Raw genomic sequence first — 121,896 nt, forward strand, 5'->3', positions numbered from 1 at the left:
ACCCCGAGAATCCTTTTTGTTGGGTATAATTCAGAGGGAAATTCCCAAAAAGATTATTTATGTATGCCACTACTGCGGCCCACATTTTGCTAGCCCAAAAATGGAAAATGAGCGAGGTTCCAACCAAAGAAGAATGGGAACTTAAACAGATGGAATACAGGCAGCTTTCAGATTTAGCATATAGAATAAGAGAACAAGAAGAAGACTGGAAAATATTTAATTAAAATATAGGTGAAAATTGTGTACATTTAAAAATGCTGGTAGCATTAAGATGAATTCAACAGTGTAAATAAGTTTTGATCGATATAATAATGGAATACTGAATGGTTTAGTTCATGTAAAATATGCAGGGATGTACAGTATGCAAAATAAACCACGGAAAGAGAAGAAGGGAAGTCACTGATTTAAGGTTGTTTAAATGAATATTTTGAAATATGAATTAGAAAAATATATATATATTCAAAAGTAGTACTCCAAAGCTCTCAGCAGCACCTCAGTGGCACATATCTTAAAAGCTCCAATGAAATACCTAGGAGACTTTCATTCATATATATATATATATATATATATATATATATATATATATATATATAAAATATAATATATAGATAGCTAGATGATAGATAGATAGATGATAGATAGATGATGATAGATAGATAGATGATAGATAGATAGATGATAGATAGATAGATAGATGATAGATAGATATAGATAGATGATGATAGATAGATAGATAGATAGATAGATAGATGATAGATAGATGATAGATGATAGATAGATAGATAGATAGATATAGATAGATAGATAGATAGATAGATAGATAGATAGATAGATAGATATAATCACTAAATGTAGGGAAAATATAAAGTTCTTCACCCAGCACTGAAAGGCCGCAAAGACCAAGCAAACCCCTCTGGAAGGACATTCCATAGCCACAGTACCACCACTGAAAAGGCCCTGCCTCTCTTATAACCACAAGCCACACCTCATTTAGCAGGGGCAGCCAGAGAAGAATCCCAGAAGATCATCCCAAGTTCTGGGCTGCCACATGGGGAAGAAGGGGATCCTTCACGTCACCTGGTTGCAGGCAGGCTTTAAAATGTGTTTAGGCTTTGGAGGTGGATAGCAGCACTTCGAAGTAGTTATCGATGTTGCCAGAGCGTTGACAACTGTGGTCGAGTTGTCTCTGGGCTTGTCCTGTGCTTTCTAGGCTCAGGTCTGAGCGGTTTTGCGTTTGCCCTGCAGCTTTCCCCTGGAAAACATGCTCTTTGCCTCGGAATTGGAACAAATGGTCATCTGCAGAAAACATGATTGCCATTTGGTCCAGTTCAGTGGTAAACCACAGGTTTTCCCAGAGGAAGGTGGTGGGGCTAACGGAGGTGTGGACAAGAGGAGGGGGTTTCAGCTGGTGCACGATCAATGAAAAGCACTGTTTGGGCCATCTAAAGTCAGGGTTGGATCTCTGGAACTTGGTGTTCCTTACAACGCTTTCTCTATAGGCCATCACTTAGCTCCTGTCACCCACCACCTACACAACATCCTTGGCTTCTATACCCCTTGTATCCTTCACATGTAGCATCAGTAAAGACTATTTTATTGTCATTGAGGACCTCTGGCTTCAGAGAGCACCTTTGCTTTGGTATCCCTGAGAGGAACAGACCTTGCCCTAGGTTGCAATTCAAGTGGTTCTTGACTTTGTCAGAGATTAAGCGGATTAAGGGATTTTTTCTTCCTCGATTATAAAAGCATTGTTTCCATTATCTATAGGGGGTGGGGAGTTGTTCACACTCCAGGGTCAACAGGCGCACCAGGCTCCACTCCTGACTGAACAGCCTTTTTCATACAGATTTTGACAGAATCCCCCCCCCTTCCAGTAGCACCTTAGAGACCAACTAAGTTTGTTATTGGTATGAGCTTTCGTGTGCATATTTTTATTTTGTTTCGACTACATCAGACCAACACGGCTACCTACCTGTAACTAGATTTTGACAGGTACATTCTCCATGCAGATAATTGGCAATCCTACCTTCTGCAGCAACTCATAAGAGGCCTGGTGGATCAAGCCCATCCAGTTCTGCATTTTTCCACGCTCTGCAGTACTGATATTCAGAGGCATGCAGTCTCTGCTTCTGGATTATCAGGTTCTTTGATCAAGAGGATCAGCTCCAGGAAGTTGTATACATTCATTAGGGCTGGTAGCCGTATTCTTCATGAATCTGTTTGTAAGAATATAACCTCAAATGCTGGGTGGTGCACAGGATCACATAGGAAGATAGGAAGATGCCTCATATGGAGGAAGACCATTGGTCTGTCTCACTCAGTGTTGTCTAAACTGACTGAGAATCAGGCAGGGGATGTTCCTAGTCCTACCCAGAGATGCCAAGGATTGAGGCTGGGACCTTTTGAATGCAAAGCAAATGTTGTTGTTGTTTAGTCGTTTAGTCGTGTCCGACTCTTCGTGACCCCATGGACCAGAGCACGCCAGGCACTCCTGTCTTCTACTGCCTCCCGCAGTTTGGTCAGACTCATGTTTGTAGCTTCAAGAACACTGTCCAACCATCTCGTCCTCTGTCGTCCCCTTCTCCTTGTGCCTTCCATCTTTCCCAACATCAGGGTCTTTTCCCTGTTGTATAGCCAGCTTCCCCAGCCTCATGTTTTTCAAATGCTCTGGACTACAATTCCCATCACTCAGTGCTGGCTGGGCCTGTTGGAGTTTGAAGTCCAAAACATCTGGACAGCATGGTTGCCATGTTGGGGAAAGTTGCTACATGCACTTTTGTTGTTGTTTAGTCATTTAGTCATGTCTGACTCTTCATGACCCCATGGACCAGAGCACGCCAGGCACTTCTGTCTTCCACTGCCTCCCGCAGCTTGGTCAAACTCATGCTGGTAGCTTCAAGAACACTGTCCAACCATCTCTTCCTCTGTCGTCCCCTTCTGCTTGTGCCCTCAGTCTTTTCCAACATCAGGGTCTTTTCCAGGGAGTCTTTTCTTCTCATGAGGTGGCCAAAGTATTGGAGCCTCAGCTTCAGGATCTGTCCTTCAAGTGAGCACTCAGGGCTAATTTCCTTAAGAATGGATGCGTTTGATCTTCTTGCAGTCCATGGGACTCTCAAGAGTCTCCTCCAGCACCATAATTCAAAAGCATCAATTCTTCGGCGATCAGCCTTCTTTATGGTCCAGCTCTCACTTCCATACATTACTACTGGGAAAACCAGTGCAAAGCAAATGCTCTACCCCTAAAAGGTAAAGGTAAAGGGACCCCTGACCGTTCAGTTGAGTCACAGACAACTCTGGGGTTGCGGCACTCATCTCGCTTTACTGGCCAAGGGATCCGGCGTTTGTCTGCAGACAGCTTCCGGGTCATGTGACCAGCGTAACTAAGCTGCTTCTAGAGAACCAGAGCAGTGCACGGAAACGCCATTTACCTTCCTGCCAGAGGGGAACCTATTTATCTACTTTCACTTGATGTGCTTTCAAACTGCTAGGTTGGCAGGAGCAGGGACGAAGCAACGGGAACTCACCCCATCATGGGGATTCAAACCGCCGACCTTCTGATCGGCAAACCCTAGGTTTAGACCACAGCACCAAACACTCTACCTCCAAGCTACAGCAATTCCCCAAAGCACAGAAACTCCTCCCAACCCTCAATGGCAGAGAGCATAATGCCTCCCATTCAATTTTCAAATATTGGTGACTGTAATGCACCAGGCAGGCCACTCCATCCAGGGGCTGAGGAAGGGTGTGTGGTGGAGGCGGTCCACCCCAGGTGTTACCATTGAGGGGGGTGACAAAATGCCAGGCGGCACTCATCACAGGCCCTGAAGTGCACCTGAGCCAGACGTCTCTCCTGGGAGTGACGCAGTAACTTGGGCGCCTGCAGGCTCCACGCTGCCCCCAACTGTTTGCCCGCTTCCTCCCCACCAGCTGTAGGGCCGCTGAGTGGCAGGAGGCAGGCAGACTCCTTGGAGGCCCTGCAGAACGTCCTACCCCGGTTTGCCCTGCCGACGTGCCGCCCCAGGCTCCTGATCGGCTTGCTACACTGCTGACTCCATCAGCTGCCGTTCTTGCCTCAGGCTGAAGAATTACTTACGGAGGAGTCTTCTTCCTCCTTCCACCAGGCACCATAAATGCTAAAGCCTTCTGAGAAATCTTTAGCCTTCTAAAAGGGAGAAAAATGTTTCTAGGTGGGCTCTATCTGTATCATGGAGCAGGTGCAATATATGCATTTTGAAGGCAGAAGCCTCTTTGCTGCAAAGCACTGCGCATGGCTGTGCATCGAACATGATGCAATGCAAGAGAACAGCGACGGCATATCTGACCGCAGCTTTTAATCAAAGGGTAGAGATTTCATGTGTTTGTTTGAATGTTGCCACCAGATCTTTAGAGGCCAAGATAAGAGAGAGTCCCTATCTAATAAAGAAAAGCAGAGCCGATGTTGGTAAAGAGCAATAAAGCTCCCAGATTACTTTGCATTGGTCTTAGATGAGTCTTCGGGCAACAAAGGGACTTGGGAGAAGCAAGGTCAGGCATTGTTGCACCTCTGGATCTGGGAAGAGTTCCAAGGGTGACGTCAGCTGATGAGACCTGCTGTAAAGCCAGGCAAGGGGCTGCAAGGTGACACACGGCAATCTATTATCACTGGGAAGTTCACTGTTGCTTAATGCAGTGGAGAGTAGTGCAGAGCACCTCCTCTGAAACCTATGGCCCACTAAACTCCTCCTACAGCAAGTGTGCGTGCAGGAATCCGAATACTTTAATCCACCCATTCTCCAATGAACTGGTTAATTCCCACTCTACATTTCTCCAATGAACTGGTTAATTCCCACCCGCTCTACAGTTCACTGGATTCATGCATCACTTCCAGCTAAAAATGATGACAAGGTTGGCACCAGGTGGGCCACCCCGGGGAAAGCATTCCATAAATGGGCTACTACTGCTCCTTATTACTCCAGGTAGATACCTACATCAACGACTGTTCTTTCTTTTCTCAGGAAGCAGGTCTTAGGGCCAAATGGGAGCTTGAAGTGTGTGACACCAACATATAATAAGCAGTATTTGATTGGTGGTGCAGCATGGGAAGGGGTGCGTGCTTAACTCACTCCTCTCTGGTTCTTCTTTCTGCTCCAAATGGCTCCCCACCAAAGACAAGTAAACTATAGACACTGTACGCTTGCCTGTCCTCCCCCTGTCCCCTGTGGAGAAGCAGTTGGAGAAGGGGAATTTTGAGTGGAGAAAGAGCTGGAGCCAAAACGGGGGGGGGGGGGGGAGGTTACGCAGCCTCTTCCCCCTCCCCTGCCATTCTTTTAATCAAATTGGCAGTTTCCCGCAAACTGCTTTCCACTAAATAATAACAATAAGAGTACAAGATTAGAGTACAAGGTCAGAGTATAAGGAAGTTCTATATCACATGAATTCAGACCCAAACAGATCTGTGTGCAATGGACACATGTCATATGATAATCTGTGACAGCCTTTCCTAACTAAGTTCTCTCTAGATCGGTGGTTTTCAACCAGTGTGCCATGGCACCCTGGGGTGCCTTGAAGGATAGTCAGGGATGCTGCGGGCAACACTGGCCTCTGTCCCTCTTTCCTTCCCTCCTCTGATGTTCTCTTGTGTTTTTGCCTCCCAAAGGCTTGCACAGCTATTTGTCGCAGCAGCCCTGGCTACAAGCTCCCCAGGTGAAGGATACCTCTGGGGCTGGCTAGGGGGTGCTTCCCAGGCCCCTGTGGGGCAGTGTGAGAAGGCACCTCTCTTCGGGGATCAGAGACTGGAGCGGTAGCTGCAGCTGCCCAGAGGACTCCCAAGGAGAGGGGAGAAGAGAGGAGGCTGAGGGAACACTCCACCAGAGAGCGTGTTCAAAAAGGGGTGAGAGGCTGCCAGCTCTGCAGGAAAGGGGTGACATAACTGGGCTCCTGAGCCCCACAGGAGTGCCGCTGAAAGAATGTTGGCCAAGGGATCCATGGACCCAAAAAGTTGGAAACCTTTGCTATAGATGGTTCAGATTACAACTTTCCTCAGCCCCAACCATTAGGGCCATCTGGAAGGAAATGGGTTGGTGGGGGGTGCCAACTTTTTTTCAGAGCCTGCTCCAGTGCGTTTATTAACTGCCTAATTCATAGGCATTTGGCAGACGAAACTATTGCTTATCTTCATGTCAGGAAAAGCTTCATCTGCTAAATTTTAGTGGGTCGGTCTGCTGTTCAAGGCACAAGGACCAGTAAAAAAAGTGAAATAAAAATAAAATGTGGTAGCCCTCTGATGTACATGTTGGGAGGTGCTGTTCATGCAGGAAGCATATGATGTTTGAAGCAGCCCTGATTGCTCTGGAAGGTCTTCAAACCCAGCTGTAGGTTCTGGAGAAATTCCAAGTGCTCATACAAACAGATATTTGTCTCCCTTATCTGCCTTGCTATGTGGGAGTCTCTGGACCATAGATGTTCAAAGTGTGTGTGGTGGAGAGAGGGGGTGACACAAGCTGAATTATTCCGATTCAAGTCAATTACCAGCTCGGCTTGGTTGAAATCCAGCAAGTTAATTTACTTAAAAATTGTCATGTTAAGTCCATCCTGCAAAGCAATCTGTTTCCAATAGCTTTGGGCCAACCCCACATCTCTTAGAAGCTTGCAAGTACGGCAAGAAGGTGATAATCATTCCTTGTTTTGTTTTGTTTTTATGTCTCTAGCTTCCAGAAATCTGAGGCATACTTCCTTGGAAGACAAAAGTTCCTTCCTACCTCTTTTGGAGAACAGCCATTAATTAAAAGGCTACAAAATGCAGATGGGTTTTGAAGGTGCAAAGCCGACCCTTTCCTCTTATTTCTTGGTTTCTTACTTGCTAGCCTCCCTTTACTATCTCTCCTCTGTTTCTCTTTCCCATCTGTATTTTTTGGGACAACACTACCTGGCCAAAGCAGCAAAGGAGCGGGTTGCTGGAAAATTCCCATTATGTTGCAAGCTTCCTTTAAAGAAAATTCAGCTTCAGGGCTGATGAGTTCAGAATAGGCCTTGGGCGCAGGAAGGCTCCTGATAGCATTACTAGTCATCTTGTCTGGATAATCGGACTGGATAATACAAAAGCAAAGCATTGCATAATTTCTAAACTGAGGGGGTGTCAAAGGAAGCACTTCAAATACACCGGCTGGGCAGGCTACAGAACCCTGTGCATTGCACCCCGTTGCCTAACTTAGCCCATTTCCAAGACCTACACCATAAAGTCTTTGTTCACACAGTGCAAAGCAACAGCGCCTGTTGTTTCCCCCTTGATTTAGTGCTGGAGTCTATGAAGAAAGAGAAGAAGAAGGAGAAATCTGGTGAGAAGTCTAGCTTGAGGTTATGTTTGTGACACTGACACAGGCTGGAGAACCTGAGAGACATCACAGCGATTTGTAAGAATTCCTTCTACCTAAATAGAATTGCCACCTAGGTGGTAATAAGGGCATTTGCTGGTTCACAAGTGGCAGCCGTTTATTCTTCCTACAAAGAGTCCTGGAGGTGGGAGCATCCCAGGAATGGAAACTGAATGTTGATTTGATCACAGAATGGAGCTGAATTGAGTGGCTTGAACCCAGACTTGTGGTGCAATCCTTACTCCCAGATGCACCAAGTGGGAGAGGTTAGGATGTGGTATCTCACCCCCACCATCCCAGCTGAGTCAACTTTAACCTGGCGTAAATGACTTACCTTGTCATATTCTTCTTCTTCTTTGGCAATTACCCATAGCTGAGTAAGATTGTCTTCCATGAACAGTCTTAACAGTGCGTCTGGAAGTGACTGTGGAGGCCAGTTCTGGATCCACATGTCCTTCCACAGTAGGGACATAGGTTTCCAGGCGGGAATTGATTGCGCACATTTCTTTCTTTCATCCTGAGTTCAAGCATCTTCCAAGTCCATGGCACCTTTGGTAAAGGCTGTTCTCTAATTGGAGTGCTTGCAGGCTAGTGTTTTTCAGTTGGTGGTGTTTATAACTACATTTTTATTTTATTTTTAAGATTTGCCTTGAGAGAGTCTTTAAACCTCTTTTGTTGACCCTTGGGGTCCCTTACAACTCTACAACTCTACGATTCTATGATTCTGGGTCCAAGTGGTTTTGCCTTTGTCCCACTGCTTTCCCACAGAAAACCTGCCCTTTAGCGCTAACAGCAATCCATAGAAAACCCTATTGTCACTTGTTCCAATTCAGTGCCAAACAGCAGGTTCTCCCAGGGGAAAGCAGGGGTGCCAGCAGAAGTATGGATGAGCTCTAGTCTTGAGTCAACCCAGTGTTTTGTTCTACTGCATAGCTTTGCTACTTGACCTCACTGTTTACAGTTTTTGTCCCCTTCACTCTCATGATTACACACACACATACCTGCCAGCTGAGTTCAACACTTTGTGTCCACAAAAGCTCACACCATAATAAAAGCTGTTAAGAGTCTCGCAGCATCTGGGAACTTTTCTTAATTTAGGGTAGATGCTTTTCATTTTTTTCCACTCCTCACCAAGCTTTTTCTTAGCATCAACACCTGGGCACTAAATAAGCCCAACTCCTGGGCTTCTTCTTTCCTTGCTCCTTCACATGCTGCTAAATGGATTTGCATGGCTCAAGACTTGACAGGTGCCACAGCAGTGTTAACTGCATCAAAATATGTGGTGTGTGGCATGGGACGCGTTTTTGTGTGTGTTGCGGAGCAATGAGAAGCAAGATTTTCTTCTGGTATTGTCATGGGAAAAGCCCACTGTCAGAAATCATCCCTTTCTCAGAAATCCCAGCCAGTGGGAAAAGGCCAAATGGTGAGCAATCAGATGACACTCAGTCTGGGTACTGGAAGGCTAAGGAAGCTTTTTGCTCACCAAAAGGAGGCTGTCATTTGGAGGCTGAACCAAACTGGAAGAATAAGAGCAGATCTGGAAGTCTGGATGGCACAATATTTGAATATGGCTATCATATCTCCTCTCACTCTCCTTTTCTCCAGGCTAAACATGCCCAGGTCCTTCAACTGTTCCTCATATGGCTTGGTTTCCAGACCCTTAATAACCTTGGTTGCCCTCCTCTGCACACGTTCCAGCTTGTCAATACTGTATCCTTCTTAAATTGTGGTGCCCAGAACTGGACACAGGACTTCCCTTGATAGGGACACTCCACCTCTGTTGATGCAGCCTAGAATAGCTGCTGCAGCATCAATAGTGCATCGTATGAGCATACCTGTACACTATGGTCACCACACCAAATAAGGTGAGACAGATCCTACTTTATAGGGGTCTGTCTTCTGCAGGAAGGTGCTTTGTATTTGAAGAGCTGTTTGGTGCAAGTCCAGTTTCAAGATTAAGAACCATCAGAAGAGAAAGAGCAGGGGTCAGCAAACTTTTTTCAGCAGGGGGCTGGTCCACTGTCCCTCAGATCTTGTGGAGGACTGGACTATATTTTTGGAAAGAAAAAAAAATGAACGAATTCCTATGCCCCACAAATAACCTACAGATGCATTTTAAATAAAAGCACACATTCTACTCATGTAAAAACACACTGATTCCTGGACGGGTCGGATTTAGAAGGCGATTGGACTGGACTTGGCCCCTGGGCCTTAGTTTGCCTACCCATAAGAAAGAGTGGCAGAAGAGATGGTGATGATGATGATAATTATTATTAGTATTATTATTAATAATAATATTTATTTATACATACATACATACATACATACATACATACATACATACCCACCCCACCCATCTGGCTGGGTTTCCCCAGCCACTCTGGGTGGCTTCCAACAAAATATTAAAATACAATAGTCCTTCTTCCACAGGCCCTGTACTCTTTTGTGCCCGAAAACCTGCTGCCTTCAGGGAAAATGTCTGGATCCTATGCAAAACCTGAGCAGCAACCGTAAAAGTATGTTGCTTTTGAAAGGCAACACTTTGGAAAGCCCCTAAGACAAAGTCGCTGAAGCTAGTGACTCTCTCCCTTCAGCAGTTTGGGCAGCCATGGAAGAATGTTTATGTCTGATCGGCTCTCTAGCCTCTGTGAGTCACGGAAAGGGGCTTCACCGCACGTTTCTCAGGGACCTGCAGAAGTCACTGGAATGGCTGCATCCTATTACAGTGAGTCAGAAGGCTGTCAAGCAGTCAGAATCTGTTGTTCTTAAATCAGTCACTCGAGGTCATGAGTTGTTGCTTCCACCCATTTGTTTACTCTGCCTCCTACCTTTGTTGCTCCAGATGTAATGGGTCCAGCAGGCTCACATGCCGGGAGAGGCTGACAGTGATCGATCAGCTGCCACCTTCATTTCCAGATGAGTCTGACCTGAGGACACGCAGCTCCAAAAAGCCCTGCTCGGACAGCTATCCTGTCCAACTCGCGGGAAACAAATGAAGATGCATTGAAGAGCGCTCTGTGTAATATGCAGGCAAAGTGAATTTAATGCTCTTAGTTACCACCCTGCTTCCAGATTCTACCCCCTGCCTTGCTGGCGGCCTGTATTAAGAGACCTGCCAGGGAGCCGTATAGAACCTTGTAAATAAAATCAATTAATACTCCAACAGTACAGGGCAGAGAACATGGCCATCATGGCTAGCAGCCATTGATTGCTTATCCTCCATGAATTTATCTAATTCTCTTTTAAAGCCATCACGATGTCTGGAGGGAATGAATTCCATAGTTTAACTATAAATGTTGTGAAGAGCGGCACTTGGATAATATGTTTGCTATCTGTCTTAAGATTAGTATTTTTCTTTGAAGGGAAACACTTCTCTATGACAAGGAGTCCTGACACTTTGCACAACCGTGGATTAACTGCTGGGATTTTCTATATTATGGGCAGGTGGGGATGCGAGTGGCACTGTGGTCTAAACCGCTGAGCCTCTTGGGCTTGCCGATCGGAAGGTTGGCGGTTCAAATCCCTGCGACGGGCTGAGCTCCCATTGCTCTGTCCCAGCTCCTGCCAACCTAGTAGTTTGAAAGCACACCAGTGCAAGTAGATAAATGGATACCGCTTTGGCAGGAAGGTAAATAGTGTTTCTGTGTGCTCTGGCACTCTGTGAGCCAGTAGCGGTTCAGTCCTGCTGGCCACATGACCTGGAAAACTGTCTGTGGACAAACGCCAGCTCCCTCGGCCTGAAAGCAAGATGAGCACCACAACCCCATAGTTGCCTTTGACTGGACTTAACCATCCAAGGGTCCTTTACCTTTTACCTTTTACAGGTTATATGGCTGTGTCCTGAACTGAGGAGTGCAAATTTGGAACCAGATGACTCATTTGTTTTTCTTTCTTGAAAATTATCATAGACTTGCTGCCAATGGTTTGAATCACTCTACAACTCTGTAAGACATGTAAAAAAAAAAAAAAAGGTTCCCCGTGGCCCTTCCAACATAGGCCATCTCATAATATTTTTAGAGTTGTGGTGGGGTGTGATATATTTGTTTCACCTGTTGCCTTAGCATGTGCATACATACTATCCCCCTTCCCTCTGTCCTGCTTCATTTTCTGGTCCAACCAATTTTGCAGAGCTTTGGCGCTTCCAACAGTACAAACAGATGTTTGTACATCAGTAGTGGTCATCTATTGGCTAATGCATGTGACATCATCAGAGTGCAGCACTTATCTCGTCCTCATTCCTGAAGTAGTGCTGAAACTATTTTTTTAAGGCTTTTATAAAGTTTGATGAGCACATACATACGTCAGTTGGTTGTTGTTTAAAGGAAAGAAAACAGCTTTGCACTTTCCCATATTAATACTCTCTGCCTTGTGGATAAGAGAACCGCATTTCAATTTATTTTTCCCAAATTCTTTTTGTAACATGAAGGTAAACTGTTAAATCTATTGCAATCGGGTATTATTATTTCTTTCTCCTCGAGGGAGTTTGATGTGGTGACGGTCTTGTGAATGTCAAGGCCCATGGCTAAACACATTTGGAAAACTTTCAAAATGATCTAAAAGGTGGTGTCACTCACTGTCTCGACATGTGTCATTCCATCCGCAAGACCATGCCCTAAAGAGAGATGCTACATGGTGATTTCATTATGTAAACCTGATGCATGGGAACTTGCCATTCAAATGAAAGCTGACTGGACTTGAGTTGGCTTCATCAACCTGATGAAAATGAAATGATGGATTCCCCTTTTAATCTGCTTACAGAAAGGGTTGTGTTTGGCATTAGTTCCTGGATGCTCTGAGGCTGCCAAGGAGGGCAATGGAACATTGGTTAGAAGAATGATGCTTTATTAGAAAGCAAGCCAGATGTTGCTAACAGTGAGTGCCAGAGATTTGGTTCAGCCAGGAGTGACAAGGTGTAGCAAGACACATCTACCGAGCAAAGGTGCATGTCAATAAAGGGCATTTTCTGAACAGGTGTTCATTGTTGCAAGGTACTTAACAACAAACCTAGGTAGTTCCAGTTGCTGAGTACACCGTAGCAGGCAAAAAACCATCAATAAAATGTCACTGGAGCAGGAGGATGGGGGGGGAACTAGCGCCTTAAACAATAATGAAGTAACAACGCAGTCTTGCTAAAGGGGTGATTTTTCTATAAAATAAGAAGGGGCTATTAGTGTGAGTGCTGTCTTCTGCAGATTTCAACCATGCCAGGCCATGACTGATGCTAAGAAGATCCATGGAAAAAATTAATCCAGAACCAGTGACTGCTTCTGTTGGGTTGACGTTCATTCCTGCCAATAAATAATCTTTCTATTTTGATGGTGGATGACTTGGCAGACGCTTTTTGTTGTGTTTTGAATTTTGGGGGTGGTTTGTTTGTTTTAAAATTGAGCAGCTTTGGGGTCCATATTTAACAAAGAAAAGCAGGATGCAAATAGTTATAAATATAATGCATTGTGGGATGTAATATATAATCAGCTCACAGCTCAGGAAGGACCCTTCCTATTCCAAGGAATAGGAACCCTTGGGTGGCCTTTCATTACATTGGGTATGAAAGACTTGCTTATTCCAACAGGCATCCCACAGTATGGTACAGATGTAAATCTGCTGTACCCAATAAAAATCTCATCCTGTCCACTAACCAAGGTTCTCCTTCAGCCTTCTAGGTACGACATGGGTGCCAATGTGTTAGCCAGCATGTTGGACTAGGACTGAGGATAAATGGGTTCAAATTCCTGCTCAGCCATGATGAGTCTCATGTGATGGCCTTGAGTCAGTCGTCATCTTTTAGGCTAACTAAAATATACTCGGAGTCAAGAGTGGATTTCATGCTCTTTATTCAGCTCATAGTGGTGAGAAGGAATGGAAGTTCCCCCAGAATGTCTGCTTTACATACATTATTTACACAATGGGCCCCACGTGATTGGCTAATTCTGGGATTCACCTGTAGGCCAATCAGGTTGCGGATTCACTTCCACCTGGAGCTGGATTGGGTGGCTTCTGTGAACCAATCAGACTGCTACATTCTGGACCCTATTGTTCTAGGACCAATCAGACTGCTGCCTTTTGGATCCTATTGAACTCAGTACATAACACTAACTAACCTCATAGCTTTCTCGTGAGAATGACACTGGAAGGGTGGAGAACATTGCATGTCCCTCTGAGCTCCTCTGAGTTAGGGAGGGATAAAAAAACGTAATAAATAAAATAATAGCTTGGACCTACGTGACTATAATCCACACCCTAGTAAGGAATTTCATTAAAGCCAACTGGGTTGCTCTGGTGCAAGTGGATTGCAGCCCAAATGGCTGGAGAATATTACTTATCATAATCTCCTCCCTTCCCCGCAGGTCCCATCATGACCATCATAATGAATCAACCAAGAATGTCCTCATAACTAATGCAATGATCAGACCGTTAAAACACAGAGGGAATCTTGCTATGAAAGTGCAGCAAAGAAAACCTGAACATTTTCTTAGAACTTCTTAGAGCTTCTTATTTCAGGCATCTTTTTGCGAACAGAGAAGGGTGGAGCTGACAGGGTGTGTGGACAGGGTGGCCACTCATATGCTGCCAAAAAAGAAGAAATGCCTCCCCAAAAGGAGAGGTGCTGATTTGCATATGATTTGCATATGCTAATTTATACATATAGATGCACATTTAGAACCAACTGCTATAGAAATACTATTGTATTTTGTTTGGTTGTTTCTGTTTTTAGCTATTTATTTGTGTTTTTATCTTGTATTTTTATCTTATGAATGGCCCTGAGATATTTTGGTACGATAAAAGAGAACTGATTCCCTTGGGAACCTCCAAAGGACGACAACCACCAACTACAACTCCCATCAGCCCCCACCAGCATGGCCAATGGCCAGTGATGATCAGAGCTGTAGTTCAGCAACACCTGGAAAGCCCTGTTTCGGGGAAACTGTTCCCGGCTGAAGAGCATGCCCCAGACTTGCTTCATGCTTAATATAGGTTTTGTGGCAGGTCTAGCATGTGCTACACCTTTCTGTTTACAACCAAAATACTCCAGGCCAGGACTCCACAATTTGTGACCCATCCAAGCCAAAGGCAGTCCACACCTGCTTAACAACCTCTGCATATATATTTTTTGCAAGCTCAGGCAAGCCTCAGAAGATCTTGGTAGGTGGCCATGCACAGTTGGTGGGCTAATTTCATCTTGGTGGCTTACAAATTGTGCAGGCTTTATCTAGACTATACAGGCCAATTCAAAACAGGTTAGGGTCGGGGCGTGGGGGCTGTATGTGTGGGGAAAGGAGTTAGTTGTTCTAAAGCAGCCATAACATTTCGACGGATTTGGTTGGGTCGCCCTTACCGGCTGGTTCGCTTTGAGGAAAGAGCATATGGTTTAGGTGACTGAACTAAATGAGGCGAAGGTCAGCTGGAGAAAGTAAAGAATGTGTGGTTTAGCTAAAAACATTTCCTCTGAACACAACATCGGTAGGGGTTCTGGAAGTTGCAAAGGCAGCCTCTCCAGGTATAACTGCTGCTTGCTGGTGGTCTTCTCCCCCCCCACCTCCAAATCTCTCTGCCACCCTCCCCCTGACCTGCCCTTCGTACAAAGTAGTCCTTTAAAGGCAGTCCAAGTATTGGGGCTTGAATTCTCTCTTGTTCCTGCCCTGCAAACAGACTGTGGTTTTCACACATCACACACACCTTTTATAGAACTATTTTTAAAGGTGGGCTTCACCTGCATCTCCCCCCACCCCCATGTCCCTTGCAATGAAATCAAAACACTCCTGTCTGGGGCATGAAATAAGAGAAAGTGTGCAGGATTTCAATGAACGACAGGGAGATTTGAGGCCCGTTTCAGCCAAGGATCCCAAGGACGCTTCCATAAACACTCTGGTGCTCATCTGCTTATGCTGATCATCCCAAACCTCTGGAGTCTTCTTGGAATCTCACAGCCCCTCTCTGGCATTTCCTGTCACGGTGCAGCCAATCAGGTTGCAACAAAAAACACCACCACCCCTCCCCTACTAGACTTCTTTGGAGCTTTTGCTCCCAACTCCAGCTGGAGCCTGGAAGTTCAGGGAAGTATGAAGAATGATGGATTGCAGAGGAAGGGGCATTGAACAATACTTTGCCAGGACCTTGCCAGATCAATCAATTAATCAATCAAGGGTGCGTTGAGGCTGGATATTGTGTTTTCACGCAGGTGGCGTAGGGTGACTTGGCTGCGCTTTTAAGCAACGGCAGGCTGGAAGTGCAAGCTGTAAGACGGGTGTGCGACAGTTGCCGCTTACATAGAACCAAAATGGGGGACAAAAGAGGGTACAGACTTGCACAAGATTTGCACATGCTAATTTGCAGGTATTGGTGCCAATTTTTTTTTTTAAAAACTGCAATAATTTAAATAGAGATACAAAGCAGTTCACCATGCTTGGGAAGTGTGTGACCAATTTCATAGCCTCCAACATTCTCCAATGAAAATAAGCACGTCTGAAGGAAAAGTGGGGCATTCCAAGATCAAATTAGAAACCGGGACGGCTTCTGTAAATCTAGGATTGTCCCTGGAAAATAGGGACACTTGGAGGGTCTGCAGTTTTGTGACAGAGGCCTCCTTTATTTAAAAGACCTTCCAATGTAAAGAAGAACACACAGCCATCATTTTTATGCCTTTTCAATCCAGGATTCAAGTACAGTCATACCTTGGGTTCAATATGCTTCAGGTTGAATGCTTTCAGATTATGCTCTGCGGCGACCCAGAAGTAACGGAGTGCGTTACTTCCGGGTTTTGCCGCTTGTGCATGCGCAGACACTCAAAATGACGTCACACGCATGCATGGAAGCGGCGGAACATGACTCGCACATGCGCAGTCGCGCAGTTGTGTGTTACGTTCTACTCAGGATGTGAACGGAGCTCCAGAACGGATCCCGTTCGCATCCAGAGGTACCACTGTATGGTGGTTTATTGGAGGCTGAAGATCCAAGAGGCTCTGGCCCAGGTTGCAACCCCATTTCCAATAAGGAAGATGGAGGAACTGAGACTAAATTGTAGGTTATGCATGAGGCTATTTATGGAAACCTATTTCCTTATATATGGGGATGTGAGTGGCACTGTGGGTTAAACCACAGAGCCTAGGACTTGCCAATCAGAAGGTCAGCGGTTCAAATCCCCGCAACGGGGTGAGCTCCCATTGCTCGGTCCCTGCTCCTGCCAACCTAGCAGTTCGAAAGCACATCAAAGTGCAAGTAGATAAATAGGTACCGCTCCGGTGGGAAGGTAAACGGCGTTTCCATGCGCTGCTCTGGTTCACCAGAAGCAGCTTAGTCATGCTGGACACATGACCCGGAAGCTGTACACCGGCTCCCTCGGTCAATAAAGCGAGATGAGCGCCACAACCCCAGAGTCGGCCACGACTGGACCTAATGGTCAGGGGTCCCTTTACCTTTATTTCCCTATAGCTGTATTCTTACTGTCCAGATCTTGCAAGGTTTCGTTGGAGCCAATCAGAAGCAGAACAGAACAAGTGAATTGCTGGCTCAGGTCTTTCTTTAGAACAGAGAGTGTGTTTGCTTGTGCAGTTGAACTAGTTTGAGAGACAAAGAGAGTTGTGCTTCCCTGTATGGCATGGCGTTTCAAGAACTACCAGTCCTAGAGTTCCTTCTGCATAGAACTCCTAACTAGGCAAAAACTCCCTGCAATTGGAACTGGCCTTGCACCATTCAAAACCATAGTGCAAGATGCCCAATTTCCCCCACGTGTGGGCTGGGGTGGGGGCTTGAAAACCCATTCCCACCAGCTTCCCTTTGTGGGGAGGGCTGTTCCGCACTTCAGCTACCAAGTGAGTTTTACACAAGCAGCTCGGCGCTGCTGTTTTCCATCAGCAGGGAGTTCGTATGAAGAATCATGACATTTGCTTGTGCCAAAAGCTGCAGGCCAAGGCCTTTGAAACAAACCATTTCTGCAGCTCCAAGAAACCTGAGAGTGTTCCCATCTCAGCCTGCTTACACACACACACACACACACACACACACACACACACACACACACACACTACCTCAAGTTATTATCAGTCTGCCAGACTAGAAAGGGTGTTTAGACTAAGAAGGGCTTTAAAAGCTCTGCCGAGAAGAAATGGAAGGTTCCCTAGCGCTGGAAACTTTGCAGGTTTTCCAGTGACAGGAGAAGAGCTGGATTTCTCGCCATCCCATCAATGGGTATAGAACAAGGCTGAGCTTCACACCGTGGCAGACAAATCTCCTTTTTCCTAACGGCTCCATTTCCAAAATGCGCTTGAGAGCAGGGTTGTTTTTTTTTTTGGTGTTGCTGAAGCCGTGCCAGAGAATGAAGTGGTTCTGCCTGGCCCGAGGCCTTGCAGAAATCGCGGGGTGCCAACAAGATAATAAGAGGGGATGTGGAACATTATGGTTTTCGTGGGGATATTTCTATAGCGCAGACAGTGTGACATGGGAGAGGCAGCCAAGAGTCATCCCCAGGGGTGTGTGGAACACAGTTTAGGCCCCACCAACGTGCCAGTTATTCACTCACAGTGGCGTCGGACACAAGCTGAGACTGGGTTGCCCCTGCTGGCGTCTGACTAGGCTCCCTCGCAGGCCCCCGTGCAAGTCCTTCAGGGCACTGAGGATGAGGACCATGTTTATGGGCCCTTGTTCCATCCCAAATGATTCCTCTGGCCATTTCCCACCACCTGGAACCTTCTCCCTGCCCTCACGCCTCTTCCTCAGGTGTCAAAATGCCTCTCTGTTTCCTCCTGGTACGAACCTACCACCATCTCCCCTGCATAGTCGGCAGAGCATGAGACTGAATCTCAAGGACATGGGTTCAAGCTCCATGTTGGGCAAAAGATTCCTACATTGCAGGGGGTTGGACTAGATGGTCCTTGTGGCCCCTCCTAACTCTGTGATTCCTCATTCTGCTGCAATAATAATAATAATAATAATAATAATAATAATAATACCCCGTCCTTCTGACTGGGTTTCCCCAGCCACTCTGGGTAGCTCCCAACCGAATATTAAAAACACTATACAGTATTAAACATTAAAAACATACCTAAACAGGGCTGCCTTCAGATGTCTTTTAAAAGTTAGATAATTGCTTATTGCCTTGACATCTGATGGGAGGGTGTTCCACAGGGCAGGCGCCACTACCGAGAAGGCCCTCTGCCTGGTTCCCTGTAAGGATGTGAAGGATCCATCTATTTTCACTTTAAAATGTCCATTTTTTAAAAGGCATTATCTTTGACTATGGGTTACAAGGACTTAATATTAGGGAACATTATTATAGAGCCTTGCTCAGGGTCTACATGTCCACGCAATCCTTATCTAAAGTGTAACACTATGCCTTTAAAACACATTCGGAACACACACCCAAGAATTCTGGGTACGTAGTTTACCCCCTGGCAAAGCTACAGTTCCCAGAATGCTTAACAAACTACAGTTTCCAAGGCAATGATGATGATGAGTCTCGTGCTCATTTCATATTTATTCCTTTATCATTACAGTGGTACCTCGGGTTAAGAACTTAATTCATTCCGGAGGTCCGTTCTTAACCTAAAACTGTTCTTAACCTGAGGTACCACTTTAGCTAATGGGGCCTTGAGCCACACAATTTCTCATCCTGAAGCAAAGTTCTTAATCCGAGGTACTGTTTCTGGGTTAGCGGAGTCTGTAACCTGAAGCGTCTGTAACCCGAGGTACCACTGTACAGTTATTTATATCCCACCTATCATGACACAAATCATTCCGAGGCAGCTTAAAAGTAGCATTAAAATGTGTTTTTAACCACTGCCACCCCCTGCTATAAACAGCGCCAACTTAACGCCCAACTGATCAGCATCCTTTTCCCAGGGCAGCCAGTGGTAAATAGCTCTCTGTTAGGGGAGGGAGAAGTCCAGCTGCAATAGCAGCAGGTGTTGGGAGTTATCCTCACCTGCCTCTTCCCCCCTCCTGAATTCCTCCCACAGGGCAGCTGGTGGTAAATGGCTTGGGGGGGTGGACAGTCCAGCCGGAAAAGGAGCAGGTGCCTAATGTCTCCTTCGCCAGCCTCCCTCTTTCTCTGGTGATACTTCCCACGAGGCACTTGGTGCTAGATGGAGAGGGTACAGCTTAGCTGGGGGCAAGCTCTGCACCCCTCTTTGCCTGCCCCCTATAGGTAGTACTAAAATGAAAGTCCAGGGCTTCAGTAATTTTCTGAGCAGTCCCAACAGCTGCAAATCAGGTTGATTTACCTAGCACAGTCTCTCAAAGGGTGGGACATGCCACACAGGTGTGGCAGGAGAGCATGGAAGGTGCAGAGTTGCCAAGTGTCCCTATTCTCCAGGGACAGTCCCAGATTTATGGAAGGTGTCCCGGTTTCTGACTTGATCCTGGAACGTCGCACTTTTCCTTAGTCATCCCTATTTTCAAGAGAGAAATGTTGGAGGGTATGGTAGGAATTCCCTGTTTTCACTGGAGAAATGTTGGAGGGTGTGGAGCTAAGTAACTATACAAGCTTTGGAAGGTGTCTGAAGGCAGCCCTGTATAGGGAAGTTTTTTTTAATGTTTAATATTTTATTATGTTTTTATATATGTTGGAAGCTGCCCAGAGTGGCTGAGGCAACCCAGTCAGATGGGTGGGGTATTATTATTATTATTATTATTATTATTATTATTATTATTATTATTGACACCCCTATTTTCATCAGAGAAATGTTGGAAGGTATGCAAGTGTGGTGGAAAGATTCAAGGACCATCAAAGAAGCATTTTAACATTTTGGTGTAGTATAGTATATTATCACAATGGTGTTTTTTTATTTGCAGAATATGGATAAACATCTTTTCAAAATGAGAGCAAGAACATCAAGTGATATCGAGAACAATCCTAGTTCTGTTTTCCAACATGCTAGTTGTGTTTACCAGCCATACTGTGGGTGCTGAGAGACTCACTATTTTCAGGCGCAATTCAGTCACATACAATCATGCCTCGAGTTAAATGTGCTTCAGGTTGAGCGTTTTCAGGTTACTCTCCACGGCGACACGGAAGTAACGGAGCGTGTTACTTCCGGGTTTCGACACTTGTGCAGACGCTCAAAATGACGTCACACGGATGCTCAGAAGCGGTGAATCGTGACCTACGCCCACGCAGACGCGGGTTGCGTTCGCTTCAGGATGCGAACGGGGCTCCGGAATGGATTACATTCACATCCAGAGGTACCACTGTACTGGCAAATTCAGGTAGCACAATTAAAGCCCGATAATGGTGTGCTTTTGCTACAAACCTGCTTCCGAAAAGGTCACACTTTTTGTGGCGTGTAAAAGGAAGGGGAAATGCAGTGGAAAGTGTGGGGGGCATGCTTTCTTTGATACAGCAGCATCTGGCCTCCCCAAATGCTCATCAACTAGCCAACATCATCTAATCGCCCAATAAACGAAGCAGGATGAATGCTCCATAAACAGGTCATTGTATCTAGGAACTCAAGTCACAGCAGGTGGAAGTGTTCCTCTACCCAATGAGTTCTTCCCAACTGCAAACTCATTTCCCATTCCATGTTAGTGAATGGAGACTTCTGGCCTATTTCTTTGCATGGAACAGAGAAAAGACACTGTAATATGGAGAACCTTTGAGGAGGGAATATAATATCCACAGTAAGAAAATGTCAGAGTAGGGGCAGTACAATATTCATCTTTGAATATTCATCATTCAAAGAGCTTGAATTGGCCCTGACTAGGCCACAGGGACATAGGAACCAATCATTAACTGAGTCAGGTCATCCGTCTCCACATTGTCTCTACTCGCAGGTAGAAGCTCTCTAGGATGTCACACAGGGAACCTTTCCCAGCCCCACCTAAGGATTGCAGAGGCTGAATTTGACACCCCAGGCCTACAAAGCTACGGCTACCCAACCTGCTAAGTGCTTTTAAGTCCCACAGATTTCGACGGCAATCAACTGAAATTATTTTGAAGTCTTGTTCCGACATCTGAAGGAACGCTTTAAATCAACGGGCCTTAAAAATGCTTAGGGTTAGCCAGACTGCGCCAATACCATTTTGTGCTCTGCTTCTACCATCCCAGTCCCCTCCATCAGAAAAATTAACAGCTTCCTCCCCAAGTGACTGAAAGCAGAATCGGGTCGCTTCTTGGGCACTCTGGAGATTCTTTGCCTTGGGAAACTGGTAGGGTAAAGGCAGGAAGGGAGGCAGGGTGGGGGAGGGAAAACGAAATGGACAGAAGCCAAAAAAGAATTACAGCTTGAAAGTGTGTGATACAATTCACAAAGCATTGTGCTAGTGCCTGCTGGTGAGTGGGGCTCCTTCAAAAGGATCCAGTTTGAAATGGATCAAACTCCGAGCCAAAAGCGTAAACACTGGGAGGAAGTTTGGCTAAAGTTAAATCATGTTTTATTTAAAGAGCTAGCTCTCTCTCTCTCTCTCTCTCTCTCTCTCTCTCTCTCTCTCTCTGTCATAAAATGGAAAGTCTCCATCTGAAAAGTGAAACTAAGATTGGAAACAGTCTGCAGTCATTAAGAATATGCTTGCATCTCTCTCTCCCCCCCCCCCCCCGCCACCCACCCTCGCCTCCCGCACACCTCTTTTCTTTGGCTTCTCAGCTAAAATATCAACTGGCTCCACTGTCAGAAGCAGGAAACATTAGCAATAAGTTCATAGATTTACATTTCCCCCTGGGAAATACAGGAATATCAGAGATCAAAAGTTGGAGAAAGGAGTTATTTTTGCACAGGATGATTTGCAACGAGTCTTCATTGTGGGGAGTAAGTAAATTACAGTCTCTTCTCACTGGAGTTTTCAAATTCTTTTTCTTCGGTGCTGCTTTTTATCCCCCTTTCCCCACTTTCTTTCTTTTGCTACTGTCGATGGCTGGATGAGACCTGAAGGGGGGGGCGGGAACGTGACACTGGAGAGGAGAGAATTCCCTTCATGCTAAGAGAGAGCTGGCTTCCAAAGTGAATCTTTGAAAGGTTGTGACATTAATGGGCTGCCATTCATAAAAGATGAAGCAGCAGAAGCTCACTGAAGCAAAGCGTGAGAGGTGGTGGGCTGCTCGAGTGTTGAAGCACAGAAAAGTTCGAGCACACCGGTGCATTGGTTGCGTTGAGAGGGCTGAGGGGGAGCACAATTTTCAGGGCTAAACTCTCAAGCTTCCAGCATCCCCCTCCACCGAAAAAACATTGTGGCAGGAGAAGGACTGCCACTCCAAGAGCACAGGGTCACAGGTTCAATCCTCCTCTGAACTCTCCAAATAAGATGGGGGAAGGACCCAGAAAGCCAATGCCAGTCATTTTAGACCAGGGATGGGGACAATGCAGCCCACTAGATGTTGCTGGACTCCAGCTCCCATCAGCCCCAATCAGCATTGGCCAATGGTAGGGGAAGATGGGAGTTGCAAACCAACAACATATAGAAGGCTACATGCCCTTGGTCCTGATTGAGAGTATGCTCCGCCCACTTTTTCCCTCTGTACTTTCCTACTCTGGACACGCCCACCACTGGCATGCAGGTCCTGAAAGGCTGTGCATGAACGGATTATTATTATTATTATTATTATTATTATTTATACCACACCAACTATCTGAAGTTCTCAAGGTGGCTTCTAAAAATAATAACTGAACTTTTTCAGTAAGGATGTGAAAATAAGTGATATGGGATAACAAATACTTGATATGACATCATCTAAACTACAAATGAATCAGAATGATTGCATATCCTCCAACATTTCACCAATGAAAATAGAGATGTCCTGTTCCGTAGTAATAATAATTTTATTATTTGTACCCCACCCACTATGGGTGGATTCCAACACATATAAAAACATGATAAAACATTGAACATTTTTTTTAAAAAAAATCCCTATACAGGGCTGCCTTCAGATGCTTTCCAAAGGTTGTATAGTTACTTATATCCTTGGCTCAGGCTCATAGGCGCCGACTCCATGGGGCCTGAGGGGGCCCGAGCCCCCTCAAAAATTCGTTTGGGGGGGGCTCTGCCCCCCAATAATTTAAAAAAATTATTAGTTATATTATGCTTTGTAAAATCACAAAATTATGTTGGTATTTTTTATTTTCCTTGTTTGACGATAGTTACCTTTTAAAATACATTCAGTAATGAGTTAAAACAAAGCCACTCCCGATCTAGAGAGGGGGTGGGGTTGCGGGCTCTCGACCCATCAACAATCTCACGGGGCTGGCGTCAGCCCTGCGAGAAGCGGGGATTCCCCCTAGCTCATTAATATTCACCGCCCACGGCGGCAGCCAATCGGCTGCCGCAAAGGGCGGGCCCTCACAGGTTCACTTAAGGTCGGGGCAGCCCGGGGCTCGCCCCTTTCGTTCCCCCAGCAGCAGCGGTTTGGAGGTCTTGGGCCCCCCCAATATTTTTTATAAGTCGGTATGGGCCCCCCCAATATTTTTTATAAGTCGGCGCCCCTGCTCAGGCTTCACATAACTCCATATCCTCGAACATTTCTCTGATGAAAATAGGGTTGTCCTAAGGAAAAAGTGGGACATTCTGGGTTCAAGTCAAAAACTGGGACGGCTTCTGTAAATTTGGGACTGTCCCTGGAAAATAGGGACACTTGGAGAGTCTGTGAATGCTAAGTAAACAGGTTGGCTGGAAGTGACCATAAGTATATATTCATACTTCTCTTTGAATTAGACTAACTGTTCTAAAAGTATATTAAAGTTAGTCTAATTCAAAGAAAAGTATGATACATCAGAAGGAGGCGGGGTAAAACCACTCCTCAAGAAACCATACCTAGATTCACAAAAACCTAAGCAACTACAGTGGTACCTCTGGATGCGAACGGGATCCGTTCTGGAGCCCTGTTCGCATCCTGAAGCAAACGCAACCCGCGTCTGCGCGTGTGCGGGTCACGATTTGCCGCTTCTGCGCATGCGCATGACGTCATTTTGAGCGTCTGCACATGCATGAGTGGCGAAACCCGGAAGTAACGCACTCCGTTACTCCCGGGTTGCCGTGGAGTGCAACCCGAAAATGCTTAACCTGAAGCTACTACTTCAACCCGAGGTATGACTATACCAGCCAGTTGCCAATCTCCTCTTCTTGGGCAAGGTTCCTGAGTGGGTGGTTGCAGACCAGATTGAGGCGCACATGGAGGAAGCAGACTTCTGTCTCTTGTGGTGCTCTCCCTCTATGCCAGCAGAACAGGATGAGCAAGTACCCAAGAGGAGCAGAGACAAAGCCAGGAGGGCTGATGATCTGCAAAGGAGCCCCTGCTAAGAGGTGGGCATCAGTGAGTGCCTCAGATGGCAACCCATGGCACCAGTCTTTGGCTTCATAGTGATAGCAGGAACTAAGGTGTTCTGTGGGTTGTGATGTTTACCTGCTGAGGCTCGGCCCATGCAATTTGGGACCCTGAAAAAGGCGCTTAGGCAGCCAGTGGGTGCTGAGTTGCGCTCTGGGGTGCAGATGCAAAGGAAAACAGAGCTGCTGCACCCAGAGCAGTACAGCCAGGGCTCTGGGGCAGAGGTCCAGAAGCTCACTTAGCAGAATGAATGGAGACCCTTCAATGGATCACAGCTGGCTTATGGCTATGAAGCAAATGGAGCAATACACATGGCTGTCTAAAGACACCCACACCTTGCTGCATAAGACCAGCCTGGAGATGCCCACAGTCTGCACATAAGAAGGCCTGTGCTGGATCAAACCAAAAGGCTATCCAGTTCAGGTTCCCACGGTGGCCAGCCAGACGGGGAATCCCTTCCGATGCATATAAGAGCAATAGGACATGCCAATTTTCATGGGGATTGTGTTGGGTAGCAGAAAGGTCGCTTGTGCTCCCCACCTGCCACAATCCATATCCTCCTTCCTGCTCATCAGCAGCTATTTATAATTTTAAATGCACGCACATTCAATGCAAATCACATCTAGTTTGACACCCCTTCACTTTCTCTTCCCCCAGCCCTGCTACAGTACAGTTTCTCAGTACAAATATTCAGACTACAACTTGGCCAACCAAATTACGCTTCATAGTGCCAGACCAGGAGAAACAACCATTCATCTGTATGAACCCTGAATTTCTGTGTATAGTCAGTAGTGTGATTAGTTACTAGCAGAAGATGGGAATGGGGAGGGAGGGAGGATTAAGCATGTACATGGATGTATTTATACGATGAGCCACGGAGCACGGGCACCAACCCAAAATCTAGTAACGGAAGCATATGGCCATACAACACCAGCGAATTGTTGGCTGCTGTCTCCAGTCTGCCCTGCAATCCTAGCTTTAAGTAGCTTTGGGAGAGCTGAGGACCAGGATGAATAGGTATCTGACGCATGTTAGGATTACGGAGCATTAAAGCTTACTCAGGGGGATGTTCCAGCTTTGAAGCATGGCAGGTTGAGATTCCTTTTTCCCATTTCATATAATGCATCATGCGGATTCCCAAGGGGGCCTGATACAAGCGAGATGGTTTTGTGATGGCTCCCAGCCAGGTCTAGCTCTGGTTTTAAAAAGCGCTGGAAACTTTTCGCCAGGCATTTGTCTTGTGTCACCAATTAAAACTTTGAGCCACGCCGAATAAATGAATGATGAGCTTGGGTGCCATTGGAAAAACAATAAAATGCTCGATTAGGATGACACAGCTGCAAATTATGAACATTAAACAAGTTCACAGCTAGCTGGGCTGCACTTTAAGCCTGACGTTTGATCGATCTCTGTTTGGAGTAGACCTTACCGAACGACTGTCCGTCTAACAGAGACAAGGAGAGCTGGGAAGCTTCCCTCCCGCCCTCTCTGTTTAAAATGCACTCGCATAAGTGGTGCTTTAAGAATCCCCAAAGGTCTGTTAATGTCATAGACGGAGAGGAAAAGAGTTGGAAGACATTGAGATGCATGTCGGAAACACTCCAGAGAAAACTATAAATGTTTTTGGGATGAACCACAGGCTTTGGAGGATCAGTCAAGCTGGAAAGCTATTTATTTTCCAGGCTATTTTAAACATTGGTCTGTTCCAGATAACAGTTGCCTGTGGTGGCAGACAGGAGCGTGGGACTGGTGCACAGGAACTCATGCCAGATCCATTTCTGGGGAGTATTTCCTCTCTGCTTTGATAAATCTGACTTGTCTGCTATACCAGGTTACTTTCTTTGGAGTTCTCTCTATTATTACTTATTAAAATTGCCTGCACACAGCACCAGGGGGTTTGTGCAACATCCTGTCCGAACAATCCATCCTCCTCGTTATCTCCAGAACTTGACAATTCCCACATGGGACAAAATGGGGGCGGATAGAACAACATCTTGAGATGAAGCAGAAATGTCCAAGAGGAATTGCTAAAGTTCCATGGCAGAGCAACCGAACACGGGAAGAAGGGGATGTGTTTAGTATCACTTATAAACCTAGGAGCTCATCCAAGGTTCATGGAAATCCAGGGAGAACATAAGAAGAGTCTGCAGGATCAGGCCAGTGGCTCACCTAATCCAGTGTCCTCTTCTCACAATGGACAACCAGATGCCTGTGAGAAGCTCACAAGCAGGACCTGAGCACAAAAGCACCATCATCTTCTGCAGTTTCCAGCAACTTGCATTCGGTAGCATACCATCTCCAGCAGTGGAAGTAGACCAAAGCCATCAGATTTATCCATGATCCATTTGTTTAATCCTATTCTAAAAGCCATCCAAGTTGGTGGCCATCACAAGGCAATTCAGCCAGGATCTTTTAATGCTATGGACATTGTAAAAAGAAAGGTATGAAAAGAGACACTCGCTTCTTGCACTGACCCTGCCTTTCTTTCTATTCCTGTGCACACACTGCCAAATCCAGAAGAGGTCCATCATGGGAGTCATCAACTTTAGATCTTTGACCCACAATCACTCTGATCTAATAAGGGGGACCAGCATATGGAAGCAGACTTCCATGTGCTCAACTGATCCAGCTGTGTGCCTGGATATGTTTTGGGATGCTCACCTGTGCCCCACTGAAATAGCTCAGTGTGTGTTTTTGATACAGGTGGTCGGCCCTAGCATTGCACAGAGTGAAGCAGCTGCCTCAGGTTCCAGATGCTGCCGTGTGGCAGCATCCCTGCCGTCCCTACCATTCCCCGCTCTGTCCTGCTAGCCTTCTGGATGTTGATGCACAGCCAGGGCTGAAGTAAGATTCAACTGCACTAGACCAATCAGATTCTGCCCAGGGGGTGTGGGGCGCCATCTTGTCCTTTGCCTCAGGTGGCAAAATGTATTGGGCTAGCTCTGTATATACCTAATAAAGAACTCTGTGAAGTGCAAAGGCTCAAAAATACTCCCCAACTGCAGCTGACTTTATAAGTTTACTTCTCTCTTATGTCTCCCTCCCCATACCAAAAACAAGCTGCAATCTTTGTGTTAGTTTATAGCCACTTTCCTCCATATTAACTTCTTTCTTCAATCATCCTTCCTGTTACAATTTTTTTATGATGATTTTGCCGTTGTCTCTTAGTTTACTTTACTGTTACAATTTCACTGTATTAGTCTTTCACATTAAAACACTGTAAATTGCCTTGAGTAATCCTTCTGGAGTAGAAAGGCAGGATAGATATCCCATAAACCAGGCTTCCCCAACCTCGTGCCCTTCAGAAGTTTTGGGCAACAGCTGTGCTGGCTGGGGGATGGTAAATGTTACAGGCCAAAACATCTGGAGAGCACCAGGTTGTGGAAGCTTGCCATAAAGAAACTCAATGAGAAGTTGGCTGCGCACCATGCTGATTGGCTGTTTCCCTTAGCGATGTCACCATGAAACCTGCCCCAGCCTCCCTAGAGCAGTTTTGCAGTTGGCGGGCGAGGAGTTTATTTGTGTTCCTTAATAGGGCAATGAATAGACAGAAAAGCACAGAAAAAAACAAGGAGAATGCACATAAAAGCTTTATTTTATTTTACTTTTTTAAAGACGCCAACAGCTCACTCGGGAGAGACAAGACCAGCAGCCGAGACAGCGTTTGATGCGTCGGTGTACATATCTTGCCCATTCACTTACAAAGCCGGAAGCAAGTCCTGCTCTCCCTCTGAGCTCTCTTTTTATATGTGATGTCTGTCTTCACCCAAACTTTCTGAAACAACCCTGTAGGGCCCTGGCTGATGTGAATGCTGAGTGATGCTTCCTGTTCATGACTCAGCTCAGGCGTGGTGAGCAGCTCTCTCCTCTTCCCATGTGGGCTCAATCACAGAACATCTGCTTCCCATTGCAACTGTTCCACATGCGCTTACTCCTGCAACCTCCTGCTAGGGTGCTAATTTTATATATGCATAAGCCGGATCTCTGCCCACCCTCTCCCATCCCCAATATATATGTTCAGTTCATATGCTAGGGTAGCACCTTCTGATGAGGAAGGAGAAGGACCAGGCTCCCTGCCAAGTAGATCCAGTTGGCTACCGTGAGAACAGGATGCTGGATCCCAGAGGAGTCCAGGAGGGCTCTTATATTATGGTTTTTGATCCCTTGGTGGACCATCAGTTCTGCCTCTAAGGGAGAGTCAAAGAAGGGCCTTGACCATGTCTCACGTGTTACCATTTCAATCTCCACGCAATGGTTCTCTGAGGTTCTGTTGTCGTGTATAACGTCAAGGTTGTCTAAACTGTCACAAGACTCTGATCTGGGGAAAGTTGTTACACAGTGCTGCCACTGAGTCCTTACCAGGTATTGCTGAACCACATCTCCCATCATCCCTGGCCATTGGGCACACCAGCTGGGCTGATGGAAGCTCAACAACTTCTGAAGGACTACTGGTTCCCCATCACTGCCTTAAAGTCTGGCCTAACATCTTGGATAACGTAGGTTGGGTTCAGATGATCTGTGAGCCATGAGGTACCTACTTTACAGTTCACCACATGCTGCCAGTGACTGGGTGGGCAAGGATTGTAACCCAGTGGCTCATGCATGCTTGGCTTGCAGAAGGTCCCAAGTTCCATCTCTGGCATCTCCAGTGAAAAGGGCAATGCAGTGGGTGAGGAAAAGAGCTCTGACCTCGTAAAACAGGTGTGAGAAACCTCTGATTTGCCAGATGCTGCTGAACTGCTTGTTTGTTTTGTAGAATTTATATGCCACTTGACAAAAACCTCAAAGCGGTTTACAAAAGAATAAAATTATCACCACACACACAAAAACTACAACATACAGAATTTAACACACGCAGAAAGTTAAAACCACAATAGAATAGTCTAAAACAAATTAGAACTCATACAAACTTTCTAAATATCTGGGTGGGCTTGTTTAAATAAGAATGTCTTTGGCAAGCACCAAAAGGAAACTACGCAACTCCCATCAGCCCCACCAAACATGGCCAGTGACCAGGGATGAGGGGAGCTGTGCTTCAGCAAATTCTGCAGAGCCACAGGTTCCCAAGCAACTTCACCATGCAAGGTTGCAGGCACCAAGGTAGGCTTTTCATCAGATGCTGCAGTTAGATAGGTAGGATTACTCAGGTGGACAGCGTTGTGAATATACATGGCATATGAAAGGGTAGCACAAGCACACAAGCAAAAATTCAAATTCCTGCCTGTAGTTGTTTACAGTATAAAGAAACAGCCTGCAATATAAATGTGACAAGTGACAATCATCTGGCAGAGAAAGGAAACCTCTGTACCATGGCAGCTCTGAGCTCTTCCTTCCAAGTCTCTCAAAAGTGATAACCCACACATAGCCAACCAGCTGCTCCAAGAACCTACAACAAGGTGTGATGGTCAATGCCACTCCAAATACTTGCCCCATGTCTGCAGTCATTGGAGATATATTGTACCTATTTCTATGGGAGGTGACCTATTTCTAGACATCCTTCGTTTACATTTGAGGGACTTGAGGGAACCCAAGGTTTGCAGGAGTACCCCTAAAAAAGACACAACAACTGTGTGGGGAATCCCAAAATACCGCAGTGAGCAGCGAGCATGCTCAATGGCTATGGACTGCTGGTTGACTGTTGGGTGGTGGTGATGGCATGGAATAGAGTATCTTAGATAGGCACGACTGGACCACTGGACAGGAGCACTCCAGAGACTGCAACACCATCTTGCAGGGAAGGTTCCCCTCCCCCCTGGGTTCACATGACAGCAGACTGACCATATAAGGCCCAGATGTTGCTGAGCATCTTCGTGTTCACTCTCTAAACCACAGCCCAGCAACTGGTGGGAAAGAATCCTGAGATGTCTGGGGCTGACTTATTAGACAGCATCAGCACAGAAGGCTCCAAGGTTTGTCTCTCAGCTGGAGACTGCCAGAGCCGAAGGCCCGAGTGAACTTGACCTCAAGTGAACATTTCCAGCTGCCTCATGCGCTGATTTGCTGGCTGTATCTCAGACGCATTCTTGGGGGTTAGAGTGGGCTCAGCAGTGACTCATGAGGCCAGGCTGGCAGTGTCTGAGAGGAAAGCTTTCGTGGTGGAGGTAATGCTGTCTGGTCAGAGGCCTGTTCGTTCCTCACAGGGATGAAAGCATCCCGCCCAGAATCATCGCATTGCATAAGCACATGAAAGGGATCTGAGATTGAAACTGCGGCCTTCTGCATGCCAAGCATATGCTCTGTCACTGAGCTGCATTTGTATGGCACTCTAGTCTTCAGCGCGGCTAATCTTGACAACATGCCAGCGAAGTTTGTGGCACTCCTAAGCTGAACTGTGGCCTGTGGACTGGTGCTCCATAAATAATCCTCCACTCCTAAGCAGGATGAAAAACAAGGCGTTTATCAAGTCCCACTGTGCAAGACTGGCAGCCTGAATTCAGCTTGGTGGGTGGTGAGCTATCCGGTGCCTTAACAAGAACCCTGCAAGGTGGGCCAACATTAATATTGCCACATTAAAGAGAGCAGGGATGCAGGTGGCACTGTGGGTTAAACCACAGAGCCTAGGACTTGCTGATCAGAAGGTCAGCGGTTTGAATCCTTGCGACGGGGTGAGCTCCCGTTACTCGGTCCCTGCTCCTGCCAACCTAGCAGTTCGAAAGCATGTCAAAGTGCAAGTAGATAAATAGTGTTTCCGTGTGCTGCTCTGGTTCGCCAGAAGTGGCTTAGTCATGCTGGCCACATGACCCAGAAGCTGTACGCCGGCTCCCTTGGCCAATAAAGCGAGATGAGCACCGCAACCCCAGAGTCGGCCACAACTGGACCTAATGGTCAGGGGTCCCTTTACCTATGAAAGAGACCAGCTTATGTTTAAGACATTTGAACTCCCCTGCCTTTCTCCGTGGAGCTCTGCTTGGCTCTCATGATTATTTCTCCCCTCAAAGCAACTCTTGGAATGGGCTGGCAGCAGGTAGCTGGTCCAAGCTCAACCACTGAGCTTTATGGCTGAGTGCTATTTCGAACCCAGAACTCTCCAGATCCTGCCCGTTCTAGCACTCCAACCATGCTGACCCTGAGCATAGGCCATTTGAGGTGAGATTTGAGCCAGGGTCTGCATCAACAGCCGCTGCCTTCTCCTGTCTCAAAATGGCACTGTACAAAATTATGCCTGGCATTGTTGGGCCAGCATTAAGCAGTGATATACCATCAGTCTGCCTGCTGGTCGCCCCTCTCAGACTCCATCAGCATTGTGCCGCTCTAATTTAAAGACTCTGTGATTTATGGAGGCCTTCCTCTCAAATAATTGTCTTGCCCCTTCCTCTCTTCTCCTTCCTCTCTGTTGTATCATTTCTTTCTTTAAGCTGCAAGCCCACAGACAGGAGTTGTGTCAGGTCTAACTTTTGCACACTCCCTTAACAGCTGCAGTGGCAATATTGCTCCTTCCCCCTTACCCAAATGTTCAGTGGTGCCCCTGCATGGGACGGGGGCTGACACTAAATAAGCGTGAACTAGAGGAGAAACCGTGGATCAGATTCAGAGCACATGTGTTGCCCCAGAACAACCCAGGAACAGTTGTCAGGTCAAGCTGGGAATATCTACTGCCTGAGACCCTGGAAAGCTACTGTCAGTCAGATTAGACAGCACTGAGATAGATGGAACAACGATCCAGCTGCGTAGGAGACTGCTTTCTGTGTTCACTTTTGGGAGGTGAACACTTTTACTGGGGGTATCTTGCTCCTGAGTCTTCAAAGCTATTAACGGCTCAGGACCACAATACCTGAAGGACCGCCTTTCTCCATATAAACCGTCCCAGACTCTGTGCTCATCCTCTGAGGCCCTTCTTCATGTGCTTCCTCCACGTGAGGTTTGGAGGGTGGCAATACAAGAACAAGCCTTTTCTGCAGTAGCTCCCCGTTTGTGGAATGCTCTCCCCAGGGAGGTTTGCCTGGTGCCTTCATTATATAGTTTTAGGCAGCAGGCAAAAACATTCCTGTTCAACCAGGCCTTGAGCTGATTACTATCCTACAGCCTTTTAAATACATCTGTGGGAAGGAGGGGTTGCTCTTTTGTTGTTTTTGTTTAATTATTTGCTGCGTTTTGTATTTTATTCCGTGAACCACCCTGAGATCTTTCGATGAAGGGTGGTATGTAAATTTAGTTAATAAACTAAATTTCCCGTCACACAGAAATTAAACGAGCGAGGCTTCTGTTCTATAGATCTCCATGCAAGCCAAGGAAAGCTTCAGGTCCAGTGCCAGGTGTACATATAAGCTAAACAAGCTGTAGCTAAGGGCCCCACTCTTTTTGTGGCCCCCAAGAAACTTAAAGGGGGGAAAACTGAATGCACATTTCAAAAATACATATTATGTTATGTGCAAATGGCTTTAGATTAGGGCCATAAATTATCATATAGCAGGCATGTCCAACCGGCCGATCGCAATCTACTGGTCGAACACGTGACCCTGGTCAATCTGTTTCCCAGCAAAAAAACTAAAAAAATTAATAAAAGCTCAACAACTTTAGGTCTTCCTTCCCCAAAAAAACTCAACAACTTTGGTGAAGGCTCCGATGGGTAGATCACTGATAGTTTTTTTATAGTGGGAGTAGATTGCAGTCTCTTGGGATTTGGACATGCCTGCCATATAGCATATATTCAACACAAAAAACAGCGACAATTTGTTGTTGACAAAGGACAGCTGGGCATATAAAGGCCCCCATTACCTTCAGTAGCTTAGGGCCTCATCAAACCTAAATCTGACCCTGTTCAGATCCTACATTTTGGGGTGCTTGATGTACTTATCATCATCATCATCATCAATTTCTTCCCATGAGGCATCTTGAAGCAGTTTTCCTTCCCCTACACAGAGGGGTGGAGAACCAGTGACCCCACCCAGACATGGCTGAAGTCCATCTCTCATCTGTCTTTGCCTGCAAGACCAGTGGTCAAGGATACAGGAAGCTGCAATCTAGCAGCAGCTGGAGAGCAGCGTGTTCCTCATCCCTGGTAGATAATCTCTGGCGTGATGTGGTGCAGATGCTCTTCCTCCTGCACTGGGGATACGCAGAGGTTTGTCTCAGTTCCTCCTCCATCTCCCTTCCTCTGCTGCTCTTTGGACAGCAAGCTGTTGCTTTTGGAGAGCACTCTCCCTTGGAGCCGTTGCCCTCCTATCTTCCCACATTGTCTCCACCTTTTATATTTATGAGACAGCTATTTCCTTTTGCAGAGAGGTAGCCAGTATTGTGGAAAGTGCAGCCATTCGTCCGAATAAAAAACTGGGTCGGTTCCCCTGCTCCTTCCCCATCTCCCTTTTAAACTACAAGAAGGGAACAGACCTGGGCTGTGTTGTTGCTGTTGTGATGGTTGTTGTTTTTCCTCACGTGGGTCTCTGGTTTGGCAGGTGCCTGGAATGATACCGAAAGGAGAGCGAGCAAAAGCTCAGGTTTTCTAAATTACTTGCAGAATCCAGCCACTGATATAGCCGCCACTTGGTAAGTGGACCCACTGAATAATATAGGATTTATTTCTTAGCACAGTAAGAGTCTGCTAGGGCAGGCCAGTGGCTCATCCAGCCTCACATCCTGTTCTCACAGTGGCCAACCAGATACCTGTTTGAAACCCACAAGCCAGACCCAACCACAAGATCCCTTGCCCCTCCTTCAGTTTCCAGAAACTGGCTTTCAGAGACATACTGCCTCTGACAGTGGAAATATACAAATCCAATCCAATCTCTTTTATTATACTGGCCATCTTGGCCAGTAGTGACTGAGAGCCAGTGTGGTGTAGAGGTAAGGAGCGGTGGACTTGTAATCTGGTGAACCAAGTTCGCTTCCCCGCTCCTCCACATGCAGCTGGTGGGTGACCTTGCTCTAGTCACACTTCTCTGAAGTCTCTCAGCCCCACTCATCTCACAGAGTGTTTGTTGTGGGGGAGGAAGGGAAAGGAGAATGTTAGCCGCTTTGAGACTCCTTCGGGTAGTGATAAAGTGGGATATCAAATCCAAACTCTTCTTCTTCTTCTGCCTATCATCTATCTATCATCTATCTATCTATCATCTATCTATCTATCTATCTATCTATATCTATCTATCTATCTATCTATCTATCTATCTATCATCTATCTATCTATCTATCTATCTATCATCTATCTATCATCATCATCTATCATCTATCTATCATCTATCATCTATCATCTATCTATCTATCATCTATCTATCATCATCTATCTATCATCTATCTATATCATATGCTGAGGATAAACAATTGTGGGCATCACATTTTAGCCTGTTCTGAGCTTCCATAGGGCACCTAGTTGGCTGCTTTCAGAGACAGAGTTGAGGGCTAGACTCAGCCTTTCATCCTCAATGCTAAATTTCCTTGGAAATAAACTGCCTTGATTTGAATGCAGGATGGCCTCTTGCATATGCCAAACAGGAGGGAATGCACCACCAATTAAAAGGGCAAAAGAGGACATAAAGGTAAAGTTTACGGAAATGTTGTTTACCTTCCCGCCGGAGCGGTACCTATTTATCTACTTGCACTGGTATGCTTTCAAACTGCTAGGTTGGCAGGAGCAGGGACCGAGCAATGGGAGCTCACCCCGTCGCAGGAATTCGAACCGCCAACCTTCTGATTGGCAAGCCCTAGCCTCTGTGGTTTAACCCACAGTGCCACCCGCATCCCAGAAAAAGAGGACATAGATTTGCATAAATGCAGGTGCTAATTTATGTGAACATATGCATTTTTTTATTCTTTATAAGTTACATATTGCAGGCCACTGCAATCTCCAAGCAGTGCAAGATTCCAGGGGTTCCAGGCATCTGTGTTTCCCTTTGGAAATGAGAACTGCAGAGACTGTGGTGTCTTTATGATATATGCTTTACAGTATTTACACATCTATACAACCTGAGCCTGCGACGTAGGGGCTGCCAGCATTACACTCCAAGATGGCCTGGCTTCTCATATAGCTGCAGCCTTGGATTCAAAGAGAAATCAAATATGCTCTGAAATGTGGCTCTGACCCTCCCTTCAGCTTGCTGCATTTTACAGCCTGCGTCATCGCTGCAAAAATAAAAATAAAAATCCCATCCTAAACTGTCCACTGCTTCAAAAAGTCTCTTTTTGTCTTCTACCTGACTCAGATCTGGAGGAGGGGGCCCTTCCATTTTTTGTCTGGCACAGGGTCTTTGCCTTCATAATGGCTTTCTTAAAGGGTCATCATCCTTCCTCTGGTCTTCTTTTAATGTCCCCAAGCGATTACATCATCAGGAAGCCAGCATGAATTAGATTTTAATGTGGCTTGTACTTTAACATTTGGCTGGTTAAACGGTCTGGCACCCACAAACTCTGGCACCCGGAAACTCATAGGCATATAAATCCACCTCACCATAGGGAGGGAGGTTGTGACTCAGTGGGTGACCTGCTCAGTCCACTGTTGATATATATGTACCTGTTGATGAGCAATTTCAAGGCTTCTTCCTTCTTATGGTTCTTTGTCTTTAAACCATACTTGGACTGGATAGCCCTTCAGACAGAGGGCTCCTTCAAACAGAAACTGAATTTGTATGTAGCCATTTCACTGCATTTTTAATTAAATAAACAGAGAGAGAGAGAGAGAGAGAGAGAGAGAGAGAGAGAGGTAAAGTACGACACATGGACACCCTAGTTGCATGGGACTTACTTCAGGTAAATATTCTTAGACTTTCAGTCTCCATCTAAGTCAACATGACCCTTCTTAAGCGCCTAAGTCTGCAGTTCTATACCCACTTACCCAGGAGGTGCTCTGTTGAACTCTATGGGGCATCCTTTTGAGAAGACGCATACAGGATTGACACCATGTAAGCTCTGAAATGTCCTGTTTCCTGGGAGCAGGTTTGGGGCGCATCCATGCTTCCGCTTGTGGTACCATTTCTAGGCATTTGTAGGCTGTTTTTTTCTTTTTTCTTTTCTTTGCCCTGGCACTTCCTCCAGGAAAACCCACTGCATGCCACTGAATCAGAACAAACTTCAATCCACGAAAAACCCAACTGAAGTTTGTTTTGATTCAGTGGGGTTTCCTGGGGAAAGAGGCAGGGCAAAAAAGAAAAAAAGTAAAGAAATGGTGGAACCTGCGCTTACAAATCACAGGCCAGTTCTTAGAAATCACAGTATAAACAGAAATGGGGATGAGCCCAAGGTCAGTTTAAAAATGCCCTCATCAAGGTCATGGGTTTGAGCACCACGTTGGGCAGTGGATTCCTTCATTGCAGGGGGTTGGACTAGATGACCCTCGTGGTCCCAATTGTACAATTCTGTGATTCTATATGTGCTGAACTTCAGCATGCCAACTGAACTGAACTGAACTTGTGTTTTCAAATGCCTCTAGACTCTCGGTACTTTGCGGGAGGAATTTAAGCACATACCAGAAATTTAGGTTTGCATGATTAAATGTGATTAAAATGTCCTGCCATCTTGCTGGAACAAATCCACTTTTTAAGAGAGAGAGAGAGAGAGAGAGAGAGAGAGAGAGAGAGAGAGAGAGAGAGAAGGGACTTTTTAGGAAAGCGATGGGGGGAAATGCACTGAAAAAAATGTGGAATGAATTAATGATGGATGGGAAGACATGCAAACGCCCTGCAAGCAAATCGGGATGAATGCAGAATGAATGCTGATTGCCATATAACTGCCCCATAAACAAATCAGGGCAAATGCCCAGCAAAGACCAGATGCACCAAGTTAAGCTTCTGAATGCTGAATAAGCAGATTGTCTGGAGCAGCCCTGTGTCTTCCCCCTTCCTTAAAATGCATAGACCTTTCCCCAAAAATGCTTTTATAAAAAATAATAATTAAAATAAACACCCTCTCATCTTCAATGAAGTGGTGGAAAGTGTCCTATAACCGCAGATCCGCTCGTGAGTAAGTGGATTACAGCCCTGGATGGAAGCTGTCTCCTTAATGAAGTGCGGCTGCCAACAGCCTAATTGGGCAGTGACATAACCCAGGCCCTGGAAGAAGTTCTTTGTAGCGGGGCCTCCGACCAGCCCCTGCATCCCATCACCGCTTCCCCTTGCCTTCACCCCATTGTGCCTCTAGCACATTGTCAGCAAGTGAGACTAACGGCTCAACACCGTGGTCTTTATGGAAGGAACAGACAAAGTGTCGCCAGCATAACCCTGCGTGGAAAATCCGGAGGTGGAGGAGAACCCGTATTAATTAGCTCGCGAGACGCCAATCTTCTCACATGTGAAACGCGAGCCTTTTTATTGAGGGGGGCACATTAAAACAGGCCTTGCATAGCTCTGGGTTGAGCCCCAGTAAAACAGAAGGTGATCCATAAATATGTATGTTATGCTGGGTTTAAAATACTTTCTGATGATTTTCTAGGCAGGCCTCCAACTCGTTACAGCACAGCGCAGCTATTGTCAAGCCACGCCGGCTCCCGCTGGGGTGAAAAGTTGGGGCTGTTATTGTTGCATGGGTGGTGGGAATACTTTTCGCTTTGCCCTTTCGTCCTTTCGCAAGGGAAGGGGTTTTATTTTCAGAGCGTTCCCATCTACTTGGCTCAGTGAAGCCCTTGGCACGCAACTAGCAACAGGATTCTGCAATCACTGGCCACAAGGACGGCATTGCCCCTCTAGCTGGTGAACTCACTTCTTCTTTCTAGGGCATGTTGACTCAAACCTAGATTGCTCTTGAGCAGAGCAACTGCCAGAGGATGCACATTCGCTGGTCACTTCCAGACAATTCTCTTCTTGAGCATTCGTCCCGATTTGTTTGCAGGATGATTAGATGATGGACACTTCCAGATGGGATTTAATCACATCCTGACAGTTTGGGTCTGCGCAATTAAATCTAATTTGGAGATCTTGCGGAACAAACCCCAACAGGCATGCCGTCGATCATGTGGGAATACCACCTGCTTGGTGCAACTTCATCTAATCTCCCTGATTTGCTTGTGGGGAGATTAGACAACGTTGCACCAGGCAAGTGTTGGCCACACTGCCATTCCCAGTCTCCTTATCACAAAAAAGTAATATTTCGATTTGCTAATGAATGCTCATAGGTAGTCTGGATGCAACTCACCTTGGCTATTAATTCTGATTTCTTTGCAAGGTGGTTAGATGCTGCTGTATCCAAAAAAAGTATTATCCCATACTTTCTAGCGCATTTTCCCCAGTGCTCTCCTTATTGCAGAAAGTCTGCTTTGGGAAGCGGGTTTTTTGGCAAGAGCCCCAAATTCACTTTGATTGCCCAACCTGAATTTGACAATGGCTGAAATCCACCCAGAAATGGTGAAAGTCTGGAAGCAACCATTCCCTTACCATTCTGCTGCCTTACCATTCCCTTCCATATCCAGCACAATCTGTGTGGTGAGCTAGCGTGGTGTAATGGTTGGAGTGTTGGACTATGACTTGGGAGGCCAGGGTTTGAATCCCCGCTTAGCCATGAAGCTCCCTGGGTGGCCTTGGGCCAGTCACCATCTCTCGGATTAAACTACCTCACAAGGTTGTTGTGAAGATACAGTGGGGAAAGAGAAAACCACAAATGCTCCCTTGAGCAACTGGGAGGAAAAAGTGGTACATAAATGTAATAAATAAACAAACAAACCACCTTGCCCTTTCCTTCAACATTTTCCACCACTTTGTCTCACTCTCTCCTGTCCCAGAATTTTGAAAGGGTCCAAAGTGGGACAAAAGCAACATGCAAACTTTCCAGTTGGTCATCATTAACTGAAGATGAGCAGAGACCCAGGGTGCTTCCTAGGTGTCCCTATTTTCAGGTGAGATTCAAGTCACCTACAGGACCGGCAAATTCAGGTTGCACAGTGATTTGAATCGGAGCTCTCACCCAACAAACCCACTTCCCTGAAAGACTGGCCTTCTTACAGGAAGGAAAGAGAGAGGGGAATGCACTGGAAATGTACTGGGTTAGCCCTTGTTTTGACCAAGCATCATCTAACCTCTCCACAAACAAATCAGAATGAAAGCACATTCATTTTTTTAAAAAAATAATTTTTATTAAATTTTCCATTTTAACAATCCAATCAAATCACATTAAGTATTCCAAATTATACAAATACATATCATATAGTCCAAATATTCTGCCAAATTATAAATTTTTGTTGGGGCTTCCCATACTTCAAGTTCAGTGGGGTTCTAATCATCTTATGTTTCTACTGCCTTGAGTTTCCAATAGTTCCTTCTTTAAATCTCCCTGTTGTTATCCTTCCTTCTTTCGTGGCCTCTGAGTTGTCTTCACAGGCGAGTTGAAATAAACAATAATGTGCTTCTGTGTGAAATTTGTACGACTCTCCTTTTTTTTTTGCAGCTGGTAAGTCTGTTGTTTGCAGAACGTCCTCACACGCTGGTGTTTATGCCGAATCAGTCCAAAAGTCCTCTGATGGCAGACGCCATCTTCACTCAGTTCCAATGAAATAAAATCTGGGCCTTTGCTCGTTAATTTTCTCAGACAGGTTGCATCAAACACCAGTCTTTCTAGGGAAGATTTGCCAAATCAGACTTGAAGTACAGATATAATAACAAATTAAGAGATCACCTCCCCCAAGACCATCCATCTCTGCAACTCGTTCTTCCCATAATGTACTGGGTTAGCCCTTGATTTGACCAAGCATCATCTAACCTCTCCACAAACAAATCAGAATGAAAGCAGATTCATTGACCAACTTCAATGCGTGAAGGAAACAGGATGAGTGCTCAATAAATAGGTCATCTGGAAATATCCCCAGGCTAGGGAGGCTAGACTTTCTAGAGCATGTGGGGATGGACTCTCTTCTCAAATGCTGACACAGAATAAGAACCCAATCAAGACCCACCTGAGCCTGCCTGGCCATTTCTAGAAAGCCACACCTCTTGAAATTCCCTCGTCCATGCTGCTTTTTCACATGTACCCCCTCCTTCCCACAAGTTTAGCTCAATCTACCCCATGTCCTGAGGCCATATGGGGGGGGGGGAGAGAGAGCTATAGCTCAGTGTCAGACCACCTGCATGCAGAAGGAGACCACCTCTCCTGGTATGCCCTGTGGAGGACCTTAAGGTCCACAAATGCCAACGTTTTGGAGGTCTCAGGTGACAAGATGCTTAGATTGGTCTCAACTAGGGCCAGGGCCTTTTCAGTACTGGCCCCGACTTGGTGGAACGCTCTGTCACAAGAGACTAGGGCCCTGCGGGGCTTGACATCTTTCCACAGGGCCTGCAAGACAGAGTTATACCGCCTGGCCTTTGGTTTAGACTCAGTCTGACCCTTATATTTCCCTCCCCTTATGGTCTTGATTTATCAGCTACTTTGAATACGAGGCTGAATTTTAAATTGCATTTTAACCTGTATTTTAAATTGTTTTCTTTTTCTTTTTCCCCTATTGTGTTTTTACTGTGATTTTATTGGTGTTAGCCTGGTTCTGGCCGAGGACAGCGGGGTATTAATAATAATAATAATAATAATAATAATAATAATAATAATAATAATAATTAGGCCCTAGGTTCAATCCCTGCCTCTCCAGCTATGGCTACAACCCTGGATATCTGCTGCCAGTCTGTGCAGACAAAATAGGTGGCCCAATGTCCTGGCTCGGTAGAAGCAGCTTTTTACATTCATGCCATCACATTATTGAAATCTGCCTTTGGCCAAGCCGGACCATTGGCTCAGCATTCTCAGCCCTTGACTGCCAAGAGCTCTCCCAGAATTTCAGGAGTTTCCCAGCCCTACCTGGAGATTCCTGGGATTGAACCTGGGACAAAACATGGACTCTGCTGCTGAGCTGCAGCAGGAATGGCCACCAACCTGGATGACTTTCAAAGAGAACTGGGCAAATCCATGGAGGATACATGCTGTCAGAGTGGCTACAGACAATGATGGCTCTGCTCTGCTCCACAGTCAGAGGCAGTATGCTTCTGCAAACCTCTTTGTTGGTGCTGACCTTAAAGCCCTAAACGGCCTCGGCCCAGTATACCTGAAGGAGTGTCTCCAACCCTATTGTTCAGCCTGGACACTGAGGTCCAGCTCCAAGGGCCTTCTGGTGGTTCCCTCACTGCGAGAAATGAGGTTAGAGGGAACCAGGCAGAGGGCCTTTCTGGTAGCGGCGCCCGCCCTGTGGAATGCCCTCCCATCAGATGCCAAGGAAATAATCAGCTATCTGGGTCTTAGAAGAAATCTGTTTAGGAGAGATGTGCAATGATATCTGAGACCCAGTACATTTCCGAGCACAATTCAAAGTATTGGTGCTGACCTTTAAAGCCCTAAACAGCCTCTGTCCAGTATATCTAAAGGAGCATCTCCACCCCCATTGTTCTGCCCGGACACTGAGGTCCAATGCCAAGGGCCTTCTGGCAGTTCCCTTACTGCGAGAAGCCAAGTTACAGGGAACCAGGCAGGGGCCTTCTCGGTAGTGGCACCCACCCTGTGGAACGCCCTCCCATCAGATGTCAAAGAGAAAAACAACTACCAGACTTTTAGAAGACATCTGAAGGCAGCTCTGTTTAGGGAAGTTTTTAATGTTTGATGTTTTAGCGTGTTTTTAACATTCTGTTGGTTGCCTCCCAGAGTGGACAGGGTATAAATTATTATTATTATTAGTAGTAGTAGTAGTAGTAGTAGTAGTAGTAGTAGTATTTCTGGAAGCCACAGGAAGGAAGCATGCTCACATCCTGTTTGCAGGTTTCCTACCAGTATCTAAGAGCAAGATCCTGGACTAGATGGGCCATGGGTCTGATCCAGCAGCCTCTCTGTATGTCCTTGTGTTCTTATGTTCCCCGGTCCTCCTCCACAACAGCAGCTGCCAGTGATGGGGCAGCGTCAAGCAATGCATATGGGTGTCAGGAAGGCACAAGGTAAATCAGACCAGACCGGATGTTGCAGGAGGGGAAAGGAGGCAGGAGACTGAGAGGGCAGTGCTGCATTGCTAAGCTGCTTGTAGTTCTTTGGTTCTCCTCCAGCAAAGCAGATCATGAGCACTTCCTGGAACATGACAGCAAGAATGTCCTAATAGCACCAAAATCCCAGCGGTACCCAAAATATTCTGGAAGTAACCTGCTCCCACTGAGAATACTTCAAAGCAAACAGAGCTGGTCTCCTTGTAGGGCTGCTTTGGATGCTGAGCCGTAATGGCAGGTACTGAGCATTTCGGTCAAAGCGCACATCTGTTTGTGGTCTGCTGCGCATTCCCCAAAGGCTCACAGGCCAGTTAGAGAATGGCTTGCTAATGTACTGAATGCAAATTGCAGCCACAGAGGAGGACAAAATGAGCAGCGGTCAGAAGCAGAGCGGAGAGCAGTGGAAGATGAAACAGGATCATTTGCTAAGAGTCCAAGAGTGTTTCCAGACCATTCCTTTTTTGACAGGGTCCACATACTGGCAAAGACAGGGGTGGAATCTACACACATATAAAAACTGTTCTGAAAATGCTTTTTAAAAAAAAACGTTTTCTAAAATACATTGAATTTTCCATAAGCCACTTTGGTGCTGGAGGAGACTCTTTAGAGTCCCATGGACTGCAAGAAGAACAAACCGATCCATTCTTAAGGAAATCAGCCCTGAGTGCTCACTGGAAGGACAGATCGTGAAGCTGAGGCTCCAATACTTTGGCAACCTCATGAGAAGAGAAGACTCCCTGGAAAAGATCCTGATGTTGGGAAAGATGGAGGGCACAAGGAGAAGGGGACGACAGAGGACGAGATGGTTGGATAGTGTCTTCGAAGCTACAAACATGAGTCTGAGCAAACTGCGGGAGGCAGTGGAAGACAGAAGTGCCTGGCGTGCTCTGGTCCATGGGGTCACAAAGAGTCGGACACGACTAAACGACTAAACAACAACAACAAAGATTGCACTTAAAACGTTTCATTTGCAGCTGTATAGCTGAGTCCAGGGTGCACAATTCAAGCTGATTTGGCACTCTTGCACAACAAATCCATTTCTGTCCCAAAGTTGGGCTTTTCAAGATAAGGGAAGTGATGGGGGAGCATACAGGATCTTGCTTGAAACGTTGTATAACCTTCCTGAAAAGAAATCAGAAAACATCTTCAACCAACAGGTAATATGGAAGAGACCCAATTGAAATTGAGTCCAGGTAACATCATAGACTTCTTAATTTCCAGAACTCAAAAATGTAGTCAATATTTGTTGGTCCTGCAATTTGTATAGAGGATAAATCTAAAATTATTTGCCTTTTAAAGGAGGGGGGTGTTTATTCTGTAAAATAAATAAGGTGTCACACCTTGATTTCAGGTGGGCCTTGTGCAAAAGGAGGCGACGCTCCTTCATATTTAACAGGAGGAGGAGCTGCATGTGTGGCGTAAAATCCTCTCTTCTACACAAATAATATGGGTGATAAGAGTCCTGTGCACCCTATTTTCAGAGGAACCTACCAGGGAACATGGATATAAACAAAACGTTATAATGCTTGAGGCTTTTTAGCATAGGAAAACAGGTGAATAAGGTAGCTGTGGAGGCAGCATGACTGACAGTTATAAAATTACGGATGGCATAGATGAGAAAGCAAAAAAGAGAAATGCTTTACTCCCTCACTTATATTGCCGGAACCCTGGAATCATTCTGAGAAGGAGGCACGCACACGTGATACATTGGCCTCAGAAGTCGGTATAAGGCACGGTATAAGGATCAGTTGCGGATTATCAAATTGTGGCTAAGGAGACAGCAATGCTGCCTAACTCAAAAACTGGCACATCCCCTCTTCAGCAGAAGACAAGCCTTCTGTATCTCTTAGAATTATATTTTAGCTCAGTAAGTGTAGCTTGTGGCGATATCCTAGACTTGCAGATGTGCAAAACACTGTACAGTGGTACCTTGGGTTAGAGACGCTTCAGATTACAGACTCTGCTAACCCAGAAATAGTACCTCAGGTTAAGAACTTTGCTTCAGGATGAGAACAGAAATAGCGCCGCCGTGGCGTGGCAACAGTGGGAGGCCTATTAGCTAAAGTGGTACCTCAGGTTAAGAACAGTTCAGGTTAAGAACGGACCTCCAGAACGAATTAAGTTCTTAACCCAAGGTACCACTGTACCTGTTAATATTCCCATTCGTATACACCCATTAAGGACTGGCGGGGGGCGGCGGATATGATCATCCTTATATTGTTGGACTACAATTCCCATCACTCCTGAGCATTGGCCATGTGGCTGATGGAAGTCTAGAGTCCAACAGCAATCTGCCCTACCTGAAAGGTATAGAAGCCCTGTCTTCTCATCACCCAATGTGGGAAGCAACATCTAGAGAAATATATTGGGATACTTTCCTCTTTGCACTGGGAAAACAAATGCCCCCGCTTCATAAATCCATCATGATGGGTTTGGGCCTGTCTTTCTCCTGGCTCCTTCATTCTCCATCCTTTGCTCTGCACATATTTGCTAAGTTCTTTGTTGCAATGGAAAGTATTGTCCCTATCGGATCTGGCTGTACTCGGTTATTGCCTGATTAAAGATTAATTTGGGGATTATCGTTCATTTCCCTAGCTCAGAGGCAGCCAAATGACAGCTACACCTGCAATTTGTTTGTGGACTTGTCTTCTTATGGCCAACTGTTAATGGATGGAGCCTTTCTCGAGCTGCCCCTCCCCTGCCACAAATGTATGCTCATTGCATGGAAAGTTGAAGCCTCCTCTTGCACCTGCTCCCCAACTCAAAAGAGCTGGGAATAAATGCAAAAAAAATTTTTTTCAAATCCCCCTGTCACCAGCTCCATAAGAAGAGGAAATTTTCTCTGTGAGTCATGGTTTCAGTTCCTTGGGGAAACAAAAGAAAGACGATTTCCCGTTTTTTAAAAAAAGAAAAGAAAAGTATTGCTCCAGTATTTTGCTTTATTGTAGGTTCTTTTTCTAGCTCTTGCCATTTTTTTCTGTTTGTTCTGGATGTGTGTTCTGATGGTGTGTGTGTGTTTCAGGATAGAGAGGGGCAACCAATAGGAGGACCGGGAAAGTGCACTTTGTAATTTTTAGGTTAAATCAATAAGAGTGTGGGCTCTTCTTTGGAAGGCAGAACTATGAAGGCCAGAGGTGGGTGACCTGGATCAGAGGACGGCGCTCCTGTGCCTTTTAACAGGTTTGCAGAAGAGGGAAAGTTTGTATATGCAGCGTGTTCTGGCGGAGGAAGAGAAGCTGCCTCTTCAGAAATTCTCTCTTCAGCACAACTGTGAAAGGCACAAGAACCCTGTCCTCTTCTGCAGGGCACTCACAGGGGCTTCAGTGACTGAGGCAGCTGCCCCAGCCTGCCTCATATTCAGGCCGGCCCTGACCACTGCCACTTACAGTAGGCCAGTGGTTCTCAAAGGGTGTGGCAGGAGAAGAAGGCAAGTGTGGCAAGAAGATTCAAGGACAATCAAAGAAACATTTAAATATCTCTATAGTATAGTATAGTATAGTATAGTATAGTATAGTATAGTATAGTATAGTATAGTACAGTGGTACCTCAGGTTACAGATGCTTCAGGCTCCGCTAACCCAGAAATAGTACCTCGGGTTAAGAACTTTGCTTCAGGATGAGAACAGAAATTGTGCGGTGGCAGCAGGAGGCCCCATTAGCTAAAGTGGTACCTCAGGTTAAGAACAGTTTCAGGTTAAGAACGGACCTCCAGAACGAATTAAGTTCTTAACCAGAGGTACCACTATATAGTATAGTATAGTACAGTACAGTACAGTATAATATCAAAATAAAAATTGGATATACAACCAGAAACAATATGCACACCTCTCTTCAAGAGCATTGGCTATTCTTCTACAGTTCTCCACAACATTTTGTTTGTCTTGTGAACAAGGATTTTCAACTCTGACAAAGCTGAATGATCAGAAAAGAGAAAGGCTTCTTTCTGTTGACGAGGAAATGAGAGTCTATTTATCTCAAATTAGAAATAAATGAGCTTACCCAGCAAAAGCAAGCTCACACCTCTTATTGAGTTTGGATACATACTAGGTACATATGTACAAGGCTCATTTATAATTATATTTTGGGAAACAGTGGTTCCCATTCTTTTTTGGGGATACTACCTCCTTGGTCCCATAAATTCACCCCTAGTGCCTTCTACCCTTCTCTATAAAAAGCTTCCACCCCCTCTCAGAATGGCAGTTTGCACAATGCTCTGAGGAAGATAACAACACAGTGAAATTCAAAATAGTAACAATTAACTGCACATTTATTCAAAATCAAATTAAAACTATTACATTTAATTAATTCAGCCAAACTGATGAATTTGATTTGGTGATACCAGCTTTACAGAGTCTGATAGTCATTTACACCTCCAGCGCCTCTCTGCTGCCCCCTTGCCTGTTAGCGCCCCCTAGGTAATCCCCGGGGGCGGTACAGCCCACTTAGGGGACCGCCACTTATCTAACTAGTTCAGCTTTGTTCTGCTCCCCAGGGGTTTAGTCTTTCCCAGCCTAACCTGGCGATGTCCTGGATTGAACCTGGGACCTTTTGCACGCAAACATGTGCTCGACCCATAATACAGTCAGCCCTTCCCTTCCGTAATAATTTGTTTCCGTAGTAATGGGATGCTCCTGTTGTGCAGATGAGAAGAAAGTTGCCCGTGCCAAAATTCCCTCACCTACTCTTTGAAAGGCCTTTGTCCTCCTGCACAGGTTGTCACCATAATGGAACATCAAATTATTCCATGGTATTACAGAGGTTGTGGGTTTGCAATCTTCTAAAGCAAGGAACACGGTCCCTGGTTTAGCCATGTCTATGAGCTAAGAACTGCAAAGCACCTGCAAAGACCTTATGCACTTACTAAGATATCACAATGTTTAGCTCATCACAACTCCTTTAGAGTCAAGCTTTGCCACTATTTTCTGGCAGGGATCTCATGTTCCCCATCCACACTGCCACTGCATGCTAAATTTCTCCCTGCTTTTCTGCTGGCGAAGGAACAGTGATTGCTGCAAGTGATTTTTTTTTTATGGTAAATGATTCTCCCCTTCTCCAAAAACATTCCAAAGAAGCCTAAATCATAGTACTGGGGGCAAAAAATCCACAATATCAATTCCCCACCTCCCCAAAAAAATCCCTCATTTTGCCAGTGTGGTTTGGGGAACCAGGTCCCTTTCAGGCATTCTGTTGCTTTCCACCACCTCCAAGTTCCTGACCCAACATCTGAAAGTCTTAACACCCAAACCAGGCCTCTACTATTCCCTCTCCCCATTAGTGTCTAGGCACTTGGAGTGGAAATGTGCTGGGTTTCAAAACTGCGGCAGAAACGACATTCATAAACATTTCCTAATGGGCTGTAAATTCCAATGACCTGTAATCCAAATGCAACCCTGGCTCTGGACACGGATGATGAACTCCACAAGGAACCCTGAAGCTTAGCAATGCATGACAGGCTTTCCTTGCCATGCTTCCCGTCTCATTTGGGTTCAGATAAATTCCAGGGATTTTTAATTTCTCTTTCCTCCCCGGCTGCAACACAGAGACATACACCCACCCACTTCTGACTCTCCCACTATTGGTGTGATGAGTGTGTGGGTGAGTGTGGTTTTGATTTGGTGTTCTCAACGCATCAGGTCACCTTAACAGCTTTTTGCAGTCGCCGGCACCAAGAAACCAAAAGGCCTCTGCCATACGGCTCCACAATCTGCTCCTTGAGCCTCGTTTTTCACACCAAGCTGTGAGAAGCAGGAATCAAAAACAAGGGGACTGAATATTTCCTCCCCTAGGGAGCCCTTTTCACATGGATTCCTCTCCTGAGCAACTGTAGCAGAAAGAATACCTGTATGCTATAAAGGACAGGCAGGAGGGGGGGCGCGTTATAGGGTGCCTGTTCAGGTAGGGGAGCCCCTCCCTAGAGATGAGGAAATGCATGACTAAAAGGGTTGGGGGGCAAAGGAAGACACAGAAGTCCAGAAAATAGGCAAGTGCTAATTTGTACATACAACCCTCAGTTGGCATGGAGGTTGTATTCCGGGTCATCATGTGCAGCAGTGGAGTGTACATAAGCACATAAATGGCTCAGTATACCTCAAGGACTGCCTCTTCCCATATGAACCTACCTGGACCCTGAGATCATCTTCTGAGGCCCTCCTTCATGTGCCTCCTCCTCGAGAGGTCCAGGGGGTGGCAACATGAGAACGGGGCCTTCTTTGCAGTGGCTCCCCATCTGTGGAATGCTGTCCCCAGGGAAGTTTGTCTGGTGCCTTCATTATACGCCTTTACATCCTATGCCCTTTTAGAATGTGGCTCTTTTTTGGGGGGAGGTGTTATTGGGTTATTGTTCTTATTTTGATTTTATATATTGTGATCTTTTCTGTGAACCATCCTGAGACCTCTGGGTATAGGGCAGTATATAAATTCAATAAATAATGAAGAAGAAGAAGAAGAAGAAGAAGCCCCATTATGCCCTGTTAAACCCCAATTCTGCCCACTTTTCTGGCCTGTTCTGGAATGTACTGCATGCAATGTGCACATGCACAGTCGTGCACATATTGAACACAAGTAAATTGGTCATTGCTGTACTAGATGTGAAATAGGAAACAAATATTATCTTACCATGGAGGTCTGTCTGTCTGTCTGCTCAACCCTTTGTACAGGAGCGACATAATGTTGATGGGCAAAGATCCCTCCTCTTCTTTCTGGGTCTTTATCTTTCTACTGGACTTGGACCCGACAAACCTCCAAATAGAAACCTGCCCTTTTCAACAGTCTCCAGTTCAAGTGGGTTCAAACAATCTTCAGCAAGGTCATAAACTTAAGAAGTCCAAGCCTACTTAACTGTTTGACTTCTACTTTGTTTGGCTGTCAATCTTAATTCTTATATGAGTTCGCCCTTTCCGTTAAACAAGGCACTACAAGCAGAAGGGGAAGCTTAAATAGATGCATTTCAAGGGAGGTTTAAAACATCTGGAAGGCACCACACTGGCCCAAGTCTGGTTTGAATATAAAGGACTCTAAGAAAGGAGAGCAGCAGGGGCCTTGAAGTTGCCCATCCAGGGGCGCCGACTTATAAAAAATATTGGGGGGGGCGGGGGCCCATACCAACTTATAAAAAATATTGGGGGGGCCCAAGACCTCCAAACCGCTGCTGCTGGGGGAACGAAAGGGGCGAGCCCCGGGCTGCCCCGACCTTAAGTGAACCTGTGAGGGGCCGCCCTTTGCAGCAGCCGATTGGCTGCCGCCGTGGGCGGTGAATATTAATGAGCTAGGGGGAATCCCCGCTTCTCCCGGGGCTGGCGTCAGCCCCGCGAGATTGTTGATGGGTCGAGAGCCCGCAACCCCACCCCCTCTCTAGATCGCGGGTGGCTTTGTTTTAACTCATTACTGAATGTATTTTAAAAGGTAACTATCGTCAAACAAGGAAAATAAAAAATACCAACATAATTTTGTGATTTTACAAAGCATAATATAGCTAATAATTTTCTTAAATTATTGGGGGGGCGGAGCCCCCCCAAACGAATTTTTGAGGGGGCTCGGGCCCCCTCAGGCCCCATGGAGTCGGTGCCTATGTGCCCATCAACAGTTGACCCCTGGCAGCCGAGTGAGCAAGGCAGCCAGGTCACCTGCTCAGCCCATGGCGAGATGCATTGCGTTTCTATTTAAATTATAGACGTTATTTCTCAAGTTGCATCTAGACATGCATATAATCTGCACGCACCAATTTTGTGCCAAATGTTGCCCTTTTTCTTGGTCATGCCTAATTGGTCATCCTGCTTGTGTGCATGGCTATTTAAAAACTACATTACCATGTGCTTCAGGAAACACAGGTGCAATGCTGGCATGTAGCCTCTCTTGTTCTCTGCCTGCAAGTGCAGTGCAGTTGCCTGGAGAGAAAAACATAAGCTAGACCTGATTTTGAATGGGCCTTTGAATCCCACAGCTGAATTGAGCGGGGGGCAGGTCGGAAAGACCCAAATAGAGAAGAGTGCACCTTTTGGTGCCTGTTTTACTTGTAACTCTGAAAGCCGAGAGCTTGTTTGGAATGTCCTGCTGGGCTCAGAAATGAAGGCTTGGGGCATATGAGGAGGCATCCAGTGGGAAGCTGGGGGAGAAGCACACAAGCCCCCTATCAGCATTAAACAGCTAAAAAGAATGTCAACAGAGAACCGAGAAGCCTTGGTGCCCCAAGGTTCACAACCTTCAAAAATCGCAACCCCCTGTGGCCTTCCTGGAGGGAGTGGGAGGGGGGCTTGTGGTACCTGGAGTTAAGTTGATTGAATCCCAGCTTTATTAGCACTGAAGGTATAATCTTTTGCAGATGATCTTGCAAGGGGGTCACCAAATGGCTCCCTCCTGTTCATCACAGGTCCTTCTCCCACCCCAGCTGCTCCTGCTGTGGTCCAGCCCATTCCATCGCGTGGCCCCAAGCCCCCGCAGATCCAAATTACCTGCGGAAAACACAAAGCTACTCTAAGGACCAACTTTACAGGGTGTTGAGATTTCCTGACATTATTTTTTAGAAAGAACAAACAAAGGAAAAAGGAAAAGAAGCAGCTTCTATTCCTCCTCCTTCTCTCGCATGACCCTCTCTCTGCCTTAGTCATCAAGTCTGTTTTACAAGCTCTGTTTGGGAAGAGGGACGGCCATATTGCATCAGTTGCTTACGAAAGAACATTTGCCAAATCAGTGTCAGCCAACTGAGAAGTGTTGTGACCTTAGAGAGTTTTGTTAACAAGAGGACAAATCCACTCCACACATTGGTTTTTTCTTTTTTTTTAAGGTGCACCCCGAAGTGTTTCCAGTGTATGCCTAGAAAAATGTCAAGTGGACTAGATAACCCTCATGGTCCCTTCTAACTCTGTGATTCTTACCATTCCTCATAAGGCTTGGTTTCCAGACCCTTGATCATCTTGGTCACCCTCCTATGCACACATGCCAGCTTGTCAATATCCTTCCTAAATTATATCACCCAGACCCAGACACAGTATTCCAACTTTTTTTGCTGCTGCATCCCACTGTCGACTCATGTTAAGCTTGTGGTCCACTAAGACCCCTGTTTCCTTTTCACATGTACTACTGGCAAGCCAGGTGTCCCTCATCTTGTATTTGTGCAGCTGGTTATTCCTGCCTAAGTATAGAAGCTTAAGACCCAGATCTCCAATCTTTTATCTGGAGTCCCAATTCTGACTTCTGGGGCATTAGCTACCTCTCCCAGTTTGGTGCCATCTGCAAATTTGATAAGCTTCCCCCCCCCCCCCAGTTCCTTCATTTATAAAGATGTTGCCCAGGACAGAATCCTACGGCACCCTCTGACTGGCAGCATCTCTCAGGGTCTCAGGCAGAGGCGTTTCCTGATACCTGCTATCTAATCAACCATCAAAGTCTAAACTTTAAGACGGCACAGGAACACAGCAAGTTGCCTCATACTACGTCAGGTCCTTGCTCCATCTTGCTCAGTACTGTCCACAGACTGTCAGCAGCTACACTGACGGAGGTCTCTTCCAGCCCTACCTGGAGATGCCAGGAATTGAACCTGTGTCCTCTGGCATGCAAGGAATATGCTTTACCTCTGTGCCACAGACCTTTCAAAACCAGGTGCTTTGCTTCTGACTTCTAGTCCCTCCTAAGTACCAGGAAAGTACTTTAGCTGTGTCTGAAAACTGGACATGACCTTTGGGGTGACTGTATGTCCTACTTTACAGAGGACAAACTTCTGTTTTATGAGTTGTCAGGTCCAATTCGGTTTCAGGATGGCAAACGGGGTTGGACTAGATGACCCTCAGGTCCCTTCCAATTCTATGGTTCTTTGAAACCCTAAAGAATGAGAGTGGCAGGGGCTTTGAAGTTGCCCATCAAGAGTTAGACAGCAGAATGAGCAAGCAAGTCTTCTCGACTGTGGTAAGGTACATTTCTATTAAAATGATATTAATTCTTTCTAATTTGCCTGTGCTGGTTTGTAGGCTTCTAAATGAGCATATGCAGACTGTTGTTCTCTTTGGGAGGAAATGATGCATAAGTGACCGTCCTAATGGCCCATTGGGTTTCTTCTTCTTCTTTGAACAGCAGACTTCAAGGCATCTCACAAGCTGTCCTTGAAAGTCCTCTCGCTTTCAGATCAATTTCTCACATGTTAAGGGAAAGGGAGAAGTGCAGTTTGAGGAATACGTGCCCCCAGCTGCACTGCTGTGGACTCCAGGCCTGATTTAATATAGAATGATAGAATCTTAAAGATGGAAGGGACTCAATGCAGGAGTCTCAGCTAAAGATGGCCACCCAACTTCTGCTTAACAACCTCCAAGGAAAGAGAGTCCTCCACCTCTTGTGGAAGTCTGTTCCACTGCCAAACAGCTCTTACTGTCAGAAAGTTTTTTCTGAATGCTTGGTCGGAATCTCCTTTCTTGCAACTTGAAGCCATGGGTTCGAGTCCTGCCCTCCAGAGCAGGAGAAAACAAGCAAGGCAGAATAGACTGGTACTATTCCGTCCCTTGATCTGGACACTATATGTCTGTTGATGCATTCACATTTTTTTTTTCAAAACCAAAAAAAATTACAAACATCAAATTCAAAATCCATATTCATTTTCTAACATAAGCCTATTACATAGATTACCTAAATTAAAATATATCTAATTGCTCTAGGCTTCCCTTTGCTATATGTAAATACAACGCAATTAACAAATTATATTATAAATGATATTATAGGTTCCCATATACCCCCCACTCCCCTTCACCCATGTGTGATCTCAATATTGTACTTCTTCCATCTTGTTGTGTTGTTATAATTTAATAACTATTCAATTGCTTCTATTATTATTTTCTTGCTTACCCCTGCACGTTTTACACATTCTCTATTAATATTTCAGTTCCGGAACCATTTTTTTTTATGCCGCATCACACTGCGGATTCATGTCAAACTTGTGGTCTACCAAGACCCCTCTTTCTTTTTGTCGTCCAAGCCATTTCTTATCAGTTAAAAAATTCACTGTGGTGTGAGCATTCTGCGAAGTGAGGGTGCTTCTCGAGTTGGTGGTCTGTCCTCTGTGGGGGGCTGTACCACGCGCTGCAGCTGAGTCGTGTTGCCACCATGGCCTACCTGTATGTTCCAATATCCCCATGGAATGTGAAGAAGATTTCTGGGTGCCTAAAGAAGAAATATCAACAACCTCAGATAGGCAGAGGAGACAACCTTGATGGCAGAAAGTGAGGAGGAATTAAAGAACCTTTTAATGAGGGTGAAAGAGGAGAGCGCAAAATATGGTCTGAAGCTCAACATCAAAAAAACGAAGATCATGGCCACTGGTCCCATCACCTCCTGGCAAATATAAGGGAAAGAAATGGAGGCAGTGAGAGATTTTATTTTCTTGGGCTCCATGATCACTGCAGATGGTGACAGCAGTCACAAAATTAAATGACGCCTGCTTCTTGGAAGAAAAGCAATGACAAACGTAGACAGCATCCTAAAAAGCAGAGACATCACCTTGCCAACAAAGGTCCATATAGTTAAAGCTATGGTTTTCCCAGTAGTGATGTATGGAAGTGAGAGCTGGACCATAAGGAAGGCTGATTGCCAAAGAATTGATGCTTTGGAATTATGGTGCTGGAGGAGACTCTTGAGAGTCCCATGGACTGCAAGAAGATCAAACCTCTCCATTCTGAAGGAAATCAGCCCTGAGTGCTCACTGGAAGGACAGATCGTGAAGCTGAGGCTTCATGATCGTGAATACTTTGGCCACCTCATGAGAAGAGAAGACTCCCTGGAAAAAACCCTGATGTTGGGAAAGATGGAGGGCACAAGGAGAAGGGGACGACAGAGGACAAGATGGTTGGACAGTGTTCTTGAAGCTACCAGCATGAGTTTGACCAAACTGCAGGAGGCAGTGGAAGACAGGAGTGCCTGGCGTGCTCTGGTCCATGGGGTCCCGAAGAGTCGGACACGACTAAACAAATAAACAACAACAACAAAAGAATACAAACTCTGTTACTCCTCTGAAGCACCCACAGCTTCACCTCTCACACCTGCCCCCCCAATCTTTTCCACTTCAACCTTCCTACAAGCAAAATATGTGTTTCCCTCTTTGTTTTTGTTTCTCTCTGGAGGATTGCTATGATTTTTTGGAAACCTGAAGGAAAATGTTTACCTCCCAGCAGACAGTCTTAGTTTCTGCTCCACTTCATCAAGCAAGGGGAATAGACTGAGCAAATACCATCAGCGAAGGCTCAGATTCTTACACTTAATCTGGAGTTTCCTTTCGGTTCCAGGAGCTGGTTTTATAAAACAGGAAGTTCTGCGGTCCTAAAAGGGAAGAGAAGTGCTGCTCAGCAAATCTCTAATTAAACTCCTTCGCAGGGAAAAAACAGCAAGCTTTCCTCTCTCGTTATTTCTTTTATTTCTGAGCACAAGAAGGGTTTTTTCTCACCCTCAAGAACAAAACAAAAAATCCCCACCTTATTCTAATATACAAAGAAGAAGAAAAGAAACCTTTTGCTAATTATTCTGTTTTTTCAGAACTGTGGATTTCCAAACATACGTCCTATTAACATAAGAACATAAAATGCTGTGTTATGGCAAGCCTGATTGCTTGTCTGTCTAACTTGAGATCTAATGATGGCCATATTCACACCATGCATTTAAAGCACTATGAAACCACACTATAAACAGTCATGGCTTCTCCCTGGAGAATCCTGGGAGCTGTAGTTTGTTAAGGGTGCTGGGAGTTGTTAGGAGGCCTCTGTTCCCTTCGCAGAGCTACAGTTCCCAGAGTTCCCTGTGAAGAGTGACTGATGGCAAAAACCACTCTGAAAATTGTATATCTGTGTGGGGAATATTGTCCTGGTGAATATTGTCACCGAAATGTGACTGCCAGCATTCATTGGTGTATGTCCCCAAAACAGATAACATATCCATTTTAAAATTTCGTTATATTGTGCTTATTCATCCTGGGATGTGTCAAGCATAAAAACTGAACATCTTGGGAAGTAATAGGACCACTCTATTCTGCTTTGGTCAGACCACACCTGGAATACTGTGTCCAGTTCTGGGCATCACAATTTAAGAAGGATATTGACAAGCTGGAATATGTGCAGAGGAAGGCGACCAAGATGATCAAGGGTCTGGAAACCAAGCCTTATGAGGAACAGTTGAGGGAATTGAGTATGTTTAACCTGGAAAGAGGAGACTGAACGGCGATATGGTAGCTATCTTCAAATATCTTAAGGGTTGACATATGGAGGATGGAGAAGCAACCTTTTTTCTCCTGCTCTGGAGGGTAGGACTCAAACCAATGGATTCAAATTACAGGAAAGGAGATTCCGACTAAACATCAGGAAGAACTTTCTGATGCTGAGAGCTGTTCGACAGTAAAACGGTCTCCCTTGGGAGCTGGTGGACTCTCCTCCCTTGGAGGTTTGTAAGCAAAGGTTGGATGGCCATCTTTAGCTTAGACTCCTGTATCGCAGGGGGTTGGATTAGATGACCTTGAGGATCCCTCCCCACTCCACAGTTCTTTGATTTGATGATTTGATGACACCCTAGATCTGTGCAGAACCCTCCCCAGACCACACCCCTCACTGGTCCAATTTGCAACCCAATTGCTTATGGCTGGCTGGAATCTGATAGTGCCTCTTGCTTGTTTGGAGCGAGAATAGAGAGGAGCATGAGAGTGTTTGCAGGAACCAACACACTGTGCAAAGGAAAACATTTGCATTCAGTGCCCTGCCCACCCTCGGCATGTGGCCCCAGGAAGGTTGCCCAGAAGCAAAAGTGGCCCTCAGACTGGGAAAGCTTCAGTAGATGTTTCCATCTGCAACTAATCCATTTCATAAACCTTTTCTTCACTTTAGCATACATTGCTTGGCCAGTTCCAATTTCTGTACAGCTTCACATTTTTAAATATTTAAGGAAGTTCTAGAAAATATTTTTATTAATTGTTGTTGTTGTTGTTGTTATGATGGTGATGAATTGTGGTTCAACAACATCTGGAGGACCATAGATTCTCTGTCCCCGACTTGTGACATTCTGAGTAGTAGTAGTAGTAGCTTGATGTAATGGCGCTGTCTCTGAACATGCAGGCTGCATTAAACTGTCATATTCATCATTTGTGCTTGACAGTTTAATGTAACCTGCATGTTCAGAGACAGTACCTGGTGCTGGGAGCAAGCAGTGGTGGGTGGCTAACACACCAACACATCCTGCTTAAATTCTTCCTGCAGGTTTTGCGACAGGGGGTTTCATGAGCGCCAGCAGTTTCTGAGCTGTGGCCGCAGTACTGCGCCTAATATTTCAGATTAAAACTGCAGAGTAGAAGGAAATGAGGACCTTTTCCTGCCTCCCCACTTCCAGCCACTTTCTGAAGACTGGAGAAGAGACCCTCTTAAGAATATTAGGGTGGTGGGCAGGGGAAGGACTAGACCATGTGAAAAATGGACCTAATATTTTAGCTGCAGTTCATTCATTTTCAGCTTTGTATTCTTGTTATAAAAAAGCGCACCTAGACATTCCGTTGTTGCACCCATAACCTAGGTTTAAGGTGCCATTTAGCTCCTAGCTTTCATAACTCACTTTCTAACACTGGACTGATGGGATGTGATGAAGCCCATCAACATCTAGATGGACACAGCGTTTCCATCTCTGCCCTCAGTGCCATGGCTCTGAGAGACCAGCTTCCTTTCCTATCATCCTTTAGCTTCCTCCATACAAAACTTTATCCTCAATCAGCATATTAGCACCAGAGCTTTGGGGGCTGGGCTGGAAGGGCAATGGGTACAGCAGGGACATTTCCGACCAACATTGTGCCTTGAATTGTGTGGCCAGTTCAGCCTGTGCTGGACTTGCTCTGCTATGGCAACTCTTTGATGAGAAGTCTATCAACGGCTATAAGTCACAAGAGTCAAAAATAGAACATCTGCCTTTAATAACTAGAGTGCGGAAGTTGTGGCTCTCCTGATGTTATGGGGCAACTACTCCCATCATCCTTGACCATTGGCCCAGCCAAGGGCTGATGGGAACTGGAATCAGACAACATTTGGAGGGCCACAGGTTCTTCACCCCAGCTTTAGAGACAGTGTACCTCTTTTGATTGCCAGATGGTGTAGACCAGGCATGTTCAACTGGTCGATCGCGATTTACCGGTCAACTGCTGGCTGTCACTGGTAGATCCTGGTCTAAAAAAGCTCAACAACTCTGGTCAATCCAATGGGTAGATCACTGCCAGGTTATTTATAGTGGGAGTTGATCTTGGAAGTAGGACATCCCTGGTGTAGACAAACAGGGCATGTATTTTTCCCTCATTGCTTCGCTTGCAGGCTTCCCAGGGAAAGACTATGGTGGAAAGACTATGCTGGACAAGACAGACCTTGGGAATGATCCAGGAAAGCAGAGCTTCTTTTTCTAAGTCAGTGGGCAAGTGGCCAGTGGAAGTCCAGCTCATTGCATTAAATTACAAGGCTCCGCAGAGGTGTGTTTTGAGTAGCTGCTCCACAATTACAGAGGCCCCATGGAAGTTCACCAAAGTAACTCCAGGATGCAATCCAAGTTATGTATTTTTTCCCAACTGAGCTGGTGTTTGATGAACTGGCCAAGCAATCCTCAAAAGTACTAATTTCAGGGGGGGGGGTGTTCCTGCAGGGAGGGACACCCAGCCAAAAATTAACACTTCCTTTTACTGCACTAAGCAGAAGAGATGCTGGTGTAACTCAGAATGCTTATGTGGCCTGCTTGCTATAAAAATTGAGGCCTGACGCTCCAGAAAGCTTCTGCTCTGGAGGGTAGGACCCAGACCAATGGATTCAAGCTTCAGGCCTCAAGTTTTATAGTTAAGATTCCTGCATTGCAGGGGGTTGGACTAGATTCACCCTCTGGGATCCCTTCCAACTCTACAATTCTATGTCAAGAGTTGTTAGCAAGCAACCCAGCTGCATACCCCACTTCCAAAAGAATCCTTCCCACTAGTGCAATTCCAAGATGCATAAATTTCACCAGGATATCATGGAAATACTTCAATTTGTGCAACCTACTAAAAGCTGTTAATTATTTTCCAAGGGAAATGGCAGAGGTCCTATTGTCAAGAGTGTCTAGACAAAGCAAAAAACGCTCATCGGGGAAAGGGATTGCATAATGTAAGTTATAGGAGGGAAAAAATATAAGGCATGGCAGCTTTTGTCTTCAGCCCAGGGGCAAGCTGGCTCCCAAAAGAAAAAAAGCAAGGTAGCAAGGCTAAATCCTTGATTGGGTGACCTTGGGCCATTCAGTGTTTTTCAGCTTCACCTACCCCTCAGGGTTGTTATGAGGAAAAAGTGGAGAGAATAGCATTGTACAGCACCTTACACTCTTTGGAAGAAAGGTGGGATACAATTACTACAAGTAATAAATAGCAGGGGTATCAATTTCTTTGGAAGAAGACCCTATGGCCGAGACTTCATATAGGGAAGGCAAGGTCACCCACTGTCTGCCCTCTCTATGTTCCAGTGAAGAGGAGTATCATAAGATGGACATTTAACCAAAGACCGGGAATCATCACTTTCCTGAGCTGGACATGCAGTGCCACCTTTGATGGCTCTTGTCTATTCAAATGTTAGCTTACATCAGTGCAATATCTCAAAATGACTATCAAGGAACAGTGCACAGTGGGTAGGCTTTCCTGAATAAGTTGTTTACTAATGTGGCGCTCGATGTATTTGGCAAGTTCTCTTGTTCCAGCCTTACTGAAATGAGTGAGAAACGCATAGGAGTTTTTTCATTCAGTTCTTCCTAGCTGTGGATTGTTCACCCTGTTTTTAATAACAGAACAAGTTAGCAGAGACTTGGGTTAGTCAAGACACTATAACTTGTAGAGATTTAAGCACAGCTAACTTCTGCAGCGTTAAAGCATGTGATTTTACACTGGAATACAATTCACCAGAAAGCAGAGTAATAGCACAAGACCAGATTATAAATTAACCATTTTATTGAATATCAATAAATTGTATATAATTATATATAAAAAAGTTTTGAATCAGTATAAAATCGTGGCACAAAAATATATAAATACCAGTGTACCTTTGAAATGTAAACATACCCTTTTCTCTTTTTTCCCCCCCTGTTGTTTATGATGTGGAAACAATGTACAAAAGAAAGATGCATTCAGGAGGCACCTGTCAATAACCATAAATAGTTCTTTTGGCACACACCTGTCAATGGGCAGCCTCTCTACACAGGCTGCTATTGTATCGCCTGACAAGTGCCTGCTATTAGTCACAGTTCTTTTGAAAAGCAGTTGTTAAAAGAAGTCATATTAACAGGTGCTTGAGTGCATAGCTGCTCTGTAAACAGGAGTCTTGTTTGAAATGGCTACCCAGTGCCTTCTATAGACATTGTTAATCTTTGAGGCATTGCAAATTATCATTGTGCTGGTGGGGGAAGCAGCTGCCTCGGAGCTAATGCAATACTGTATTACTGCATAGTTACACCTTCTTGGGAGGGTGTGTTTGGGGGGGGGTATATACAACACTTAGAGCAAGAGAGAATTGAGTGGGGGTTGTTGGGAACACTTTGCTTTTGTCCTCCTTGAGAGGCATATCAATTCAGGGTCAACAGTTAATAGCAGATTATTTTTTCTTCCCCCAACACCCCCAGAAATAAAAATGAAAAAATACTGTGGTCCTTCAGGCCAGCTAGGTGTAAGGCTCAATACTGGAAGATGCTGAGCACTTTCTGAACAGTCCTTACACTAATAAAGCATCAGAATGCTTGTTGTTTTTGCAAACCATCTTCACTCTGCCAAAACCAAGAAGCATTCTGCCATGGCCAGGGAGTGCGGAACCAGACTTTAAAAACCAAAGAAAGAGGGAGAAATATTCTGAATGTCACTGCGAGGCCTGAAGCAGGTAGAAGACAAGTTTTGCCCTGGCAGCTGAACTCAAATGGGAAAAACTATATTCCTAGAGGCGCTAGTTACAATATATGCATTGGCATGGAGGAGAGTCTGTAGCATTTTTCTTCTCCTTCTTTTCCTAAGATGCAAGAGGGAAGATCTCTCAGCGCGCCCCAGTGCAGCCCGTTTCTTCATGTTTGTGGAGAAGTGACATTCTGGAGAAAGTCCGGGAGCAGGTTTTGCACTGGTACTTCTTGACATCCGAGTGAGTCTGCAGGTGGGCGCGGAGGTTGGAGCGGTCGGCAAAGGCCCTGTTGCAGTGTGTGCAGGAAAACGGTTTCTCACCTATGGAGACAAAAGTAGAAGGGAACGTTAAACCCAAAGCTCCAAGACTGGCCCATGCACCTGCAAGTTTAATGGTTTTAAGAAACAGGTAACAAGAAGCCAAGCTAATGTATATTTAAATGAGGTACGCAGGATCCAACAGGTAAGAAAGAGTCAACCCATTTGTAAGCAGGTTGAAGCAGATGGAAATTAGTTCCCACCAATTTCGGTGGAATTTATTTCCATTTAAATGGCTTCAAGATCAGGTGTTAGGAGGAGAGTTTCATTGGAAGCTAAGCACTTTTCAGCCCCTGACTTCAAGGGGACAAATGCTTCTTTCTCCCATCGGCTAGATTTTGACCATGCATGGGACTTCAGTTTCAGTAAATTTACAAATTGATCCAGGAAGTAAGCTCTATAAACCATAGCAAGACTTAACTTTGAGTAAACATGCAGAGAAGTGGGCATTTGCTCCAGCAGGTAAGTCATTCAAAAGTCTCGTTTGACAAGACTAAAAATAATAAATAATTCTGCATCGTGCAACATGCAAATTATCTCATCTGTTGGCTCACTGTGCAAAACGCAAAGCACTAATTGCATCAGTCTGGCCGCCCTGGAAGCTTCACAGATCCAAGTATAGCTAGATCCTTCCCAGAGCGGCTTCCCTGCCTGCCACTCCTTCCTTCCCTCCACCCCCCCCCCCAGGCCCTGCACCATCCGCTTCAAGCTCTTCCATGCTGAAAAGACTAAACAGGATGAATTCCTGTCAGAGAAGTTCTTTTGGAACTAACAAACAGGCGTGCTCAATTTGGAAAAAAGCACAATTAAGTCTTTCTGGCTTCCTTCAGGCAACATCTTTAGAACCTCTAAGAGGGTGTGAAATCAGCACCAAGTAACAATTAAACCATCCCGGCAACAGGCACAAAGGCCGGCTTGGAGGGAGATGCATTGTGAATGTGATACTCCTTGGATTAAAAGCTAAAAGAGCTTCCACGGCCTGGCAGCTGTGGAGTCTGGTGTTCAGCCTGGGGCGATACAGTAACAGGTGCACCAGGGGGGAAAGCAGCATGGCTACATTAAAAGCACCTGCCTGGGCTGACCGGTCACCTCTCTCTCCCCCCCTCCCCCCTCCTTTCCAAGGTGCTTCCCGCCTCCTCCAGCAGTTACCCATTAGTGGAACAATGCAAATCAACAAGGCCTGGAATAATGATGCATCCCAACAGCACCTTTTGTGCAGGGAGGCAGGTTTATTTTCCTTGAACGGGAGGATTTGTGTGCCAGAGGGAAGCCCTCTGGGATGAGAGCTGTGTTCAAATGAAGCAATTAAAAGCACTATTCTCCCCTCCACAACCCCCCTGAGCAACACCTCGCTGATCCTTGGAATACAGGGAGCTATAGTGAAGGTGGGGGTAAGGAAGGAAATGCCTACTGCTTAAACCCCCAAGGAGAGTATTTCATTAGAGCCCATCCCCAGCCTCTGTGTTGACATTACACATGCCTGCAGCTGAGTCTCTCTGGTGCAAAGCCCTTTCCAGTCAGAGTGCCCCTTTGTGCAAGAGTGACTCAAGGACAGTTCACATGACTGAGCAGCCTGCTGAGCCGACAGGGTGGGTGTGCATGCCAAGTTTGCGGGCACGGTAACGTGATACAGATCACTTCCTCACCGCCACTGGCCCAGAGCACAGTGCACACTGCACGGTGCCAGGATGAGCCACATGGAAAGAGAAGGAAAGGGAGGAGGGACTGGGGTACATGCTGGACTAATCAGATAATTGCTTCACTATGTGGAGTTGGAATAAAAGCAACCAACGATCTGCCACAAACGGGAGCCCCCAATGTGCAAATCTGCTCTCATGCATTGTTTGCAAATAGGGAACTGAATTTGGGAGGGATTGCAGGTGGATTTTGCTCAGAAATGTTGGTTAGCAAGTATTTTTTTTCAAAAAGAGAGAGAGAGAATCCCTTATCTCCTAGATAAACTGCATGCAGTGTTGACTTAAATCAGGTTGGAAGCAATGGGGAGAGGAGCAGGAGGGGTCTGGGGTGAGAGAAGAGATAAGAGTGACCAGAAACAAACAGAAGAATGGCTTTACCAGTGTGCGTTCTGATGTGGCCCTGCAGGAGCCAAGGCCTGGAGAAGGCTTTGCCACAAATTTTACACACGCAGGGCAGGGTATGGCTTCGGATGTGCATCTTGAGAGCTCCCAGGCTCACGTACTCCTTCTCACAGTTTTTGCAGCTGAATGATTTCCTGGCTTGGGAGTCGCAGTGCAATTGTCTGTGCTTGGAAAGGCCTGCAAAGGTGGAGTAGGACTTGTTGCATTGGCTGCAGTGGAATTTCTCCGCTTCGGTGGCAGAAGAAGCTGGGCTGGGCGGGTCAGAGGTCGTCTTGCCATCCTCCTCTTCGCTGGAGGTCAGGTCCAGAGGTTTGGAGCCAGGGCTGGGTGGAGAGGTGGCACTTTTCTTGTACTCCGGCTCAGAGGTGAAGAAATTGGAGAGCAGCCCTGTGTCCCATACAAGTGGAGGGTAGTAGGAACCAGCACTCAGCAGATCAGGCTGGGGGATGACTGAGATGGGGTACTTCTCATAAAAACACGGGGAGACGATCACTGCAAAGAGATTTTTTTTAAAAGCCAATGGTTATAAAGTGAGCATGCAGCAGTGGAGACAACTTAGGCAGGTGCTGGATACTTCCTCATCCACAACATTCCCCACCCTCCATGAATCAGAACTGTAGAGTTGGAAGGGATCCTGAGGATCGTCTACTAGTCCTGGCAATGCAGGAATATGCAGCTGTCCCACACCGGGATCGAACCTGTAACCTTACCGCTATGAGCACCACACTCTAGCCAACTGAGCTATTTGATGGCTTAGCTCTCCCAGTGCCACCTGTTTTCCAGTACTTGGAAACAAAACCAACTTTCTTCAAGGTATATGACATCGTCGCAACTAGGTTACTCACAGCATGAATCAGAAGCAAGCAATAAACTCTCAAGTCGCCTAAGAAGCACCAGCATCACTAGGTTTGCACCAGGGCTAGGGTAGCTGTGGCCTCCAGTGGTTGTTGAGACTCCATCTCCCATCAACTCCAGTCACCATAACTTTATACTCAGGGGCGATGGGAGCTGTAGTGCAGCAGGTCCTCTCTCCCCGGTCTAGAACTTAACCGTGCTGTTCTAAACAAGTCTCCCCTCCAACGGGACTGACTCCCAGCCAACTGCAGAAAGTTACCGCCAAACCTTGGAGACGTGAAAGAGCCGAAAGCCCAGTTAACATCTCCCTGCCATAGCAGCGGCTTCAGCGCTGCGTCACGGGCGCTCATCTGCCCCCAACAGGATATACCGCTTAAGTTTTAGCGATCGACCCATCCATGCTTAACCCTGAAGCAACCGGGGAACCCACCGAGCGCACGGATAACCCGAGGCTCACGCCCTCTCCGTGCGCCCACGTGCGCTCGCCCGGCCTGGGCGCACCAAATTGCGCCTGGCAGTCCCCCCCCCAACCGGCTCAGCGCTCAGCGCCGCCATCCCTCCTCCTTCTGGTCCATCCCTTCCCCACCCGGAGCAGCGCGCCTACCAGTCTGGCTTTCCAGTTCGCTGTAATTGGGCTTCTTGCTGGCCGAGAAATGCTTCTTCACCAGGAATGAGCGCGGCATCTTGCTGGGGAGTCTGGCGGCGCCGAGGCGGCTCCAATCCAAGCACTGCGGAGGTCGGGAGTGGCGATGCCCTCGGTGCGTTTCTAAAGGGAGACTGCAAAAGAAACCAAACCTCGACGCGACCAGCCGGCGTGCTGCGAGCTAAGCGGCCAAAGCGCCAGCGCCACCGGCTAAATATGGGCCGGGCGGCAGGGGGCGAGGCGGATCCGCCCCCCGGTGTCACTTGGCAGCCAATGGGCAGAGGCAAGGAGGGGTCCGGAGGCTCGGCTTTTTCTAGCAGGTGCTCCCCGAGCGAAGCGCACTCGCTAGGATCGGGGTCCGTCGGAGCAGCGGGACGCTTGAGGCGGAGAGAAGCTGGCAAAAAGGGGCTGATCCAGCCAAGATGTGGGCTTGGCTCATAAAAGCAAGGGAAGAAAAGAGACACCCGGGGAATTGTGGGGGTGACAAGATAGGCCGGTGTGGCGCAAGCTTTCATGGCCGTCGGGGTTGCTTTTGCGGGGGAAAGGAATAAACGCCAGTGATTTCACAGAGAGCTATAGTTAAGTAATAAGCGTGCCTGGTATTTGCAGCATTGGCAACACCCGTTTATTCCGAAGAACATCCAACCTAACGGCGCTTTCAGCTGGAGGCCCATGAAACTTAAGAGAACTTACTTCTGAGTAGGCGCGGCTGGGGTGCAGCTGTTAGGGCGCTCCCTGTGCTAACCCTACGCAGGGGCTGCGCGTCAACAGTTTGCAGTTTTTCCTCCCTTGGGTAGTGTGTGATGGGGGCCGGGGGGTTGCCCTAAGAGAGGACACAGAAGTCCAATCCGCCCTATATTCTGGTAGTGGAATACAGTACTCAGAATATTCCGACAGCCTCCAGGGGTTGCAAGGAGCAAAGGGGTGGCGCCCCCGGAGAGAGGCGTGCAAGCTGCAACTGCCTTTCCCCCTTCGCCTAATCCAAACCAATGGCAATGAGGGTGAAGACGGGGAGATTTGAGAAACGCGCATCATCCGCAGACTTGCTTGGCAACCATATTCCACATAGGGAGATCCGTCTGGGGGGGGGGGTGTGTGTGCGTAGATTCCCCTCCTCACTTTCCCAATCACCCCGTGTGGTTTTTCCATGCAGCGCTGCCTGCTTCTGGCTATGGGCATCCGCGCCCGCTCCGCGCACTCCCTTGCAGTGATTTGGAGCCACGTGTTCCCGGCTTCCAGTTCCGGGCAGGCCCGCACGCGCCTGCCGCTTGCCACCTGCCTTCCCCTTCGCTCCGTCCGCATTCCAGAGCTTGTGCAGAGAGGCTCTTGGCTGAAGTGGGGAGGTGAGAGCTGTGGCTGGCTCCTTCGGCCTGTCCCCTCTTCCCCGGTCCAGAGCTTGCCTTTCCCTCCCACCGACAACTCTCAAGAGCCGTGTAGCTGCGTGGGTAGATCAGGACAGCAGTTTAAGCCAGGAGAGAAGCGGGGTGCAAAGAAAATGCGGTTTCCTTTACTGGCACCACGCCCTCCAAAATAACGCACCACTTTTTGCCCAGTACTGTATATAAAATCTCTGCGCACAGCTCTGAGTAGACCCATGTTCCCACGGGGAGCTTCTATACTGCCAGCTTCTGATCAAGGCAAATAGTGAGGGTCTCGGGTTGGCTGGAACGTTTGACTTTGGACTTCACAGCCTCTGGTTATTTTAGGGTGGGATTCATACAGGCAAATTCAGGTTGTTCGCCTAAAGCTTATTTAGTGCTTTTGCGCAACAAACAACCGGCCTCCCCCCCCCCCCCAACACGCCCTCAGGGCTCTTTGGTTGCTTCTAATCAACCTGCTTTCAGAGCATGCCTTTTGATTTGTTTGCACAAAGGGGCTCCAGAAAACCTGCTTATTGAGCAACTATTCTGATTAGTTTTCAAGGAGGTTCCTTGAAGTTGGCTATTTGATGAGTCAGATTTGTGTGTGTGTTTTGCAGTGAGGTTAGATGATGTTACCCCAGTGCAAGTGCTAGTTCACACTTTCAGATGTACCTTTTCTTTCTTTAAAAAGGTTTGTTATTTAGGGAGAAACAGCTTTGTTGCACAAGACCTCCCAATCAACTATAATTGTGCAACCTGAGCCAGCAAATCAGTGTGATCGAATTCTTCTGAAAATGGTGACATCTTGGAAGTGCCCAAAGCTTGGGGGTGGGGAGGTGTTATAGGACACCGGCTGCCTTTTGAATACTCATTTTGATTTGTGTGCGGGGAGGTTACATTATATTGCGTCAATAAATTGCTAAGCCACACTTCAGAGTGCATCTTAGCTCTGGAACCTGCAATTTGCCAGTGAAACTTCCCTGCAAAATAGCAATAGCCTGGTAGCACCTTCAGGGAGATGCACAAAAGTTTTTACCTGTTTGATGCAGCAGCATGCAGCCTCCCTGCAAACAAATCAGGATAAACGCTCAATAAACAGGACACCTGGGAACAACCTTTTTTTCCTATCAAAAGGGACTGTTCATTTATTGAAACAACTCAGCACTGACTGTAAAAGATGTGCCAATGACATTTATGAAGCAGGGAACTTTTGGTTGCTTCCGTAGTTCTTCCTCATTCTACTAGGACACCAGTGCCCTCTCCAGGAATCTCAGGAAATGCATCCTTTCAGCAAAGCCCAAGTAAATGGTCACATTGACACTGTGCATTTAAAGTACTGTACTATGGTAACACTAACAGCCATGGCTCCCCCCTTCAAAGAATCCTGGAAAGTGTGGTGTGCTGAGAGCTGTTGGGAGAGCCCTGTTCCCCTCACACAGCTACAGTGCTTAGAGTGGTTTAACAGTGAATTCCTCTTCCCAGGAAACCCTCTTCTCTGAACTGCCCACTGACTGCAGAGGAAACTGCAAGTTGGTTGCAACATCACAATTCGTGCCTTTGAGAGTTCGGGTAACTTGTCCAGACAATGCATTCTCAGTGGCACCCAGCCCCGGACAGAGCATTTTTCAATGAAATGAAAAAGATGGTTCAGTTATTTGAGAAATAGACTTGTCTTGGAGCTTGAAAAGTGTACAGTTAGTAATTTCAGTGAGTCTGCTCTTTGTATGACTTAGTTTGTGGTGACCCTTTGTGGTTTAAGCAAGGCAAGGGCCTGTTAAAATGCTTCTATTGCAGGAGCTAACATAGGTTTCACTGGCTTGGTTTAGAAAGCAGTTAGTATAAACAAAAAACAAAACAAAAACACACGCTAATGCATTTTCCTAGCAGACAAGTCCTAAGAGCTTTATCAAAACCCAGTTACACTGCTATATCCCATCTAGAAAAAGGCCCTCTGAATCATTCAAGAGACGCAAAATGTAGGTCAGCCAACCACTTAATTCTGAGTTAGTTAATAACTAATCAATTAAATACACCTGTATTATCAAGTGTTCTGTTCTGGGTACTATTTGCTGGGAACCACAGGTAAGGAGAGTCCTGTTGCACCTGAGTCCTGCTTGCAGTCTTCTGATTTATTTATTTCAGTTTATTAACTGCCCTTCACAAGAAGGTCCCTGGCTGGGTTACAGCAACAGAAAACACAGTATTAAAAACAGATTAAAGCAAATTCCAATCACAACTAGAGAGGGTCCTAAAATACAGACAAGTGTATCTCAAGGGTCAAAAGCCAGGGTAAAGAGCTGCATCTTCAGTATACAGTGGTACCTCAGGTTACATACGCTTCAGGTTACAGACTCCACTGACCCAGAAATATTACCTCGGGTTAAGAACTTTGTTTCAGGATGAGAACAGAAATTGTGTGGTGGCAGCGGGAGGCCCCATTAGCTAAAGTGGTGCTTCAGGTTAAGAACAGTTTCAGGTTAAGAACAGACCTCCAGAACGAATTAAGTTCTTAACCCGAGGTACCACTGTACATTGAAAGAGCTGCAGGGAAAGTGCCAACTGCATTTCTGTGGGGAGGGAATTCCACAACCTGGGGACTGCCACAGATAATGACTGGGTGTCTCTCTCACACACACACCTGAACCTCTGAAAGTAGTGGAACCACCAAGAGGTGCCCCTTCTGTTAATATTAACACCCAATAAGTCTGTATGAAAGGAGACTGTCTTTCCAATAGTTAGACCCCAAGTTGTTTAGGGCTTGAAACACCTTGAATTGGTCCTGAAAACCAACTGACAACCAGTGCAGCTGTTTTAAAATGGATTGTATCATATACATTCTATGGGGAGCCCCAGCCAATAATCTGGCTGCCAAGTTCTGGACCAGTTGAAGTTTCTGAGTCATCTTCAAGAGCTCTCCCACATAGAGTGCATTGCAATAATCCAATTTGGAGTTGCCCATCCAGTCCAGCATTCAGTTCCAGCAACAGTGGCCGACCATATGCCCTTGGGAAGCCTGCAAGTCAGACATGGTTGCGACAGAATTCTGCCCACCTGCGATTCCCAGCAAGGGGTATTCAGAGGCATGAGGGAGAACATAGCCGTCATGGCTAGTAGCCGCTGATAAGAGAGAAGAAGGCAATGTCATCGGGATGGTAGCTTCTATTGTGCTAAAGTGTCCCAGAAATGAATACAATTAGCTGCAGTTAAAGGAGGTACACACTGGGCGGACAATGACAAGTGGTCGTAAAATGAGATAACTGTTGACTCAAAGGCTAAAGTTTGTTGGCTTGCTCTGAGCTGTTTAAACCTAAGTGCAGATATTTATAGGAGGGAGAGGGTGTTGGAGGAGAGCTCTAATTTAGCTTGGCAAGGAAGATGTATACCCTTTTGATATATCGCTGTAACACCAAAGCTGGAAGCTAGTCCTTAAATGTGAATAAGACACAGCGTGACATTCAGTGGGTAAATTTAGCATTTGGGGATGCCTACAGGTGTGTGCATGTATATGTGGGATGTAATCTTGTGCAAACAAGAAGCTCAGGTGACCTGCTCACCTTGATCAGGTGATTAAGGAAATTTTGGGTAGGGATGGCGATAACTTCATTGTAAAGAAACCTGTTTGGTGATGACGTTAGCCTCAGCAGAATCATGTGCCCTGAAGTGAATTGACCACCTGTAATCCAATCAACCTTGGACTAATCCCGGTAACAAAAAGAAGGGGGAATAAAACTGTAGTCCACTTGTGCTAAGCTTGCACAACTGCGATCTCCTTGGAGGAAAAAGAAGATATAAATTAGCAGGTGATCACTACATCACTAGACTTCCAGGGCCAAGTTAAGACATATCTGTTCTTTCAGGCCTTTGGTGATGTTTGATTAAATTGTCCAAAGTTCAGCCCTTTTTTTCTGGGGGGCCGCAGGGGTACGCATACTCTAAACATTTTGTGAATCTAAGTTTGGCCTCATTGAGGGGCAGTATTTCAATGAGAGTAGGAAAATGAGAGTACCCCTAAACATTTTTTAAGGAAAAAAAGCACTGCTAAAGTTGCTGTGGATTTCTTGCTGCACTTGTTGTTTATAATGATTTGCTGTTTTATAACGACTGTAGTTATTTTGCTGTACATTTTATAATTTTATTCAACATTTTATAAACTTCTCTGGAACTATCAATGAATGAAGAGCAATTTCGCAGTTCAATAAACAAACAATCGGGCTCTCTCTTTGTTTCTAGGCATTATTTAAAGTGCTGTTCGGACCACCTTCTCCCATATGAGCCTGCCTGCATATTATAACTTGACACCATCCACAATGCCCTCCTGTCCGTATGCTTGGAAGAAATGATGGAGCTTTGGTGTCCCTTCACATTAAGCTATGCCACTCCTTAGGGAGGTTCCTTTCATTCTCTTCCTACTGGCCTTGCACTGCAGCAGCAAGACAGAGGTAGCCAAGATGATTCTCTTCAGCATCTCTGACCATAGGCAATGTTTTGGGGGGGGTTAAAGGAAGTTGGAGTTAGGAACACAGGAAGTTGCCTTATTCTGGATCAGATCATTGGTCCATCTAACTCAGTATTGTCTACGCTGGCAACAGCTCTCCAGGGTTTCAGGCAGGTGTCTCTCTGAAGGTGCCAGGGATTGAACTTTCTGCATGCAGAGCAGATGTTCTACAACATGGAGGGCACCATGTTGGCTTTCTCTGGCCCCTGGCTTCCAGAGTAGGAGTGGCTCTCCATTTGTTGTTTGTCTCCCATCATTGCCCCTCCAGCATGGCCAGAGGTTAGGAGAGCCAGTGTGGTGTAGTGGGTAAGAGCAGTAGTCTCGTAATCTGGGGAACCGGGTTCGCGTCCCCGCTCCTCCACATGCAGCTGCTAGGTGACCTTGGGCTAGTCACACTTCTCTGAAGTCTCTCAGCCTCACTCACCTCACAGAGTGTTTGTTGTGGGGGAGGAAGGGAAAGCAGAATGTTAGCCACTTTGAGACTCCTTAGGGTAGTGATAAAGCAGGATATCAAATCCAAACTCTTCTATTATGGGAGCTGGGGTCCAACAACATCTGGAAAGCTGCAAGTTTCTCCACCTCCATTTTAGAGGCCAGAATTTATTCCTGAGGCTTCCCACAACTGAAGTGCAATTATTCTGCTCTAAAATGTTTTTATTATTGCTATGTTTAAGCTGATTTTTTTAAATAAAAAAAATGCTGGCTTCTTATTCTTTATGGTCCGTTGCTTTTTATGGTATTTTAGAGCGCTGCAACCTCAGAGTCGGCCACAACTGGACCTAATGGTCAGGGGTCCCTCTACCTTTTCACTACTTTATTGTTAGCCATCTTGAACTATATCACAAAAGGTGGGATATAAGTGTTTTAAGTAAGAATAATGATAATCATAAACAACACCAACATATGTTAGTGCGTTGCTCACGAAAGCTTGTGGAGTGTTGTGTTGTGTTGTTGTTGTTGTTTAGTCATTTAGTCATGTCTGATTCTTCGTGACCCCATGGACCAGAGCACACCAGGCACTCCTGTCTTCCACTGCCTCCCGCAGTTTGGTCAAACTCATGCTGGTAGCTTCGAGAACGCTGTCCAACCATCTCCTTCATAGATCACTGCCTTGTCATGGAGAAGGGGCTTGAATAAGAGAAGCTATGAGCTATGCCATGCAAGGCCACCCAAGACGGACAGGTCATAGTGGAGAGTTTTGACAAAACGTGATCCAGCTGGAGCAGGAACCGGCAAGCCACTCCAGTATCCCTGCCAAGAAATCTCCATGGACAAAAACAACAGGAGTGTTGTAGCTTGCATCTTTTTTGTCGTTCTAAGAATCATGGAATTGTAGAATTGGAAGGGACTACGAGGGTCACCTAGTCCAACCCTTTGCAATACAGGAATCTTTCGCCCAAAATGGGGATCAAACCCATGACCATGAGACTGAGTCTCATGCTCTACCAACTCATCTTTCCCAGGATGGCTGTTGTTTGCAAGATCAATATAATGTGTGCAAATTTACTGAAAATCTCAGAGCTATGAGATGAAAGAAAGCTCATCAATTCTTCAAGACTCTACAGGAAACTGAGTGTGATCCACATTTATTTACATGTGCCGTGCCTCCAAAGTTACTTGGTTGCGCAAATGTTATGAACAGGAGTTACGACATCCCTGACATCCCCTCCTCCCCTCAATGTTACAGCTCTGTTGTTAATTATACTTTGGGGCCGATTCAAATTTTACTGATGCCAGGATATATTTTTTTTTTACGTTCACTGCAAAGGGCTCCCTCTGGGAACCCAATGAAATCAGTAGCAGGATTTGCAAAGGAGCTGCTGATGGGTGGCTGATAGGATTGGCAAGTGTAGGTCATGTGTGCTGGTCCAGAATGCCTTATTGGGCCTTGCAACAATAGGTTTTTGCTGGAGACAAGGGCTTAGGAAAGTGCCCACTGCTGTTACACAGAGTATGTGAAAAGTGTGACTTTCAGTTGTTTGCTCTGACAATTCTCAGCAAATTAAAACATATCAGGTATCTCCTCCTCACTAGCTGAACTCGGGCCACAACTGTGCCATGTGCATTTAAAGTACTCTTGTAGCACTTTTTACAGTCATGGCTTCCCCCAGAGAATCCTGGGAACTGTAGTTGGTTTAGGGTGCTGAGAGCTACAATCAGCTACAATTCCCCAGGTTCCCTGGGAAGAGGGATTGGTTATTAAACCATTCTGGGATTTTTAACTTTCTGAGGGGAATGGGGATCTCCTAACAATTCTCAGCACCCTTAACAAACTACACTTCCCAGAATTCCTTAGGGGGGAAACTATGGGTCATTAAAGTGGCACAATAGTGCTTTAAGCATAGGGTGTGTATGTGACCTCAAGTTGGACTTATTTATGAGTGGACGTGCATTGGAACATAATGTTTGAAGGCTGTTTGTAAGGTTAATTGTCAGTGCAATCCTATGCATGCCTACTCATGGGTAGCTGTGTTAATCTTCTGCAGCAAACGGCAGCAAAGTAAATCTCATTGCCTTTGATGAGGCATATCTCTTAATAATTGCTGTATTCAATTTATTTTGATTTGGGGGGGGGGGGGAAACCCAGAGTCGGAGGGTCGAAAGTCTCCCTATCTGTAATATATATTAGCATCCGTCTGTCTTCGGAGACAATGGAGGAGTATGCCTTTGGGGGTGAAGTCAAACTGTTGGAAGTTTACAGTGACTGTATAGTGCCCCTGGCCTATTGACATCATCTCTGATCCAGACTCACAATCTCAAATCCTCATTGATAGGTCATTGATTTAATCAACGGTGAGATAATCACACTTACTTTAACCCTTTAGAGATGGGCACCACCCACTTCTCAGGGGTGAACCTTGAAGTTCAGCAAGTTAAAAATAGGCTAAATCCAGGACCTGATTAAAGGTCATCCCTTCAGTGTCACATTACAACCTGGGAGAACAGGTTCAAACACCTATTCAGCTTGGGTCAATCATTCCCTCTTCCTTTATTCTACCTGTGAAGTTAAAAGATGTGCGCCATCTTGGCCTGCTTAAAGAGAAGACCAACATGTCATTAACAACACATTATTCCTTCTTCCAACATCATTGTACGATACTCCTCAAGCCAAGAAGAGAGCAACCCAGCCAGATGAGCATGGGATATATTACAAGTTATTATTTATTTGTTAGAAGAGGCTGAATACTGTCTCCACTACCCTGGTAAAATATAGCTTTAAGACAGGGGTGTGCAATCTTGAGGGCCACTTTCCCTCACAGACAACCTACCTGAGGTAAATGGGTCAAGTGATACAACTGTTACCTCTGTAGAGTAGGCCTCATTCCAGCCATGCCAAAGCCAGACCATTTCTCCATCCTGTGTCAAAGTGAGGAAGAGACAGTAACACATTCCAGTCAGCCAAGTGCAGGTGTGGATCTACCATGAAACTCTGGAAGCTTAAGATCCGGGGCCCCAGAAGCAACTTTAATCCACATTGCTTAAACTTTTTAGACCTAGTAGATCCAATTTGAGTGGCACGACTCAAATTGATTAATTTTTTGTTGTATATATTTCAACAATCCCAAAGTTTGAGAGCCGGTTAGAACCAATGTTGTGAAGGTGTGGTGATCTGTTATGGAATGACCCCATCAAAGAACATAACAGTGGTTCCCCAGACCTTGTTGCTGGTTGTGAAGCAGCCCCCATGACAGCTGAAGCTTCAGAGCCCCCCAAATGTAGGTCTGCCACGGATAAATGCACTCAAGGAGAGTGTGGATCAAGGTTGCTAAGAGGTGTGGCCTGAGGAGAGACCTGAAACCAGAGAGAGGGTTCCTTCTCTCTGCTTTAAAAGACATGCTTCTATTGGGGTGTGGGGGGAGAAATGGACTACTACTGCATTCATTTCACACTGGAGGGACTTATAGGAATGACAGGTGGTTCTCTTGCAATTTATAGGTCTAAACAGGCTAATCTTAGATTTCCTTTGGGAAATCAATAGTTGAACTTCTCGCTTTGCTTCAGATGATGTCACAAGCATTGATGCCATACTCTGATTCTCACTTGCTCGAGGCCTTCAAACAGGTTACACGGCCACCTGTTGAGGCTGAACGCTCAGCGGCGGATTTCCTGCATCAAGCTGGGGGTTGGATTAGACTAGATGGATGGTCTACAGGGCCCCCTCCACTCTCTGAGTCTATGATTCTGTCACTATTTCAAATACTTATTTGTTCACATCCAGCAGAGGAGAGTTGCTGGAGAAAATATATGCACACCTGGGTGCAAATCCCCATTGGAAGCCCAACTGGTTCCCCCTGAGGTGGCTGGATGCATCCTCTTTTGTGAACAGGGGATGCACATTCTCACCTGCAGATTTAAGTCTCTACTTCAAGTGACTCGAGATGGAAGGTGTGATCTGCCAAACTCTGCCTCTGCTAGATTCACTCCCAAAGGACTTAATGCTGGATTTCTGCACAGAGATGTGTGGAGTACGTGCATTTGCGCACGTACATCCCTTGTTCTCTCTGCATCTTCCATGCCTCCTCCCCCACTGTCAGACCTTATAAGCTCCATGGAGCAAGGACCCGCAAGGGCTTGCTACAAAGCATTGTCCACATTGATGCCACTCTTATAATAACAACACAGCAATGACATTTGACGGGCTGTCCCCATTGCTTGCCCAGAAGTATTAAATCTGTTAGTCTTTAAAGGGGTTCTATTGGTCCTTCTGGCATACTGGGAATTGTGGCCTTTTCTGTGGCAGCCCCTAAAGTGTGGAACACTGAGCTGCACCTTCCACCTCCATTGCACAGCTTTCATCATATACTGAAAACACACCTCTTTCTCCTGGCTTTTGACAGTTAACATGTTTTCCTTTGGGAAACCCACCTCCCAAAGGAATTTGTATGTTGCAAAATTATAACTTTGATTTCTTTCTATAACTGTATTGTGGTAACCCACTGTGGAATTGTATACCTTCATCATAGCAGGATATAAGAAATCCTAGGAATAAGTAAAACAAATAAGTTGCCACAATCCTCTTTTGATGTAGTTTTGCTGTTATGGACTGTTAGCATAGCTACTCCGCTGACAATTAATTTATCAGTTCCTTTTCTACCAGTGCATTTCTATGCTTGTCTACTCAGAACAGAACTTAGTCCCACTTGAGTTCGGTTGGACTTACTCCCAGGTAAGTTTGCATAGGTCCACAGCCTCAATCCATGGCTTGCTGCTTTCACTGTAATTGCTTTTGTATTAGCTTTCTCAGTTTGTTGGCTTTTGTATTTTTAAAAATAAAAAGGGGGGAACAGCTATTGTTTTTTAAAAAAGTAAATCAATCCCAGGAGTCCTTGATGCAATTTGAAAACTATTTTGCATCCAGCAGAGTCTGATCTAATTAAGTATGCACAACACCTCCTTACACTCCATCTTAAAACTGTAACAAACTGCAGGCTTTGGGGCTTTTCCATCATGCGCAGCTGTTCTCTCTCTGCCCCACAACCTTTTTCTTTTTAAAGGGTGGTTGTTTTGATTATTCATCCAGCATAAGGAAGAGTCCCAGAGTTCTCAAAAGCTTATCCGCTGCTCTATAGCATTTTAGCTGGTCGTCCTAATAAGACTATCATTCTATGGCAGCTTTTTGAAAAGGCCGATTTGATTATATTCAGAGGCTGCTGACAAATCCTCTTAAAAGGGGTGTGAGACAAGGAGACGGGAGTGCCTTTTCCTCCCCCTTTCCAGGAGCTGTTCTAGTCAAGTGAAGAGCAACAGAATTGTGACCCAGCCCAGTGCTGAGTGATTTGGGTTGCTATCACACTGCATTCAGATAAAGGTGGCAGTTCACACCCTTTGGATAAAGCTATTGTCTCATCTGTCTCCAGACTCCATGGCAGCGGTGCCTGAGATCCCTTTAGCTCCGAAGCCACATGGAAATAGGGATGTTTGTTTAGGGAGAAGCATCAGATCCCTGGGAAATAAACATTATTATTTTAAATGGTTTTTAATTGGGTTTTTCCCAGGCGTAGAATCTCACCATCAGGACCATTTGGCCCTATTTACCAGCTCCAGAACCAGGTAGATCACTGCCCCTATTTTACACCTTTCTGGAAAACTGCATTCTGTTTGGACTTCTGTTTCAAGGAGTAGTGGGGTTGGTTGGGTGCAAAGTATACCAAATAGTTAGACACTTGGACCACACTTTGTTGTTGTTGTTTAGTTGTTTAGTCTTGTCTGACTCTTCATGACCCCATGGACCAGAGCACACCAGGCACTCCTGGGAGGTAAACATCTTCCTTTAGGTTTCCAAAAAATCATAGCAATCCTCCAGAGAGAAACAAAAACAAAGAGGGAAACACATATTTTGCTTGTAGGAAGGTTGGAGTGGAAAAGATTGGGGGGGGGGGCAGGTGTGAGAGGTGAAGCTGTGGGTGCTTCAGAGGAGTAACAGAGTTTGTATTCTTTTGTTGTTGTTGTTTATTTGTTTAGTCGTGTCTGACTCTTCGGGACCTCATGGACCAGAGCACGCCAGGCACTCCTGTCTTCCACTGCCTCCTGCAGTTTGGTCAAACTCATGCTGGTAGCTTCAAGAACACTGTCCAACCATCTTGTCCTCTGTCGTCCCCTTCTCCTTGTGCCCTCCATCTTTCCCAATATCAGGGTCTTTTCCAGGGAGTTTTCTCTTCTCATGAGATGGCCAAAGTATTGGAGTCTCAGCTTCAGGATCTGTCCTTCCAGTGAGCACTCAGGGCTGATTTCCTTCAGAATGGAGAGGTTTGATCTTCTTGCAGTCCATGGGACTCTCAAGAGTCTCCTCCAGCACCATAATTTAAAAGCATCAATTCTTCGGTGATCAGCCTTCCTTATGGTCCAGCTCTCACTTGCATACATCACTACTGGGAAAACCATAGCTTTAACTATACGGACCTTTGTTGGCAAGGTGATGTCTCTGCTTTTTAGGATGCTGTCTAGGACCATGCTTTGAACTCCCAGAAAGGTGGGCTTCCAGTCTTCAATCCAAACTATTTCCCGTTCTCACAAAACAGCCTGCATATCCTCTTCCTTCCAGCTGTTGCCACTGTCAGTTAAAAACTGGGTTATATGCCAATGCTCCTCCCCCAAAAAACCCATTCCCCACACCTCTTCCAGGCCCTGATCATCTGTAGTGTCAACCTTGAGAGTTTTACTGAAAGGTAAATAACGCGTTTTAACTTTGTGCTTGCATAAAGACACAGGCAAGTTTCAGAAGTGTGCATCAGCTGCCTAGAAGCCAGAGGTCATGAGGTGGGTGGCAAAAAACCCACATCTTTCACAGGGAGTTACCAATATCCGTTCCTGAGGATTATTTCCCATCATCACAACCCTGGGCTTCGAGGAAAAAAGGGTAAGGCAATTAAGGCTCCCATGTTTACACTCTTCTGTGGTTCTGCTTCCCAAATTACAGTTGTTTGCCTCCGCTGCAGATCTTGACAGCTCAGCGTGGCACCTGGTTGTGGGTGCTGAAGTTCCTTTTGGTTCTGAGATGGCTGTTGGGTGTTTCTTACAGCAGGGGTGGTGAAAGGGAGAAAAGTCATCCCCTCCGACATCATTTGTGTTAAGTTGTGGGTGAACATATCAGACGACACAGCAATTCTTCAAACAGCTCTTGTTTATTCACAGGCCAGAACAGAACTGAACTGAAGGGTTCAGCCAGCCTGCTTATATAGAGCTCCACTACAATGCAACAGTAACCACTTTCTGTAACTATCCAATCACTGAATGTCACTTTCAATCCCTTATTTGCATATGTGGACCTGAGTGACAACTATCCACAGTATCCCCCTGCTGGCCCAGCACATAACAATTTGGGTCATGGATGGGGAACTTTGTCCCTCCAGATATTGTTGGACTCCAGTCTTTCATGGCCAATGGGATGATGGGAGCTGTAGTGCAGCAACACCTAGAGGGTTGTTTTGTTGTACAGTGGTACCTCTAGTTATGTACTAAATTCGTTCCGGAGGTCCGTTCTTAACCTGAAACTGTTCTTAACCTGAAGCACCACTTTAGCTAATGGGGCCTCCTCCTGCTGCTGCGCCTCCACCGCGTGATTTCTGTTCTCATCCTGAAGCAAAGTTCTTAACCCGAGGTATTATTTCTGGGTTAGTGGAGTCTGTAACCTGAAGCGTATGTAACCTGAAGCGTATGTAACCCGAGACACCACTGTAAAATCTAAATAACTTTCCCCTTTCTTGCTATTTGTTAACACGGAGGCATAACTCAGGGGGCGCTTTCCTATACTTCTTCTCAGATTGTAGACCCTTGGGTAGCCAAAGCCATGAAAACAAATAGGAAGGTGGTAGCAGCAGGCAAACCCAAGGCTTGCAGAACTACATTTTTTAAAAAAAAACCTAGGGGGAACTCCCAGAAACATCTCTATGAGGGCTGAACATGCTCAGTGGCTACAGAATGATGGCTATTGGAGGAGAAAGAAACAGAAAACTAGGGTGGAATGGGGGGAAAGTTTGGGCTGGCTGAAATCCTAAACAGGATCCCGCTGCAGCATTTTGTTGCAGGTTTCACTTGTGAAACTGCCAGAGCTGAGTAACAGGCAGCAGTGGGGCTCAAGAGTCAAGCCAGGCCCAGAAAAGGCTAGTCCTGCATACGTAAAGTCTCAGCCTGAACCAGAAACCATTATTAGAGCTCTTCCTGAGTATACCTGAAGGAGCGCCTCCCACCCCCATCACTCATCCCGGACACTGAGTTCCGCCTCTGAGAGTCCTCTGCTGGTTCTCTCACTGTGAGAAGCAAAGTTACAGGGAACCAGTCCTTTTCGGTAGTGGCGCCCTCCCTGTGGAACACCCTTCCTTCAGATGTCAAGGAAATCAACAACTATCTGTCTTTTAGAAGGCATCTGAAGGCAGCCTTGTTTAGGGAAGTTTTTTATGTTTGCTGTTTTATCGTGTTTTTACTATTCTGCTAGGAGCCGCCCAGAGTGACTGGGGAAACCCAGACAGATGGGTGGGGTATAAATAAAATTGTTGTTGTTGCTGCTGCTGCTGTTGCAGTGAGCCTACAGCAAGCCATGTGACTTGGAAAGCCTTTACCACTTAGGGAGACACTCCAGTTTATAACCCTAGCACAGGCATGGGGACCTGTGGGACTTCATCCAGTTGTTGCAGAGCTACTGGTTATGCTGACTGGAGATGGCAGAAATTGTGCAATGACTGGCAGCCACAGAGTCTCCATCTCTGCCCTAGTGGCTCAACCCCGTGTGGCAGCTGTGCAAAGCCAGGGGTCCACTTCTGTAGCCCCAGCAGCTCCTGACAGCGAGAGAAGCTACTGTGCTCTAGGTAAGAGCCATGGATGAGAAATCTGCCTCCTACTCTCCTGCCCTTGAGGACATCCAAAGTCTGCTGCTTCAGCTTGCCTTATGAAAAGCCATTGCCACTCATAAGACTATAATGCTTGGAGACTAGCTGACTTTATGCATTGTAATCTACAAGGAAATGATTCCTTCTGAGTACACTGGACTTTTCCCTTACTTGAGACAGTGCAAAGTAGCGGGAAATATTAATTGCATTTTCCACTTTTGGCTTCTGAATGGCAGGAGTTTAAGGGGCTACAAATCCAGGAGCAAAGCAAAAAGGAGGCCAAGAACAGGACGAGCAAGGGCCATTGAAAATGCAGCCTTATTACAACACCAACTTGAGCAAATTTTACTCCAAAGTCAGTTCCAATGAGTTCAATGGGGCCTTTATGCGTGCAACTGGGCTTAGAATTCAAGCCTTAAGATTTCTGCATTCAGAAGGCTGGATTTGACATGAGACAAGCTGCTGTACGCACAGTACATACGTCAAGCAACTACTGTACTCAGCTGGTAGAGGAAATGCTCAAAGATAATAAAAATGTAGCAAATGCTTAATTTATGTTCTCCACACTTGTCTGCCCTGGCAACTTGAAAAGAGCTGCAAGACTGCTCTCTGCTGTCCAGATGCTAAATTCCTTGTAACAGAAATGAGAGACTTTGTAGAAGAGTAGCAACAGTGCTAAACATAGGAAGAGGCTTAAGACACTGTAAAAAGTCTTGTTTTATTGCGGCATAAGCTTTCATGGACTAGAGCCCACTGGAACAGTGTGTGTGTGTGTTCTACTCAGCTGATATATACATGCACTAATGTTTAAAATCCTAAACAACTTCGTCCCCAAATATCTGAAGAAAATACCTCCTTCCCTACAGACACTCTCCAGTGCTAAAATCAGCAGAGACCCTCTTGGTAATTTCAGCCCCCTTAGAGTATCAGGGGATGGGGGCCCAGGAGAGAACATTCTCTGTGACAGCTCCTAAATTGTGGAATTCATCCCCCACAGAGGTGAATCCATCATTTGATGGCTTATGACATAAGCTGAAGACAAACCTCTTTACTTTGCTCTTTAAGACACACCTGTTATTCTGACTGTAAACTGTTTTAGCTGATTTTAATTTGTAGTGCTGTGCTCGAACCTTATGTAAAGTTACGAAGTTCAGTATTATATGTGTTAACAATGGGTCTAAAGTGCTACAAAATGCAATTAGAACTAAGCCCGATCCCACATATCATCACACTAGCTATGATTTGATTAAACCCTCAAGTGGGTGAGGAAACCTTGGTTCTGATCCTGTTCTGTACAAATAAGAGTTATTGATGAATTCTAGTTCTGCAGTTCCATGCTGGCATCTCCTTTTTACTATACTGGAGAATGGGGACTTGCAGGTCAGCAGCAGCAGTGTTGTGGAAGAAATGAAATTGCTTTTTGTGTAGTCTCACTGATTCAGCCTACAGTCATGGGATAAAGAACATATAACTTCTTTGAATTTGGCTTTATTTGTGTTAAATAAATCATGACAGGGTGTAATATGTCATGTGTTGTTTTTCATCTGCGGTTGTATTTACCTAATTTTAAGACCTGCTAAGGAACAGATGATTGTTATTATGTCCGTGCGATGCTCTGGTTCACCAGAAGCAGCTTAGTCATGCTGGCCACATGACCCCAAAGCTGTCTGCGGACAAACACCAGCTCCCTTGGCCAGTAAAGCGAGATGAGTGCCACAACCCCAGAGTAATCCGCGACTGGACTTAACGGTCAGGGATCCCCTTTTTTTAAACGTAAAACGACAGAATTCAAAGAGGGGGTACTTTCTTTTCCTCGACTGTACGGTCTATGTAGCTCAGAATTGTCTACCCTGATTGGCAGAGGTTCTCTAGGGTTTTGAACTGGGCACTCTAGCAATCCTTGGAGATGCCAGAGAAAGAACGTGGAACCTTCTGCACGCAAAGCAGATGTTCTACCACTGAGCTACCACCTTTCCAAATTGGGGACACTGCAAAACCCTCCAATACAGCCAGCTCCAATTGTGAACAGGACTTAAAACAGAGTTAATAGAGAAATATGCAGCTTAGTCATGCTGACCACATGACCCGGAAGCTCCCTTGGCCAATAAAGTGAGATGAGCGCTGCAACCCGTCAGTCACGACTGGACCGAATGGTCAGGGGTCCCTTTACCTTTTTAACATGCATTATGACAACTCCAGGTCCATTAATAGGCAGTTGACCTTAGCAGAAGGCTGGAAAGCATTGGGAGAATTTGATTCAATGCTGGCCATTTGTTCCATTGAGTTGTAGAATTTCACCATTGCTTAATGAGTGCATTTTATAACACTATTAATTTTTGTTTGTTTCTTAGCAGTTTATAAATAACATTTTTACAAATGTTCAAAAATCCAACACGTACCAATACTGGGCTCATCAAATGCCTGGGGGACAACCAATGAGCCCGAGAGACATACCAATCCAGCACATGTATTTACTCCCCAATGATAAGAATATTGCTATCGCTCTGTATTCAGTGTAAAGGCCAAAGCATGAATCTAGCTATCTTCTTAAAAGTGAGACCAAAGTGTATTTGAACATTGGGTTGGAACTACCAACAAGGCTTGGTTCAGAACGACACCTCTTGCATAGCTATGTGTGCAGGGAATAAAAGGAACAGACCAGATTGAATTTACAACCAACATAGCCATTGTGCTCATTTATATCTGTAGATTCAATATGGGATGGTTTCTATACCTCTATGAGGTGAGTTTGATTTTTTTTGTTTTTGTTTTGTATACAGAGCAGTTGATCAGCTGTCACTTTCTATATTTGGTAGGGTCGTTTAGATTAAATGAGCAAGGCAACGTTTTACACTTAGAATAGTTTTGTCAACATGATCAGAAACCTACCGACATATGCAAATTAGTACAGAATGAGTCTTCAAAAAAGCACAGGTTAATGCAGTTTCTGTACCCCATATGCATTTAATCCTTTCCCTTCATATCCTGAAACAGTACATGTCAGCATGCCCAAGTGTTGATAGATTTATTTTTGTCCACAATATGAATTGCACAAGGTTTCTCTCCCACTCCCCACAGCAGTGTGGAGGAGTTGCCAGGCTGAAGTTGGTTCAATAAAACTATGTTCCAAAATAAAATTCTGTGCTTGAGATTTTCACTCTGCAACAACAGAGGAAGCTGGTGAAAACCTAGAAGAGTAAGATTCAGCAGAGACTGAGCTTTGCTCATTACTGCTCTTCAAGTGACAGCCATTGGAGCTCCCCATAGCAAGGGACAAAGTATTTCCATACATTAACATTTATCCATTACGTTTATTTACATTTTTTTTTCATTTAAAAGCCAAAACAAGACAGATTTGACACTCTAAAATTTTTATTAAAATTACTAGAAGTGCACTTAGAATTACAAGAACAAAAAAGACTTGATGTGTTCATGGAGGATACCCAGGTTCCTATGAATTCCATAGGCGGATGGCAGAATGTTCTGACTGAATACTGAAAGACAGTGGCCAAGATTCAAAGAGGCCCACACGCATGCAGAAGGCACTTCCGTGCATATATGGACATATATGGCATATATGGTTCTCCCTTCTGGCTACAGCAGGCATGGGGAATGTTAGACTCCAGCTCCCATCAGCCTCAGACAGCATGGCCAATTAGGAGAGATGATGGAAACTGCAGTGTACCTGAAGGGTCACAGGTTCCCAATATCTGTGCTAGGGGCTTTCTATACCATACCGAACATTGTTTTGGTGGGTTTTCCAGACTTCACGTACTGCTTTGAAATGCAAAGACACACAAGAGGCTAAGATGACAGGAGTGAACTTCATGAGCCCCAGAACACCACATGCCCTCTTTGTATCTTGGCCAAACTCGCACACACACAAAAAATTAATGGTTCAGTGCAAAACTCTTAATATGGAATCAAAATCCTAGCAACCAAGGGTTTCAAGATAGAATTTTAGCATAGGACAAAGCGGTCTCCACACAGAGCTCTTTCTAAAAAGTAGCCTGAGCAGTTGGCAGTTAGACCACTTCAGCACAGGAACTAGTTTCAGATGTACCATGTCATTATTAGTCATTGTTAGCTCAAAGCCACAGGTTCTAAGAATCTAACTTTCAGCAGGCTGTAAACATACTTCAGACTCAGATTTTATCACTGCATGCCTGTCAGGCTAAATTATGTGTGCTGATTTACATAAATCACTATTAGCTCTGGCGCCATAACCTCACATGGGTTTCACTTATAATAATTAGTGCAAAAGGTTGTCGTTAAACACAGAACAAATGATCTGATTGTATAACAGAAGTATAATTTAAGGCAGCCTTTCCCAACCCTTGGGTCTCCGGATGTTATTGGACTACAGCTGGGGCTGATGGGAGTGTTACAGTCCAACACCACCTGAGGACCCAAGGCTAGGAATGGCTGAACTAAGGAATCTGGCCCAGTTCTCAAACTTGCTTCTGACAGTTAAATGCACTGTTATTTTTTGTACACAGAACATGACATCCGAATGTGCCACACAAGAGGATATTTACACATCCAGCAAAAGGAAAAGGTTATTCAGGACTAACATTTCAGACTTAACTACATGGCAGTACATTCAGAAGTGCTGATAACCTCTGGCAAATCACTTCACTGTAGCCCTGTTCTCACTGTATATTGACTAAATGTGATGGGGAAGTAGAATTATACTTGCAGGCCGCATCATAAGATCTCTGGGTATTCGGTAGAATAAGTTCCTAATAGGGTTTCTGACCTGGCAGATAAAGCCTGCAGAGCTGTATAGAGCCCTGTTCTTCCTATCCCATTCAGCACAGGACCACCAGGCCAGCAGACACCACCCAACTTGTCAATCACCTGTTTAGTGTGTAAACAGCAGGCAAGAATAGAGCTAGGGTTTTTGAGGTATCAAGAACCAATTTGAGAATCAGCTCTTGTATACTATGTACTGAAATGTTTTTGAACCATAGCAGCCTAAGAATTCAAAATGTGGCTGCATGCTTACAATAGGTTAAGCACATTAATCCTGCCATGTCAGCATGGAAATTCTCACACATCCCTTCATAGCATTTGTTTTGGATATAGAAGTGCAGTTTTACATAAAGGGCAGTATTTGCAACATATTACATCTAAGAAACCAGCTGCTAAAGTTCACCCCTCTTGTTCTCAAATTGTTCCGAACTCTAGGCGCAGAGGTAGAAATATACAAGTTTGAGTTTAAGAGGCAAGAAATAAAACATTGTGTTTGAATTCTTCTGTCTTCCCAAGCACCACACAAACACCATCATACTTCACATCTGAACTTTGCAAAGATGTCAAAAGATGGAGAAATAAAAAACAAACAAATTAAAGAAACAACCAATTCCCTCTAAACTCACAGAAGCAGTTACTGTACAGTTGCTGAACGCACACAAGAGCATATTGTGAAGTGAGAGAATTACTCACAACTGGGACTTGTGCGGTTGAATGGCTGGCATCAACTTTTGTAATGGTGGATTTGGAATAAAATCCACCATTTCTCTACAAAAATCAAGAAATGGAAGCCCATTTCTAACAGCTGAACCTAACAAACCAGGGCTTCTATATTATCTAGAAAACCTAGTCTTCCGATGCTTGACCAATGTTTAGGACAGCACAATAACTTGAAGAGGATGCTCGCAGGGTGAAATTATTGCCAAGTTCCTGATGATGTATAGGCCTTAGAAGTCAAAAGTGAAAGAAAAAGCAGAGAATAATATTTAAGATTAACTGGAAAGAAGAGAGATACCCTTGAGCAGGCAAACAGTAAAGGAGCAACCATTAGAAGAGGCCAAGTATGGAGACAGCAGGAATCAAAACTAAGAAAGGCTCTTCACTTTTAAGGACGCCAAAGAATCTTGAGGCAAATAGTGTCTGTGGTACATTTCCCCTAATGGAAGCCAAGTATTGAAGAGTTTTACTCCTTGCAATATTCACTGATCCCTCAAGGAACGTAACAGAACTTGGGCCACCGTGTCATCTTCATCAGCATTATAATCCTAAAAACAGGAGACAAGAGAGAATGCGTGTGATTAAACAGATTTTGGTCTTGTACCAGAACTGTTAAAGCCAATTTCCTACTTTCACTTCTCATTTCTCCCACTACAGGATGTTAAGTGGTATAGGCACAAATTTCCAAGGGGTGCACCCAAGATTTCCCTGTATGCTCAGGGTCCAGTTGTGGCTTCGCTCACTTCTGTGTATGGGCTGATCTGTGAAGGGTCATCCTACCTCCAAGGACAGCAATTAAATAAAACACTATTTCCTAGCTTTTTACATTAGAATAAGGCTGTCCAAAAAGACAAAGTTTAAAATAAAAGACTAGCATTTGATAAATTCCGAAGAGGCTGTTTCCTAGTTACTACTTACCACAAAAGTATCATAAGAAAATTGGTGTCGTCGTTGAAGATGTTCCATGAAGTTAGCACTTCTGTAGTTTGGATCACCCCATGGCATTGATGCACAAATCGGGCAAACCTGGAAAATTTTTCAGTTTATCCAACCCAAATTTCTTCCATTTCAAGTTTGGTGGGAGGTTTCCCCCCCTCATCTGATCAGCATATATTCTAGATCCTGCCCACTATTTTCTTTGTCAAAGCCTTGTCCCAGGAAAACCCTTAGTAAGAAACCCAAAGAACAGAAGGGCAATTATGTCCATAAAAACTTATTAGTCACTGCCGCAAGCACAGCACTGTATTGCTGCAAAGCCTAGGAATGGCTTTTCAAGAGGCATAAGGAAATGGTGTGGGAAGAGTGGGAGTGAAAGAAAGCCTTGGAGGGCAAACAGAATTCTACTGGGGATTCTTTGGCCACAAGCCAAATATCTTGATGCTTCCTAGTGTAAACTTCAGGTGGGGCAACTCCTACTAACTGCAACAATCTTAAGTATTCAAAAACACCACTACAAACACCCAGCCACGTTAGTAGTTGCTAAAATACAGCAATGGCAGAAAAAAGTTTATGAAGAAATTTTTAGCAAGTCATGCAGCACTGGGATCCTAGCTATAATCAAAGTAATGCTATTTGTTCCTTCAAGGAAAAAAAAGCTTCATATTAAATGACCTATCAACCCACCCTGAACTACACTTTGAAAAGTAAAGCAATTACCACTCGCTTTGCATCCATGCTGTGATACTTTCGGCAGTGTTCTACCAGCCCTTCCTGGTCCAGATTTCTCTCATTGCAGTAAGGACAGGGAAATGTGAACCTATTTGGAACACTCCTGTAGAAACAGAGGGTAAGGCCTTCACTTCTATGAAAAACTTCCAATTATGTAGCAGCTTAACTTCATGTAGGAGAAGACTCTTTGAGTAGCACAGCAGAATCATTCAACAAAGCAACTATGATAGGCAGTGCAAGCTATTAGGCAGTACTACAACCTCTGAAGGGAAAAGCACACAAAATAGCTTATAATTAAGCCTCTAGTGCCCTCAATGTTTGAGGCTTTTAAAATATGAAAGGAAACCCCTTTCTCATTTGGCACAAAGCAGCAACACTTTTCATGCTGCAGATAACCTTTCAACATGTGGCTCCGAAGATGAACAATACAGTAGATACGGTACAATGCTACATTGGTTAACAAACAGTTCTGTTTACTAACAATTTGGTTTATGAACTCCGCAAAACCAGAAGTAGTGTTCCGGTTTGTGAACTATACCTCAGTCTAAGAATGGAATCCGAATAGTGGAAGGGCACCGGTGGCAGGAGGCTTCATTAAGGAAAGCACACCTCGGTTTAACAACAGTTTCATTTTAAGAACGACTTAAGTTCATAAAATCAAGGTACCACTGTAATAGGAAGTAATTCTTGCCATTAACTACACATATGTACATGTGAACAATTGCTAGAGCTGCTTTGCATTAGCTAACAAACATTTGTCTGGACCTCAGTTGAGACTGCAAGTGAGGTGCCATATACTTAGACCTCATCACAGTTCATTTAATCAAATTCCAAATAAGGTTTCCTTCTTTGGGAAGCTCAGCTGACCTTTGTAGCCTGTGGGTGAATGGTTATGACATACTTATTCCACCAGACCTTTCAATTGTCCAGAGTCCAGTGGACTCTCACTCTTCCATTATGTAAATGTACCCTCCAAATAATTTAATCTCCTCACAGGGATACCATTTTAAACTAAGAACAACCTTCAGGAAGGGCTCAGGTGGCAAAATTCAAGGGTCTCATTGCTTAAGTGGAGAAGATCTCCAAGGCCATTTGGTCAAGATACAGCAAACTTCAGTTTTTACACCTATCTGAGGCTCCATTACAAGGAAGCAAATTACAACAGTTGAGAGGTTACCTGGTATCCTGTGGTGGATCTTTTGTCACGGCTTTAACACCTTCCATTATATAATTCTGGTACTTCAAACAAGAAGCTGCATGATTACGCAGCTTTGAGAGGGACATCTGTACAGAATGAGAAAATAAAACATTTTCTTTAAAACAGTGTAGGTGTTTCAGATGTGACATAAAAGTATGTTCCAAGGACTGCACACAAGGGTTGTTGTGACAGGCTCTGGGTCAAAGAACACAGTTACACAGGGGACACATTGTACTAAGTTGATTTACCACTTTGCAGCAAGACTGCAGCACCTAGCCTATCCCTTACTGTTCTGTTAGCTGACACCTTGTTTATCCAGACACTGTTCTTATCTTTCATTCCCAGGAGATTAAACAGTCTACTGTTTCTCTTATGCCCCAAGTTAGTTAACTCTGTATAATACAACCAGCTAGAAAGAAATAAACTACTGTAGCTTGCTTTAACAACTGCATTGTGACAAGGTCACATGAACAGCACCAGGATATATGGATAGTATTAAAATTGTACTTGGGGACAACTTCTCTCCCCTTCAAAATTATAAAACAAACTCTGGATTCAGAAAGCAGAGGTGGATGGAATTTAATATTTCCTATTGTGCTGTGACATTTCCCATATATAATGTTAGACTCTAAACAAGTTTGTATCATCATCTGGACTTCTCCAGACACTGACAAAGTACAGTTGCCAACATTTACCAATAAAAGCTTTTCTTTCTATATAGTCACAATATTGTATGATATTTTATTTGTACTGAAAACACAAATTACAGGATTACTCTATGATTTCCATTTTATGAGTTCAGCTTGCTTGTCCAAACTACAATTGAACAAGAATTTTACTTTTGGTTTACCAAATCTAAAGTAGTCTATGATCTGACAATTTCTAGAATGGTAAGGAATTTTTAACAGTCTCAGCTGGCAAATAGATCAAGCTGAGCACATTTAATATATTATGTGTGTGCATTTATAGATAAGAGGATGCTGATTTAAGCTCAGTACAGAATATGATACACTTGAGAGGCATTCAGTTGGAGACATGCAAAGTCAGATATTTTAAAAACAGAGGACTTCAGTTTTACTTTCAACTGCAAAGGATATAGACAAAAACCATTCTTACAAAAGAGCAAAGTATTTTTAGATACTTTTACATATAACAGCTCTTCATTAATCCCCCCCTTACATTCTCATTGTACTGTGAAGACTGACACTATAAAGGAGCGCTCCACAACGTGGTGCCCTCCATATGTTTTGGGCAACAACATCCATCAACCTTGACCACTGGCCATGTTGCTTGGGTCTGATGGGAGCTGTAGGGCTTCGGGAAGACAGCTATAAAATGCAGTTCCATTCCTGACACAATTTTGGCACAAAACAGTCCCCAAACTATCAGACTTTATTCAAGATATCAGCCGTACATCCAAAATCCACTTTGTTAAGCCCCTTAAGGGGTTATGCAACCTTCACTACAAATCATAAACAAAGTGCATGGGGTCCATTGAAGCAATTATGGCATCAATTTCACAAAACAATTGTATGCTCTCATGAGAGCTACTTCATATATTACAAAGAAATACTGAAAAGCTGCATGAGGGCTTGCCATGTATTCTCTTCACCACCTGCACTGTAATGTTGGAGTGCAGTCATGGGGTGGAATCCAAAATAGTGCTAAGGCAATCATTCTGTTAGCACAAGGATTTATGCAAAGGAGCATTCTAGCCCCTCCCCCCAAAAAAGCTGCTCCAGGGCTTCCCCAAACCCACTGGAGCAGATTTGGAGAGAGTACAGAATGGAAGAAGGGGTAGTCCTGTTGTGCAAGTGGAAATCCTTGCACTGACAGGACATGTTAGTAAAATATGTCCCATGATCCCTTCCTGTGACAAGATCTGAACATGCTGGATTGCTTCTACTACTGACAGATCTCATTGCAGGAAACTGAAATACCCATTTCCCACGCTCTAGTCGAGGCAAGGAAAAAAAGTAAAAAACCACATGTTACCTTGGCCAGTTCTTTGAAAGACCTGAATAGCCTCTTCCCCACCACCATGAAATTCAGCAGGGCTTACCAGAATTTTGTTTTACACAAATCTGACAGTTATCAAGTGAGAAATCTAATGTGAAAATTTGCTTTTATCTAGATTCATGTTATATATAGGTAAACACAGGCCAGCTTTTCCTACTTTTTTATTGCAGCCATTGCAAGTAGTCTCTGTCATTTCAATTTGCTTTTCCAAGTCGAAAGCTCTGCTGCCGTGAGACAGGGTACTGCGGCAAACTCCACAAACTGGCTTTTTTGGCTTAAGACACTCCTGAATGCATGGTGTGCAAAAGCTAATATGAGAAAAAGACAGTATATTAACATTTGCATTGTACACAATCAGTCAATGTGCCAATGCACCCCTTTCTTATAACACCAAAAGAAATCACAAGCAGCACAGGACCTAGAAACCTATTAATATATTCCAATGTAATCTTTAAAAGGCAACCTACACTCAACTATTTCTATAACTTACCTTAAAGTTACCTAGTTAACCGGTTAACAGCTTCTTGTTCCTTTTAGTAATGTCTCTTCTTGTTTAAAATTGACTACATAAGGAGCATAAAACCTGCTCCTCAAAGACCTTGTAAAACCAACATTAATGATAGCGGCATGAATCACTGATGATGTTTACTTTTGATAACATGCAAGATGAAGTCACAAAAGTATACCACTGGTGAATAGTTAGCCACACCTTATATAAAAAGTGAATATTGCTGCTATAAACTTCACTAAGCAGCAGTGTTAGCAATAGTAATCATATTCCTAGGTGCTGTATACATAGCATGCTATATACATAGCATCAAATCATGGCAAAATAAAAAACACATATAAAAGTAGTCAGGGACTATGGATTGCACCTGTCACAACCATTCACACTTCCAGTAAAAACAGGCAGCATAATTGCTCAACAGGTGCAGTTTTGATTTCTTTCATTTATTTCTTTAGAACTGACCAAGGAAGAACAGATATAATGCATGCTACTACTGCAGGATGACAATATTTGTTTCATGTATACAGGGCTACCCAACAAGAGCATTTCTGCAACCGAGTCTAAGCGTTATGGCTTCGGTGCTACACAGAAATGCATTTATGTGACCAATGAAGTTCACACAACACCAGTAAATTAACAGCAACATGTACCTGTTAATAAATGGCAAAAGGTAACACTGCTGGGAGCATGTGGCCATTTTCAGGGCTGGAAAAATTATATATGCTCTCTGAAAAAGCTTTCTGAAAGTTTTAAGTGCTAACACCCCTATTTTCTTAAGGCATGCTTAAGGTCGACCAATTTCTCATGCTGGTTCCTAAAAACCTCAGAAAGGCTACAATTTTTTCCTTCACTTATAATTAAGTACCTGTTCTTCCACTTATAATTAATTACCTGTCACTTATAATTGCCAGTTAGTTCTTTTGTTTCCACCATTTTAACCCTGTGCTCTACCAGAAACGAGCAATTTTAAACCTATGGCGCAAGGTTTTGAGGTGCGCTTGGCACTGCCCTTAGGTGCGGGATTGGTGAAAGGAAGGGCGAGCCGCTCGTGCAGCAGCAGCAGGAGGAGGAGCAAAAGCGAAACAGAAAGTGTAAACACTGCAAAGAAAACCCATGGAACCGAAAGCTAACTCTGGAAAGAACCTACACACCCTGTTCCTTTGCAAGCATCTCCGCTCAGCTGCAAAAGCGGCAGGCCGGCGGAGACCCGACACGTTAACTCGGGAGTTGTTATGAACGGCCAAAAGGGGAAACTCGGGTTTAAACACCATCCCCGCCCCCCAAAAAAACCCCACACCCGTTTCCCACCGCATTGGCGATTTAAACCCAGCCTCCGCCGCAGCCCAGAGCTTTGGTAAGACAAGGCGGGGGCGGTGCAGCTGGAGGAGGGAAGAAGCTAACGGAGCCGCGGCGGCCTCCTCCTCCTCGCTGCGCTCCTGGCGAGAAAAAAGCGGCCCGTCCAGTTCTAACCGGCCTCCGCCCAAGAGCGGCCCCCCAGCCCCTCGTTGCCATGGTTACCTCACCCACCCCTGCGGCCTCCTATCTCCGCTCCGGCCTCCGCGGCCTGTTCCGCACTCACACATGGCCGCAGGGCGCCCTCACGGGGCTCTCGAACACCTCCAGGCACACCGGGCAGGTGAAGCGGGACAGCGGGTCCAGCCGCTCAGCGGCGGCCGTTGCCCCCTCCGCGTACCGGGAGCTCGCCTCAGCCAGCGCCATCTTCTCCCACAGGCCACTTCCGAATGCCTCTGCCAGCAGCGTGACGGCGATGCTTTAGCCAACAAGCCGGGAGTGGAGGGGAGGGAGGAGGAGGCGGCGGGGACGACGGCGGCCTAAAAGGGCCAGTGCCGCCCAGGCCACGCCCACCGGGTCCGAATGCGCCTGCGGGGCCGTGGCGGCGACTTTCGTTTCGTCACAGGAGGCGTGGTCTCCCTTACAAGGTTGATACCAAGCTCAATGCCGTAAGGTACTTGGGAGGCAGAGCTGCCCGGGGGTTTGGTTACTGGGTGGTAGACACAGACCACAAAGTGCGCAAGGTGACTTTTGCATGCAGAAAAATATAATAAATGAAGACACAAATTTGCGTTATTGTTGCACATTTATTTATTTATACCCCACCTCTTTCCCCTGACAGGGACTCGAGGCGGCTTGCATTTTACAACAAGGAACAGCTAAAAATATAGGAAAACGCAATCGCTAAAAAACTCCCCAGTTTATAGGTGTTGTGACGTGGGGTTTGTGATTTCAGCTCTCTTGACATAATATGCTGGAGACAGTTCTCTAATAACACTTCTTTATGAAAGCAACAAGACTGAAGACTGAGGAGGGGAGAGCTACATTTATAGGGACAGGGAACTAACTAGAAAGGATACATTTTGGAGGGAACAATATCAGGCAATCACAGTTCTGCCTTTTGGAGGCAACCAATAAGACAGAGGATCCAAATACAGCAGCTTAAATGAACCAATAGTAGCTGTACCCTCTGGAACCAAAAGGCAGTTACTTTACCCTAATGCAAATACAGACAATAATAATGCAGATATAAAATCCTTTGACTCAATACACAACAATAGGCACAGGTGCAAATATAAAGATAGATGCTATAATTTAAATAGAAGCAGTTTGCATCTTGCTATCTCTCAAGCAGGGATAGCTCTGCTTACTTGAGCCTATGTAGATTCAAAATGGACATGTACCAAAGGTGAGAGAGCCGATAGTAAAAGACCCAGAGGTCACCCAAAGCTCTGATGTCAGAATATTTGCAAACACAAGGCAAATATTTCTCAGTGGATGGAAGGCTCTGGCAAACAATAGGAACATCTGGTCATTTTGCAGAGATGCCATGCACAACTTTTATGGGAATCACTCCTACAACTCCAGAATGATCATAAGAAGCTAAACATCAGCCATGACCTCTCCCCTTGTGGTTTACAGATGTGACAAGCGCAGCATGTCTTTCCCATTCCGGAATGGCCTCTTCAGTTGCAAGAGGAAGTGTATTCAGACAAGAACTTGTCCAAAGACACAATGCAACTACCTTGTCTTATGAGCACTGGCAGCTGCCTTCTAAGTTATGCACTGAGGCAACCAAATAACTTCACAGGCGTCTCAAAGGAGCAACATGTTGGGCAAGAATGGGCACGTTTACTGCATTCCAATGGTAAGATTGGAAGCTTTTATAAAAATAATTCCATCCCAGTTCATCATAGTCAGGAATTATACATGTGGGTTTTTTCCTCAGGGATGCAGTGATGGAGAAAGCCTTACCTGTTAATTTTCTGCATTTTCTGCAGCCCTGCCCATTTAAAGAACTTTTGTACATTGAAGGGTAGTGATGCTATCCATTGGATATCATCCATCAAACCTGACCTGAAGGCCTAGCAACTGTTAGGTATTGCACCAGATATTTAAACTTCCAAGCTACTAAAAATATGATCTCTGCGTCTGTGGTGATGCCACAAATAAATTTCCATCACATTTTGAGCAGTGGAAGCAAAACAGGCAAATATTTTACAATAGAATAGAATTACTCTAATAAAGTTTTCACAGAATAAAGATAATAGTTTGAGTTCCTCACTTGAAGCTTTATAAATTTATATATTGTAACATCACAAATGGAAATCATTAATTATGTAGCTATTGACTGAGGAATTATTACTATAATGGAAATGTAACTGACATCAATTAAGATTATGGAATGCAGTGATATAAGATAGGAAATGCACTCAAACCATCATGTAGGGAACCACTTTAACTAAAATGTATTAAATGGAAGTTAATTGGCATTTTGATAATTGTATAATTTGGGAATTAATTATTATAATTATAATTTGGGAATTATTATTACAATTTGGCTATTAGTGGGGGTTTATTGGAAAACCAATTTTTTAAAAATACATATTTTTAAACTCTAATAAAAGGGTTCCCCTTTAGCTAGAACCCAGCCATAAAATGTACTTGCTTGGGATTAGCAATTTAGGAACAAATGGGCTGTAACTATTAAGATTTTTGTGGTCAACTTGCTCTGCTTTACAAGATCCTTGTGTGACCAGCAGCAACTTTAAAATTGTGCAATAACACTGTATGCCTGGGGACACATTTTTCACTGGACTAGAATTTTTCATACATTGGTGACATACAGGAGATTGGTACCAAAGACAGACGCTGAGAGCTTGGAGTGGGAGGTGGAATTAATCACCATGCAATATGGGGGGTTTTCTTTTTCCTTCAGTAACTGTGGATATTTGTCACTGTTGGCAGCAGGTCACCTTCTGGTGATTTATGCTTTGATTCCATACGTTGCTGCTTGAGGTGTGAGGGAAGGAACACAAGACAGCCGCATATCAGTTCATATATGAACAGAAGCTATGCGTAGGCTGTTCTGTGTTGAAGAGGCTAAGGGGAATAAATGCATCAAGGCTATTGAAGACAGCTTTCATATAAGGAGCATGGTGAAGAAGTTCCAAAACACCACTGAAATAAGATATGGTAGGTGTGGGAGAACTTCAAAACGGGGTGTATAATTTCATTATCGTGATTATAATTTAGGACCAAACTGCTTAGCATCATTCAAATAGGAGGATGATAAAAGGAGGGACTTTGCATTGCAAGGTTCCCTGGAATCTGAGCTTGCTTCTAGACTGTCACTATTTTTAGATGAGATTCAAGCACAGGGGCCAGCAACCTTTTTCAGCCGTGGGCCGGTCCACTGTCCCTCAGACCATGTGGGGGGCCGGACTATATTTTTTGGGGGGAAATGAACGAATTCCTATGCCCCACAAATAACCCAGAGATGTATTTTAAATAAAAGCACACATTCTACTCATGTAAAAACACCAGACAGACCCCACAAATAACCCAGAGATGCATTTTAAATAAAAAGACACATTCTACTATGTAAAAACATGCTGATTCCTGGACTGTCTGTGGACTGGATTTAGAAGGCGATTGAGCCGCATCTGGCCCCTGGGCCTTAGGTTGCCTACCCCTGTTCAAGCACATACCAACATTGTATGCTGCACAATTATAGTTAATTTGGTTCTCTTGAGCAACAAACCTGCTTCTCCAGCAGAGAGGATCTTTTGGTGAAAAGGAAAGTGATGGGGAAATGCACTGGAAGGTGTGGGGTAGCACTTGCTTTGACTTAATGAGCATTTATTTGCAGGGAGGTTAGATGGCATTAAGTGGCCAGTGTTGTGTAAATCTGCCTGCAGCTGTGTCAGGTGAGATGCTCAACAGCAGGAAGCGCCCTGTGTGTGCAATGCATTTCCATGTACCGTGCGTGCAAAGACCCCCCACAGGGTTACAGGTGGCACTGTGGTCTAAACCACTGAGCCTCTTGGGCTTGCCAATTGTAAGGTTGGCAGTTCAAATCCGTGCGACAGGGTGAGCTTCCGTTGCTGTGTCCCAGGTCCTGCCAACCTAAGAGTTCAAAAGCTCAAGTAGTGGAAAGGTAAGCAGTGTTTCCTTGCACTCTAGACGCATTCCAGCTTTGCAAAAACTCTTGGTGTGCAATGAAGCCTGGAGAGAGTTTACAGAGGCATGGAAGGTAGCATTCAATCCCCAGGCCTGAGATCCTCCACCCCCGAACGAGAGAACAGGTTGGAAAGTATATGATTATGCTGGCAGCGTAAATGTGAAATACAGTGGTACCTTGGGTTACATACGCTTCAGGTTACAGACTCTGCTAACCCAGAAATAGTGCTTCAGGTAAAGAACTTTGCTTCAGGATGAGAACAGAAATCGTGCTCCAGCGGTGCGGCAGCAGCAGGAGGCCCCATTAGCTAAAGTGGTGCTTCAGGTTAAGAACAGTTTCAGGTTAAGTACGGACCTCCGGAACGAATTAAGTACTTAACCCGAGGTACCACTGTATTAGTTTCTGCTCTGGAACGCAAATCTTTACATTTAAAATCTTTGAAAATAGCATTTAGTTAAAAGAAAAATAGAGGAGTGGTAGGCTTGCCAAAGTAGGAAGTTTTTTGGGGCGGGGAGGGGGGGTGGTGTGTTTGAACACAATGTAACTCTGGAGCCAAATGTTTCTTCTGATGTGCCAAGCAACATCTCTTAACTAGCTGAATTAGAAAATGGAAAGGCGTGGATTGCATGCTGGTGACAGAAGGCTTCTGTTCTTTTCATAGAACTGTGCTCACACAGCACTTAGTATGTTAACTGCACAGGCTGACAGTGGGAAAAGATTTATCCAGAGTTTCACTTCTCCAAAGAAATAAATGCATCCTTTTTCTTAGAAACTGAAACTCGAGAGTCAAGCTCTCAAGGCTGAAGGCAGAAGCCCATTCTCTGAAGCAGTTAACAGTGCTTTCACCAGCAGAACTGTAGATTTCATCAAGTGCATTACAGACATTCCAGCAAGCCTGTTAAATCAGCTCAGTCGCCCCCCTCTTCTTGTGTACAGTGGTACCTCGGGTTACATACGCTTCAGGTTACATACGCTTCAGGTTACACACTCCGCTAACCCAGAAATAGTGCATCAGGTTAAGAACTTTGTTTCAGGATAAGAACAGAAATCGGGCTCCGGCGGCGTGGTGGCAGCAAGAGGCACATTAGCTAAAGTGGTACTTCAGGTTAAAAACAGTTTCAGGTTAAGTACAGACCTCCGGAACAAATTAAGTACTTAACCCAAGGTACCACTGTATCCTACAGGCTGTGCTCCTGCTTGCTTTGCTCACCAGCCACACCTACCTCGTCACCCCCAGCCCTCTGGTCCCTGTCATTGCCCCCCCAACTAACCTCTTAGACCTTTCCCTTTCCACCTCTGGCTTCTGCTGCAGCAGAGAGAGTTGAAGAGTCCATCCACTTTCCATCTCACACAGAGCCCTCTTTCCTTGGTTCTCTTAATGGTCCATCACCCAGGCCATTGCCCCAACACAGGAAACCAGCCTGAATAATATTTTAACACTTGCAGGCACCAGGAGGTAGGATATCTCATATAGCCTACTCTCTCGCCCAAAACACTACACTAATGCTGAATCCAAGGGGAAAACTAGAAATATTTATTAGCCTTGTTCAGGTTTTGCAAAAGGGTTTGGTTGGGAAAAGCCTACTTTGAATATAATTCAGTGTGGAACGTAATTAGCCTTAGTTCCGCACCATCCCTTAGTATGTGCTATGTATTAGAGAGCCAAAAGGAAAACATTATGGTTCATGTAGCGGAATGTATGCACTGATATGGGCTTTAAATCTATCTTCAGGCAACACATGAAGGAAGAGAGGTTTGCTCAGCCTGACTGTTGAAGCAGGCACTTATTACAGCATTTGTTTAAAATCTTCTTTTTCCCTCAAGGGAAACGTTTAAAAACAGAGAAAGCTGCTAGAAAGTAAGTAATCATACAGCCAGCAGGCAGGATAGATTGGGTTTGCTGACATTAGCTTCAGGGCTGGAGGATGTGAGCACATTTTACTTATTATGTTATTGGTCATGTATGGTTTGGAGGCTTTTTGTACAGAAGGAAAATTTAATGCATGCTGTTTTCTTCTTCATTGAAGTCCAAAGCTACTGAGGAAAAAATAGTGATCTTTTTAAGAATAGGACTATTCTTCTCTGTCTTCTTTCAATACAAGATGTTGGATGGAGTTAAAAATTAATGACATAGCTGAATTTCATTGATGTGATTGCATTTTAATTATCGTGAAACAAATATATCCTGCTAGTTCCCTGGTGTGGACTGATGGCTCGGAGCTACTACAGATTAACTGCAATGAACTGGTAGTGAAACTTCCAGATTCTGAACTGAAAATCTTTTGCTGGAATTCCTCTCTGGATTAACACACCCTGCCTCCATACTCTACTAAAACATCTTGCCTTTGATTTCTGAAAGCCAACAGATTCAAGGCAGGATTGAATCAAATGGATTGAAAATGACACCACCCACACATGACAGAGGTAGGAGGAGGTACAAAAAACTTTTGCAATTGCACAAATAACTTTTGGGGGGGAGGGGGAAGGAGCCCTCCATTCCCCCCAAGAGAAACCCAACAATTACCGAACATATTGTGGTACTGCATTAGATGAGTGTGTAGGGAGGGGGCTGTGTATGTACGAAGGGAATGGGGTGCACTAGCTGCCTACCCTACTGCAGGCTGCAACAATTTGTTACAGGTCCTACTGCCTAGCAGAAATCCATGTACAGTAAGTTATTTTGCTCATAAGTGCATTGATGCAATGCAACAGCATAGCTGCTGGGCTTTGGAGGGGATCCCGTGGCTTTACATTGTTTATGACGTCACACGCGTGCAGGGAACGTCAATCTCCCGCTGATCCCGACGTTTCCATCGATTTAAGAAAAACCCTTCTCTCCCCTCCCCACCCCTCCCCTTCTTCCTTATCTTTGCAGCTGCCAGAATCACACCTGACGGACGTGTTCCCGGAGTAAGAAACAGGCAAGAGCAAACGGCGGAGCGAGGAAGGTAAGTACCATGCTGCCACTAATGAGGGTTTAAATATTTATTATTTAAATATTAAAAAAGCTAAAGATACAGAATTCGACGCATGCGCCCTCGAAGATTCGCCTCTCCAGGCGCATAGATACTAGAAAAAAACGTTAGAGCAACTCATAGATTGGGGAGGAAAGATCCCAAAAGAGCCTAACGCCTCCAGCCCCGCTGTCGAAGCTAGAATTAGAAATAAACGAAGGAATCGGTATGTTTTTGCATGGCTGCGATTAGGTGGCGAGCATAGAAAAACAGAAGATTATGCTCATTTCAAACTTAGGTTGTAACTTACTTTCTTTTTTAAAATGTGATTTCTGCCCAATTTGTAGCTCTCCCCCGAGGCATTCCGTGTACAGCATGTTAACGCTGAGAGTAGTTTGGATCCTCAGCCTCCAACCCACCGCTGTCTGGCGTCGCACGCACACAAAAACACAGCCCACTTTATCACTTTACTTCACTTCTTGATCGTTAAAAAAAACCACATACCCCAAACAAAAAAAAAAATCCTCAAAGCGGGTGACGAAAAGATTAAAAAAACCCCAACTAGAATCGAGGAGAAAACTCCGCAACCCTCACTTCGCAAACATACAAAGAACTAAAACGGATTAAAATTACCTCCGCTTCCTAAGAGCTTTTTAAACCAAATAACGCTTTTAAGCGGAGCACCGCGGAAGGTGCCGCCCTCCGCGTCGTTCTCAAGTGGCAGGGAGTTCCGCAGCGCCCCAAATGGCCCGAGTTTCCTCAAATGCTCCGCCGCAGCCCAAGCCTCTTTTGCGGTTTTATTTGGGGTGGGGGGGGGGAGAGAAAAAGAACGCGGGGCAGATTTTTTGATTTATTTTTTTAAGGCCCATGCGGACCCTCTGGGGGGCGAGTGTGAGGGACGCACACACAGAGAGAGCGAGAGGAGGTTTTGAGACAGGAGTCGCGCTCACTTCCGGTTTCCGGTTGGGAGGCGGGGCAAGGAAGAGAGAGTGACAGGATGTTGCGCGTCCGGGTCACGAGCGACTTCCTGGCTGGCGAAAGTGGCGGCGGCGGTTGCAGGTCTGTGGTCCAGGGTGGGAGGCGAAGAGGAGGAGAAGGGGCAGTTGCTGCCGCCGCCAGCACCGCCGGGTTCTCGCGCTGCGCCTCGCGAGATTTCGAAGGGAGGGCAGAAGAGTCGGTGGGTACCGCTTCGCGACAGCGGGCGGGGGGGGGGGTGGGAGGCCGAAGGAGGACTGGGAAGCCTCTTGGGGAGAGGAGGAGGGGGGGCTCTCAGGCGACCCCCGGCTGTGGGGGCGAAGGGGAAGGCGGCGGGTGAGGGGGGGTTGTCTTCCTACTTCGCCCGTACTTCTCCCTCCCTCGGGCGGGTTCTCGTCCCGGGGTCCCTTCTCGTACTTGGCGAAGGGAGCCTGTGAGGATTTCCGAGGTCTTCGTTTGTTCGCCCACCCTTCTCTCTCTCTCTCTCTCTCACACACACACACCCGCTCAGTTGAGGAAGGACTAGGCAGATGGTCACCCCCTGCAGTTGCATTTTTTACGCTGGCCTTCCTCCTAGCTTTAAGGACCTAGGTTGAAGTAAGAGAGAGAGAGAGAGAGTGTGTGTGTACACACACACACGAAAACCAGCCCCCCTCTCTCTATATAATGGGGGTAGAGGCTGGTTTTTTTCGTTTAAATCTACCCCTCCCCTGCCACACAAAATGTGCCTCTGTTCTGAGCGCTGTTTTTGGCCTTGCACCTTGAAAGCAGCTTAGGCTCAGGCTGATGGAGAACCGTGGCCAAAAAGTAAGGAGCATAGTGGTGCTTTCTTTCTGGGATTGCATTCCATGCCTGTCTGGTTGTGCAAGGGACCAGGGGCCTATTAGTAGCTGGGGCCCACAACCATTGTAAGGACTGTGACCTTTGCAGGGTTGGTTTTGACCCCCTCCCTGGGGATGGGGACCTTTCCTTAGTGAGGATCACCTTGCAGTTCTTTTCAAAATAGCTTGAAGGTGTTGATTGGTCACTTCGTTGTTAGGCACTGACTTTCTGCTGGAAGAATTAAGTAATACGCAGGGGCACAGGTCTTGTGATGTGAAAAGTTTCCAAAGATTACTCTCTTGGTGTTTTTAAATTCGCCTTTCTTTGTCTTTTTTATATTATTTGGGACAGTTTTCTGTTGCGGGACATCCATATATATTCAGCTCATGGTCCACATCTAAATGAAGACTTAATTTAGAAAAAGGGTGTACAATAATCTTAGAAAGTGAGGGGCTCAAAACTATACAGTGGTATCTCTGGTTAAGAACTTAATTCGTTCCGGAGGTCCGTTCTTAACCTGAAACTGTTCTTAACCTAAAGCACCACTTTAGCCCAAGGGGCCTCCCGCTGCCACTGCGCCGCCACCACGTGATTTCTGTTCTCATCCTGAAGCAAAGTTCTTAACCCAAGGTACTATTTCTGGGTTAGCGGAGTCTGTAACCTGAAGTGTCTGTAACCCGAGGTTCCACTGTAATAGTAATGTGGGAATTTCCAAGGTTTTCCACCTGTATTTTTTGTACAGATTCTGCATGCTTAAGTGTTTGCCAAAGGAGTCAGAAGCTAACGCCCTGTTTATAGTATTCTGCATTGTAGTAGTCTATAGTGATAAGAAGAGATAAGCCTGAGACTGGAGAAAACGCAGGTGCCTGGCTCAATAAGAATGGCTTCTGGTAGCTGAAAACTTGGAAGTTTGTCTGGTGTGATGTTGAGCTAAATTCTGGGATCTGTAAATACATTTTCAAAAATCTGTCTTGTCTGTAAGCTTCCAGAAATAAAACATTTAATACCCATTTAACTTTACACAGTGAATAGGCCTCCTGCAAACTGCCTTGAGTTTAGTCTCTGCAGAGTCAGGGCTCTGGCATTTACATCTGAAGGTGCTAGTAAGCTACTTTGCAGGAACTGAACATATACAGATGGTAAGTCATAATTAGGATGGAAAAGAGATGCAAATATTATACATTTTTCCTAAAGAATGTAGTTGATTCCAACACCCCTTAGTCTAGTGTTGCAGGCTGCAATTCTACCTAGAACAACATCCAAGTGAACTCAGTGTGATTTTTTCTATAGAGGAGTGTGCCTCACATCACAGGGTAAAGCTCCTTCAGAACCACTGATAGACAAAGCTGAACAATTTGGCATTTGATCAGGCACTATGTGGAACTGCTTTTTCTTATGAGCAATAATGTTAATTTCCCCATATGATTGGTTTCGAAGTTGTGGATGATTTCACATAAGCAGGAAAATTGTTGTAGGAGTTGACTTTTCAAATTACACAGGCCTTCATTTTATTAGCCACTAAAGTAAAATGCCTAGGGTTGTATTCGGCTTATCCCATGTAGAGGGCTGAGTTGCATCCTTTTTCGTCATTTATTACTTGGGTGATGAATTTGAATAGCAGAGTGTCACATCGCAGTAAGATTACATCAAGTTCTCTAGCTAAAGGGACCTACCAAACAAAACTTTCTCTAGGCTTTATAGAATTGACTTGCTTGTCAGTTCTGATCCCTAACCCAGTGAAACACCATTAACTCTTGGTTGCTAAAAACCTGGCAAGATAAAATTCCTCCCAAATGTTCAAAGAGTTTTACATATACCACACCAGTAATCCTTATAACAAGCATTTAAGGTAAGTGGGGGTTGCCCCAATGTTGCACATCCAGTGATGAGACCAAGCATGAGTTTCTTGCCTAAGGCCACCTAAGTAAGTTCATAGTAGAAGGCACAATTGGAACTGGAGGCTTTCTGATTCACAGTTCTGTCACTAGGCCAGTATGCTACAGTAGCAGTTATTGTTGGTTTTGTTTTGGACCCCCCTTTTTTCTTTTTCTTTTTTTTAATCCTTCCCTCCTCCTGGTTTCTTTTCCTTTGTATAAATTCCTTGTGAGACACTTGCCTCATAGTTTCCCAAGGCTTATTAATTCACAACTACAAAAAGATGTTGGGAAAGGTCCAGAAACAGGCAACCAAAATTATTAAAGGGTTGAAGCCGCTCCCCTGTGAGGAAAGTTTGCAGCATTTGGGACTTGTTAGTTTTGGGAAAATACAAGTAAAAGTGATGTGATAGAGACGTTAATACTAATTATGCGTGGTGTGGAGAAAGTGGAAAGTGGAAGTTTCTCTGTCACATAACATGATAATTTGTGAACATCTCAGGAAACTAAACATTGGAAGATTCAGGAAAGGTAAAAGGATACTTCTTCACACAGTGCATAGTTGAACTGAAATTCACTCGCTTCCAGAGGAGGCAGTGGTGGCTGTGAACTTGGATGGCTTTAAAAGAGGGTTAGATAAGATTGTGGAGGGTAAGGCTATCGGCGGCTGATAGCCATGATGGCTATGCTCTGCTGCCACAGTGAGAGGCAGCATGTCTCTTAACACCAGCTTCTGGGAATTGCAGGTGGACAGAGCGCTGTTGCACTCACATCTTTATAAGCTTCCCACAGGCGTCTGGTTGGTCACAGTGAGAACAGAATGCTAGACTACATTGGCCTTGGTTCAGCAGGCTCTTACAATAGTAAAGTAAGGTGAGAGATGACAGATTTTAGTAGTAATGGTAAGTGATTTGTGTCTTCTTTTCTTTCAGAAGACTCTGCAGCACTATCTTACATTGCCGCCTCCTCCTCCCCCGCCTGCCTCACTGTAGCCATGAAAGAGATGAGGTAGCCGCCCTTGAGCGTGCTAGAATCTAACTTCAGATGGATGCAAAATATAAAGACGATGTATTTAGGAAGTATGTACAGTTTCATGAATCCAAATTGAATACCTCTGACAAGAAGCAGCACTCAGTTAGTGATGAGTGTCTACAAGTGACAGCTTCAACCTTACTCTGTTTTCCCAAGATTGATCCCTTCTACAGATTCCGGTTGATAAAATTTTATGAGATAGTTGAAAATTCACTTAGGTCCTTGAAATCTTCAAGTTTGCGTTCACTCCAAAATGCATTTGGCGTTCTGGAATCAGTTGGAGTTAATCTTTTTCTTTACCCTTGGAAGAAGGAATTCAAAAATATAAAGGTAAGAGTGTGCAAATATGTCTTTTGTAATCTAAATATTTGTGCTTTCAACTCTTAAAAGGGCGCCTGTTCTATCTGTAAGGTGGTGTGAAGCACTCAAATTTATTCCAAAGATTAAAAAATAAATGCAAAGCGAAAGTCTGGCTGCTTTTATAAATGCCTTTAGGGCAGTTGTGCCCAGACTTCATGTCCTTTGTTCAGACCAGTTAATCTTTATTGTAATTTAGGATGCAAAGTAGATTTTCACCTGAAATCACGATTCAAGAAAGCTTATCCTGTGAGCTTCAGTTGGGTTGGAATTTGGCTTTAAGTTTTGTTACTATAACCCTGATTTCTGCATTCAGCCTTGCCAATTCCTATCCTCAAGTTCAGCGAATATTTTCATTGCATTTTATTTTAGAATCACCTCATTATTCTAAATGAATAACTTCAGTGCAATTCCTCAATGTACATTTCTCACCCACTTCCCTAGTGCTCTCCATACTGTGGCCTGTAAGGAAAATAATGAAAAGTTCAGTCATGAAATGTAAAGTTAGAAAGAATAAATAATGAGAGTTTTGGTCTCTTTTTACCTACCCACCCACCCACCCACCCACCCACCCAGGAAAGTGTTATTCTAGCCTGAATTTTCTATTCTTTGCACTAATAGTTTCTTAATGAATAGTATAGATGGTGTGTCCCTGTATGGTAGGAAGCCTAAAGGTCAGCTACTGTATTTACAGCATGAGCTGGGAACATCTTTATCCATCAGATGTTATTGGACTATAGCTCCCATCAACCATTGCCACAGGAATGATGGGAGTTGTGACCCTTCAGATGTTGGACCACAGGTTCCTCATTCTGATTTACATGGTTGCAAAATCCTCTACCCCTGACCCATTGGATTCCTGTAGCCTTGATGCTGGTGTTCAAGAAGAAGAATCATACACAGCCATTTCCAGGGCTTGTGTATATAAATCTGGTGTTGCTTCCCATAATCTAAGCTAATGTATAAATTTCTTTTCTAGTCCTAGTAACAGTGTTTTAGATCCTGATGCCAATTTATTCTCTGTATCTCTCCTTCCTTTTTAAAATATCTTTTAGTGTTTGGAGCAGTTAAGGATTCTATCTAGCAATACTGGTCATGATTCTTGCAAATATATCAACACCAAAACATTAGTACAGTTTAACTATAAATCTTTACAATCTCACTGACTGTTTTTAGCAAAACATGCTGTCAGGGGCTCTGTACCCATCCCATCATTTCAGTTCCTCCATGATTTCCTAGGTACCAAAAATATCCAGTTGTCCCACCCCATTACACCTGATACAGTTCTCTATGGTAGATTAAAACAAAGTATACTATTGTGGAAGATGGGAGAACTTTTGACTCATTGGGTCACAGATTCACCCTCTGCCTGGTTTAATCTTTACTGGAGCATCATACTTAACTGTAGAAGTTGAATCAGAGAGCAGTTGGTATGGTAAAATTCTCTGGTGAATGTATTGCCACGGGGTGGTATTCATCTATTGTGTCCTGTCAACACAAGGATTTCTGCTTGCCCAACAGACCTTTCCCTGCCTGCTCCAAATCTTCTATGGAGGGTTGGGAATCCCTAGAACATATTTAGGGGATACACAGAGGGAGGAAAGACCTGTTGCACAAGCAGGAATCCGTATGCTGACATTACCACAATGTAGCCATGCTTTGGCTGCAACCAATTGAAATTAATTTGCCTTAGTGTGCTCAAGTGGATTGTGCATAGAATTATCCTGAATTTTAGCACCAAACCCTGTTTTTTGAAAGTGTATGACCCCCTCATGTGGTTATAACCAGTGCTTTCCCCCCTAAAAAATGTTTAGGGGTACTCTCATTTTGACTCAAGAAAATCACCATTTTATAGTTCAAATTGGGGGAAATAAATACAGTAAATGGACAAAAGTACAAAGATTTACAAAATGTTTAGGGGGTATGCATCGCCCTACGTTCCCCCCCCCAAAAAAAGCACTGGTTATAACATATGTACACTATTTCAGAATTACATTTGAGCACTTAGTAGAATACTATGTTTACCATTTTTTTCCTCTTTCCCATCTTCAGACTTACACAGGACCTTTTGTTTATTATGTAAAGTCTACAATACCAGATGAGGATATAAGACAGATACTTAACTCAATGGGATACATCCAAGAACTTGGAACTATGTATAAACTCAAAGACATGGTTGATACCCTCCAGGTAAAGATGGTATCATTTGAACTTTTCTTGGCCAAATTAGAGTGTGAACAATTGATTGAAATTCATTTGCAAGTGAAAGATAAAGGTTACACAGAACTTGATATTGTAAATGAAAGAAAGAATAGCAGTGATGTCCGAGGCTGCTCAGATGCCTTGAAGCGTCGTGCAGAATGCAAAGAAAATCTAAACACTTCCATGTCACGAATGGTACTTCAGAAATCTGCAAGTGAGAGAGGCTGTAAAGATTACTTCAAACCCAAAGTTAGCAAAGCTTCTAAATCAGTGGATGCCTATGATAGTTACTTGGAAAATAAGAAGCCACCTTTGATGACATCCTTGAGTCTCAGAAAAGAACCCATTTTGGTTGATACTGAAGATGACATTAAAGATGAAATAATTCGTCCTTCGCCATCCCTCCTTGCCATGTCAAGTTCTCCGCATGGATGTTCTGATGAATATTTGCCAGTTTCATCCCATACCAACGGCATATTAAGAACGGGTATTCCATACAGTACTTACTATTCCCCTCAAGATGATTTAGATTTATATACTGACTCTGATTCTAGAAGTATGTTCAAGAGACAAGAACCCACTAAACATGATGTATGGCTGCTAAAGAACGATGCCAACCCAACTTACCATAAACGTACACATCTAGCCAAAGATACCACTTCCCTTAAGTGCCAAAACTGTGGATTATCTTGCGGCACCTCCATTTGCCAAAAGTGCGACAACTTGCTCATCTGCAGGCAGGAATATCCACCAATGAAGCAGAGCAGCTATTCACTCAAAACTCTTGCAAGTGAAGGCATATCTTCTGGGTCGGTGATAAGGGAGAAGCCTCAGTACATGTTGCAGACTCAAGACCGAGTGTCTCAGTACAGTTCAAAATCGAAGCCTTCAGGCTCTTCACGCTGTGGATTTTGCAACAGACCAGGAGCTACAAACACATGCACTTTTTGTTCAAAAGTTTCCTGCGATCCTTGCCTCACTGCTTACTATTATGATCCCTGCTGTCGAAAAAGTGAGCTTCATAGGTTCTTGCCAAACAATCAGTTAAACTATAAATCAAACCAGCTACCACACATGGTTTATAGATAGACCTTTATTTTTATCTTCTGTTTTTTGGAAATCCTATAATTTGGGACAAAAGGGCTAAAAACACAAAACATTCTGATGTTGCTAGAAGTATCCTACTGACCTCTTAGGAGAAATAAAAAAGTAGACATGCCCTAACATTGGACATATACATCTTAACATAGTGCCAGTCTTCAATGATGTGACTTTACAAATGTTGTCTATTCAATAATTGACACTGCTGCTACTGTTTTAGGTGACTCTTAGCTGCTTTTCCGTTCTAGATGGGAGAGAGGAGCAATTTTTTCCTTTTTTTTTAGAAGCAGGCAGGCATTGCAATTCATTTTTTTCTAAAGACATCATATGTGTGTGCTTTGTGGCTGTCACACTGCCTCATCCACAATACACAGCACCAGAGTAGTAACTAGAAAGATGACCAAGAAACTAAGAACAGCATTTTCAGTGAATTGTGAAATTGTCTGTTTTGGTAACTTGCACGGAATATTCCTTTGTGTTTGCCAAAAAAGTGATTTTTTTTAATTTTAAAAAAGGAAAAATAATAGCATTACTTAAGCTCCAAAAGGCAAAATCACCATGGCATCTATTCCTTGTGTCTCTTCTACTTTTCCTTCACCATCTCAAGCGTATAAAATCAAATTCTAAACTGAATATTTGCTTTATTTTTCGGTGTTGCCAATACACCTTGTGTGTGTGGTTGTTTTTTTAACTGTTCTAGTATTAAGAAGTGAATCAGTATGTGTTACGTTACGCCTGGAGTGTTCCCAATGAATTATGATCAGATTCACCTTCTGTTGCACATGTATCAAATCCAGTTGTTTCTACTGTAAATAGGTGATTTGGAAGCAGATTATTTTTAAATAAATATATTCAGTATGTTGTGGTTTTTTAAAAATATATATAAGGTCCTGTAAATGAAGTCTCTGGGTTATTTTTTCAGGTAACATCATTTTTTCCTTGTACTGTATTTCACCTACAGCTTATTACAGCTGTTGTGGTAGACAGGTGTCCCTCAAATCCATTAGTCTCTTTGCTTCTTTCACCTGGTTTGAAATTCTGCCTCTGGAGCTTTGTCAGAGAGAGGTGGGCAAGTCACTTGGCTCCAACTGTTTCATGCAGAAGTGAAGCTTTTCCCCTTGTAATGATTTTTAGCCACAACAAGGATGTAGAAGATTCGGCTATGCATACATGCTTTCTCCCATCCATGCTCACGGGAGTGTGTTTGCATAAAGTACACAGCCACAGCGTACTAGAAATAATGATGGTTAAAATAACAGGGATTGCACCATTCCCAGCCAACTGAAATTTCTTAAGCCACAAAGGATATCAAACTGTCCCTTTTAAATAATTCGCCCTTTATGTTTAATTGCTATTCCATTGCATTGAGTTTTGAACTTTGTGGCAGATTACATTTGACCTTAAAACTGTTAATTTTTAAGAGCGTGGTTGTTGATTCTAAGACTTGCAGTCCTTTCACCCTTTCTGTGACAGAAGCTTACATGAATAGCCAGTGTGTGGCAGGGGTGGGGGTGGCAGAAACATAAAGGGATTAAACACATTGTAGATTTGGTGAAATTCTTCTGTTGTGATTGAGCATCAAATACACTGTTTCACATGATCTTTCTGGAATGTTGCCAACAGCAAAGCGTTACCAAGAAAAGAATACATGGTTGAGAAAAGTAGAAATGAGATTATTGTGATGGCATACTACTGCATTCAGCATTTTATTTTCTTTGCAGGCAAGTATTAGCTTGCTGACTGGGAAGGTCTGTGTAAAATCATTGCTTAAGTGAACGATGAAGGTTTTCATAATCTTAGATGGATTTTTTTTTAGAAGCATATATTCATATACCTGTAGATAAAATGTGTATATAATGCCAAATTTGAAATAATTTTACTCTTTCTAAAGTATCAGCCTGTAGAGTTCATTTTGATGTGTTCCGTTTCTGCTCAGCTTCTTCCAAGTACCATGCCTGTCTTTACTTGGCTGCTATACTGTACAGCTTCTAGTTCCTCTCTTGTTCAGGTTCCATACTGCTACTCACATGACACTAAATGAACAAAAACTGTGATGCCACGTAATTTATACAGTGAACCTAGCAGGGACTAATTATATTGCTTTAAAAAGAAAAAAAACAGTCCTGTGTACATATTTGTCATGGAATACCTGTGGTATTTAACAGTGTTAAATTGCAAGTGATACCATGCAAACTATACTTTTATGTGTATCTTACTGTATGAGGTTGCTGTGATTGAGACAGTAAAATATATGTTAATTTAAAATGCAGCTGCTTGGCATCTGATTTGTTAAACATCTGAATTTTTGTGTTATGATTTGTAAAGAAGCACATCACTCTCCTAAAAGCTTGATTTTTGGGGGGAGTGGGGATTTAAACATGAGCTCATTTTTGTGGAGGGATTGTAGCACATACCGTAATGGCCAACCACTTCACAATCCAGGTTATGCTTGCCCTCACCACAGTCTGAGGTTGTGTATTAATCCTATTTTCAGCTAAAGCTGGAAGATTTTTGATGCTCCTCCGTACATCTCAGCGAAGCCAGCCCCATGGTATTTGAACCTAGACAGGAGAGGGGATTCTCCTAATAAGCATTGGCAGTGGAAATCCTTTGCAAAGATTTATACTTACGAAATGGGGCTTTCTTCCCTCTCCTCCCCATGTGTCCCCTGGAACGGGTTTGGGGTTGGGAGGTCAAGAGAACACCCAGAACATACTGTGGGAGAAGAGGGGGCATTGTTCCATTGGGCAAGCTGCAGTGCTTGCACAGATAGGATGTGCAATGTCTAATCCCACCTCAGATATTTTTGCCCTTCACTTCCCTTCCTCCCTGAAAATAGATCATGGTGGCTGAGGCTGATGGGAGTTGGAGTCTTAACAGCATTTGGAAGGCCACAGATCCCCACTCTTCTGTTAAAGCAATATGAGCTGGAAACGTAGAAAGGGTGGACGTTTGAGCATACGGAGTTTTCTGGTGAATAGCAAAAGGTTTTGTTTTGTTTTCTCTATGACACTTGTCAGGAGCTTGAGTCAAGCATAATAGATCAGCAATAAAAAATACGGTGTCAGTGAAGTTAACTCTCTTAAGAAGCCAAAACAGGTCTTGGGCCAATGCGGCAGTTTCAAGGACTGAAGGTCCCCACCACTCCCTAAGGCTCGTCTTCTCCAGGGTCTTTCCCAAGCAGTTGAAGACTCGGTCCATGTACAACCAGTATCTGCTGTGCCCTTTTCATTTCTCTGTGTGTTCTAGTAGACCAATGGGGAGGGGAGCTAGTCTCATCTGGAAGGGGAGACTCCCTGGCTTCTTTAGCTGCCTACCTCATTGCTGCCTCTTGGTCTGTTCCAGCCTCCAGTCTGAACTGCTCTCTGCCACACCCTCTTCCTGCTCACTGAACCCTGTTACCTCTTCTACTTCCAACACCTCCTCCTAGTCTGCCCCCTTTTCTCCCTCTGACCACTCATTGTCATCCCACCACCAGTCCCCTTGCTCTGAGCCTTCTTCACCTGGGAGTTCTCCTGGGGGTTCCTCAACTGGTTCCTCCCACCACTTTTCTGCATCCACCCAGTCCATGACTTCACTCATATGACTACATCCCAAAGGCCATTTTTCAGCAGCGATAGAAACACTTGCTTTAGAGGCAGGGATCCACATTTTCTTGGAATTGCAGCATTGGAGAGACAGATTAGTCCTGGATTTACCAGTGCTCTTAAGACAGTGGGCCACAGCTCCCATCCTTAACCATTGGCCATGCTAGCTAGTGCTGATGGGAACTGGAGTCCATGGCAGCTGGAGGGGACCTGATTCAGTCTAACACCCTGTTTGATGTAGGAAAGCTAAAGCATCTGATTCTCCAACATCTTCAAGAGTTCCAGTGGAGATCCTGCCAACACTTGGTAACTGCTTTCACTGTCAAACTGCTCTCACCATTAACGAGATTCCACCACCTGCAGAAGCAAAGGCTGGACGTTGCAATTCCTCCATGACAAATGTACACCTATTGGAGGAATGTTCTATTAAAGTAAAGCATAGCTTTACATTTTAAGATATCTGCAATACAGAACAGAACAATGCAACCACAGAATTGGGCACCTCTCAGCCAGCCACAGCTGGACACATGAAGCTGTTTTAGCTGATTTACCTATCTACTTGTGTGGGGTAGCTGAAAACATCAGTTTGATGTAAGAGTTTTTATCTAGTCCCCAAGCAAATGTTTGGCACAGGCCTAACAGCATTCAAGGCTGTTCTGTAGGTGTGAGCCATGGATTTGCCCCAAATGGGTGAGATTCGGCTGTGTTGAGCTGATAGGAACAGCTAGTCCTGGCTCTATTATTGGGCAGAGCGATGCCGCCAACATGGAGAGGTGGCAAAATGTTGGAGAATGGCACTGTGTCTGCCACGTGTCCTGTCCTGCACCCCTAAGATAGACAGCTGCCTTCAGGCTGATGATACTGACCCATAGCCAGGCTTGAAGAAGAAATAGTAATCTGCTAGCCTGGGTGACTTCTGTATGTGGAAGGGAGCCAGGGGCATCGTGACCTTTACCTCAAGCAGCAAATGTCTGGTGTTGCCCCTGTTCCATCTACATCCCCTGCAATCATCACATGTGTGAGGAGAGGTGGTGCGCATCACCAAAGCCCCTGAGTTTTCCTTGCTGTCCGGTGAGCCCAGACCTTCAACAAAGAATTTCTCTCTCTATAAGACGCACTTTTCCCCTCCTAAAAAGTAAGGGAAAATATGTGTGCGTCTTATGGAGCAAATGCAGGCGGGAGGCTCTGCTCAGCACTCCCTTTAAAGAGCCGCGTGGAGCATGTGTGCAGCTCTTCGGGACTTTTTCCCAAGGAGGGAGAAGGGCAGCCCTTCTCCCTCCTCGGGAAAAGCCCCCAAGAGCTGCACACACACTCTGTGCATTCTTTAAAGGGAGTGCAGCTCTTGGGGGAGCCTTAGCCGTGCACAGCCTCTCCCAGGCAGGGGGATGAAGGCTCCCCTTGCCCTGGAGAGGCTGCGCGCAGCCAAGAAGAAGCCAGGACAGCCAGCGGGATTGCTGCGCTGCAATCCCGCTGGCTGTCCTGGCTACTGGCTTAGCCGAGTGAAGCCTCCGCAGGGGAGCCTTCATCCCGCTCCCCTGCGGAGGCTTCGGGGCTACCCCAGAAGCCAGAACAGCTAGAGGGAGCGCTCCTCAGGGGAAAGCCTGCAAGCGCCGCACACACGCGCCACGCGGTTCATGAAAGGGAGCGCTGAGCAGAGCCTGGGATGCATACAGGCTCTGCTCAGCGCTCCCTTTAAATAATTTTTTTTTTTTTTTGCATTCCCCCTCTAAAAACTAGGTGCGCCTTGTGGTCAAGTGCGTCTTATGGAGCGAAAAATACGGTAACATTTGGAGAACATGAATTCTAGATAAACCACAGAAGGTAGAGGAGTCAAAGTAGCAAAGTTTCTTTCCTGCCACTTGGAGTGTGGCATGCATCTGTGATGCTGGAGAATTTTGCACACTGCCCTGAAATGTATCTGTGAAAGACAAATAATCATAACCATGCTTGTGTTTATTAAAACTACGAGTTTTATAAAACAGTGGTTGCAAAAAACCTTTCATTATACTGACTCATTTGTTGAGAAAAGCCTGCATGTTTGCCGTAGAATCTTAGCACACTTATTCATCTTTTGGCACGAGGGCAGCATAATTTAAAGTGGCATGTGTCGAAATGAAGTATCGGGCTGCTCTGATGCCAGGACATGTTACAGGGGCCAACTTCCAGGAGAGTAGCTAGCAAGTTGTAGCAAAAAATCAGAATCTTGCAGCACATTAACAACGAGGGAATGTGATGTGGCATGAGTATTTGTAGGCTACAATCTACTCCGTCAGTTGTGTGAAGTGCAACCCTGAATTGTCAAACATATATGCACATGGGGAGGGGGTTAAGTGAAATCAGAGAGAGATTAGATGCAAAAAGAACAGACAAGGAAGCTGACCTGATAGCACAACAGATATCAATTTATTATTATTATTAATAATAATATCAATATTGTATCATCAAGCATTGAAAAAGACAATTCCTTCCGTTCTGTTTGCTCTCAGATCCATTGGAATTATGACTCCTGCTTTGATGAGCAATCAAAATGGGGCTTTTTGCCAGTGGCATATACCAGCCAAAAGTCCTAATAAATAAGACTGTTAATAACAACATGCGCCTTAGCAGCTTCTTAAATACACACACACAAGCAGCTTAAATGAGTCAGCGCAGTCATGCTGTTCCTCTTTCGCATTGCTGGCTTGAGCTTTCTCAGTCTGCCTCATCTTTAATTGTTATTATCATATGCAGCATCTATATCAGCTTTTGCCAATCTGGTGCCCTCCAGAAGTTTTTGAACTACAGCTCCCATCAGCCACAGCCAGGGTGTGAGACAAGCTTTGGCCCTAGCAATAAAATATCTGTGGGAGCACCCCCTCCCAAGTAGATGGGTATTGTCTTTCAAATGGTGTGCATGCAGCGCACCATATGATCAGTTATGCAGGGCAGGACATACCTGCCCCCCGGCAATATTTTATTCAAGTTAGCACCCCTGTCCCCACTTGTCTCCCAGAACCAGAAGAGGCATGAAGAGGGTGGAAGAGAAGTTGGCTGCACGTAGGCATAGCCTCTGATTGCTTGGGGGGGGGGCAACCTGGGAGAGGAGGGCATTCAGACCATTGTGGGTTGGTGGGAGCTTTCAGTCTCAGCAACTGATCCATGGGGCAAGACCTACAGAGGATGAACTGCTGTGCCCATTAGGCCTGACACTCTGCCACTTGTGCTCAGATATTTGAACTGGTTGCTGATCTGACAGCATGTTGAGTTCAAGGGGTTGCCATTAGTATGTAAAGCCCATAACAACTTTGGACCAGTTTACCTACGAAATTGCCTTCCCTACATGTGCCCACTCAACCGCTTTGACTGGCAGAATTGGCTCTACAAATTTGTGCCGCAAATTACCCATTCCGCATATGTAAGAACTTAATCTTTTAGTGTGGCAGATCCTAAACTTTGGAACTCCCTGCCTATTGAGATAAAGCAGGCGCCTTCATATTTTACTCTTTTTGGCGCTTGCTGAAAACATTCCTGTTTAGACAAGCTGACCCAGATGCTTAGAAAGTCGAGGCCATTTCAATCCGTTTTAGTATTTTAACTTCAGTATGTTTTGTAGTAGGATTGTAATTCCCCCCCCCCCATTTTACTGTTTTATCTTTTGAGGGTTTTTTTTAAAAAAAAACAGTCAAGGGGTGTACAAATTTTATGAAACAAACAAATATTAAGCCTGACTATTGAGCCATTTAGCCTGATTCTTCATCAGGGAGGGGGTACCATCGCGGCCACCGCCCTGGACATGTGCTATGCACCCCCCCACGTGCCAGGTGCCACGCCCTCGGGATGCACGCCACGCCCCCACAGGCGACGTGCCACACCCCCAGGATGCGTGCCAGCCACGCCCTCGCCTGCTCTCTGCCCCCGGTGCTGGAACATGCAACTTTGCCACTATCTCCAGCCCTGTTTGCGTTTGTCCCCATCAATTGGGCTTCCCTTTCCCTCTGCCTTCCAGTCCTGGAATGCACCCCCCAAAAAGCTTGCTCATAGGGGAGTGCAACATTTGGGCTGAAAAAGTCCCCCTTACAATTACCTGGGTGTCGGGGGGGGGGAGTCTTACTGAACTCAAGGGGATTTTCTTCTGATCTGTAGCAGATGGCACTGTAAGAATTGTGTTCTCCCAAAATTAAATGTGGCTCTGCCATGCTGTGGGAGTTATTGAAAAATGCCCGTAGGTGGCGCTCTGGCATCAGCTTTTGCCTTGCAGAAATTGTCCGGAGCTTAGAGCTCTGCTTTAGGAGAGTACAGACATGCAACGTAAGTTTATCATGAAGAAGGATTGGAGAAATGGAACTACGGTTATTGAATCCCAACGCGGTGGAAGTAGAGCTTTACTTTAAGGGAAGTGGTGCATATTTGCAGTTCTCCTGTGGCTTTGTGTGGGCAACCCAATCAGATGGGTAGCGTACAATTATTATTGTTATTATGTGTGCTAGTTGGAAGGAGTTTTTTATCTGGCTGTAGCTCAGCGGTTGAGCTACACTGCAGATGGTGACAGCAGTCACAAAATTAAAAGACGCCTTCTTCTTGGGAGCCAGAAGCCAGTGGCTGAGGTCCTGGGAGGGGTAGGGTACCTGTAGGGGTGCCATCTCAGGGGATTCTGAGACTGCTGCTTCACCCTGCATTCACCCTGTAATAATAATAATAATAATAATTTAATAATAATTTATTCTTTATATCCCACCCATCTGGCTGGAAACGATGCCTTGTGAGGAACGGCTAAGGGAGCTGGGCATGTTTAGCCTGGAGAAGAGGAGGTTAAGGGGTGATATGATAGCCATGTTCAAATATATAAAAGGATGTCACATAGAGGAGGGAGAAAGGTTGTTTTCTGCTGCTCCAGAGAAGCGGACACAGAGCAATGGATCCAAACTACAAGAAAGAAGATTCCACCTAAACATTAGGAAGAACTTCCTGACAGTAAGAGCTGTTCGACAGTGGAATTTGCTGCCAAGGAGTGTGGTGGAGTCTCCTTCTTTGGAGGTCTTTAAGCAGAGGCTTGACAACCATATGTCAGGAGTGCTCTGATGGTGTTTCCTGCTTGGCAGGGGGTTGGACTCGATGGCCCTTGTGGTCTCTTCCAACTCTATGATTCTATGATTCTATGGGTTTCCCCAACTACTCTGGGCGGCTTCCAAGTGAATATTAAAAACAATACAGCATCAGACATTAAACACTTCCCTAAACAGGGCTGCCTTCACTTGTCTTTTAAAAGTAAAATAGTTGTTTATTGCCTTGACATCTGATGGGAGGGCGTTCCACAGAGCGGGCGCCACTGCCGAGAAGGCCCTCTGCCTGGTTCCCTGTAACCTCACTTCTCACAGCAAGAGAACTGCCAGAAGGCCCTCGGCGCTGGACCTCAGTGTTTGGGCAGAACGATGGGGTGGAGACACTCCTTCAGGTATACAGGACCGAGGCCATTTAGGGCTTTAAAGGTCAGCACCAACACTTTGAATTGTGCTCGGAAACATACTGGGAGCCGATGAAGATCTTTCAGGACAGATGTTATATGGTCTCGGCGGCGGCTTCCAGTCACCATTCTAGCTGCCGCATTCTGGATTAGTTGCAGTTTCCGAGTCACCTTCAAAGGTAGCCCCACGTTGCAGTAGTCCAACCGGGAGATAACTAGAGCATGCACCACTCTGGCGAGGCAGGTAGGGTTTCAGCCTGCGTACCAGATGGAGCTGGTAAACAGCTGCCCTGGACACAGAATTAACCTGCGCCTCCATGGACAGCTGTGAGTCCAAAATGACTCCCAGGCTGTGTACCTGGTCCTTCAGGGGCACAGTTACCCCATTCAGGATCAGGGAGTCCTCCACACCAGCCCGCCTCCTGTCCCCCAAGAACAGTACTTCTGTCTTGTCAGGATTCAACCTCAATCCATTAGCTGCCATCCATCCTCCAACTTTAAACTGTCACGGCTTCCCCCAAAGGATTCTGGTAGTTGTAGTTTGCTAACAGCATTGTTAGGAGAGACCCCTATTCCCCTCTCGGAGCTACAATTCTCAGAGCAGTTTGTCTCTCCCTCTTAACAGGAAACTCGTGAGAATTGGAGCTCTGCGAGGGAAAGGATGCTTAACTTGTTGGATTTGTTATTTACGGCAGTTCCTTTCCCACTCTCTGAGTGCAAGGAACAGCAATGTCCTTTTGACATCTCTGAGCTGCATTCATGAAAACTGATTTATCAGAGCTTTTGGCTTATTTTTAAGATCATTTCATCTATCACTCAGTTCGCCTGTGGCCGGCGGGCCTGCTCCACAGCTTCTCCTATTACGGAAGCACAGCTGTTGGCTTGTTTTCATTTATTTCTACCTTGCAGATTTGGGCTTTAGCAATTGGCATGATTCATGCCTTTGTAACCTTGAAGATTGCCGGCTGCAATGCGGTCTGTGTGGGGCTGCCCCTGAAGACTTTCCACATCTACAGCTGGTGAAGAACAGAGTGAGTGACCTCCTAATAGGGGTGAGCTGCTGGAAGCAGTTGTACCAGAGAGACTCAAGATGGAAGGGGAAGCAATCTCCTTGCAATCACTTTCAGAGGTTACCTAGATGGGAGTCTCTCAAAAAGGGGAGGGGTGTCCCTCCGGCTTCTGGTCGCAAAAATTGAGCTTAATATACTATCCCGGCTTCCAATAGCCCTTCAGAACCACTTCAAGGTTTTGATTTTTTTTTAAACTTATAAGAAAAGTTGGGAACCAAGTACAGTAAAGGCTGGGGACAGGCAACAGTCTTGCCTACATACGCCAACCCAATTAAAAGTGTTGTACATAGAGTAACGGGATGTGGGTGGCGCTGTGGGTTAAACCACAGAGCCTAGGACTTGCCAATCAGAAGGTCGGTGGTTCGAACCCCTGCGACGGGGTGAGTTCCCGTTGCTCGGTCCTGGCTCCTGCCAACCTAGCAGTTCGAAAGCACGTCAAAGTGCAAGTAGACACGGCAGAGGTGGGCAGAGTGGGACAGCATTTCCCATTTCACCTCAAGTGGTGAAACAAGACATACCACCCCTTTGTGAATGTGGCTAAGGTACATTCTAAGGTGGCTTAAAAGCAGGAATAGGGAAAACCTGTGATGCAAAGTTGTTGGACCAATCAGTGCCAACCATTGCCAGGCTGGCTGGGGCTGATGGAATCAGCAAACAACATCTGGAAAACTACAGGTTCAGCTACAGGTTGCCTAAATCCCTGCTTCAAACAAAAGCACAGCTTAATTGGGGATAGGTGCTCTCATTGTCTCCCATCAATGACGGGGCCAAGCCAGAGCCTACAGGGACAAACATTTCTCCTCAACACAACAGCATTAATGATTCTACAGTGCTTGTTTAGCCCAGTCTTATGTTTTATATTTAATCATTTTTTATTAAAGATTTTCTTGGTTTACAAAAGTCTCTTGTCTCTTTTTCAGGTTGTACAGTATTTTTTACAGATCAGTTCCATTTGTTATGAGACATTTGTGTTGAGTACACTATAAGGCAGACTTCTTCAAACTCAGCCCTCCAGAAGTTTTCGGCCTACAACTCCCATGATCCCTAGCTAGCAGGATCAGTGGTCAGGGATGATGGGAACTGTAGTCTCAAAACATCTGGAGGGCCAAGTTTGAGGATTATTGCTATAAGGTCAGGAAGAAGGAGGGGTGGTGGTGAAATATATATACAGTGGTACCTCGCGATAAGTACTTCATTCGTTCTGGAGGTCCGTTCTTAACCTGAAACTGTTCTTAACCTGAAGCACCACTTTAGCTAATGGGGCCTCCTGCTGCCACCACACCGCTGGAACACGATTTCTGTTCTCATCCTGAAGCAAAGTTCTTAACCCGAGGTATTATTTATGGATTAGCAGAGTCTGTAACCTGAAGCGTCTGTAACCCAAGGTACCACTGTAGCGCGTTACTTCTGGGTTTTGCTGCTTACACATGCACAGATGCTCAAAATGACGTCATGCACATGCGTGGAAGTGCTGAATCGAGACCCGCGCACACGTGGGTTGTGTTCGCTTCTAGATGTGAATGGGGCTCCAGAACGGATCCTGTTCGCATCCAGAGGTATCACTGTATTTTTACAGTGTATGTGTGGGGTTTTGTGTCAGCTTCTGCTGGACAGGTTCTCTTTCTGTTCACTTGCTACATTTCCTTGGTCATGAGAGGGATTGGGGTCCCAGGGTGTGGTTGGTTGTCTGTACAATCATAGAAGCCAATCAGCTGTTAAGGAATGGATGGTTTGACAATGATGGGAACCAGGTCTGTTTCCCCCTAGTTCTCAACATACCAGCACCTCACCCCAATGATTAAGTTTCCCCACCCCACCCGCTTTGGGGGAAATAAACTAGAAAGTTGAGAATTTCAATTACTTGACTGTGTCTGGTTAGATTTTTTTTTTTTTAACATAATTACATCAATGCAGAGCGGGGGTCATTTGAAACTTGAACAGACTTTTATCAGCAAATGGGCTTTCTTTCTCTATTTCATTCTTTCACCAATTTAGAAGCTGGCTAATTGTGTGATTTGTAAAATAGAGCATGACAAATGCATGGCAGCGATGTATTATCATGGGCATTATGTGGTGATTTATATACTGGGGCGCTTCCTATAAATATCATGGCACGTCAAAGTAGAGGGACCATATAGATTATCTGACCTCGATTCCAAAATCACTGACTCAGATACATCGCAGGTGATTTTAACCAGGGGGGAAAAATTAATCACCCCTGACGCTCCAGTATCCGATGTTAACATGAACCATTAATCACATTCAGCCTCACTTATGATAGCGACACTCATAAAATGGGCAGCTCTCCAGTGTTGCCTTATACAGTGGTACCTTGGGTTAAGTACTTAATTCGTTCCGGAGGTCCGTTCTTAACCTGAAACTGTTCTTTACCTGAAGCACCACTTTAGCTAATGAGGCTTCCCGCTGCCGCCGTGCCGCCGGAGCACGATTTCTGTTCTCATCCTGAAGAAAAGTTCTTAACCTGAAGCACTATTTCTGGGTTAGCGGAGTCTGTAACCTGAAGCGTATGTAACCCGAGGTACCACTGTACTGCAGGTGCATTCTGATTTGGGGAGTGTTGCATTAGTTTCCCCGGTTATAATGCTAGCTCTTCTGTTATGTTTTCGAATGTTCCTTTCACACTGTGCTGTAACTCTTGTGTTATGGAACTGTGGCTTATCAACTGAAATACCAGCATGTTGTGCAGAATTTCATTCACACCAGTGGGTTCGGCGTGCCATGACAATCCACAACATTGGGCCACGTCTCTACCCCCACATCCCTTTCCACACATTGGTGCTTGTGCTCACCCCCCCGCCCCCAATGATTGCCCCATGGAAATGGCAGGAAAGAACTGAATGCCAGGATACCAACCTGAATTCCATCACTTTCCTCCCACTATTTTCCGGGTTAATGGGTTTGCAAACAGATTTTTTTTCCCCTGGCAGCAATTAACACAGAAATGCAGACTAAACTTCCACTAGATTCTACTGGATCTCTGGGAGTAGCTTTTACATGAAATCAAAGTTCAAATATAATTCAGAAATTAACATTTAGGGAAACCTTGGGGAAACGGAATAAACTGCCATGTGAATGCATCATTGCTTCACCTAGTTCTGGCAATAAAGGTTATCCAGGGGAGTCTGCCCCAGCCCTACCATGGAGATTCAACTTAGGTTCTTTCACATGCACAGCATTTAATTAATTAACTAATCAATGCATTTATATACCGTCCAGTCAACTACATCCCCTGACAATTTGCAAATTGAAAATACAGTCGATTAAAATAACCCCTCAAAGGTCCAGGTAGGTATATGGAAGAGGCACCTCCAGGCCCCCAGCCATTACAACAGAGCTTTCCAAACTGTGTGTCACAACACGGTTGTGTTGTGGTGTGTAGTGTAGATGTGTCACGCAAACCCTCCCTGCACTCCTTCCGGGGCTGGAAAGGGGTTAGTTTAACCCCTGGTTTGCTAGTGAAACTGAATTACTGTGTTGTGAAATGATGCATTTCTGAAAAGTGTGCCAGCAACATGAAAAGTTTGGAAAGCTCTGCATTAGAGCTTTAACTGTCAATACCTTTGAAGCAGAGGTGGGGAGCCCTTCTAACCAAGGGCTGCTTCATTGCCTCCTGGTCAACCTTTTGAGGGCCACATGCTAGTTAGTGGTGGGCAGGATCTGAGGCAAAAGTCAGCAGAGCAAAACTCATACGTTTTCCTTTTTTGCAGCTCGTTTCTACACACACCATGCAGCCTCTCTACCCATCATTCAGACAACCCAGAGGCCTTATCGAAAATGCATTTTGGCAGGAAAAACACACCCAGAGCCCAAGGATCTCAATTCCTCCAAGGAGTTCAAGGTGGCTTACATGATTTCCCCTTCCTCTCCATATTTGTCATCACAGCAACCTCACGAGACATCGTGACTGGCCCAAGGTCACCCAGTGAGTTTTAGGGCTGAGCTGTGCACCATTTGACACCATGCTTGCTATGGCAAGTTTCAAAGCTGAGTTCTCAGCACAGGTGAAAAACCCGCAGCTAGTAGGATATAGGATGCTCCTCTGTCTGTCTTCACCCAAAGCAAAGCTCCAGCTTGGGCATTTTATCAGGATCTTAGGAAAGTGTACCTTATTTCTTTTGGAATTATCCTGCATTACTCATTGTACTTTGGCCTGTATAATAACAGTTTCATTCTAATTTATATTCCCTTTAAAATCTGTGGATTTTTTTTTCTCTCTCTCTTTTAATTTGTGCACCTGCTATGCTTGGTGTGCCTTGGAACAGAGAGATACACTGTTTCAGGCAAGACTTGCCCGTACATTTGGAGTCATAAGATACCACTTCATTATCATAACCTTTTCTTTTTTCTTTAAAAAAAAAAAGTTTTTAAAAAAGCGCCACACAGTTTCTCATCCTTCTCCAGGCGAAATTGCTCAGCCTTATCTTTCTATTCATAGCCCAGCTTGGCTGAAGTGTAACTTAATGTGCATTTTGCCCTGAAGGCAAAAATTAAAACTGGCACAATTATAGAAGCTTCATTTAAGAAATAAAGAAGGAGGGGAAAGATCAAGATATAGACTTAAAGAAAAATGGGGTGAAAATTGTATTCCTTCTAATTCTTATTATAAATTTCTTAAATATGAAATGTGATAGGAAGGGACTGGCTGGAGGGGATATGCCACCAGCTGGTCCATTAGGACAAATGGGGTGCTGCCCCACCAACCTCACCCAGGC

General features: G+C 45.0%; 3 protein-coding genes and 1 long non-coding RNA gene across 16 annotated transcripts; 2 read left to right on the forward strand and 2 right to left on the reverse strand.

Annotated features, from left to right (window-relative positions):
- Positions 1–59,515: 59,515 nt before the first annotated feature.
- SNAI1 (snail family transcriptional repressor 1) lies at positions 59,516–65,436 on the reverse strand. Its single transcript, XM_083745729.1, has 3 exons — positions 64,191–65,436; positions 62,708–63,223; positions 59,516–60,635 (listed from the first exon to the last, which is right to left on the reverse strand). Exons 1-3 carry the CDS (start codon positions 64,267–64,269, stop codon positions 60,454–60,456), a joined length of 777 nt encoding a protein of 258 aa, XP_083601855.1. The 5' UTR covers positions 64,270–65,436; the 3' UTR covers positions 59,516–60,453.
- Positions 65,437–74,183: 8,747 nt separating this feature from the next.
- LOC310847267 lies at positions 74,184–79,711 on the forward strand. Its single transcript, XR_014565744.1, has 5 exons — positions 74,184–74,257; positions 75,209–75,252; positions 76,082–76,136; positions 77,288–77,442; positions 79,645–79,711. It is a non-coding gene; the product is annotated as an uncharacterized lncRNA (long non-coding RNA).
- A 3,051-nt stretch (positions 79,712–82,762) lies between these two features.
- Positions 82,763–92,147, reverse strand: RNF114 (ring finger protein 114). 4 transcript variants are annotated; one of them, XM_083744742.1, is made up of 6 exons: positions 91,967–92,147; positions 89,923–90,073; positions 87,726–87,832; positions 86,537–86,651; positions 85,799–85,906; positions 82,763–85,428 (listed from the first exon to the last, which is right to left on the reverse strand). In XM_083744742.1, exons 1-6 carry the CDS (start codon positions 91,990–91,992, stop codon positions 85,363–85,365), a joined length of 573 nt encoding a protein of 190 aa, XP_083600868.1. In that variant the 5' UTR covers positions 91,993–92,147; the 3' UTR covers positions 82,763–85,362. The 4 variants fall into 4 exon arrangements, with proteins under 4 accessions (XP_083600868.1, XP_083600865.1, XP_083600866.1 ...); XM_083744739.1 differs by having other exon boundaries at positions 91,853–92,147; XM_083744740.1 differs by having other exon boundaries at positions 91,792–92,121.
- A 6,431-nt stretch (positions 92,148–98,578) lies between these two features.
- SPATA2 (spermatogenesis associated 2) lies at positions 98,579–109,331 on the forward strand. Of its 10 annotated transcripts, none has more exons than XM_083744446.1 (4): positions 98,584–98,697; positions 99,567–99,762; positions 103,307–103,736; positions 105,816–109,331. In XM_083744446.1, exons 3-4 carry the CDS (start codon positions 103,419–103,421, stop codon positions 107,052–107,054), a joined length of 1,557 nt encoding a protein of 518 aa, XP_083600572.1. In that variant the 5' UTR covers positions 98,584–98,697; positions 99,567–99,762; positions 103,307–103,418; the 3' UTR covers positions 107,055–109,331. The 10 variants fall into 10 exon arrangements, with proteins under 10 accessions (XP_083600575.1, XP_083600572.1, XP_083600576.1 ...); XM_083744450.1 differs by having other exon boundaries at positions 103,310–103,736; XM_083744449.1 differs by lacking the exon at positions 99,567–99,762 and having other exon boundaries at positions 98,579–98,697.
- Positions 109,332–121,896: the final 12,565 nt, after the last annotated feature.

Source organism: Podarcis gaigeae, assembly GCF_964106915.1.
Source record: "Podarcis gaigeae genome assembly, chromosome: 6".
Classification (NCBI taxonomy): domain Eukaryota; kingdom Metazoa; phylum Chordata; class Lepidosauria; order Squamata; family Lacertidae; genus Podarcis; species Podarcis gaigeae.

Bases quoted from the DNA above. Each gene is read 5' to 3' on its own strand.
- RNF114 (XM_083744739.1), bottom strand. From the start codon at position 91,992: ATGGCGCTGGCTGAGGCGAGCTCCCGGTACGCGGAGGGGGCAACGGCC. The intron at 87,833-89,922 runs GTAGGAAAAGCT...CATTCTGTACAG, and splicing joins GCAATGGCTGCAATAAAAAA to ATGTCCCTCTCAAAGCTGCG. The intron at 86,652-87,725 runs GTAACCTCTCAA...CTGTTTCTACAG, and splicing joins GATCCACCACAGGATACCAG to GAGTGTTCCAAATAGGTTCA.
- SPATA2 (XM_083744449.1), top strand. From the start codon at position 103,419: ATGGATGCAAAATATAAAGACGATGTATTTAGGAAGTATGTACAGTTT. The intron at 103,737-105,815 runs GTAAGAGTGTGC...TCCCATCTTCAG, and splicing joins AGGAATTCAAAAATATAAAG to ACTTACACAGGACCTTTTGT.
- SNAI1 (XM_083745729.1), bottom strand. From the start codon at position 64,269: ATGCCGCGCTCATTCCTGGTGAAGAAGCATTTCTCGGCCAGCAAGAAG. The intron at 63,224-64,190 runs GTAGGCGCGCTG...ATCTCTTTGCAG, and splicing joins CGAACTGGAAAGCCAGACTG to TGATCGTCTCCCCGTGTTTT. The intron at 60,636-62,707 runs GTAAAGCCATTC...TTGTCTCCATAG, and splicing joins CCACATCAGAACGCACACTG to GTGAGAAACCGTTTTCCTGC.